General features: G+C 40.8%; 4 protein-coding genes and 1 long non-coding RNA gene across 20 annotated transcripts; 3 read left to right on the top strand and 2 right to left on the bottom strand.

Moving 5' to 3' along the window:
- Nucleotides 1-959: 959 nt before the first annotated feature.
- CEP20 (centrosomal protein 20) lies at nucleotides 960-6,776 on the top strand. 6 transcript variants are annotated; one of them, XM_088064028.1, is made up of 5 exons: nucleotides 960-2,477; nucleotides 2,839-3,036; nucleotides 3,638-3,722; nucleotides 4,649-4,738; nucleotides 6,340-6,387. In XM_088064028.1, exons 1-4 carry the CDS (start codon nucleotides 2,138-2,140, stop codon nucleotides 4,722-4,724), a joined length of 699 nt encoding a protein of 232 aa, XP_087920154.1. In that variant the 5' UTR covers nucleotides 960-2,137; the 3' UTR covers nucleotides 4,725-4,738; nucleotides 6,340-6,387. The 6 variants fall into 6 exon arrangements, with proteins under 6 accessions (XP_087920154.1, XP_087920153.1, XP_087920152.1 ...); XM_088064027.1 differs by having other exon boundaries at nucleotides 4,646-4,738; nucleotides 6,340-6,385; XM_088064026.1 differs by having other exon boundaries at nucleotides 967-2,477; nucleotides 4,596-4,738; nucleotides 6,340-6,776.
- A 5,369-nt stretch (nucleotides 6,777-12,145) lies between these two features.
- On the top strand, nucleotides 12,146-67,806 carry MYH11 (myosin heavy chain 11). Of its 3 annotated transcripts, XM_088064174.1 has the most exons (42): nucleotides 12,146-12,224; nucleotides 18,103-18,461; nucleotides 23,019-23,175; nucleotides 29,684-29,711; nucleotides 36,586-36,688; nucleotides 38,757-38,777; nucleotides 41,012-41,104; nucleotides 42,061-42,124; nucleotides 43,320-43,418; nucleotides 44,394-44,537; nucleotides 45,951-46,046; nucleotides 46,456-46,574; nucleotides 46,733-46,885; nucleotides 47,050-47,223; nucleotides 47,395-47,568; nucleotides 47,993-48,107; nucleotides 48,717-48,910; nucleotides 49,069-49,190; nucleotides 49,302-49,371; nucleotides 49,515-49,675; nucleotides 50,501-50,609; nucleotides 51,540-51,671; nucleotides 51,954-52,160; nucleotides 52,556-52,693; nucleotides 53,338-53,461; nucleotides 53,903-54,074; nucleotides 54,668-54,880; nucleotides 54,996-55,140; nucleotides 55,248-55,454; nucleotides 56,281-56,385; nucleotides 56,488-56,640; nucleotides 57,059-57,307; nucleotides 57,554-57,766; nucleotides 58,446-58,658; nucleotides 59,339-59,500; nucleotides 60,245-60,373; nucleotides 60,905-60,993; nucleotides 61,223-61,346; nucleotides 61,521-61,729; nucleotides 62,294-62,402; nucleotides 62,993-63,165; nucleotides 67,112-67,806. In XM_088064174.1, the coding sequence occupies exons 2-42, from the start codon at nucleotides 18,120-18,122 to the stop codon at nucleotides 67,248-67,250; spliced, it is 5,943 nt and encodes a 1,980-aa protein (XP_087920300.1). In that variant the 5' UTR covers nucleotides 12,146-12,224; nucleotides 18,103-18,119; the 3' UTR covers nucleotides 67,251-67,806. The 3 variants fall into 3 exon arrangements, with proteins under 3 accessions (XP_087920300.1, XP_005522973.2, XP_005522971.2); XM_005522916.3 differs by lacking the exons at nucleotides 12,146-12,224; nucleotides 18,103-18,461; nucleotides 23,019-23,175; nucleotides 29,684-29,711; nucleotides 36,586-36,688 and adding an exon at nucleotides 37,054-37,136; XM_005522914.3 differs by lacking the exons at nucleotides 12,146-12,224; nucleotides 18,103-18,461; nucleotides 23,019-23,175; ... (1 more) ...; nucleotides 36,586-36,688; nucleotides 38,757-38,777 and adding an exon at nucleotides 37,054-37,136.
- On the bottom strand, nucleotides 35,510-46,796 carry LOC148182927 (uncharacterized). The gene is made up of 3 exons (XR_015774112.1): nucleotides 46,724-46,796; nucleotides 36,556-36,599; nucleotides 35,510-35,785 (listed from the first exon to the last, which is right to left on the bottom strand). It is a non-coding gene; the product is annotated as an uncharacterized LOC148182927 (long non-coding RNA).
- Nucleotides 67,807-68,962: 1,156 nt separating the features above from the next.
- NDE1 (nudE neurodevelopment protein 1) lies at nucleotides 68,963-83,830 on the bottom strand. Of its 5 annotated transcripts, none has more exons than XM_005522912.3 (9): nucleotides 83,768-83,830; nucleotides 79,383-79,510; nucleotides 78,701-78,854; nucleotides 75,458-75,606; nucleotides 74,984-75,120; nucleotides 73,800-73,976; nucleotides 73,279-73,370; nucleotides 72,135-72,271; nucleotides 68,963-71,043 (listed from the first exon to the last, which is right to left on the bottom strand). In XM_005522912.3, exons 2-9 carry the CDS (start codon nucleotides 79,466-79,468, stop codon nucleotides 70,950-70,952), a joined length of 1,026 nt encoding a protein of 341 aa, XP_005522969.1. In that variant the 5' UTR covers nucleotides 79,469-79,510; nucleotides 83,768-83,830; the 3' UTR covers nucleotides 68,963-70,949. The 5 variants fall into 5 exon arrangements, with proteins under 5 accessions (XP_005522969.1, XP_014108248.1, XP_014108250.1 ...); XM_014252773.2 differs by having other exon boundaries at nucleotides 83,542-83,816; XM_014252775.2 differs by lacking the exon at nucleotides 83,768-83,830 and adding an exon at nucleotides 83,424-83,556.
- A 4,486-nt stretch (nucleotides 83,831-88,316) lies between these two features.
- Nucleotides 88,317-112,460, top strand: MARF1 (meiosis regulator and mRNA stability factor 1). 5 transcript variants are annotated; one of them, XM_005522911.3, is made up of 27 exons: nucleotides 88,317-88,372; nucleotides 89,520-89,727; nucleotides 91,255-91,929; nucleotides 92,922-93,096; nucleotides 94,421-94,647; nucleotides 95,441-95,558; nucleotides 96,242-96,414; nucleotides 97,227-97,661; nucleotides 98,144-98,313; nucleotides 98,424-98,585; nucleotides 98,803-98,992; nucleotides 99,687-99,865; nucleotides 100,771-100,851; nucleotides 101,199-101,435; nucleotides 102,180-102,299; nucleotides 102,617-102,792; nucleotides 103,028-103,248; nucleotides 103,911-104,053; nucleotides 105,246-105,379; nucleotides 105,902-106,104; nucleotides 106,567-106,794; nucleotides 107,582-107,812; nucleotides 107,912-108,124; nucleotides 108,855-108,915; nucleotides 109,011-109,151; nucleotides 109,688-109,858; nucleotides 109,997-112,460. In XM_005522911.3, the coding sequence occupies exons 2-27, from the start codon at nucleotides 89,581-89,583 to the stop codon at nucleotides 110,227-110,229; spliced, it is 5,244 nt and encodes a 1,747-aa protein (XP_005522968.1). In that variant the 5' UTR covers nucleotides 88,317-88,372; nucleotides 89,520-89,580; the 3' UTR covers nucleotides 110,230-112,460. The 5 variants fall into 5 exon arrangements, with proteins under 5 accessions (XP_005522968.1, XP_087920137.1, XP_087920139.1 ...); XM_088064011.1 differs by having other exon boundaries at nucleotides 92,922-93,105; XM_088064013.1 differs by having other exon boundaries at nucleotides 88,318-88,372; nucleotides 91,255-91,401; nucleotides 92,922-93,105.
- The last annotated feature ends 1,252 nt before the right edge of the window (nucleotides 112,461-113,712 follow it).

Genomic DNA, 113,712 nt, shown 5'->3' with positions numbered 1-113,712 from the left:
ACTACTGTACCAGAATAGACCAGCTGGAGTATGGTGGTACATATGTAGGAATGGCATCACATGCTGCAGGAAATAGCAGGGTGGTTACATAGTACTCTACAGTAACATCTGAAATCTTTAATCACACAACTTCAATTTAAAATGCTCTTGTCCATCCAGGGCAATTATGGTAACAGACGAAGTTGTTAGAAAGAGACAGGTCTTGTATAGTTTAACGTATAACTTAGAAACAGGCATCATACACACAGAAAATATATCACAGACTGCTTCTTTATTCACCTGCAGTTTCAGAGCTGTGCTAGTGGTGGCCAGATTGTCCATCCAACACTTCTGCAGTGCAATACTTCTGGTCTGTCCCCCGGACCCCACGTTCTCAGGGTGTCAGGTCAAAGAGCGGCAGCAGCTGAGTCCAGCCCAACCCAGCTCCCATTGGCATTGATGAATGGAGCAGAATTATCACAGAAAGATCAAAACACACGCATTGGGTGTCAGAAGCTTGTCAGTTTAACCCATACTTTAATTCATATCATGTTAAAATCTTTATAGTATTGCAAGAAAACAGCTAAATTTTCAAGTATGATTCCCTTTATTTTTATAAGCAAGACAGTAAATAAGCATGAAGTGAGGAGTGCTTAGAAAGATACATTTTTATTCACGTATGTTTTTCTCAAGATATTACTGTAAGCTAAAAGACTAACAAAATTTAAGTTTCACATTCCAAATACTTCTCTTTCAGCCCCAGACTGTCCTAATGTCACCAATTGTCATGCTCCATGTCAATGATGTTTCTCCTCAAATAATGATTCTTGGATTTCCACCATAAACTAGTTCTCTTCCAGTTGATTCTATTTCCTTGTAAACCAAAGCACAGTCAAAATACAGAGCAAATAATTAATGGGAGAGGAACCAAAAGAGTTCAGAAGAAAAATGTAACAGATTCAAAATATTTATTGTGGAGGAGAAAAACCAGAGCAAACACAAGGCCAAACTTGCAGAAATACAGAACCAAGGTCCCAGAGTACCAGGAAGTCACTGAACATGGATTTCACAAACCAATCTTGTAACAGCATCTTTTAAATCACAGATTAATACAAGAAATAGAAACTGAAATCTTGTTTAAAAAGGAGATTCCCTTGCAAGCGGAAAAATGAACCACACAAAATTCTATATGAGCTTTTTGTTTTTGTAGGGTACAAATTGAAGTAGGATAGGAAATTGAAGCAGTGTGGAAAACTGCAACAACTATCAACGGGAAATCAGGTGTGATGGAAAAGTGACTCACAAGGTCACGGAGAAGTTTGGAAGGATGCAGAGAAACATGTTTATTCTGTGAAAATGCTGTAACATTAACCATAAGCAGCTGTTTGTCCCTGGAGTCGCCCTGGGGATCCAGGCAGCAGGCTCAGGGTGGCCAGGCACAAGCACTGCCCTGACTCACTGACAGTGACTGCTGGGCTAAGGAAACACATTGACTTCACCATCACTTCTGATTTTCCTAAATTTTATTTATTGACCTCTATCAGAGATGCTCTGGAAGACTCTCATATAAATATTCTCTTTGAGAGGAAATGTAAAAAAATGAAACAATCCTAACAACCTCCCCAACCCCCACACTTAAGTCTTGTCTTAGTCTTTACTGCCTAAGACGACTCACATCTTCCTTCAAGCCCCAGCAGGCTGCTCCATCTAGACAATAGCAAATCCAGTTTGTTCACCCACACCGGCTGCATTTCCTTTGGGAAATACTTCATGCATTGACAAAATAAACCCTCTTGACTCATCCCAGCAACACGGAGCACACACACAAGCGTCCAGACATGCCAGGGATCCTCAGGCTTGCAAAACATCCCGTATAGAATTACATTTTGGCAACTCCTTTTCATTAGAAGCTCAGCTTTGGCGACTCCTTTTACTCAACAGTACATCTGCTAGGGACTCGGTGCAAAACTCCTCCGCAACACACATGGGAGAAATTGTCGCTCATTTCCATGTTTCCTTCCCCGATCTTTGCCAGCCTCTGAAAATACAGAGAAAGCGCGGCAACCCTGGCACTCGGCCCAGCTGAAGAGGCTGGACTGCGGGCGGGCACAGCAGGACACCGGGCGGTAGCTGCCCGGGCAGCACGGAGGCACTGCTGATGCAGGTTATTCTATCCCGGCACGACCTGGGCCGCTGGCAGCAGAGGGATCCCTTGGGGATCCGGTTCCCTGGGGCCGCTGGCAGCAGAAGTATCCCTCGGGGATCCCGTTCTGTGCGGGGCCGGGTGGGAGCCCCGCTGTCCCCTCACGGAGCTCCCGCCCAGCCCCACGCTGTCCCCTCAGGGGCTCAGCCCCGCGCGTGCGCAGTGCGCGCTGCGCCATCCGGGTCCCGGCGCGGCCATGGCGACAGTGGCGGAGCTCAAAGCAGGTTGGGACCGGGACCGGGGCCGGGACCGGGGATGTGTCGGGAGGGCGGCCGGACCTTCCGCGGCCACCCGGGTGGGTGTCAGAGCTGCCGCGGGCGCTAATGGGGGCTCCCGTCCCTCGGCGCTGCCCCCGTCATGTATTGTGGATTGTATTTCAGTATACTTCAGTATTAAACGCATCTTGGCGCAGTAACATCCTACTTCTTACATTTCCAGAACGTGTGCTTGCGACTAAAAAAAAAAATATGTGCTTGTGACTTTTCTGAAGGCTTAGCTGTTATCTGTGACGTGCCTGGGTCCACCAGCGTGGTGGGTGCTGGCGCCTTATCGCTATAGCACTGGGCACACGCCAAAACTCTGTTTGTATCGGGGCTAATTAATTCAGCTGCTTGATGCGTTGGGCTTTAATTTAACGTCCCTTTTTATGGTGATAGTTTTAAAGGACACATTGGAAAAAAGAGGAGCTCTTGCCCAAATCAAAGCGAGGATCAGAGCTGAAGTGTTCAATGCCCTGGATGACCAGAGCGAGCCGCGGCCGACGCTGTCCCGGGAGAACCTCCTGATCAACGAGCTCATTCGGGAATACCTGGAGTACAACAAGTATAAATACACAGCATCTGTGTTGACGGCAGGTATTGGCAATGAATTTGTGTCATCGCTGTAACAGTAATCAGTGATTGGGTGAATGAATAATTCTGTTGATATTATTGAATTAGTAAGTGTGACAAGCTGTATAACCTTGTCTTCTCTTGGGAATTAACACGGTACAAACAGCCTCTCCACAGCTCTACTTGCAGCATTAAGCCAAATCACTCCAATAGTTTTCAAGAAAACTTACTCTCTGCTCCTTTACCCCTGAGGTAAATTGTTTAACAGAGTAGTTGATGCAAGAGCAAGAAAACTTGGTAACAGCCTGCAAACTCAAATTTCTTGAAATGCCAGAGAGTAGTAGTTTAGAGAAAGAGTTGTTTGCCTGATGAATTTATCTTTACACTGTAAGACTTCTTTAATATTCTTCTTAGATTATTTAGGAGTGAAGATACAAATTGTAATGTGCTATTGTAAATTATACCAGTATGAATCCCTAATGCTTGAATTTCTTGGAATCACAATACACTGATAGTTATTAATAGTCTAAAAGGGAGGTGGTTGCTCTCTTGATCTTTTGAAGTCTTCTGCTAATTGGTGACATTTTTCTTACCAGTCTTAAGGTTCAGGGATTTTGTTTTCCAGAATCCGGCCAGCCTGAAGTGCCCTTGGATAGAGAATTTCTTGCCAGAGAGCTGAATATAGTTGAAGATGCAAGTGGAAAATCAGTGTAAGATGGAATTTTGGAATGCACAGTATATTCTATATTCTGCATACCAGTATATTTTTCTCTTTAGTGCAGTTATAAATCGCATTTAAATATTCTCACCAACTGAAATATGGCTGATCCCACGCCTGTTCTAATATGCTGAATTCAGCTTCACGATGCCAAACATGGGGCCATTTTCAGACATACTCCAAACTAACACTGAATTCTGCCAACATGGTGGCATTTTCCAGATAGTGCCCTTGCACACCAAAACACAGCTGTCTTACCAATACAGTCTGCTTTCTACAGAAAGTAGATCTGCTTTTTGCGTATCTGGGAGTTGCTGTGCGGAGCAATAAAAAGATTACTGTGAGATTAGATACAAAATCAGAATGTTCCAATAAAAAACTGCATTACTGACCTGAGGGCTGAAGCAGGTTCAGACAGGTTCAGCATTGTCTGTACCTTGTGCTGTCTGAACCTGTCAGCTGCTTAGGAAGAGCCAAGTTTGAAATGTACCGTGGTGGACTGGCCTATAGTCCACCAAAGTCTGATCTCCTGTGAGTGTGTGGATCCTTCTGATCCATGAGTGAGAATGTGGATCTGTGCTCCTGTGCTAAACACACTCCAGTTCATCACCTGCCAGGGGAGCTGGAGTTCAGTGGACAGTGTCTCTTAGTCTGAGCTTTTTGGGGCAGTGTTGGTGTTCAGGGGGAGCTTAGGTCTGTGCTTATTTATTTAATGATACTTGGATGTGTTTTAAGTCATTAAAGATGTCAGTACAGATTGCAGAAGTAAGTACTAAGATCTGAGAAGTCCTGGGAGAAGGCTGTATATTTTAATGCTCAATATTTCATAGACTTTATAGGCTACTTTTGTAATTTCTCCCTTAAGCAGACCTCTCCTGTATGGAATTCTCTCTCATTTCTTACATGGTGGTAAAGAAGAAAGTACCCAGAATATCCTTCCAAAAGCATCTTTGCTGACTTACCCAAAGCAGAACCTTGGCAAACCACCTGCTGAGAGAAATCAAAAAGGTGGGTGCAATATCATTTTTGAAGCACTTTTATCAGTGACTAGATTTCCTATACCATGCATAAATATGCAGCTGGACACCATGTACCTCCTCCTCTGTGCAAGGAATGCTTGCTTTCATCTGGCACCAAATGGCTTTACCATATCCCTAAAAGTTCAACTGGCCAAATTGTACTCTCTTATATTATTACAAATCTGAAAAGGGTCAGCTAGAGACAGTCTGACTATATTGGGAGTTTAATACAATATTTTAACCTAAATTCTCAATAAAATATATTAAATAGTGGGTATATCTCTGTTTCTTACCTCCTCTAACCTAATTTCTATAGAAAGTTCTTAACTCTTTAGCTCTCAGTTCTTTACATGGGCATAAACCTTTTCTGAGAACATAATTCATATCCTATTTGCCACAAAAGCTTAAGCCCAAAGTTCGTTGCTCTGTAATAAACACTGCTAAATCTTGTTTGCCTTTTCTGGTCTGCTTTTGGACTGGTTACAATTAATAGCACCTAAGCTAGAGAATGAAAAGGTTCATTGGTCCAGCTTTTTCCTTTAAAGAGTCTGCTTGGCATATTGCTTCATTTTTTAATGTAAGAATTTATTACTCTCTTGTTAATACTATGAACTGTTTGGTTTGTATCCAAAAAATTTCAAAAGTGTGAAGCCTGAGATCTTACTGACATCTGAAAAGGGTGAGATGCACTAACAGTTTTTTAACAGTTAATTCAATGAGACAATGATGTTTTTATTCTGCCAGAAGAGGGCGCTGAAGAAACAAAATTTCCCTGCTAAAACCGCTATAAACTGCTCTGCTTTGTTATAAAACTATTATTCATATCAGAAATTTCGCCGTTTTCAAAACAAACTGAATGTATAGGAGAATTTTAAAGTATACTTTTATTTCTACCGACTCTGCAGTGTCACCCTGCCCTGTTGACTCCAATATAACTTCACATGGAGATTTAATTCATTACAGTTAGTTACAGAACTCAGGATTAATCATAAGACACAACAGCACATTGCTTTTAGAACTAAACAAGAACATAAAATTTTTAAGGCTTTGAACCTTTAAATAAATGTATTCTGCAATTACTTTCTACCTGTGTTTATGGAGTACGTTAGTGGAGACCTAAAGGCAGTAGGTTTAAAATACTAATTATCCAGCTCTTTCCATTAGGCTGCATATTCAGGTAATCAAGTCCATTCATAAACTCAACCTGCCAAGTCTCCTGCTTAACATATAACTTCCTTTTCACTTTAGAAAACATCTTGTTTATTTAGATGTGTGAGTATTCCAGCAGACTGGGGATCCTGATAAAAGGTGTGGAATATGGTATTTCTTTTGCTCATTCACTTCAGCTGAGTTGGAAGTTGTCTGAAATCAAATCTTTGTAACGCAAAGCTTTTATCTCCTAAAGCTGCATGGAAACATTTATTTGTAAAATTGCCTTGGTTCTGTATGATGATATTGTGCATCAATAGTAGATAATTGATAATTATAAATAATAACATTGATAATAGTAGAAGATAACCTTGGACAAATAGAAGAGCACCTTGGACCTCCAGATGCATGAGAATATTTTTGTCTGTGTTTCATTTTCAGACAGAATTCCAGAACCAGGAAGGATGTCTGGCACGAGCATCGAAGAGCCTCTTATTTTACAAAGTATAAAGAGATGATATCTTTCATTTTCTAATTTCTCATTTCAAGGTCTGTCAGATTTAATTTAGGACATTCTTCATTGCATAAATTTCTCTAATAAATCCAGTGGGACTATTTTAGCTTGTAACATCTACTCATGAGACAGTGTGACAAGGTGATACTTACTGTCAATTTTAAAAAATGTTAGCAAAGCTCTCTTTCCCCAGTGCTGATAGAAGAAAAACTGTATAGGGACTCACATTCATGAATCCTGTGTTCAGAATTGCACCTGAATATACTGCGTTTATCCAATACATTTTTATATAATAACTTACAATTCCTGCACTTACATTCTTGTGTGTTTTACCTGTGTTTCTGAATAAAATTTTTCAATTTTATTCTGCGTGGTATTTTGAGAGTGTTCAAACTAAACATTTTAATCATTCTTTGTAAAAAGAAGCTGCAACTTTCAGATAAGTGAGGGAAAAGAAATTCTAATAGAAAATTGCTGTCATTTAGAGGGATAGTTGCTTTTAATTCTCCGGAAATGGGGACTATATTTATCTTCATGCCAGCAAACAAACGAGAGTAAGTTTTTTCCATCTGGAGTTGCTATAAATTGTACGGTGTAACACTGGGTATATTGGGAGGAGAAGGAACTTCTGGGGTTTTTTCCCAAACAACGTGAAACTCAAAGGCAAAGCTAAAAATAAAGTTGATAGTAGATACTGATTCCCAGAACTCTTTTAGCTGAGGTATCTACATGTTTTGAAATGGCAATTTATTTTAAAAGCCAAACTTACAGGGATACATAAAAACAACATCTATTTTTTCTCTTCTCATTTTAACAAAATGCATAAATGTTAAATATATCCAGTGTACTGAGAGGAGTTTTGTATAAATAATTCTCTAGACTCAGGTCCTTAAAAGTCTTTACTGTTAGATAAATGTACAGTGGAGGGGGGGAGAGAGGAAGAGAACCTTCATTTTGTGAAGTTGAAAGGACCCCAAATTGCACACGCTGTTAAATTTTGCCTTTACCTTGATTTGACCCAGTTAGCATTGCAGGGATACTTTTATTTCTCCAAGCAGACTTTTCTCAAATGTGGAATTGCAGAGAGGCTGCATTTATCCATTTGAAGCCTTGGCAGTGAACTCATCTCCTCTGTGTGACTGGCAGTGCTGGCACCTCCCGGCTGGCTGATTTGTGTCTCGGGACTGCTGCCAGGAGGGGAGGACGTGTGTTTGCAAATAAACCTCAGTCAAATCCATCTGTAAGTCCTCTGCAGCAATGGCAGCTCACCACTGAATCAAGAGAGGGAATGTGTGTGCCCTCAGTGTTTGCTCTGTGCTCACTCCATCACCTTCAGATGCTGTGCTGAAGAGCCATCCCTGAATTTTTAATTTGATTTTCTAGAAGTTCAGTGCTAGACCAATGTTTTCCCATGAAGCAGTGGATCAAATTTTTATGTATACTTGGATTTTGAGTTGTCTTTTCAAGGGTAAAGAAAAAGGCTCTGAAAGCACAAAAGCTCAAACCTCTGTGATGCAAATGTTTCAGTGTAACCAAAGCCACTGCTTCTGCTTCTGTCTTCCCACCATAGATCATTCAGATGCTGCCCAGGTGCCATGGAGCTCCCTGGGAAATGAATTTTTTAGTGGTAGAAATTAAATACAACTTTTGCCCAGGCTGAAGAAGGCAAAGGGATGTTTGGTAGCTGCTCTTTCCCAAGCACACAGCTCAGCAGGTTCCTCTCTCCACAGTCAGGAGGGCAGAGGCTGCTACAAGGACATTCTTCACTGGGCTTTGAGGTGAAGGTGTATGTTTGAAATCAGAGACAAAATGCATTTTAGAAAACAGAATCTTTGGACTATTTTCTCTGGGGATTCATGCATTGTACAGACACTGTGTTGGGATGGTGGGTGGAATTTGGCCTGTTTGCTCTGGGTGCAACTTGCATTTCATCTAATTCTCCAATACCCTCAGAGCCCACGTCTGAGGGTTAGAAACAATCTCTTGTTTCAAAGTACAGTCATTGTACAAGCAAACTAAAGGCAAATTAAAGTGTATTTCCAGTGATGTTTATTTATAGCAAAGCTTTGAAATATGTCTATGAAAATATACCGGTCTAATCATATTATTAATCATCTAGCATTTCTCTTGACAGTACATGAAATATGAGAGTGTCTTTTAAGATGCTGACATACAGCAAGTCCTCTTAATGTCAGACTGCCTACTGGGTGAATGGGAACTGTAAAATCTTTCCCACATGGATGCACTTAGCATTCATTAAAATTTTAGGGTGAGATCAATATCTAGATCAAAATATTTCACAGTCCTTGAGTCATGGCTTCAGGTTTTAAAAGAAATTGCCACCTAGGTGAACATACACAAAAATTACTTTCTTAACTTCAGAAGTTGCATAATTACAGCCTGGGATATTTTGTATTAACTGTTCTTATTCTTTCTACTGACAACAGAAAAAAAAAAAAACAACAAGCATATAGAAGTTTAGGGTCTTAAATAGCAAAATGCATTTGTGAATTTTGTTGGAGATTGAACATTAACCAAAAGCATTATGCAGGGAATTCCATTAAAAGAGGCTGTTTGTTGTCCAAGCACATTATCACAAGTGAAGGTGACAAGGAGCCAGTGAAGTCTGGTGTGGATATCAGATCTGGAAAGCACTTTGGAAGAAGTTTTAAAAATAAAAAATTCTTTAAGACCAAATTTTTGCTCTCCCCTCGAATGAGAGCAAACTGTGTCTGTAGACTGCAGGGCAGCTGGGCTGTTCCAGAGGTTTTAGTTTCTGTCCTGCACAGGGCAGATTTTTTTAAGCTTTATCAGCTCCCTCTGAGGAGTCGGTTACGTTCTCCTTCCTGAGCTCCCTCGCGTCAGGCACCCAATCTCGGTGTCACTGGATCAGTTTTCCGGAGGAGTGATTATGCTTGGGTAATCACCTTTAGGAAAAGAAACCCCAAGAGGTTTGTTCACACTTGCAAAGACACCCTTTCAGCAGTAGCTGATTCAGACCTGCTCTGTGCACTTCACAGACTTCTTCCCCTGACCACCTGCAGCAAGCGTTAAGTACAAACATCAAGCTGTTGGTATTTTCCTTCATCAGACTGTCCTCAAGACTGATTGTCCTGGCTTGGACACAGACTGTCCCTCCTGTTGCAAGGGCACAGCTTGACGCAGGCAGTAATCCACCTGTACAATTACCTGTTCTAATTACATTTGTCATCTAAGAGAAACATGGTTGGTGAAACTCAAGCAAAAACATTTTTAAACGAAACAAAAATTGCTTACCTGATTCTCTATTTAACAAACTAACACCACCATCTGTGCTTTTCTTTTTTCCCCTCTCTTGTGTTCAGGTTACACCATGGTAAGGCATCTCAGAGTTCACTTCTTTGATTCTTGGGTGCTCTTTCTTTTCCCCAAGGGCAATATTTACAGTGCATATTCAGTAAGGACATATTTAAGGGTAGGCTGCTCAATACTTTTTTTTTCCGTAGAAAAGTAATTAAAACAAATAAATGAACAAATCAAGGGGGTTTAAACAAAGCTTATTTTTTTGTCACAAACTCATCATCCACTGGGAATCCACAGCTTTCATTTTGAGGTGACTTTGATTTAAAACAAACACCACAACTTTCAGGAACCCCCAACCAGGCTGTCGGATTAGTATATTCTTACATTAGCTTTTAAGTAAAGGTTGGAAGCCATGCTTACATTTATCAGTTCCTACCCCACATGGCTTGAGAGTGCAACTCTTTCAGTCCCAGCAGTAATATTTTTTTGGACTTTCCAGCTCCGTTTAATGTCACATCATATATCACCCTCCAGCGCTGCTGCTGTTAAACTCCCTCCTCAGGCAGCAAGCCTGCGTGTGCAGTGGTTTGCAGACCAGCCAGAATAATTTCCACTCCTTTTTAAGCTACTATTATAATGTGTCTGGTTTTGTGAAACAGCTGCATGTGTTTAAAAGGAACTTCTTAGGATAACTTTGATGAATGTTAAAATGATCATACTTTTCAGAGGATTCCCTTGCATTTCATTGTGTTTCTAATTAAAAGCCAAGTCTGCAATCAAGAAACTGCAGGGGGAAAAAAGTAAAATAGGGTGAACTACCCTGCCCTGTGGGGAACTTTCTGCTAACAAGGACAAGTTTCTTGGATTTATCTCGTGGTGATCATTTGCCTGGCTTTGCTCCAACGAAGTCGCACATGCACAGGTCTGATAAGGCGCTGCTGGGTCCTGGGAGGCTCTGCACGGCTCCGTGGCAGCCCCACACCACTGCAGACCCCAACCCTCCCTCTGCAGGACAGTCTGTAACCTCTGGGACTGTGTCACTGCCCTGGCAAATCTTCTCCAAGTCTTCTCCAGCTGAGGCCCAAACTTGACCCTGAATCTGATATTTCTGAAATGTTGCGGAGCAGAAACCCCAGGGGTCTTTCCCTCCCTCCTCTTTGTCCAGATTTTTTCACCATTGGCCAGAACTAGAAGAAAGGGCTACAGTCCATCACACCTGCAATTTCCCGACCCAATGACAGCAGAAGTTTTCAGCCTAGCCTCCCCTCATAGGTATTTTTTTAGGATGATGAGACCAATATGAATCCCATCCATCTTCCCCAGGAGGGTTTATTTTCCAGAGAAGACAGAGCTGTTGATGTCAAAAGAAATAATTTCACTCAGGCCTGTGCTCTGATCCTTTGGGTATACACCATATTTAGTCTGTTGCCGAGAGGGGGTTGTTTCAGTATTTTGTATTTGGCACGTTGATGGGAATTCCTAGAGGATCCTAGCTTTCCCTTTTTGGGATATCTCCATCCACAGGTCCTACAGCACAAGGCTGTTTCTCAGGAAGGAGGAGGGACAGTTGGGGACTGAAGGTTTGGGGGGTGTGAGGCAGGTTTGATGAGGACCAGATCACTCCCTAACCCCTGCAGCTCTGGCTCCCAGCACCCTGTCCTCCTCTCGCTGCCAGCACACGGTGCCTGCTCCCTGCTCTGTCCGTGCGTCCTGGGGACTGTGTTCCCCCAGCTCATCACTTCTCTTCTGCATTTACAGATACACGGAGGTATTTCTTATATATGAGCAAGTATTGACAGCCCTTTCTCAAGAACTGAGCTGCACACTGGATCGCAAAAGAAACTTTGGCAAATCTGCTGGGAAGGTGGCAAACAACTCTCTCACTTCCCAGGGGCAAAGGAGGCTTAAAGCAGCCAGAGGCTCCAAATGTCACATAAACACAGGGAGACCTAGAGCCACCTCCACCCACACAGTCCTGCTATGTTAGGAATAACCCTCTTTGCCCAAGCAACCCCTGAACTCAGGGACTTAGTTCCAACAAAATGCACTGTGGAAAAATACAGTGGGTAGGAAACATCCTGTGCCACACGGGCCTGTGACCTGTCCTTTGCCCTTCTAGGCACAAGGCCATGAGGGCCAGGGATACTGCCAAGGCAGGAAGGAGTTAAAAGTCCATTTGCTTTGTCAAACATCAGGGGAAAAGGGTGAAACCCTGAACTTGTGATTTAGGGGCACCCCCTTCTTACATCTTTCTGAAAGCCAGGAATCAGCCTGCATCCCTAAAAAGTGGCTCAGGGCAGGGGCCACAGCCCAGGGTTAGGCCCTGCTGGGAACGAGGTCCTTGGCTCAGGCTGTGTTTTTTAAGCCAGGTACCAAAAGGATTTTCCAGCAGGACGTGGTTTCCAGGGCCCCTCCCCACTGACAAGATTCTCCTCCTCTATATAGGGAGGCTGCAGAGGCAGAAAGGACTTGGGCTGTCCCGGCTGGTGGCTGTATCTCCAACTCACTCTGCTCGCCCAGTTGGACACCTGTAAGTACCACAGGGCCAGCTCCCTGCTGGGGACTGGCTGGGGGCTCTGACACTTTGGGATGGGGACTCTGGCATGGGAACTCTTACTCTGCTCTGCAAACGCTTTCAGAGCATTAATCTGGGGAGGGGAACAGACCTACCGGACGTTCTCAGGCGATTTATCCTGGTTTCTGTGTTACTGGGTGGGTTCTGCTTAAAATGCATAGAGATTGTGCATGCCTGAAAGGGGCAAAGGTGTTCTAGCCTGCCTCTAGTCACTGCTGACACTGCTATTGCTGGGTCGAGCCTGAAAGGCACCGGCTGCAGAGAAGGAGCCGGGCTCAGCCTGCAGCAGCGCTGCCACAAGGTGCAGGGCAGTGCAGGTGGTCACAGGAACCTGCTGCAGGCAACCACCACTCGTGCATTTGGGAATGAAAAACCTGAGCTGCTGATCTTCTGTAAGTGTTCCTAACCTCTCAGTCCTAATAAAGGACTGCTGAAAGAAAGTGCAACCGAATAAAATAATCAGTTCATCAGTAACTTGTTCTTTAAACAGGAAAAATGCTTTAAAATTAGAAGAAGGAATGGAATCACTTTGACATAAATGTCCCACCATTACATATATATGCTTTTAATATGTGGGGAACAAATTTGAAGCAAAACTAATCTGACAATATACTGAACTACAGTAATTTCAAAGGTGACATGCCTTTTTCAAAAATGGAAAATAAAACAACAAACTTCTAAGAAAATCCCGTAAGTAAATTAAGACGACAGTAGATGGCAGTGCAGAAAGCAGCTTCAGCACCATCCCAGTGGTTCACGGGCTTCTTTCACCTGTATGTGTGTGTATGTCTGTGTCTATGTGCATGCACACCTATAAAAATGTTGATATTTATGTGAAAGGCATATATGCTTGCATAATTAAGAAGCATCATGAGATATTTTCAGTATAAGAGAAATCAGAAAGCTTGTCGTTATCTATTACATACATATTAGTAAAACCTTTTCTAAAATACACTTGTTGAAAAACAAGCCCACCTTGTCCTTCAGTCCCAGCTTTGCCCTGCCAGGCAGTTTGCTGCAGGATTGTCGGGATGGGCTGACTTGCTGAACCCCCCAAGCTCCCCCTTCCCTCAGGCGGGGGCTGAACTGATGAACCCCCCAAGAGCAAAGCTCTGATTAAGTTGTCGCTTCAGTTCAGCGCCCGATTCTGTGCTGGCCCTGCTCGCTTGGATGTAAACAATGAATTTTATTATCTCATTTGCAATTGACACACTAGTCCCTAAAAGGTATTTGTTTTGAATTTGTTATCATTACATTTTTGCGGAACAGCGGGTATTGAGCAGAACATCTCCATAAAAGGCAGCGTGGGGATGTATGCAGAGATCCCAATGCTTTGGAAATCACAGAGACTTAGTAGTTGCAAATCTGATGGCTTTTAAGTATGTTAATTTTAGGAGAAGCCAAAAGCTAGAGACAGCTTTCCAACTTGTGCAAAATACAGTTAAATTATGGATTATTTGTGAATTACCATCAATATACAGAATTTGATTTAGATAACAGAATGACATCTACAAGAATTTGAAATAGCTGGAATTTTCCAGATAAAGGAAATCTATCTCTTTTTTTTTTCCTTCTTTTCTGATTTTTACAGTTTATGATGCTGGCAATAACTAGGGCCAGTTGACTTTGAAAATTAGAAAATGAATCAAATGTTTAGTCAGAGTTGTAACTTGTACGTTGTAACTCACATTAACAAAGGTGAGAAGACTTTATTATAAAATGAGGCACTTACAGACAATCTGATTGAGCTATATGGAGAATGCATTGCCAAAAAGAGGTGAAAGGCCAAGGGGAATTGGTAACAGTGCTTGTGATAAAGCTGTCAATGCTGGGGAATTCCAGTTCCCAAATGAAGGTCACAAGGTTAGGATTCACCCCTAGATTATCTTTTGATTATCTTTTTTTCCAAGCCGTGCTCAGTTGGATGATTCAGTTAAGTACTGGAAAGGTAAAAGATAAGGAAACTGGAAAGATCATAGTCAAGAATTACTGTAGCCCAAGAAATGCAGTTTGAGTCAAGAGCAGGTTACTGCTTCACTCTTCCATCAGAAACTACTCAAGAGAGCAGGACTTGGTTTCTGGAAATAATTGCTTATATGTTCCTCTGTTGCAATAATTATTCCCTGTACAGATGTGATAAGGCTTTATATTGACATGCACATCCTGCAGAGGAAGGGAGAAGTGTCCTTTATCTTTTCCTTAGGAGAAAAGCAGTCTCTCCAAGCTCTGAGTCAGGAGGCAATTCTGCTTGGCCAATAACCTTTTAATTAAAGTGGACTTCCTGAGAACATTTATATTTCATCCTTGAAATAATATACTCAGGATAAACTATTATAAAGACAGCATTCAACTTCTGTCATTAACATGAAAGGGGAAAAGACAGTGAAGATCAGCCAGATATCTCCATAGTGGGGCTGCAGACAGAGGAATGGAGTGAGTTGTGGAAGTATCCATGGATGTTTGCAGGCTAGACAGGTACAACAAATGGATCGGGTTAGGTGTGATCTGGCACAATTCTAAGGCAAGCAACTTCATATCAGTAGTACTGTTGTGATTGCTTTTCCTTCTCCCATTCCCAGGGAATACTTTACACTTCTGTGTGTAAAGTGTATTCTCTTGTACATGACCTGTGCTAAATGGATGAGAACCTCCTGCCACCTCTGACACATGGATAGGGCTCTCCATTTCTCCCAGCCAGTCCTATGGGTGAAACCCAGGAACTGGCTAGGGGGTCAGTTCTGCCTTCCCAGGGAATGTTCTCAGCAGGCAGTAAGGAGTCCTTCCCCTTGGCCTGTTTCCCCAGTACCAATCACATACTGGCCCAGTGCAGTGCAGTCCTGATCAGAGATGGAACAGAAAATATAGTGCTGATTATTAATCAGAAAATTTCAGCATCTCATTAGCAGCTCATTAGTCCTCACTAGGACAAATTTAGTTGAGTTTGTGGAGCTTATATTCTACCCCTTCCATTCAGATGGAAGACCTTCCTTTATAATGAAAATTAATAGTGCACATTAATAAATTAATTCAATTGTTAATAGCCATTAATCCACACTTCATAAGTGCATTTCGTTTCTTACAGCAGTGATACTCAGAAGCTGCTAAAATGTTATCCTTAGATTTCAGAGGTTCAGTCATGAAAAGTTCTTTTCACATAAATGCATGTTTTCTTCTCATTGTGTTTCAGAGGAGTTCTGGGATCCAGCTCAGACTGTCTATTCACTAATTCTTGTAGGGGATCTATTCTTACCAAATTATTCAAACTAGTCCTAGTGTTTGGATCTAGGGAATAAGAAGCTGTATTTCCAAGTTCTGCAGCTCATTCCACCTTATATACCTTCCAAATGGATCTTGCTTAGAAAAAAGATTGAATTTCAAACTTTCTGCACCTTGCTATGTACATACAGGAAAAAGTAGGAGAACGTAGTCAAATACAGACAGACCAGCTCTCAGTTTCATGCTAGAATCTGTGGGAGATGGTTTTGTCTTAGCTTGTAACAAAGAAAGGAACTTTTCCTTGGTCCTTGGGCAGCAGAACTCTGGGATGTTCCACTGCGACATGTTTTGTAACAGGCCGACAGTTTTAGCTACAGTTGGGTTTTTGAGGCGGATGGTCAGGATGATCTGGCAGCTTGATTTCCATCATCATCTTCTCTGGGCAGCCTCAGAATAGCAGGATTTGTCCCCAGGAAGCTCAGCTCTGCATTTCAGTCCCACTTTTGGTGTTTCTGACAGCAGTACCTAATTGCTATAGATATAAAAGTGCTGTCACCTGGCATTTAGCCATGGGCAGCACTATCCAACCTTTCTGCTGCTTCATCACGGCCACATAGCTCTCTTCTGGGCATAGGATGGGCTGAAATCCCCATCTCCACTGCTGCACTGCTGGGCCAGCGGGCTGCAGAACGTGCCCTGCCTGTAGCCACAGCAGTGGGAGAGGCCAGGGCAGCTCCTGCTGCTCGCTGAGCCCCAAGAGCTGCAGCTCTGGGGATGGGGCAGTTCTTCCACAGCTCCCCTGGGCAGCAGCTTCCCCCCAGCCGCCAGCTGGAGGGCTCAGCTGCAGAGAATACCATCTCCATTATTGGAACTGTGCGCTCTACCAGCCCTCTTGGCAGCAAGGGAGCATTTTCTGCCTTAATCCACACAGAGGTCAAATAGTTTCCTCTTGCTCTCTTCCAAGAATCTCCTGGGAGCGAGTGGAGAGCCACATCCTACAGATGCTCCCTCACAGAGCCTCGACAGCAGGGAACGCTGCTCAGGGGCCAGTGCTCAGGTCTCCCTCACACATTGCACCTTCATGGATTATCTGGGAGAATTTTCCTCTTTGGGATTTCCAAGCAAGGCTCTAGAACAAGCACATTTAGCTTCTTCTTTTTTTTTTTTTCTTTTTTTTTTAAACAAGATAATTGTCAAAGGAGTTTAAAGAGGCATCTAAATTTCTACTGCCTTTCAGTGGGATATCATCTAACCTTCTTAGGCACCTCTAAAAATCCTAGTTTTGTTTTTAAGCTTTATGTCACCTTCTGCATGATCCATGTTTCCTTCTCAGACCCCTCAGAGAGCGTGGCCTTGCAAAAAAACCTTAATCTGTGGGAAGGCTTCAAGGACAAATATTTGGAAAGCAAGCTCTGATACTCCCAGAGCACAGGGTGTCCATTTGGCTACATACCACAGAGCTTGGTCCTTACAAATATTGTCCTGCTTATGGGTTGACATCTTTAGCAGTCAGTTCTCCAAGCTCCCTCCAGATTCATGTTTGTTTGATTGCTGCAAATATTAAATTCATTCTCAATAAGGAAATGAAATAGCCTCTGTCTCCTAGAGATGTTTTTCTTGGGCACATGCTCTTTGTAGCTCCTCCCCAGCTCTCCTCTCTGCTCCACTGCACAGCAGGTTTCCCAAGCAGCACACTCTTTCTGCCCTGGAGCAAACCACAAATCCTCTGTGTACTCCTTCCTTTATTTAGACCTGTGCCCCCATGGGATAGAGCAGAACACTTGCAAAGCTCTAGCACTATGAGCACCGATCTTGCAGCCACATCCAAACTTCAGTGGCCAGAGCAGGAGAGCAGCTGTCTCCTGTCTCAGCACTGTGCAAAGCAGCCTAAACTCTCCCCTGGCTCTCAGCTGTGGGGCAGATACACCCAGCTGCTTTATCCATGTGCAACTTCTTCCTCAGCCTGAGCAGTCTGAGCATCATGGTTCAGAGTATCTTTTAGCTGAGGCAATTTCCAGGTTTGTTTCATTTCTTCACTCTCACGTGATAAATATTTACCCTTCATAAATGACCAGCTCCTACTGCCTGACCCATGGGGAGAGGCTAACTCTAAATTCTCCTTCACCAGCAATATTGACAACATTTGTTTTCTGCTTTTTCTCTTGATCTTGTCTTAATCTTATTCTTCTCCAAATGAAATGGTATTAAGTGATTTGAAACAGTCCTTTGCAAGAAAGGTTAAATTCTGTCCTTGCTGGAACACAGCCTGGGAATCATTCTTCTCCTGTTTATTTCATTATTGCACTGATATTTCAGTATGCACCCAACAGCATTTGGGTGATGGGGAATACTATAATTGTCTGAATTCAATTAACTTTGTGATGGGCAAGAGCTGAGGCTGCAGGGAGGTGTTCAGCTGGTGGTCCTGGTGCAGTTCTGACTGTTCCATTGCACAGGCACTAAGTATCCACATGGAAATGTGAGATAGGACATGAGACCTGTGGTGCTTTGGACTTACTGCATGGCAGTAGGATTTGACAAATGTGTCTTGTCTGGAACATCTCCACATTTGCCTTCCTTTATCCCTTTAAAGCAGAATATTTTCCTGCCTCAACAGGTGTCTGCTGAGTCAAAATGGCTCAAAAACCTCTCAGCGATGATGAGAAATTCCTCTTTGTGGACAAAAACTTCATCAACAACCCACTTGCCCAGGCTGACTGGTCAGCAAAGAAACTGGTTTGGATTCCATCAGAGAAACATGGATTTGAAGCAGCAAGTATCAAGGAAGAGAAAGGGGATGAGGTGGTCGTTGAACTGGCAGAAAATGGAAAGAAAGTGACACTGAGCAAGGATGACATCCAGAAGATGAACCCTCCAAAGTTCTCCAAAGTGGAGGACATGGCAGAGCTGACTTGCCTCAATGAAGCTTCCGTGCTGCACAATCTAAGGGAGAGATACTTCTCAGGTCTAATTTATGTGAGTAGACCCAAACACACAGAGAGCATTTCCTATTGCATGTGACCATGTCCCATCAGCAAGGAGGTGGATCCCAGCCACTGTCTGGGATACAGGCCTTGTGTAACACTGCCGTGCAAGTACTAACCCCCAGTAACAGCTTCCTAAACCAAAAATGTTTTAAATTCACCTTATTCCCCATGATTCTCCTGCTTCTTTGATAATTGCTTCTTAACTAAATTAAAGCATATGAAGGTTTCTTCCACAAAATTTATAGATTCTGGAAGAATATTGTTGGCTTGGAACTCTCTGATAGGTGAACAAAACCTGAGTCCTGCTGTTTGGGGTGGGGGGAAATGATAGGGACTCTTATATTAATTAAATGTAAACTTAAAAATTTTCAAGTAACTTGCAAAAAGAGCATACAGAAAAGGCAGATAATGCAGTTTTTCTCAGGCAAAACTTCCACTTAAAGGCAGCTGAAAAGTTCTGGGTTGGTGGTGCTGGAGTTAAACTTTATATGTGGATAAAGGGACAAACCCACTGGAATTCAGGCAAGAGTACTTGCATGTACCAGTGTGTCACTGAAGCAAAGTAATGCATCCACTAAACCTTTTTGTCACTCATGTTGATCAAGTTACAGATCAGACAAGCCTGAACAAATTAGAATTTCTTTATGTTCATGTGAGTTATGGCAAGATTATTCTGTCTTTCTGTCCTCACAAGTACATTAACACAATAATATTTTGACATGGATAACCCTGTAACCTATCCACATCAACAGTTAGCAAACAGCACAGTAAGGAAGCCCAAAACTTTTCCAAAGAATTTAGCTGTTATCTTTGATTTTTACATGAAGGATCCCTCTGTTGTGCTGCAGAAAAGTTATCCACAGTTTCAATCTATGTAAATTTTACTTGCATGACAGATCACTGATGAGTGAAAGTACAGAGCTGAAGTTGAAACAGTAGTCCATGTCTTATTAGTAATATGAGGAATGCTAAATTGGAAAGTAGGAAATGAAGCAGAAAATAAGATAGTTACATGGACTACAACAAAGGAACTACTTACTTGTTATGCGTAACTTCAAAGAGCTAAGCTCAAGATCTTTCCTTCAGGAATGTACTAAAATGCACATTATCAAGTTCCTGAAAGAAGCTAGACTTCCCATCTTTTCGTTATTTGAGTTTATTTGATTTTAAGTTTGCAGGTGAACATTTGGACCCACATGCTATTATATCAGAACATGCAGCCTTAATGATCAAAATAGACTTTTCCTGAAAGCGTTCTGCATTGTTGCAATAATTAAAATAATTAGGAGAAGGTTAGTGGGATAAAATGGGGGATTGGGTATTTCTTTTTTGTTCTCAGCAACATTCTGAATAGCTGTTCCAGGGTTTCCATTTTGTTTATGGAATTTTCACTTTCTACACAAAGAGGAAATTAATTTCTAAGAGTGGATAATGCAATTAGAAATCAAAGAGTTTTTCACAGAGGCAGAAATGGAAGAGTACCTGAAATTAGGTTTTCTTTCTCAAGAGACTAGATTTTAAATGGTAAAAGTTTCAAAGACATTAATTTGACTTGTACTGCAACAAGTTATCTGTATTTTCAGTAAGAAAAACCTGCTTGAAACTGCCCAGCTTTACAAAGCACTGCCCTACTAGATGCTGTCATATCTTTTTAAAAACAGAGAGGGCCTCTAAAGAGAATTTGAGTCTCACCCACTTCTAAAACCAACTGTAAACAACCATCTCCTGGCTCTGCCATGCGTTGCCTAATTTGCATCCCTTGGAGTCCCACACATTCGAAGAAAACATGACCTCAACATTTTTCTCTCCAGAGCATCACTGACTCAAATGGGGATTCCCAAATCTGCTAAAGAAAAATAATCGATCCAGCTGGGGAAAAAAAACTCATCTCCCCCTTGCATTTACATTCAATATTATTTAAAAGAAAGATTCAGTGCAGAAATTCACATGGTGACTGTACTCCAGAAAAACACCCTGGCCTTTTGCTTCATCACAGATAATTAAGATAGAAGGGCAAGAAGAAACATGAGCAACTAACTCATCTTTCACATTGCTTAGAAGAAAAAGAATCTGCTTTATCCACACACAAATTACACCAAAAATTATTATATAAGCATGAAAAACACAGCAATATCATTTCAGTGGATTTGAGAGTAGAATCAAGTTCCTTCTGGTATTCATGGCCAATACTTGTTCAGTCTTCAGTTAACAGTAAAAAATGCTCTCTTTGGTGCCTAAATCTAAATATGCATATTGGAACTGCATTGGACTCTTCTGCCCAAACTTAGATATTCACCATGCAGATGTGTATTTGTGCCAGTCTCTTGTAAATACCCAGCAGCAGCAGCTGGCTGAGGAGTACACAAGGTCAGTGCTCCCATGGAAGTTCCCCTAAAATATTTCAGATTATGTTCCTCCTCCAGACCCTCTGGGGGTCCCCTCTCTGGACAGGCTGTGCCCCAGGGAGAAGGATTTAAGGCATGGAAGCTTCAGTGCCCTCACTTTCAATCACACACTTGGGGTATCAAAACATCATCAATACTAATCTAGCTCCCCCAAGTCCTTGCAAAGCAGACACTTCGAGTTACAATTAGCCAAAATAAGAGGGCTTCATTAAATTTCCTGCGGTGACAGATCATATCAGTCACAGTCCAGTTAGAAATGAGGATTCCTGAACTTCATCAGCTCCAGCTTCTGCTCTGCCTTAATAGCCTGCCTCTTGTGCCTCAAAATTAGCTCTTCAAAGGTATGTTACTGTGTGCCTGGGTGTGCAAACAGCCCTGCATGTGGCAAGTCAGGAAATGCCTGGAAATCTCAGGGAAGGGAGGACTAAATAATTTCCTTGATTTCCTCTCCTAATTTTTTACTTGGGTGGGGATGATTAGTTGAGTGTGTACAGTAAATCTATTTATACTGTTAAAAAATATCTTGTTGTCCTCTCTGTAAGTGCCTTGGTGGCCGTTCTAGGCTAAACCTGTCACTTTTCAAGTGCCTTATCCTGGCAACACTAAAATTCATTTTGACACGAGCAGCACAGTTTCATTCTGACATCCCATGTCAATGAAAATCCAGCCCAGCGATTCCCTACCTTCCACACCGGAGGGTTTAGCCCGGGGATGCTGAGAGCTGGCGAGGATTTGAGCTGGGTTTTCCTGGGCTGTGCTGACACAGCCTCAAGCTGAGCTGTTGGAGATCCCCATCAGCACCAGGAGCAGCCCAGATGTTCGTGCGCAGCTGGAGCCCCCAGCCCGCAGCTGGGGCTCTGGCCCCGAGTGCTGAATACCATATAAAGCGCTCAGGCTGTGCCGGGCCGTGCCGGGCCATTGCCTATTATGGTCAGGAAAGGGAAATCCTCGTGCCCGGAGGCTCCCGGTGCCACTGCCCGGGAGCAGGGACAGCCCCAGCAGCGCTGGGACACAGCCCCGGGCTGAGGGTGGCAGCAGCTGCACCCCGCAGAGCTCTCCTTCACACACACGGCAACAAAATCAAATAAATAATAATAATTTTATTTTTTTTACAAACCGCTTTTGCCTACACAATTCCATTATTTTCTTTTTTTTTTTTTTCTCCCATAGGCCAGTTTAAATATCACAATAGTCCTGACATTATGTTCTCATAACTTGGGTGTTTTGGGTTGTTTTTGTTTTGTGTTTTTTTTAATTTTGGGGGTTTAAATTTTCTTTTTTAAATTAAATACCCTTGAAAATTTCCTACTTTTAGCAACTGTTTGTGAAATACGGCTCTTTATCAATTATCGTGTGGTATAATTTCTGGTCCAGGTCAAGACCTGGAATATTTAGAAATAAAAGAAAAATTGAAAAATATAATAATTCTTTAAAAATTTAAAATAAATGGATTAACACCTATGAGCTGGCAGTCAGTATTCTTGTTTATGTATATATACTTAAATTAATACTTCCATTAAATTCTAAAAAAACCCCCATTTTTCCTTAAGTTTCCTGCGGAAATAGTCATTCAGTGAAGGCATGGTTAGTCTCTCAAGGCATCTGTTTGGAACTTGAGCAGTTTTATTTAAGGACTCCCATCAGTCATCAGTGTTACACGGTGTTCATAGAAGCTTTTTTAAAAAAGACCCTTTAAACATCAATCCAAGCTTCTTACCTAGGATTTCAGTTTACAAAATTTGATGACTACCTGAGCAGATATTTATATCATATTCTGATAAGAAAATACACATATAAAGAAATATTAATTATTACAGTTGTCACCATACCCTTATGTGTGATAAGGGTATGGATTATGTACTGAAAATAACTGAAGTTAAGGAGCTCAAACATCAGATCATGGTGTTTCTACAGGTTGCTAAATTCACCGACTTTCCAGCAGCTCACTTACTGGAAACAGTGATTTGTGCACTTGGAAACCACCCACAGACATACATTCAGAATGCTTCATTTGTTACCCTGAACACAAAGGAGCGCTGCTCTCTAAAATGGCAGTAATTGGATGCAGCCGATGCGTGTGTGTCCCAGCCTGGACAGGGCGCGGGATGTTAAGTCCAGCTCTTCTCTGAATTCCCTTGCAGACTTACTCGGGTCTCTTCTGCGTTGTGATCAACCCCTACAAGCAGCTGCCCATCTACTCCGAGAAGATCATTGACATGTACAAGGGCAAGAAGAGGCACGAGATGCCACCGCACATCTACGCCATCGCTGACACGGCCTACAGGAGCATGCTGCAAGGTAGGACAGCCCCGCTGCACCCTGGAGGTGCCACAAACACCTGGGAGCTCCACATGTGCTCCTGCAAGCACACAGCCAGGAAAGAGCTCTCACAGAGGGCAGCACTGCCTTTCTAGAAGTTTCAGAGGAATTCTTTGGCAGGAGCAGCAGTCCACAAACACTGACTCAAAAAGGAAAAACAATCCTTTTACCCATCTGTGTCGAGGCATGTGGGAAGGTTTCAAAGTCAAGCAAATAGTTTTGGCAAATACGGGCATGGAAAATGCTCCCTCTCCACTAGTGCAGACTATTCCAAAGTTAGCTGTGAGCGCTGCTGGGTCTCAGCATTGCTGCTCTCTCCCCCAGCAGAGCAGATTCAGGCAGTGTTTTGGGGCTGCTTTCCCCACAGCCCGGTGTCCTGAGCCCTGAGCTGAGATGTGCTCTGTTTGCCAACAGGAATGGCAATGAGCAGTGCGAAAGCAGTCAGGCCCCAAAGGGTGCAAACAAAACCCCAAAATTCACAGCGCTCTCCTCCTCCTGCAGTCACTTCTGACAGACTGAGGGGATTTTGTTCTAAGGAAAACCATCATTTAGGGGCAAAAAAGCTGAAGTGAAGTGCAACACCTCCAGGCTGTAGGGCATGACCAGGTGCCATCTCACATCGACCTTGGGTGCTACAGGAAACCAGGAGCTCTACAAAACATTTTGAAGTTTATATGCCCTCATAAGGACCCTGACCCTACAGAAATTCTGGCTGACAACTATGGCTCAGCAAGATTCACAGGCTTGGCCCTAAAGTTTAGGGCTTCCCAGGATTAGGACTTTTTTCCTCCCTATGGCTTATATGCCATTTCTTTTCTGGAGCTATTTCAATTCTTTTATTTAAGTGCATCCCAGAAGGCAGAGCTACAGTGCAGCAGAGGAGGACCAATAAAGCAACAAAAATATCCTGGAAACAGACCTTCCTACACACTATGTGATATAATCATAGTTATAAAAAACTTACTTGGCAGAAGGTCATCCCACTAAGCCACAGTCACTTATCTGTGCTCCAGCTTCCCTCCTCAACCCTGTGCTCTGCATCCAGCACTGTCCAGGGCTCCAAGCAGGCCTTGAAGCCATTCCTCCCTCTGATCCTTTATTTAAACAGCAAGCTTTGAAGAGAGATCTGGAAGAAGCTCCTGGCTCCTGCAGACCAGCAGCAGTTGTGCAGGGTACTGTTCTTGTCTCTAGAAATGAGGTGGAAAAAAAAATAGAAAAGGGCTATAAGCTATCTGTAGGAAAGGGAAAAAAAACCCCCATATGACTGCAGTCTATGCTGAAACAGAATGTCTTGTCCTGACAATACATGAGTTTTCTGCCTAAAGTGAAACTAGCCTCAGCACAGATGAGCCTGAGCCAGGCAGCATAGGGTTGTTTCCCACTCCTCCTCTCTCTGACTGTCTCCTGTCCCTCCCAGCACGTTCTTCTGAGCAATGGGAAGCCGCTGGAGCTGGTTTGCCGTCCCTGTGGCAATTAACTGCACTTAGAACAGCATGGGTTCAGCTGTGCCTCCCAGGCTGCGTGCTGGAGGGAGAAGGCAGCAAGAGTGCAGGCTCTTATCAATTCACTTTTTTTGGTGCTCAGAATAATTTCCTGGCCCTACTAGCTTTCAGGGAGTTACTCCTCATTATTCATGTGTCCCCACTGCAATTCTTCCTGGCAGCAGAGAGGAGGGGGAGAGCAAGTGGGAAGGAATGAGGAGGGAGTAGGTGATCAGCTGAACCTCTAAGAGGATGCTCTTTCACTGCTTCCCACCCCAACCACGCACAGCTGGCACGGCAGCCAAGCAAGTGGAACCACCAGAGCGCCCAGCACAAGCCCAGGACACCCACGTTTTACTTGCACATGTCATCTTGGAGTCTCTCCATCTCTGAAGAGGGCCCCAGCTGCTTTTAAAGCTGTGCTTTTGTTTGTAAAAACCTACTCATGTTTTGTGCATAAAACTAAACCAACCCTCAAAATAACTCTGGTTATTCAGCCAAAATTCTGTTCATGTTGGAGTGGTGAAAGTGGGCGTCAACACGGTTCTGTGTGAGCACGCAACACGTATAGGCACAGAGAGCTGCAGGGGGGTTGTGAGCCTATTTCCAAATGGAAAATAAACAAAAGTTCTTACTCATAAACATGGGTCAGAGCACTAAATGTTTTGCCTGTGGAAACAGTAGAACAGTACTGCTCCTTATCTGGAAACTTGCATAGTTTCTGCTTGCCAAAGTAAAATATGTCGTAGATTCATAAGACTGAGGAATTATACTGCTGTTTCATGACCAGGGCCACTTGGCCCAGAGCAATCAGCTTGTTCAGATGTCTCAGGGATCCTTTATCTCTTGATGAATCAAGCCTCTGCAGATCCCTGGTCCTACTGCAGGTTCATCAGCTGGGAATCACAGCCCTCTGAGTTCTCACCCTCCCCTGTGTTGGCACAGACATCCAGCAGAAAACCCAAGCTGTGCACACTGCATTCCTCCTCTGCCTCAGAGACTTACTGGGTTAGTGTTTTCATTAGGGATGATCTTTAACTCCCATCAAAGCTGTTCTGATAAAAACACTTAGCCACAGCCATCAGCAATCAGATAATCAGACTTTCTTCCAAATATGCAGAAAAGCTGACATCTCACAGGCCACAGGTATTATCAAAGATGTTGGCTGGGCAAAGATAAAATTTCCACTTCTTTCAAGTGGTTCTGAGCACCTAAAACCCTTTTGCAAATCACAGTCATGCTGTCTCGTGCTCAGCCAGGAGTGCTGGGTGTCTTGTTGAATCTGCTGATTACCATGTCACTAATGCAGTTTGATCATTGCCCAGGCACAGCCGTGGATGCTCATTTCCAGCCAGAATGAGAATCAACTTTAATTTTCTTTAATCTCAAAGACTAAGAATCCTACAAGAGCGTTTGTGTGTGTGTCCCCAGCAGTTACCACACTGAACTGGGCCCTCCTGGCTGTGTTTACGGACAGCTAAAGATCCCCATCCCATCTCTTGCACTGCCAGTAGGATTCTTCATGCAGCCATGACGCAAAACTGCTCCAGGTGAAAGCCATCCCTGGCTTTTTGCTGTGCTGAAGGAGGTCCCCCCTCCTGGGGCACTGTGTGGTCTGTGGATGCTGGTCACAGAAGGAAAAAAGGCAGTGCAGGCCAGGGAAGGGGAGCTGGAGGTGGGTGGATGACCCTTCCTGCAGCACTGCCAGCTTCCAGTGATGGTGAAGCTGAGACACTGCTCAGTAAGGAGGAGTAATTCTGCTGCCTTCTGTCATCTTCCCTGCAGAAATAAAAAAGAAGGGCTAGACAATACAAATGTGAAAAGCCATGTTATGTAGAAGTAGTAACAAAGTTTTTGTGTAGTTGGTTAGGCCTTTATTAAGCTTTCTGGCAGTAAATCATCATGGAGAAGATATATTACAGCTTTCTGCAGATTCAAGATTATTTTCTGTGGAGCCACTTTTATGCAAGCTTGAGTTAAAAATGGAAAAACAAACAACCTGGTAGTTACTTGGAGGTATGGGAGGGAAACACAGTTCCCAAGGTCTTAGAAAAGGAGGCAGCTGTGAGAAGCCATCTGTTTACTGTGTCCTCAGCAGGACTGTACAGAAATGTCCCCTTTAGGCAGTGCAGTTATTAACAAATGTAAAGAAGCAGTAAGTGAGTGGGGGAACATGGTTTCAGTCTGGTTTTTTTCCTTTTATGGTAAAGCTGCCAACTTGCTGCTTCATTGTGATAAACCATCTGATTTTGTTTGTGATTAAGCAGAGCTAACTGGTCTATCAAGAACAGAGAGGCAAGAATTCTTACAGGCAAACTGAAAAAGGTGAAAAAAGTAAGCAGATTCCAGAAAAGACCAACTCTGCTGCATGTTTAGGACAGCTGATGAGGTTTATAATGTAAGTTTAGGTCTCTATTAAAAATTGAGGGGAAAAAAAAAGTTTAAACACCTAATATAGACATACAGGAGATAGATTATACTCTTCCAGGTAGGGTCAAGTTTTCTTAAAAGGCATTAGCCAAAAATATATTAGAATCTATAAGACCTATTTTGTTGCTTTTTAAGCCGCTGGAATTATATTTAAAGAGTTTTATTTATACAGCTCTTTCTCTTCTGATATATTTAACCACATAAAGTTGCAGACTCACAAAATAGGGCAGAGTCTTTTCTATATAGAATGAAACATTCCAGAACAAAAATAGGATTAATAGAATGGGAGAGCCTTTGAAAGTAAATGAGACCAGTATCTGCAGCTCAGGTCATAACAGAAAGGACTGGACTTCCTTTGAGTTGCAGTTAGGACTGATGGAGGAGATGGAATAACATCTGGAATTCTCCCTCTGTGAATGTGCACAGCACAGCTGGCCAGCATGACGCTTCTCCCATGACTAACCTATCCCTGAGGACGTTTGGTGCAACTTCTGACCTTCCTAATCATTCCTCCACTCTTACTTATCCCCAGGCTGCCCCTTCACAGGCACTCACACAAGCCCCCATGGGGGGCCAGGCTGTGAGACACCTTTGGGAGTGCTCCCCTGCTGAGGAGCAAGAGAAGGGCAGCAATGGGCAGCAAAGAGTAGTGAGAAAATACTTGGCTTGGAGACCAGCTTTTTCTAATCTTTCCTGAGCTCAGAAATTCCACTGGCAACTCAGTATCAAGAGTCACTTTTATTTTCTTTATGGTATTTATGGGTTAGTGATGCAATATCAATATATGCCCATGGTTTCTATTTACACAACAAGGTATTTTTAGCAAAACTTCTTCCACGCTTTCACTTTTTTAACTTAAAAGAAAGCCTAGCTGATACCCTGCAGTGAAAAACAAACATGGCTCACAGCTCCTCTCCTCCCAAATGTTTATGTAGAAGAGTCCTGCAGTGCTGATTGCTGACAAATACCTCCAATAAAAATGAGGAATGAGTCCTTTTGTACCAATTTACCAAACGAAGCAGTTAAGTGGCACCATTTGTTGTGTGGTGATCAATAAAGCAGTTAATGTCATAGCGATTGAGGAACTGGGAGGAAAACAGTTGTTTAATATCAATCTAAGCCATTGCAGACTCCTCTAATGCTTTTCCTAGACTGGCTGTGGGCCAGGCAGCATTTACAACTTGAGAGCTTAATAAATTGGTTTAAATAGGTTTAAATTACCTCATGGTATTTATGACATATAGGGTCAGCAGTAGGGGTGAGCAACCAGACAGGTATTTCTGCAAGTCACCCCACACACTGAGCAAAAGGAGCTCATGTCTGAACCTCTGAGCAAAGGTTGGTGCTGGCTCTGCTATGGATAAATAATTCCAAACCATACAGAAGCACTGGATTCTGCCTTATTATCTGCCTCAAGTCTAGGATGTGCAAACTAAGCACACTTTTCAAAAATGCATTTAACCTGCCTGGGAATTATTTTCCTAGGTCAGATTTTTTACAGCCTGTAAAGGCAAACTGACAGTCTCAGTCAAAGAAGGGCAAACGTCAGTGCTGGGGCTGGTTGCTCAAGGCCTTGGTTAAGTTTGCTTCCAAGGAGTTCCAGGGCTGGAAATACCACACCTCACTGGGAAACTTGCCCTGGTGTTTAACAAGTGAAGGAAACAGCTGTACTTTAGAATGGATCACAGCAAACATGCTCATCATGCCTTTTGGCAGAAAAGTCTGTAAAAGTTCTGGAGGTAGAGAGAAAATGACTCCAAATGAGTAAGCAGGGAGGATTGCTCCAAGAACAGGCCATGGGGATGGGATGTAATCCTAACCCTTCTGCAGCACCACAGAACACTGGTGTGCTGAAACCTCTCACATGCCTCACATAGCAGAAATGGAAACTTCGGTCCTCCTTTTTATAAATCTTGATCCAAAATGTGTTTGATGGTCTGTTCATAGTAAAAAACATGAAAAATACTTACATACTTGATGACACAATCTTGTATAATCTAAAGTATCTTTTTTTATCTTACTCTTTGGAAGATCTCCCAAAGGAATTGTCCTCTTGATAAAAATTGTCTCTCAGTCTGAAGTGAAATACAGGCTAAATTATTCAGGTATCTGAACTTGAATTTGCTTTCAAAAGTCAAAGCTTTGCATGACCAGCTTAAAACATTTTAGTTGTTGATGCCTTATCTGTCCAGACTTTGTTTCAAGTGGGCTGCTGGCCATAGTTCATAAGCATAGTAAAAACTTGAGTTTCAGGTTTAAAATTTTGTTATAATCTTCTTACAGAGAGCCTGATCTTTTTGCTGTCCTCATTACAGTTCATCTCTAATGGAATTTACAAAAAATATTTTTGACCTCTTAACCTTTTGTTCATTTTTTGCACAAAATATTTCCATTAGAGATGGTTATTTAAATTCAAGGGCAAATTAAATAAGATGTTAACCCAGTACTTTTTACTAATCATGGTCAGCCAGATTTTAGAAGGTCTAGGCTGTTCAATATAAATCCTTATAAATACAAGTGCTTCTGTCAGAAAAGACACTTTCCCTAATTAATGGATTATTTTTCTTTATTCACAGATAGAGAAGACCAGTCTATCCTGTGCACGTAAGTAAACTCATCTATTTTAGTATATCTCAATGTCACCATATCTTTATTCAAATTTTATTCAAATTCTGATGGAATGGACACATTCTTCTCACCTTCAGTAAGCTTGAACTCCAGTCCCAAACCTACTTCAGTAGATAGAATGTTCATAAGAAAAAGAGCAGGTATCAGTGTCACAGGAATTCTTTAATGAGTAAAATTATTTCTTTAAATTGACTTTCTGAACTTAGAGATTTAACAGTTTACAGTGAACAACTGGGGAGTGTGCTTATTACTCCACAAAATCCCACTGGTTTGTCATTCCTACCTGTTTTGAAAAATCATTCAAAATGTTGAACTGGACAATAATCTCCTGCTTCACCCTCAGTTTTAACACTTTCCATTCTTCTGTTGCTTATTGGTTTTACTTGCTTGAATGCCATCAGGAATGCTTTTGACAAAATTTTGTCTTTGGTAAATTAGGTATTTTCCAGTTTTCCTGATAAAAGATCAGATTTGATTCTATGCTAATATGTTTGCAGAGCTGGCATGAGTATTATTTATAGCAGCTTCATACAGCATTGTTGTAAAAAAATTATTACCTAATAAAAATTGCATACTGTGTGATACCATAAGGGCTGTCATAGCTCTAGCCTCTGGTACAACAAGACTTCAGTATTTTTAAGTATAGCAAGAAAAAGATCTTCCCCAAATGCATTAATACCAAAAAGAAATCTAATATTCCTGCAATGATGAAGTAAAAATTGACCATCACATTCTTCCCAGGAAGAAACATGTCATGGTTATCAAGACTAATTTACAATATGCATTTCCTCCTTCTATTTCTGTACTTTAGTTTATTTTTCCACTAGTAAATCTTCTTTTAACTTTGGAACATTGGTACTTTCAAGAAAGGGACTTTCTTTTGCAAATCTATGTCTTTTTGTTCATGGAAATCCATTAAAGGATCCATTTCTTGCAGCTACCATTTATTTTTTACCTGGCCATCTTGCTGGAAACCTAAAGTGTTTCACACCAGAAATACATAAAATAGAGAAAATTAAATGCCTTTTCCATCCAGTAATATATAAATAGAGAAAACAGAGAGAATTAAATGCCTTTCCCATTTTGAAAATAGCACAGCAAATGATTCCCCAAGATGTTTAGACTAATTGCTCTATGTTGGGTGTGCATCACAAGCCATAGCTTAAAACAGTCTTCACAAGTCTTCTAAAGCAAAAAGATTGGCCAAGCTAAAACCAATGTACACAACTTTAACCAATACTGGTTTAACATTCTTGTTGGCCTTATTTGGCTGTGCAGAAAGAAGAAAGTTCACTTGGCTCTCAGCTTGGCAGCTGTCAAGTTGAAGTGATTTGAAGTATTTTATAGAATTGCTAGAAATTATAAGAAATTCTTTTTTGGCCTAAAATATGTAACAATAGCTGAAGACTTCATGGCATTGATAAGCCAGGATTTTTTCTTGAAATAGCCACAGGTTTGAATTTTCCAAGGCCTGGTACCTAAATTGCAAAAGAATAGCTGTAAGGATTCATATGGATCCCCTGAAATGCTCCTGGGACACAGGCAGGGGGATAGATCTGAGAACTGAGCCTGGTTCTGTGTTTCTGACTATAAATATACCCATTCTCAGGACTTCACCCTCAGCTCATTAAACCTACCCTCATGTGGTTAAGTACTGTTTGCATTCTTTTTCAATCCTTTACCCTTTGTGTGAGTAACCATGGTATGTTTAAAATCTCCATCTGTCTTTGACGCTCATGGGTTCCAGTGCTTCCTCAGAATCCCCTGGTTTCCAGATTTCATTAATAACAACACTCACACTGCTTTTGGCCTCCTCTCCTCTGTGCACACACATCCTTTTGCTGTTAGCTCTTTCCCATGGGTAGCATCACTGAGTATCCTCTGGTGTCATTCCCTGCCAGTTGCTCTCTGGCACTTTACAGTCGGCCTCAAAATCCTACATCTCATCATGCACATTTACTGCACTACTGTAACATAACACAGTGTAGCATGACATATATAATACATATACAATACACTATATATATATATATATATACAATACAACATATAGGCATATAATACATATACAATATTGCACTAAAGGTCTGAAATACAAAATTTTATATTTCTTTATCTCTTTTATGTGACTGAAAATTTCCACCCTTGTGTCTTGGTCTTTGTACTGTTCTGAGCAGTCTTCACTGCTCTGCCTGGCATTTCCTGCAATTCCTGTCTGTGCTTAGGCCTCTCCACTGCTCTCTCCTGTTTGACATCTAAGTTGGCCACGAAATAGTCTGTATTCTCTCTCAGTTCATACTGACCAGCACATCAATGATGCTGAAGGAAAAGTCCCAAGAAATCTGTTCAGGTACCCAGAGACCTGAGCAAGCTCAGTGCATCAGCAATTAATTATGACTTGAATTAGGCAGTGGCCAGTGAACAGACTTGTGGTTTTTCAAGCTTCCTCCAATGTTAGTAGAGGCTCAAGCCCTCAAAGGAGACTTCTGGCCTCTTGTTTGATTACTAAAGACACAAATGGATTCTCCTGGAGTTTTCAAAATGTCTTTTACTTAAAATTCCACAAGCACCTATTTGCATAGCTAACCACATGAGAGTTTCAACAATTTCCTCATAAACCTGTGTGATCTTGGGGTTATCATATTTTAGCCCCTTCCTGAAGAGAGCAAGTAGAGTATTTTTCTAGAAAGCAAATGTGGCTTAGAGGACTGTGCACAAGTTTCAGTTTAGAAAAAGCTACCTTAAATGAATGAGAGAATCTGGTCAAAGTTCTGAGACCATGGAAGTCTGTGGAAGAAGTACATGTGAAACACTATAATCAAGTACTTTTTCATTACTTTTCTGGTTTTTAAAACATGCAATTGGTTTGAACAGCTTCTATAAAAACAGGGAAGTAGCAGGGCCATATTTCCACTTAATTTGATATGGGAACAGACAAAACATTGAGTGGGACAGTGACCATCCTGCCCTTTTCCCCTTCTCTCTTTCTCTCTCTGCTCTCTGGGCAAACTCTCCAGGGCCTCACCAGGCCATGGGTCTCCAGCCCATTTCCTTCCCTGATGTGCAAAATCATCCAGAACATCTCCAAACTCCACAGCCCCGCTAGTCAAAGGCTCCTCCACCACAGAGTTAAGCTCTTCTTTCCCAGCTCAGTAAACCTCAAAGGCTGGAGCTGGCAGGAGCTGCTGCCTCTCCCACACAGATCTCTCGTGGAGCTCCAGCCCTGGCCGGAGCTTGGTGCTGACCCCGCTCCTTTGGGAGTTGTTTTGTAGGTAAACCCGTAGGATCAGTGGGCTGGCTTCTGAGACAAGTCTCCAGTGGGGTCTAGGACAAAGCTTTTCATGCTGTTTGCACATCTCATCGCACAGGACAAAGGCTGCCAAGCCCTGATGTGATTTCCAGCACCTCGCTGGCTGCCCTGCGCGCAGGGGCTTCCCACAGTGCCAGCACCGCCGGATTAAGGGACGTGTGAACGGGCAATTCTTGTGGTTCATTGCTCACTGAAAGAAACACTGAAAATAAATTCTGCTGTTGCTTTTCAGATGTTTCCAAAAGTGGAATTAAGCTAAGTCTCATATCATAATATTAACATGGAAAGATTTCAAAATTTCAACAAATGTCAACAAATTTCAAAATGTCAACAAAAAAACCCCCACACTTTTAAAACTAATTTTTCTCAGTTATTCTCAAATGTACAGGAGTCCTAGTTACACCACAGGCTCAACCCCAACAGTGGGGCCAATTTGCTAGTGTCACCTTGTTCTCATTTGGAAACCTATTCTAGCTGGGTAATTTCCATTGAAGGTGAAGGTAATGGAGTCATGGAGGATTTTGTAGTTCAAGAGGTACAAAAACTCTATTACAGCTGAGCACTATATCTGTGAGTTTATGTGCTTTAAATCCTGTACTGAGGTCCTAAAACAATGCCTGGCAAGCAACGAGAGAAGGATAAGTTTAAGTTATACCCCACAATGTGAGAGTGGTATTTTTATAAGAGCAAGCCTGTCAGCCTAGTGGAGCCCTTTGCTCTGGGGAAGCCAAAGAGCTTCTCAGGAGGAAAACTTGCATAGGAAGTAGCTCAAGTACTGCTCTTGGGCTGCTCAGAACTGTGCAATGGGACTTGCTTTTGATCTGGTTTTTTGCATTGGCCATCTGAGCTGAGTGCAAAGAACAGCACTGGCAGTAAATGTGCTCCCTTGGGGTAGGTTGGAAAAAGAATTATTTGAGATGTTTCAGTTAAACAAATGGTCATTCTCTTCCTAAAGATGATGATTAGAAGAGTGGTAACAGCATTTATATGGCAAACACCTACTTGGAACATAATTAAGTCTGAGGAAAATGGGCACTCAGAAGAAAGGAGGAGATGTCTCCTGGGAGGAGCCCCATCGTGTATGGTCCATGCCAAAACCACCAGAAGATGTTTGCAGGAAAAAGACCCATCTTTAAAAGTTCAGTCACTAAGCTCAAGAAAGCAAGTAGATTTTAAAACAGGGTATTTCTCATACCACCTCACAATGGAAGCTGTTTCTGCCCCCTCAGAAATTATAGTACTTCAAGGCAGATGCAGAGAAAAAACCTGCTCTGTATGACCAGTTCTGTTGCAGCTCAATAGCTCTAGGAGGAATTTCATCCACCTGTGAAGTGAACTAAGAAATTCACATGCTCTCTTCCTCCTGGGTCTCTCCCCTGGTAAACTTCTTGCTATTCAGAGGCATTGACCTGACGTAGCCATTCCCCCTCATTAGTACATTTACAAACATATGGCATTTCATCACTGAGGTGAAATCAGACATCCTGTGGCTGTGGTACATCCTTCAGAGTATGAGGGCTACTAATGTTAAATGGATACTTGTTTATCAGACCTGTCTGTTGTCATGGATGTTTAGGATTGATCTGATATGTTGAAAATCAGATGTATTCATCAGCTAGAAACATTATTCTTCATTACTTTTTGACCTTGGAGGCTTATTTCCTAATTAACCTAAAGCAGCTGAGGTTCTGTGTGTTTTCTATTACATGTTGAGGAACTTTTTTATTGTCTATTACAAAAGGAAGTTAAAGCCCCAAAATCTATCTGCAGAAAACAGGAAAGCCCTCAGCCTTGTGCAGAAGCAAAGAGTTAAGGAGCATTACAGTATGATGGGATAATTACAAGTAAAATGATGCCATATATGGTAATACTCACAGGGATTCAGGGAAAAGCCAAAAGATGGGCACTGTTGCCCTGGGAGAAAGGAAATGCAATGATGATGTGATGAACTACAAATAACCCTTAATAAAATGGAATAGTTCAAAGCCCAGGGTTTGTTTGAAGAAAGTTGTTTTGGTTGTTTTTTTTTTTTTTCCAAAGAAACAAAGCTGTAAGGTAGATTTATTTGAAAAGTTTGTATGCATATGTCTTCAAATTGGTGTGCTTGGCTTGGAATTGTTCCCAGAACACTTAATTTTTATCAATAAAACATAGAAATGTTTTAGCACTGAAGCCCAGGCAGAGATTAATCCAATCTCTAAACTGTGCAAATTAACCCAGGTCTTGTGAAAATGAATCTGTTCATCTCAATTATTTATGGTTCAAACTCTAAAAGCCAGAAGAAACAGTTCTTATCATGTCATACCTCAGGCAGGAATTGTTTCTGGTTTCCTAAGGTTTACATCAATGTCATTCTGTATTTAAAGTTCTATCCAGCACTTCTCTATATTCTTATGTCCATTTATCACTGATCCTTTGGTAGGGAAATTAACTCCTCTATTTCCTAATTAGCAAAAGAAGCAGAACTGCACTGGATTCAGCTAAACAGTTCAAGACTCAAAAGAGCTGATAAATATCTCTGGGATCTTTGAATGTATTGTTCTTTTATTTTTTTAAAATCAATTTTATTATAGATCCAAAGGAAAAGAGGTCCACCTTAGATTGTTGCTCTCCTCACAGCACCAGCTCAGTTGAAAGAACTCGTTTGTTACATCCATACCCGCTTTACCCCTCTCTTTGACTGCTGAGCAGGACAGTATAAAAACATTTTTGTCCATATAATCATCAGAGCCAGAGATATCTGAAAGAGATAAGATGATGTCATGTAACAATTAGAGAGGAAAACTGGCTGGAAATTTCTACTGAGAAAAGACTGTGTCAATCTGTACTTTGAAAACCACTCTTTTACTTTAAGAGAGGGTTTAAGAGTTGTAAATAAATTTAACTTGGGAGTCTTCCAAGAGAGTAAAAGTTACCACTCCCTTCCCAAGGGACACTGGAGCAGAGCTGGGATGCCAGTTCTGCTGGTCAGATATCTCCCCACCATGTCCATTATTACCCAGTGAGCAGGGACACCTCAGGCTGCTCCATTCCCAGTCCCACTGAATTCAAGGAGCATCTGAACACAAAGTTTAGATGAGGCAGGATCAAGCTGTTAGTCTACTTTAATTCCAGAGCTTCAGAAGAGAAAACCATTGTATTACTGCTGATGTTTTCTTTCACTGCAGTGTCACATCATAGACATAAAACACGTTGTATTTTTGATCTTAAAATACAGGCAGACTCCCTGCCAACCAAGCTTCTCATAAGTGTTCAGATGCTGCCAAAGCAAGATGAAATGCTGTTCAAAAATGCATCATGTTTTAGAATTCCCTTAAATGGCCCAATGTTGACTCAAAATACTTCCAAGACAGAGATATAACTCTGATAATGCATTCTTTGCAGACTGAAGTCAGGTGGATTTGGGAGGCGGTGTTTTGGGGTAGATAAGAACTGAGCTGGGCAGTTTCCAGTCCTGTTCTCATACACTACGTACATCTACATGGCAGAAGGACTCCACTGGTTACCCACCTTCTTTTGTGTTATTTCCTTTCCCCTCAGAGGTGAATCTGGTGCTGGCAAGACAGAAAACACCAAAAAGGTCATTCAGTACCTGGCTGTTGTCGCTTCATCACATAAGGGCAAGAAGGACACCAGCGTCACTGTAAGTGAGCTCTTCCATACCCAACTCTCCCCAGCTCAGGGGCTGCACTGATTTTTAGAGTACACAATTACATCACAGCTCTATGTTTACGGAAGAAAAAAAGTTGTTTGACACCACTCTAGGTATCAAATCAGAATGTACTTAGGGAGAACAGAAATATCCATAGCTCTCCATAGGCATAGCACCTATTTATATCCCAGCATGAAGGCCTTGAAGTCTGCAAGGGCTCGAGTCCTTGTTTTACCCTTGACCTCAGCCAACTGAGAAGTTTGGAAAAGCCTGTAACTAACACATTGTCCAGCTGCATCACAAAAATGTATAACAGCATTTAAACTTCCAAAGTTTTAATTGGATTTTTTCTGGCAAGACAGAAAACACCAAAAAGGTCATTCAGTACCTGGCTGTTGTCGCTTCATCACATAAGGGCAAGAAGGACACCAGCGTCACTGTAAGTGAGCTCTTCCATACCCAACTCTCCCCAGCTCAGGGGCTGCACTGATTTTTAGAGTACACAATTACATCACAGCTCTATGTTTACGGAAGAAAAAAAGTTGTTTGACACCACTCTAGGTATCAAATCAGAATGTACTTAGGGAGAACAGAAATATCCATAGCTCTCCATAGGCATAGCACCTATTTATATCCCAGCATGAAGGCCTTGAAGTCTGCAAGGGTTCAAGTCCTTGTTTTACCCTTGACCTCAGCCAACTGAGAAGTTTGGAAAAGCCTGTAACTAACACATTGTCCAGCTGCATCACAAAAATGTATACCAGCATTTAAACTTCCAAAGTTTTAATTGGATTTGTTAGTAAGTTTTCTTACTAACTACCAAAGACTCCCAGCATAAAACTTGTCTTTTTTTTTTTTTACGGCTCTGCCAGAAGTAACAATTTTCAAAGGCACAATTTTTTCTAAGTGCCTTGTTCCTTCACAATCAGTAACAATCTTGCCTGAGAGACTAAATTTCATTTTTTTGAACCATACACTGGCCCAGTTCTGGGAGACCATTAGCATGGCTGAGGCTCTCAGCTGTATTTGCTCTTCTCAATGATACAATTCCAGATCCTACATCATTTGCAGCCTTTTGAATGTAACTCAAAACTTCTGCAAAGAAAAATAAGCAATTCACTTTTATGACAAAACAGGCTTAATTCAGGAAGACATTTCTTTGTGTCTCAAATACAAGATTGGATACAAGATAAGTAATTAGTAGGGAAGTGGGAAATAAAGTAAAAATCTCATGATCGCCCCTGTGCTGGGTCTCACAGCTACCCCTGCCCATGTGTCAGCAGAGCAGGAGGTGTGTAGCCCTCCCTCTTCCACCACAAATAACTGGGATTTTATGTACAGTGGATTCTAATAATTTGGAGTAGGGGAGGGAGTAGATGTCCTTTTGAGTAGTATTTTCTAGAAATCTGTGATTAGATTTAGTGGAAACCATCCAAGACTAATGTTTAATATTTAATGTTTGTGCAAAAAAAGTAATTTGTTCCTACTGAGTCCCTGCTCAGTAGCTGGGGGAAATGAACTTGGGGTGCCAAGGCCATCCCTATCTGCAGTTGCTGTTGACTCCTCTGGGGAATTATGTGAGTCTCAGGACCAAATTTGCCCTGAGACAGACCTGAAGGCAAATATTCATCATAGGGGAGCTGAAAAAAATGTCTAATTTGTTCTATAGCATGCTGACAAATTGTAATTCAGTGATTAGGACTACTGACACTGCAATTTCAGTCATTAAAAATAATGAATAACAAAATGCAGCAGAGAAGAACTAGGGAGTTATCATAAAAATATTTGCCCTTGTCTGGTCCTGAGAGACTAACCTGGGACTGGCTCCAAATCCCATCTCTTTGCTTCAGGTTTTTTCTTTCCTTCAGTTAAAATGTTCTGTGTATGTTAATGGTATTTGTACCCCTGGTATGTCTGCAATAGGTTGTTCATATCTGTATTCCTGGGCTATTTGCATGGAAATTGTGTACTGGTTATTTAAATACAGGAAAAACAATAAAAATGTCTGTCTAATGGAAATTATACTGACACTTGTTTTATACCATGTTATTCAACACAGCAAGGTCCATCTTTTGCCTACGTGAGTAACTTAGACTGTTTGATGTGTGTTTAAGGCACTGAGTGTAGATCTGCATGCTATTGTTGCACCCCAAAAATTTAAGAGAGATTTTGTTGAAATATGTTGTATGATATGATTAAAAGCAACAATAGCACCAAATGCTCTCACAAATCAACCCTAACTGTGTCAGGCTCCATGGCAAAGAATGAGGTCTGACACAGGCAGGGTCATCTTTCAAATATCACCCTCTTCTGTATCTCTGTGTGTTCAAATTTCCATAGTTTGAATTTAATTTCCCACGATCCTGGAAGAGCCACTCAGCCTGAAATGAAATAATGTGGTTTCTGAATGAACTACCCAAATCCTTTCTGTTCTTCAGGTTGAACTTTTTAGGACTGTTGTGAAATAATTCCTAAACCGCACTGTGTTTTATTTGTTTGGCTGCATGCTTTCCATTTGTTATTGCTTGGAATTTTACATTTCCATGTAACTGTTGAGAATTGTTCACCACCACAAGAGATAGCATGTTCTTAGCTTGCTGCTGTGACATGTAACAGAGCAATTCCCACTGCAGCACCTGTCTGCAGGTTTGTTACAGGCCCTCCTCTCTGTGTGCCATACCACATAGCGACGCTTTGGGAGGCACACTGCTGGCACACTCCTGGTGTTTCTGTGCCAGGCAAATGGGATTTATTTTCTTTCATGAAGTCTTTTTTTGCCCCATTCTGACTGCTGCCTCTCAGACTTCAGCTATGACAGTGTTTCCCCTTAGTTAATTTAGTACTTCCTTTGACAATCTCTATGCCAAAAAAAAAAAAAATTTATTTCATGGTTGGCATATGCACCTCTGTGGAGTTTGGTGGACTTAGAGCTGCACAGAGTGCTGGCCATCTGGAGCCAAAGGTTATTACCCAGCTTTATGGCATGGTTCAGTTCTCAGTAGAAGCAGGTGGTGTCTGTCTCATTTTAAAATACAAGGTTCTATTTTAGATCTCACTATCTGATTGCAGCAGCACTCTTTGTTTATACTGGACTTTTTAAGTCTACAGAGAGTAACTGGACAGAGCTGCCCAGTACAGATTATCTTCAGGGACTTTTAGGAATTCATTTCTTATTCTGAGATTCCTGTATGAACCTGTTAGGAAATCTTCCTTCCCTCTTCCTCCAGCTTTTGGGCAGTAAGCTTTTTAATGATATTTTTGAGGTAGCTCTCGCCATTGACACAGAAGTTACAAGGCATTAAGGAGTGACATTTAGAAAAAAGGTTACCAGATTTGCACACTAATTGGGAAGCCCTTTCATTTTCCAAATTATTCCCTAGATTCAAACAAAATATTGCCTTAATTTCTAATTAAAATTATTTAAATTATATCTTATTATCTATCAAGGACTCTTTTCAGGGTGAGTTATTTGAAATAATGCATATTACTACAGAGTAATACTCAAAGACTACTGTGGCAAAGTAAATGTGAATGTAAATGATCTCACAGGACAGAGTTGAATGAAGAGTTCTGAAAAGCTGTATACATATGCAAAGTATTTTTTCAACTTCATTGATTTGCTTAGAAATAGGATTAGGTAAATATAGAGAATTAAATGCATGCTTGTTCCATTGCATGTTTTGTTTCCTTAGCAATTACCAATCACAATTAACCATATAATATGAAGTTTGTGTGTTTGCATGAGAATTCATTAGCCTAGTTTGAAATAAATCAGTGCAATTCCATATTTAACCTACATAGCCTTGCATGGATCATTATTAATAGACTTGATGAAATCTGCTTTGTAGCTTTGTGCTGGATTACATTAAAATTATTCTTGGCAAGTTATTCTAATTACATTGTCATTTGCTACCAAAGGGTCTCAATAAACTAACTTGGAAAAGACATGCTAGAGGTTCCTTAAAGAATATCCCTTTTAAAATTATATTAAACTGGAAAAATAATTGAGATTGAATGACCCTTTTTTCTTTTTTTAAGGAAGGCCAGTCATGATGCTAAACAGATTAATAGAGTTTGATCTGTCACAGGCAACAAGGCTGGAAAAGGGTCATGTATACAGGGTAGCAGTCAATTGCACAAATAGATAAACACAAAGCTTAGTAGAGAATGAAAACAAATCCACATGAAATGCAGTATTCGGCAAAAAAAGTTAGAGACTTAAATTAGATTTCACCTTTCTCTCCTGTGTATGAGTGTTAGTTTCAATTAAGTAATTATGAAGGTTAGTGTTAACTGCTTCTGAATGAATTTTAGGGTGAGCTGGAAAAACAGCTTCTTCAGGCAAACCCTATTCTTGAAGCTTTTGGAAATGCCAAAACTGTGAAGAATGACAACTCCTCCAGATTCGTAAGTAGGAGAAATCCAGTTTGGTCTGTGTCAAGGGAGGTAAAACATCTTTTAAAACCCAGTATACAGACAGTGGTCCACATCAGTGCTTCTCACTAAAGACAGCCTTAAAACTGATCCCTTAAAAACAGTTTAGAATTCCTCTCTGAAATAGGAATTTGGCTTGATAGAAGAATAAAAATCAGGCTTAGGCTTGACAGTAACATTGTTAATCTGTTAAATTGTAAATTTGCTAAATTGTCTTTAGCAGTGTATGTGTGACCTTTCAGAGTCACCTCCTGCTCTAGCACACATCCACCTTCAGAATATTTGCAAACCAAATCTGTACTTCCATTTTCTCTCCACCATTGTTGAGGATATATCTCTAAGGTGTGACTGTTACATCATAGTTAATATATTAAATAGAAAATGGAGGGGAAAAAATTGAGAAAAAAGAAAAAAACAGTTAAACAGATTGGAATTAGAATGTTGTGAGCTGAGAGCTGTCACTATCTGATGACATTTCTTTCTGGGAATGCTGGCAGATGCCTGTTTTCCCTGCAGACCATCCTCTCCCTCCTCTGCTCCCTCCCTGCAAAGTTCAGGGATCCATGTGAGTCAACTTCAGCAGAGGGAATTTCACAGATCCAACCCTGCTCCCCCACTGACCTTGTGGAAATCAAAGTAGAACAAAGATGTCCCACACCTGCTTCCAAAGTCTTGTCCAGTAGGGAGAACTCCCTTCCCTCTCAGTGCCTGAACAAAATGTGGGCAGGAATCTGTACAGAGGGAATATCAGAGAAGTTCACTTCCTTCCAGGATGTTCCACAGGTCATCCCAGCAGGAGGGAGCCAAGCATGTTGTTCTTGGGAGGGTGATGAGCACATCTTATGGAACAGCCTAAATACTGGCTAATATTGGGCAACCTGGCATAACCTGAAAGAACAGCCCAATTTAGATCATCTTTTCATTCACAGGGCAAATTCATCCGCATCAACTTCGATGTGACGGGCTACATTGTCGGAGCAAACATAGAGACTTGTATCCTTTCCAGTGAGCTGCACTAGGCTGAGAGGAAGATAAACCAGCTCATTGCAGTCTGAGAAAGGCAAATATTGCTGAGGCTGCTAGGAAGAAAGAGGGAGGGAAGCGGCCCCATTTGTGCTGGTATCAGCTCTGTCTTGCTCTCAGGTTTCTGTTTTCAGGGCTGTTTTCTCAGCTGTTGGGAAGGGAGCTATTCCCCAAACACAGCTTCAGAAACTGGACAGCCCATACCTAAGGCAATGGCAAGGGACATTTTCATGTCCAGAGGACTTGTCTTGCCTGGATGCTGAATACTGCCTGCTGTGTCAAATTCCACACCCAGAGCAGTGAGCTGTGTATCAACAACCTTGATTTATTTTTCCAGGGAAAATGGACAGAGAAATTCAGCTCAGTCTGACCTTGCTAGTCAAGTATATTGCCTGTTCCCTTGGCTATGTTTATGAGCTAGTATGCTTTAATGAACATATTAATATTCCTCAGTGTTGCACCACTCATCTTTTCATACAGAAGGAGCTTTTTGCTCCAATAAATGAGAGAGATGCAGCTATAAAGTACCTTATCCCTTGAGTGTATCATTAAACAACAGTTTATCATTCTGCTCTTATTTTGACAACTGATCTCTAGAAAAAAATCCAGTTTTAACATTTTTGGTCTTAACTGAAGTTTTATCTACAGCACTTTAGCTTTTAAAGAGTGAATCACTGACTGGTATTGAAATACTTACACTATTGATAACTTCATTTTTATTAGCTCATAGTCACAAAAAAATGGTCCATAAATAAAACTTGGTTTTATTGATTTTATACCTACAATACTCACCTCAAGGACTCATTTTTTCTAGCAGCCCCACCATATGTTGAAAGAATTATATTAATGCTTCATTTTCAAAGTGGTATGAGTTATATTGTGACTATTAGTTTTATATCTTGGATTTTAGAATAACTTAGATCTGTTGTGCTTATTGCCATGATTACCAGCATTTACCCTGCAATAGAAAGTAGGAAATTGATTTGATTATTGTGGTAAGGATTATACCAATACCTGAGCTCCTGCCACAGAATTAGACACATATTCACGTTAGACAAGTTTATGGCAAATATTTTGACAATGCTATTGATGGTTCTGAGGCTGATGGCACAATTAAGAAAGGACTGAATCATGTTATTGATTTTTTAACACACTTGACAAACAGATTTGCTTGAAAAATCCCGTGCAATTCGTCAGGCTAAAGACGAAAGAACATTTCACATCTTTTACTATTTGATTGCTGGAGCTTCTGAACAAATGAGAAGTAAGTTCCTTACTAATGTTTCTCTCGTCTCATTGAATAGTCTGAGCAATGGTTTGCCTAAGTATTTATCTTAATTTCTGTAATTACATGTTGTTCAATCCTTAGTACAAATAAACAACCATAGAAATAGCTATGTATTTTAGCTATAGAAAACAATTTTCTCAAGTGAATTATAAGAAAGCATAAATTCATGTCCACTTGTTTAAGTCAGGTTGTTTGCAGTTTACAGGATATTATAATTTACAGGAGATGTAAACCCATTCAGACCCCATCTTGAATAATATCAAGAAGATAAATTGGGAAGAAGAGTTATTACTCTTCTTTACACAAAAGAAATTGGGGTTTCCAACAAGAAAATCTGTTCATTGTTTTAAAATAAATCAAGATGATGTCTTTGCCACAGCATATTTCACACTGTGAAAGCCACAGCTTCAGATGTATTGGTACATCATGGTTCAAATAAGACATATTTCCCTAAAACACCCATTGCTAAAGAATGTATAAAGCAATTGGTAGCTCTGTATTTCCCCTGGCTTTTTATGTTCCTTATGGCCTGTTGTTGGCCATAGAACAGGGTTGAATAGTCTGTTAATGTGGCCCGCTTTGGTTGTTACTATGCTCCGTTATTATTGTGGGCTATGAATCCCCATAGGGAGAGGCATAATTCTGAGTAGGTTACATTTGGCCCTGAATAAAAGAATTTTGGGAAGAATGGCTCAGATTTGAGTCCATAGGACACAAAATTTTCCCAAAGTGCAGAGACATTCCCCAATCACTAATGAAAACTAGAACCTTAATACCCTCAAGCTTGCTAAATAGTTATTTTGGAAATATTTGACAAAACCCTAAACTCCTCATATCAACAGAATCTTCCTTTGCTGATAATGTTGGGGTTTTTTCTGTTCCTCAGGACAATCCATGAACCAAGAGCATTAAGTAGATGCACTTAAATAAAGCTTTTCTTCTTCTTTTTAGATGATTTGTTGCTGGAAGGCTTCAACAATTACACCTTTCTATCTAGTGGCTACGTGCCTATTCCTTCTCAACAGGATGATGAAATGTTCCAGGAGACCTTGGAAGCCATGAAAATTATGGGCTTTACTGATGAGGAACAGACAGGTGAGAATTGTTATCAACACTGTATTCAATATATACATCTGCAAGCGACACTACACAGAGATGCAAATGCAGAGGTTAATTCTGTCCAGAAAAATCATTTTGCAAAGCTAATTTGTGTTTATGAAAGGGAATAGTTCTCATTGGACGCCCCCTACATATCCAAAAAGAGATTACTGAGTCTAAGCCAGCTCTATCAACAGTAATGACCATTTAAAGCTACTTTTCAGAACTCTCCAATAACTAGCATGAAGAAGTTGCAAAATAATCTGATTTATTTTTGAAAGAAACGGAACAAGCTCAAATAGCTCATATGTGCTATGAAATATGAATATGTGCTATGTGCTCATAGCACTGATTCAGAGAAAAGAGAAATAAAAACAAAGAGCATGAAACAACAACTAAACTGTTTTGAAAATGTGGGCCTGCCGGAGACATCCACCTGTGCAGCTTTTACCTCTCAGTGTTGCTAGGAGTGTGCCAGGGCCTCAGATGCAAATTGCCACGTCCCAAGTGACACCTGGTGGCAAAAGCAGCGTCCTCCCATTGCCTGAGCCTTGGAGCAGCTGCAGCAGCAGCAGAGCACATCCCTCACCTGCATCAGTGACCGAGGGATGCTGAGCAAAGCCCCAGCCTTGGCCAGTCTGGATGGATGGCTCTGCTCTCCTGCCAGCACTGCATTCCCCACTGCAGCAACAGGAGCTGCTTTTATCTCTGAACCCCTCTGACTTCATGCTCTAAAATAGAAGCCCATTAGTACAGTATTCTTCTACTGTGTAAATTAAATTTACAGAAAAACAATTAGAACTCCCCAGCTTGATACAACCTTGTCTGTAACATACCAGTAGATTTTATTACCCAAGATTAGGTGCCACCACATTTATGTATATTTTAGCAATCAAACAATAATAAATACATTTTCTGTATTTTGACACTAATCCTTTAAAGATATGTATACATTTGATTTTAGTTGTGCAACTAAATATCCACATGTCCCTGAATAACTGGACATTCAGAAGTGCCACATGTTTTTGAAGCTGCTGGTAAATCATATATATTTTTTATTTTAAAGACAGAAATACTCTTGAGTGACTGAGCAGAAAAGATGCTACAGGCACAGTGAGTGGGAGACAAATTCCTGACATGTGGGGATGTGCCTGGGGAGCCATCACCATAACTTAGCTTGAGGTGCTGGTGTTCTCAGACTGGCCCATTTGCTCCACTGCACAAATTGTGGAGATTTTTGCTCAGTCAACTCTCAAACTCCTGCAGTTTATGGCACAGTCCTTTAAAACAAACTTTACTCTTTCCAGAGAGGTACAGACAATCACAGGCAATAGAATGTTATTGCAGAGAACAGAGTTTTCAAAATGTGGCCATTCTGTTCCTCATCTATATTACCTGTGTCTCTTACAGCTATACTGAGGGTCGTTTCATCTGTCCTGCAACTGGGAAATATTGTCTTCAAGAAGGAGAGGAACACTGATCAAGCTTCTATGCCAGATGATACTGGTATGATTTTGCACTTCAAAATTTAGTCAACATTAAGAAATCAATAAAACAGCAACTGAATAAGCACTCTTTATCAATATTTTTTATGTGATTGCTATTATCTATGTAGCTCTCAGGCTTTGAAATACTAAACCATGCTTAAAATCAATTATCATTACCTTTTCTAGTAATAAGCTTAATTACCATTACCTTTTCTAGTAATCTTGAATTCATAAATTGATGAATGGTGAATTTGTTGCTTGGATCACATATGTTACTTTTACAGCAAGTGTCATCTCTTGTATGTACAATAGAGAGCTTTTAAGGAAGATAAATAATTCTGCATACTTGCTGAGCTACCCATATTCACACTTACTGGCCAGCTAAGAGGCAATTCAGTCTGAAATAAAATCTCACTCTTTTATTCTAGCTGCACAAAAAGTGTGCCACCTGATGGGGATTAATGTGACAGATTTCACAAGATCTATTCTGACCCCAAGGATCAAGGTCGGACGAGACGTTGTGCAGAAAGCTCAGACCAAAGAGCAGGTATCACATGCACTCTGCTCAGCTCTCCTGAAGCTATTCTCACTTTTCCTATTTCTACTTCTTACATCTACTCTAAAGGGAAATGTCCATTTTCTGTCTCATTTCTACAGTTAAGTGGGTTTCTTCTTTCACTTACAATCTCCTCTTACCTTTTCCAGGCAGACTTTGCCATAGAAGCTTTGGCCAAGGCAAAATTTGAACGTCTTTTCCGTTGGATCCTGGCTCGCGTGAACAAAGCTCTCGATAAAACAAAAAGACAAGGAGCTTCTTTCTTGGGGATCCTTGATATTGCTGGATTTGAGATTTTTGAGGTATGTACTGTGGGACACCAGCTGATTAAACTCATATAGATCCTTACATTTTAATTATTTTAGTATGCAAAAAAACACAAAATAGCAAATACCATCTTGTCATTTAAGTTCATTCTTGAAGGTCTCTTTCTCACGTTACAAATTCACTTCTTTCCTCTTCACAGATCAATTCCTTTGAGCAGCTGTGCATCAACTACACTAATGAGAAACTTCAGCAGCTTTTCAACCACACCATGTTTATACTGGAGCAAGAGGAATACCAACGAGAGGGCATTGAATGGAATTTCATTGACTTTGGCCTTGACCTGCAGCCTTGCATTGAGCTGATCGAAAGACCAGTAAGATTCTGTCTCTGTAGGTGGGGTACCACAGGGGTATCAGTGATGTGTCAGTGCAGCCAGAGATCCTTTATTTCCTGGAAGGATCTGTAACCTCAGGAGTGAGGAAGGTGATGCTCTGTCTTTACCTCTGCTTGTGATGATTCTGATCTGACACCGCTCCCATTGCAGACCAACCCTCCTGGTGTCCTGGCTTTGCTGGATGAAGAGTGCTGGTTCCCCAAGGCTACTGACACGTCCTTTGTGGAGAAACTAATTCAAGAACAAGGCAACCATCCCAAATTCCAGAAGCCCAAGCAACTCAAGGACAAAACAGAGTTCTGTATAATGCACTACGCAGGAAAGGTACTGGATTGATTGAGCTATTTTGACTTCGGGAACTTCGATTCTTTGATACCCAAAGAATCAAAGAGAAACATTCTGGTACCTGCATTGATGAGATGTGACTTTAATTACAAAATCTGCTTATTAAGTGTTTTAATTACACAACACATGAAATAAGATTTGCAAATCATAGTTGTGCTAAGCTCACAAGCAAACAAAAATTTCCATCACCGAGGTTATGGAAAATCCAAGTAATCTGTATTCTTTTCTAGCAAGCAGACTTTTTACAGACATTAGTACATGTGAAAATACTCAACTCTCAGCCCTAGAAACCTTTGTACATTATTTGTCTGATTTTGTGTTAATACAGTGCCCTGTGTTCTTAGACTCTCCTGGTTTCTTACCAAGAACAAATTTTTGATGTAGCACTCACTGTTCCCTGCAGGTTACCTACAATGCAACTGCCTGGCTGACAAAGAACATGGATCCACTAAATGATAATGTGACCTCTCTGCTGAACCAGTCTTCAGACAAATTTGTAGCAGACCTTTGGAAGGATGGTATGAATCACAGCTCTAAATCAGTGATGGGGTTTAAAGGGAGAAACTCCTACCAGAACTTTTTGACAGCCATCCCTTGCTGGCAGCACACAAGTGTGAATGTGATAAGCATAGAAGAGACTAAAGTTAGACATAAGAATAATGTGTTCTAAAGACATCATTAATGAACAACTTCATTAGAGAGTTTTAAGCACTATCAAAAAATTTCCTTAATATTATTCAGCAACAGATTAAAAATTATTCTTTACACTGTGAAACTGTTGCTGAATATGTAAAATTGTAGATCTCGTTTAATACAGCTTATTGTTAGGTTTTATGAAGTTTGTAAATTCTGTGGAGTTCTGTTTAATTCATGGACATAATAAAATACATTCTGGGTATTCAGTTGCTTCATTCTGTCACTACTTAACAAAATCCACATTTTCATCTTTGACAGAAGTAGACTATTTTCCCAGAAGGGTTTCTAGTACATTTGTCAGAATGCTTCTATTGCATAGAAAATATACCTGTCCTCTTTGGCGAGCTGCGGTGTAACAGTGCCAGTGATGGGTGTGATGTGAGGCAAGGATAGTTTATATAAACCGTCCTATTCTTTCTTTTCTATTTCAGTGGACCGTATAGTTGGGCTGGACCAAATGGCCAAGATGAGTGAAAGCTCACTCCCCAGTGCTTCAAAAACCAAGAAAGGCATGTTCCGTACCGTTGGACAGCTCTATAAGGAGCAGCTGACCAAACTGATGACCACCCTAAGGAATACCAATCCCAACTTTGTCCGCTGCATCATTCCAAATCATGAAAAAAGGGTAAATTTCAGATGCTCAGTTTTCAGACTCCAGGCTCATTACTCCTGCTGAGCTGCTCACTGCACGTGGCAGAGCTGAACGATACCTTGAGACATAGATATGTGGATGGTAACATTTTTGTAAATTTGTGCTGAAAATACCTTCTGTCCTCTTTTCAGTCTGGCAAACTTGATGCCCATTTAGTGCTGGAGCAGTTGCGCTGCAATGGTGTCTTGGAAGGGATCCGTATCTGCCGGCAGGGATTCCCCAACAGGATTGTCTTCCAGGAGTTCCGCCAGCGGTACGAGCCCCTCAGCCCCAGCTCTGGGTTTAGCAGTGCTGTTACACCTGCCTGTCTGTACAAAACCACCCAGAGTGTCTCAGCCTCCCTAACATGAGCATCTCTTGGCAGATACGAAATTCTCGCTGCAAACGCCATTCCTAAAGGATTCATGGATGGGAAGCAGGCTTGCATACTCATGGTGAGGAAAGCATTTTTGATCCTATTGATAATCAGGCCTGTACTTCTTATATAAAAGCATTGAGACTGAACAGAAATGAGAAGTGTTTTTTAGTACCCTAAACCTCAGCATTGGAGTTAACAGATATCCCTGTTTTCCCCCAGATCAAAGCACTAGAGCTTGATCCCAACTTGTACAGAATTGGACAGAGTAAAATCTTCTTCAGAACTGGTGTTCTGGCTCACCTGGAAGAAGAGAGAGACCTGAAGATCACAGATGTTATTATCACCTTCCAAGCTATGTCCCGAGGCTACCTAGCAAGAAAGTAAGAATAGGTGTTAGCAAATAGAATGTTTTCTGCAGCAGAATACCTGCAGGGACCTTTAGTGTTCCATATAACAAACTGAAGATACCGAGACATTTCATTATTATTTATATTGCATTAGAACTCGTGTCCAATGAAGGTTTCACTTCCAGAAAAGGTTGATTACTGTAATTAGAGGGAAGCAGTTGCACTGTGAGGCTGCTCACAGCCTCTGTACAATAAGCTGAGACAATGACCCATCATTTAAACATTTTATGTGTTTGTACCAGCAGGAAAAGGAGCATCCTAAGCCATGAATGGAGTCTTATGCACTACAAGTAGCAGCACCCCTGGCATCTATAAAACATAAAATAATTTCTTCCATAGCTTCAGTGGAAGCACTGATCATCTAGCATGATCTCAGTTAATGTACACCACAAAACTATCAACAATAATACCTTTATTTTCTGCATACTATCACAAGGCTTTCAAATTGTCAGACAAAGAAATATGTTTCAAGTATGATAATCAGTGCAACATCTGAGTCCCTGTGTACCCTGGAAAGATGTTCACACCAAGAACTAGATCTATACATCTGTGCCTACCCATGGAGTGCAAACAGTCAAAAACCAAAAATAAAATACCAGACACCTAACCAGGGTTATCACCCTTCCTCAGGAAAGCACAGGCACTGTTAAAGCAACCAAAAGAATTTGCACCAGACTCCCCAAACCATGTGGCTCATCAGCAGATGCTCATGCCAGAGTTTCTTTGCTTAATGTGTGTACCTTGCAAGCACTTTCTATTCTCAGACTGAACCAATTTGCTTTATGTTTTTAATCACAGAGCCTTTGCCAAGAGACAGCAACAGCTGACTGCAATGAAGGTTATCCAAAGAAATTGTGCTGCCTACCTGAAACTGAGGAACTGGCAGTGGTGGAGACTGTTTACTAAAGTGAGTGACGGCTATCAGTCAATCTCTCCTCAGTTTTCCAAAAGAAATTAAATGCACATGATACCAAGGTACATCTTGTCAGGCACACTCCTTGTTCCAAAGCCCATTGCAGCTGGTGGCAAGAGCCTCATTAGTTTCACAAAACTTAGGGTTAGAGATACTCTGAATAGTTCTATAATGCCATTAACATTAAAGGTAGTTCTTGAGAAGAAAACAATCTAATTAAGCAGAAATTCATAAAAGATTTTGCATGTTTGGAGATTTTTTTAATTGCCACAAAATGAAATAATTTCACAGGGGTGGATAATGAGAATACAGAGTAAAACTGAATTTTCTGTTTTATCATCCATTCTGTTTCTATCCATGATATCATTCTGTTTCTGTTTTATCATCCAGAGTGATATATCTATGGAGAACAAGTAGCTTGGGGATTCCTAACTGGGACACTAAACATCTTCCTGCTGGGCACTCATGCAAATTAAGTCAATTTTCCTATAAAGAGGCTCAGGTGTTTCAAGAATGGCCTTCAGTTTGGCTTTGGAAAACTTTTCCTACCTGGGTTGGTAGCAATCTCCTCTGCAACCAGAAACAGGCAGTAACACACACACCTGTGTGTGCACATTTGCCCTTCTATGCAGATGGAACTTTTGTACATTATCAAGGGATGAAAATAGGCCTGGAGACATTTCAAAAGTGGCACTATCAGAGGTAGAGGTGCTCACAAGCCCCAGGAATTAACACAGGGACAGTCAAGAGCAACACTGCTGGGGCTTGGGGCTTTAAAGGTGTTCCCATCAAGCTTGGCTGGACAGTATCTGTCCAGTCTTGAGCAATGACAGCACTACCATTCATGCCAGTCAGTCCTTTAAGCACCATCAGCAACACAAATACTGACAGGAAACATTCTTAAAAAAATCTTTCCATTTCCAGGTGAAGCCACTGCTGCAAGTCACCCGCCAAGAGGAAGAAATGCAGGCCAAGGATGAAGAACTACAAAAAACTAAGGAAAGACAACAAAAAGCAGAGAGTGAATTGAAGGAGCTGGAACTGAAGCACTCACAGGTGATTTACAGCTCTGAGCCTCTGGGAAACACTAGCTGCTCTTTTACCATGTCTTGAAGCTGTTATAATAAAGGTGTCTCTCTCCTTTGCGCTCATGATTGTCCTCATAGCAATGGTCCAGAGCAGAAGGTCAGTGCAGACACGCTCCCAGTCACTCCAGTAAAGGCCCAACATCCACACGAGGATGTGTAGTGGAGCTGCCTCCCTGTACCCCAGAAATATCCAGTAAAACTAACAATTTGCACTCCAGGCCTTAACTTGCTCTCCATTCTATTTGTGCAGCTTGTTGAAGAGAAGAACCTCCTGGCAGAGCAGCTTCAGGCAGAAACTGAGCTGTATGCTGAGGCTGAGGAGATGAGAGTCCGTTTAGCAGCTAAGAAACAAGAGCTGGAAGAGATCCTGCATGAGATGGAAGCCAGAATTGAGGAGGAGGAGGAGCGCAGCCAGCAGCTGCAGGCAGAGAAGAAAAAGATGCAACAACAAATGCTGGTAAGGAGGGATAAGTGACTAGTACAGACAATAACTTGGATAACAAGTTATAACAATAACTTGAGACACAACAGAGACTGGAAAACATCAGATCCTAGGACAGTTCTTGCTGCACAACCCTCTGTATGATATATGTCTGTGCTACTGAAGGAAGGACAATCAATTGATGCACTTTCCTCCAGGGTTCTCTTCTTCCTCATCTCAATCCTATTCTCTCTAAAACATTCTTTTAAAAAATCTTTCCTTCTACATTGTAAAGGATTACAGATTGTCTAGTTTAATAAAAGAAACAAAGTTTACAACATACAGTAATAAACATTAAGCATTTCTTAAGAATTATATAAGTAGTATTTTATTTCCAGAATTAATGTTTTGTGGGTTTCTTTTTCCTAAAGGACCTTGAGGAACAGCTGGAAGAAGAAGAGGCTGCAAGGCAGAAACTGCAACTTGAAAAAGTCGCAGCAGATAGCAAGATAAAGAAAATGGAAGATGATATTCTAATAATGGAAGACCAGAATAACAAGCTAAGCAAGGTGAGTGTTCTGGGTCCACTTTCTTACTCTGAAAATAGTGAAAGTTGAGAGAAAATAGTCTCTTCCACTAGAACAACAGGAATGCTCTTGATGGTCTAATTTCATGGACGTAGTTACACCAGGCCATCAGTCCAGCCTGTATCAAATGCATTTCTGATAATTTTTCTGTGCTCATTCAAACTATTCAAAATTGTCTAAAACTATTGCATTTGAGATCTGCATAGCAACAATATCTTCAAGCAAAATATTTACAACAGTCAAGGACAATCAGTGGAAGACATGTCTTCTTGTCCAAGAGCAGACTAAATAATTCTCTTGGTTTTCAACTAATTTCAGCCAAACTTCATGATTAAAACTGGAAGTAAGAATGTCTTCCAGTACTTTTTTAAAAGGGAATGCTCCTGTGAACTGGGCCCTGTACTTAGCAGCCGTCAGAGAGAGCACAAGATTCTAAGAGCAACAGCTTAGAGAACATGGAAGTCATAGACAGTGCTCCATAGCTCATCTGTAACTGAAAAATTGAAATGTATCACCACAATCTCAAGAAATACAGCATAAAAGGACAGTTTTGGTTGGCAAAGAGTTGATTTATGATCATCAATGACAGACATGTTTGCTAACAGAAGTATTTTATTTTTCTTAAGGAAAGAAAACAACTTGAGGAAAGAATAAGTGATCTAACAACAAATCTTGCAGAAGAAGAAGAAAAAGCCAAAAATCTTACAAAGCTCAAGAACAAACATGAATCTATGATTTCTGAACTTGAAGGTAACATGAACAATAGTTTATTCTGGGTTTTGTAGAATTTCTTCTTTTTCCTTGGCACAGAACAAAAAAAACCTAAACAGAATCTTGAGAGAACTTTTTAAAAATCTGTGGGGTATCTCCAAATTTTTTATGCTGAAGACAGTTTGGTGCTAATCACCAAATCCCCATGGTGCCAAACAATAGAAACTTTTTATTTGTTACATTTAAAAGAGTAGAGGGAAAAATGAGAGGAAAAAATGCTTATGTTGTAAGAAAGATAAAGAAATTATTATTTAGGATGGCTAGAAATAAGGTATTGCATGTTGCTCCAAAAACACAGTGACTTGTAGTCAAATGCATGGCCACACTGGAGGCCAGAACCATTTTTTGCCTACGTTTGAGATCAGATTAAGGACTCCTGGCACTACCACAGTCTGGTGACCAAAATCCCTCCTTTTTCAGTGCGGCTGAAGAAGGAAGAGAAGAGCAGACAAGAACTGGACAAAGTTAAGAGGAAGCTGGAAGGGGAGGCAAATGATCTACACGAGCAGATTGCAGAGCTCCAGGCACAAATTGCTGACCTGAAGGCACAACTGGCCAAGAAGGAGGAAGAGCTGCAGGCTGCTCTGGCCAGGTACTCACTCCTGGGTCTGCTCATGGTGGAAAGCCCAGGCTGGAACATATCTTGTCCCTTCCCAGACACTGAGAACCTCCAGCCATGAATCTCATCTCTCAGTTCATCCCTTCCATGTGATTCTCCATTTTCCAAATGTCCTTTTGTGAAAAATAATTACGCTATTACTTGTCCATAGACAAATAATCTATTTTATTAAATTCCCTCCAGGTACCAATGAAAATTCCTCTTCCCATAGGCAAAGGCAGTCTTGTCAAGTATGATGAAATGTAATAATCATAGGCAACAGGGAAAAATTAATTCAGAGTCTGACCTGAGATTCCACTCCAGAATCTCAGTGGATTTTCTGTATGAATTTTAGAGGGAAAACTCTCAAAACTCAACCAAAACTTGCTGAATCAACTAATCAGGATCTCCAGACATTGCATCCAGCTAAAGTACAGCTGTTTGATCTTTTTTGCATCAGTCTTCCCTTTCTTTGGCACTTTCCTGCACAGAACTTATAAATCTTTAGTGTATACTGACTTCCTCAAAGTGCAATCATTATTACTTTTTTTTAATTTCTAAAATGAAACGCTCTTTTTTTCAAAAAGGCTTGAAGATGAAACTACTCAGAAGAACAACGCCCTCAAGAAGATCCGAGAATTGGAATCTGTAATTTCTGATCTCCAGGAAGACTTGGAGTCTGAAAAAGCTGCAAGAAACAAAGCAGAGAAGCAGAAGAGAGACCTCGGGGAAGAGCTGGAGGCTCTCAAGACAGAGCTGGAAGATACTTTGGATACCACAGCCACCCAGCAGGAGCTCAGGTATGGAGATGGAGCACAAGGGGAATGTCACCAAGCTCAGTACAGCACTGCCCACTGGCATTGCAGTGGGGCTGGAGTGCTCCTTGCTGCTCCACTGACGTGTGTCACCTTGCAGAGCAAAGCGTGAGCAGGAGGTCACAGTGCTCAAGAGAGCTCTGGAGGAGGAGACTCGAACTCATGAAGCCCAGGTCCAGGAGATGAGGCAAAAGCACACTCAGGCTGTGGAAGAGCTCACAGAGCAGCTGGAACAATTTAAACGGGTAAACAGAAATCCACCTCATTGAAAACTGGATAAATAATAATAAAAACTAGATAACACCATTTCCTCCTATAAATCACCTTTATTCATTTCTTCACATGCTTGTAGGCTAAAGCAAACTTGGATAAGACCAAACAGTCACTGGAAAAAGACAATGCTGATCTGGCTAATGAAGTCAGGAGCCTGAATCAGGCCAAACAAGATGTGGAGCATAAGAAGAAGAAGCTGGAAGTACAGCTGCAGGATTTACAGTCCAAATACACTGAGGGAGAGCGTGTTCGGACAGAACTCAATGAAAAAGTCCATAAATTACAGGTAGGAAGGAGTTTGATGCTTTGCTGTGACACCATGGGACTGGGAAGTCCAGTTTATACTGTTCTGTGAGGGTGTATCTGGAGGAATTATGGCCCTGCAGCCAAAACACTCATTTTTTGTCATCTTAAACTCCTACCTCAATTATCACCCAATTAATCAACTATAACCACTCCATCTCATGGAACTGGGACCTTTTAGTCTCACTACCCCTCTGTACATGTTGCAGTCTGAAATGCCATCACTGATTCAGTGACCATGATTCAGATCTGGCAGTTTCTTTCTGTTTGTTCATTTTTGGGTGGTGGGGATGACTGACAGGTATGTGGCTTTTGGAAATGCATTAGACAGCTATTAAACACACATGCTCAGAAAAGATGACAATGGAAGGAGAATGCTCACTTATCTACAGTTTAAGAAATACCTAAAGGTAATTTTAAATGGTTCTTTGGTAGATATTCAATGTCCAGATATACTAACCAAGCTTACAGTTACATATTGTTCATAGCTGCAATAAGCTTTGCTTTATTATTTTAAGCTGGTGGATAAATAAAAAAATATAATCAAATGCATGAACTTCTGTCAAACTTGGGAAGAGGAAGGAAAATCCATCAAAAATCCCCATTCTCCTTTGCAATTCATTGCAGGGAAAATACTATTATTGCTTTATGAATATGACTAGGTTTTGATATAGAGTAATAAATACTGTGGTAAACTAGATAAAAATGGCATTAGATAAGATTTCAGACAAATCCAAGGAAACTAAAGTTTAAGGGAGATTTTGAAGGTTTGCAAAATAACTGAGTTTATTCTCTGTGACTTCTCACAGGTGGAGGTTGAAAATGTCACCGGTTTGCTCAATGAAGCAGAAAGCAAAAATATCAAATTGACCAAAGATGTTGCAACCTTAGGATCTCAGCTACAGGATACGCAGGTAAACTTGCATCCAAGATCAGCTCACCTACAATATTCATAAAATACACAATAAAAGGACCTAAACTAATGACTGTCTTGCCAAATGATGTGGTGACTGTAGGAGCTGCTTCAGGAAGAAACGCGGCAGAAGTTGAACGTGTCCACCAAGCTCCGCCAGTTGGAGGATGAAAAGAACAGCTTGCAGGAGCAGCTGGATGAAGAAGTAGAAGCAAAACAAAATCTGGAGAGACATATTTCAACACTGACAATACAGGTATCAGTGCCATAGTTAAATCATTAGCTCCATCACTGTGTTGGCAATTCCAGAGGATCTGTGGAATTATCCTGGCACAGCACATGGACCTTCAGGGAATTTCTGCTGTTAGCCCAGATGGCACCAGCAGTGCTCCACAATGGAGGCAGCAGTCTCCCTGTCCCTTAAAGTGCCACCCCTAGGATAGATACAAGTGCAAGGGAGCTCCACACACAGTCCTGCACACAAGGCCTGTATGTGCATCCTAGGTCTGTGCCCTGCGTCATTTTATGACGGCTGGGTGATGGGTAACTATAGCTTCACACAGGTCAAACTAGGAAAGCTCCAGGTCTTAGCTGTCTCCTGGCCAAGTTTTTGTCTCTCTGCCAGGTTTTGTTGTCACAGCTACAAAGATTTGTCCTCTGAATTCAAATTTCAGCTCTCTGACTCTAAGAAGAAGATACAGGAATTTACCACCACAGTAGAATTCATGGAAGAAGGCAAAAAGAAACTTCAGAAGGAAATTGAAAGTCTCACACAACAGTTTGAAGAAAAGGCTGCTTCTTATGACAAACTGGAAAAAACCAAGAACAGACTCCAGCAGGAGCTGGATGACCTAGTGGTGGACTTAGACAACCAGCGTCAGCTGGTCTCCAACCTGGAGAAGAAACAGAAGAAGTTTGATCAGGTATGGATTTTAGATTCTCCCTTGCTGTGTTATCGCCTGTCTGGAACTCACAGAGTGTCCACTGGGACGAGGGGACAAAAAAATTAACTAAAGTTTAATTATACAGGAAGTGTTAATTTTGTATTTATATGCCTTTATCAAAAGCAGAGATTCTTTGTCCGTAACAACTGACTCTTGTCAGTTGTCAGCTGCAGTAGAAAATCCCTGTTACTCATGACCTCCTCTACTGACACTACCTTTTTACAGATGCTAGCTGAAGAGAAGAACATCTCCTCAAAATATGCAGATGAAAGGGACAGAGCAGAAGCTGAAGCTAGAGAAAAGGAAACAAAGGCTCTGTCATTGGCTCGAGCACTTGAAGAGGCTTTGGAAGCCAAAGAAGAACTGGAGAGAACAAACAAAATGTTGAAAGCTGAAATGGAAGATCTTGTTAGCTCCAAAGATGATGTTGGAAAGAATGTAAGTTTTGGCCTAAGAACAATCTAAACAACAATAACTTAAAATAGCAGCTAAAAAAAGAGATCATTGTTTTCAGTGTGGGAAATTCTCTGCAGCACACAAATCCATTCAGCAAGATCAGATATTTCATACAAAATTCAAAGGTTATTCCATTTGTGTCCAAACTTGCAAGGGACTTGGCAAAGTAACTGTAGGCTATGTTTATTTTTAACATAACTTCAAGCATGAAGAAGATTCTAATTGATTTCTAAATAATGTACTAGTTTATTACACTTCTTTGAAATTGTAAACTCTGCAAATCTTATTTTATTAGTTATATTTGATTTTGCTACCTGCCTTAAATTTACTTAAGTAACTGCAGCAAATTTCCACTTCTGCTTTGCCAATCACTTCTTTTATTACAGGGATATGGTTATATTACTTCTAATACCAAATAAATTAAATTATGATATTTGACTAGATTAAAAAGAGAAGATTGGGATAAAGAGAATCTCGTTATTTTAAGACAGTTTTGCAAGTGTAGAAAGTAAAGTTAATTTAGCATTTTCAGTGTAAGTTAGTGTATTCATTGTCCACACCTGATAGTTTCTAATGTGGCCTATACTGCAGGTATACTGTATATAACTGTAATTATTCTTATTTCTCATAACAAGTATATTAAATTCCCATTGTTTGAAAGGTCCATGAATTGGAGAAGTCTAAACGGACCCTTGAACAGCAAGTAGAGGAGATGAAGACACAATTAGAAGAGCTAGAGGATGAGCTACAGGCTGCAGAAGATGCCAAACTCAGGCTGGAAGTTAATATGCAGGCCCTGAAAGGCCAGTTTGAAAGAGATTTACAAGCCAGAGATGAACAGAATGAGGAGAAGAAAAGACAACTCCTCAGACAGGTACCATTCCCTGCCACTGCCTTTGCAAATACCTAACCAAGCCAGCTGAAAGCCCCCAGCCTAATGCCAGTATTAAAGCACCTCACTAACTATAATGAAAAAAGAAGCATTACATTGCCTTGTACTTGGTGATTTTAAAAAAAAAACAACAACAAAAAAGGAGACAGAAAAAGGGTTATTGCATTGAAAAAAGCAGGGGGGGTTCCCTGCTTCAGTAGCAGATGCACAGTTACCAACAAATGCAGCTACTTAACCAATATAGTACAAAACTTGTGAATTGTTGTTTCTGACATAGTCAGGACCACCTTCCCTGTATTCTCAGTGCAAGTGAAAAAAGACATCTTCTAATATATCTGTCTTCCTGGGGTACACTGACTGCATACAAAAGCACTGGAGATGAAAACAGGATAAAACTTATTTGTAAAGAAGTGTTGTGACAGCAAGGACAACTGCTGTAGTCATCATCTTGTAACACACGTATTTCCATGAATACAGAACCCAAATTGCTGAGTCCTTTCAGAAACCTTTAATTTGGGGACAAAATGGAAATGTGTTTTAACTGCCAGTGAAATCACAGTTAACAGAGATCTGGGGTCTGTATGCCCTATCCAGACATACACAGAGTGTTCAAGAGTGCTGAAGGACTTTCCTAAACTGAACTTGTTTTCCTTAATGATCAGCTCCATGAATATGAAACGGAACTGGAAGATGAGCGGAAGCAGCGAGCCCTGGCAGCTGCTGCCAAAAAGAAGCTGGAGATGGATGTCAAAGACCTGGAGAGCCAGGCTGACTCTGCTAACAAAGGTCGGGAAGAAGCCATCAAACAACTTCGCAAATTACAGGTATGTAACCCCAGAAATACAGTTTTTCCCACTGCTGTTTCGTATGCAGCCACAATACAAAAGTTAGGTGATATTTGTGAACCCATGTGATGCCCATTGCAGATAACTGGTCAGAGGGGGAATTTTAACTAGACTGCCACATTCAAATATCAGTATTTGAATGCTCAGTTTGAATGACAGTGGAAAAAATTCACAGGGCACATTATTAAAATCTTAAATTTCATAATGGTAGAGAGCTTCTCTAGCCAACACTCATCTGCTACTGACTTATCCACATGGACAAAAACAAAGATTGACATGAAGAGAAAGGATAAGATAAAAATCTATTCAGAGCATAAATCTGGGTTCTAACACTTGACTCAAGAGCATAAAAGACTGTTCAGAAATCAGATTGTCTCTGAATTAGCATGTTCCTGTTTATACTTTAAATCTCCATATCAACTGTTCTGTCACATGCTAACAACTAAACAACAAAAATTTTCTTAATCAGAAAGATTAGGACTGTACATGAACTCCAATATTCAGAGGACATGCGAACAATAGGCATTACAAAAGATGCAGTGTTCAAGTGGAAGCACTGCCCTCCTTGGAATAGCATTTCATATCTTTCCAACATGTGCTACCAAATCTCTGTAGAAAATATAACTTCAGCAGCATTATGACAATGTAAATGTGTTTGTGTTCTGTTCCGTCCACATTTCTTTTGACTGGAATTGTAACAAATTTGTTATTCTTTTCAATAAGGCCCAGATGAAGGACTACCAAAGAGAGCTGGACGATGCACGGGCTGCCAGAGAAGAAATATTTGCTACAGCCAGAGAAAATGAGAAGAAAGCAAAGAGTCTGGAAGCAGAACTCATGCAGCTTCAGGAGGTAAAGTAGGAAACCTACAACAGAATGAAGGAGATTACACATGGCCTTCAGTAGCAAAACAGAACTGCAGTGAAATAATCTAACAGCTCTTGGGGACTGGACTTGTAACAAGTTCCATGTGCTCCACACACTCCACTAAAGCTGTTGGATCTCCATCTGAGCACAGTCAGACTGAGCTGGAAAAAATCACCTTGGAAAAAGGTACAGATGGCCAGCCTTAAAGGGAAATGAACTGTATGATCCAACACAAATTGTTTTCAATAGCAATAAATTCTTGAGTGCTTAGTGCTATTATTCCTACCTGTATTAAATCTTGTGACCAAAACAAATAAAATAGAAACCCTCTGACAGGCTGGATAAAGTATATTTCATTGTACTTCCCTAGGGTTTATGACATGACAAGAATTTATTCTGTTAACAAGACAGCCCATCTCATACCAGCTTTAGAAAATTTACAGTCCTCTGAATCATGCTATAACTATTTGAACATTTACTCATTTCTTCACTATGCTGCTTCTTACATTTCTCTAGGACCTGGCTGCTGCAGAAAGAGCTCGCAAACAAGCAGACCAAGAGAAAGAAGAGATGGCAGAGGAACTTGCAAGCGCTGCCTCTGGAAGGTAGGAATACACCAAATTACCCACAAGGCTCTAAACGTGCTGCTAATGCTGCCAAGAGCAGTTTTGTTCCGTTCCCAACAGCCATCTGGTCTTGACAAGACAACATGCACACATATGACTACTTCCACTGAAATATCTTGTTCTCCTTCTGCATTACTGGCAGCTCATAATACAACCATAACAAATGGTCAGAACCATAACTACTCGCTTTTTAAATTTAAATTCCCAGGACAAGCCTTCAGGATGAGAAACGGCGCCTGGAGGCAAGAATTGCCCAGCTGGAGGAAGAGCTGGAAGAGGAGCAAAGCAACATAGAGGCAATGGGTGACCGCATGAGGAAAGCAGTACAGCAGGTACAGCTCACTCCAGCACATGGCACTTTCTGTTTGCGTTCCAGCAAAAGCTTCTTGTGGTTCTGGAATATCTGGGGGATTGCCATCCCAAATTGCCACCTGTCATTTGTCTGAAAGCATGCAACACTTCTGAGAGCATGCAACACTTGTGACAGCACCCTTCCCACCTTGCAGGCAGAGCAGCTGAACAATGAGCTGGCAACAGAGCGCTCAACTGCACAGAAGAACGAAAATGCACGGCAGCAACTGGAGAGGCAGAACAAGGAACTAAAGAGTAAGCTGCAGGAGATGGAGGGAGCTGTGAAGAACAAATTCAAAGCCACAATTGCTGCTCTGGAGGCCAAAATTGCTTCTCTCGAAGAGCAATTGGAACAGGAAGCCAGGTATGGGTGTCCAGAGGGCACAGCTGTCCATTTATTGTTCCAGTTAATGACACACAAAATACGCAAAAACAAGCAGGATTTGTGTCATCAGGCTCTCAGTGCCACTGAACTTGGTCAAATCTCTTTCCCACTTAACATTTTTGAGACATATGGCAAGTACCTGGAGATGGTACAGCTTCTGATTAAGATCCATTTTATTGCTAAAAAGTTCCACTGGTACTATAGGCAAGGATCTGCCCCCCCACATTTTAGACTGACTGCCCTATGACTCTGCCAGGTTAATTGCCATAACACATTGTGCCACTTGTTAGATTATTCCTTGGGGAAATCACCTTGTGTTTCAGAACACATCCCCAGGAGCACCTCAAGCATACAGCAGAGACATATATTTGGTATTGTTTTGATCAGAAGAACATGCCTTAAAGTTTTCCTTAGAATTCACCTGTTAAATTCAGTAAGACCTTTAACACAGAGGTCCTTGGTGCCAGTTGCATGAGCCACAAGCCCAAGGCAGATGGAGAGTACAGAGCTCCCACATCACCAAGAGCTGCCCTGTCATTGCAGAGAGAAGCAGGCAGCAGCCAAGACACTGCGCCAGAAGGACAAGAAGCTGAAGGATGCACTGCTGCAGGTGGAGGATGAGAGGAAGCAAGCAGAGCAGTACAAAGATCAGGTAAAGACTGTGTCATAAAGGTCTTAGTTGAAGGCACAGGAATTTTTAGGTTTTGCCCTAAGAAAGGAAGACTCCATGTTGTGCCTCAAGCAAATGCCCTAGAAAGCAGACTGAATGCTTGGATTCTATGCTGGGAGAGCCATACAGATCATTACTAAAAGATGGGACAATATAATTCTTCCGTGCTATATCAAGTGCCAAAGCACAAGTCCTTGTTAATCAGCCACATGCAACAGTCTGACTGCACAGCAATATACAGGACTGCACAACACCCTTGGTGCTATATGAATAGAGATGCTGAACATATTTTACATTAAAATTTTAGCTTTATCTAATGCAAATCCATCTGCAAGCCCAAAAAGCAGAGGTAGGACTATGCAGCAAAAGAAACAACGAGGTTGTGTCTGAATACAGTAGCTATCAGCAAAATGAACACCACAAAGCAAAGTTATTTTCAGGCTATAAGCTTCAGTCTTTTATTTGGGCCATGTTTCAGAATAACTCTCAATAGAAGCATGAAATTAAAATGAGGAATGTAAAGCTTTTAGATCCATTTTAAATTAAAGCATTACTCTGAAATCTCCCTTTAGGCCGAGAAAGGCAACACACGGCTCAAGCAGCTGAAAAGGCAGCTGGAGGAGGCTGAGGAAGAGTCCCAGCGCATCAACGCCAACCGCAGGAAGCTGCAGAGGGAGCTGGATGAAGCTACTGAGAGCAATGAAGCCCTGGGCCGTGAGGTTGCAGCACTAAAAAGCAAGCTCAGGTAGAGTACCCTTGTTTGGGACAGCCCTTCCCACTCACTGACAGCCTTGAAATTTAGAGCTGAACTACAAAAATGGAAAAAAATCTGTCAGGTGAAGAGCAGACACTGAAAATGCTGCGAAGTTTCTCACTCCTTGTGTTAGCTTGGCACTCAGAACAAAAGGCCGAAGTCAGGAGTGAAGTGCATTTCATAGACTGCAGCAGCCTCAGGATTTCAGCTGGGATCAACTGTGATAACATAGCACAGGCCTTACTCTTCTCTAATCAAAATCCTTTTGGCTTGAATTGGAACAGAATTAGGCTTGGTTGCTTTTGAAAACACCCCTTATAATAATGGCTGTATCTATTTGTACAGAAGCAGTCACAAAAGTGTAGAAATGCTTGTGCTTTTCACACTTTCACACATGCACAACTCACACATAATGACTGTGAACAGTCTTGGACACCACAGGCAGTAAAAAGCAAAGCACATTAAATTATTTTTGTTTCAAAGTCTCTCTGGACTTCCCCACTATGGGATTCAGTGTCATCAGACCAAGGAAAAGATTAAAACGTCCCTTTGCATTTTCTTGTTAAAACTGCATGGGAAAAAAGATAAAGCTGTGATCAGTCAGCTATATCCCTGAGTTCTGCACTCACTGGGTTTGAAAACATGAGTTCACTGAAATAAAGAGGCTGACTTGAGATATAAAGAAATTGTTCTACCTGCATCACTATACCATAAAATTTTGCCTTCTGTGTAAGACCAGCAGTACGTTAGATGAAAAAAAAGCACCTGTCTACTTGTGTTGTCAAAGTAGTTTGCCAGAGTATTTACCAGTAACATGCTTCAGTGTTACTGGATGTGGATTCCCTTCAAAGTGAAGAGTTACAGATGTAGCAGCCTTTTCCATTAGCACCACCTTGGGTAGTTACATGCTCCTGGCTGCTTTATGAAGCAGTGGCTGTGTCCAGCCCTTTTACATAGAACACCATACAGCTCATTTTTGTTTTATCTAAATGTAATGTAATTGGCTGTAATGTACTTTGTTTAATTATTTAAAAGTAATTACCTACCTCTGATCATGACCATGTGCCTAGTATAACTGCCCAGGACTCTTTATCTCTGTTTCAGAGGGACACAGGAACCTTCGCATGACTAAGCAGGTACCATGCCTTCAACTTTGCAGCTAGCTTGTATTGCACAAATTTCCATTTTCTTTGGCCCTGGTTAAAATTATGTGAGGTTTCTGCAAACTGTGAAGGCTTGGATATCTTGGCATTAATGTTTTATCAAAAAAGACAAATATTACAATAATCTAGCTACCATCAGCTGTTCATCAGTGATACATCTTTCTTACAAGTAGGTTATGTACTGACGTAGACTTACCAACGTTGCATTCTCACAAGCTCTACCAACAGAGTACCTAAGCAAGTACTCTGATTTTTTTTGCATGAATTTTTTTTTTGCACATCATCTTTGTGCACTGCCATGAAGAGTTATTTTTTTTAAATAAAATACACCATTGATTAGTAAAATGGATTAAAAGGACTAATGAATATGGAGTGTCACAGCATGTCAGAAATCCACAATATTTCTTGTACCCACTGTAATGCTGACCTAAGGTAAGAGCCCTTCTAATTCACCTGAGGTTTGGGAAGACCTTACTTGCATGTGATTTATCACACACCACACAATCACAGACAAAAGAGAAAGTCTTGTCTTTCATTACATAGCACTCTGTGCCTGTATTGCTTACAAAGAGTTATTACTGAGGCTTTTAGAGCTATTTTACAGACATTACATTGCTTGTTTACTGTATTAAAACATGGAGCACGGACACAGACATTAAAGCTGACACTGTAACCTAGCACAGCATTATGTTGTATTTATTAGCACATTCTCTGGAGATAGGAATAATACCTGCACTGCAAAAATTAAAGAGCTATTGCCTTGTAATATTTGTATATTTTCTATTTTACATATGCTGGATTTTGCTGTGAATACACAAATATTTAAAGATGATGTCTTGTCCTTGCATGTGCCTTTTAGTCAGCCTAATATTTCCAGTCAGACTGTTACTCAAGCACCACTCCAGTAGCACTTGTCCAAAGGCAGATTAAATACAGAGGTGCTAAATACACTGGTGCTGAGGCTTGTCCCAGATACACACATTATTCTAAAGGTACTAATACCAATGACCACATGAATATTATCAAACACATAAACTTCTTTAAGAGGAACAGATATAAACAATAGGTTTTTATCCACAGGGCAAATACCAGTTTAAAGAACTAGTAAGTTATGCATATTGCAACAGTTTAATAAGTAGTAAGTGAGTTCACTTTGCAGCCAAAACTGTAGTGCAGAGTTTGGTGAGATTCTTGCTGTTGTTCCCTCCAGTCCCACGTTCTCTTACAGCACTTGAGTGAATTACTGCAGCACAAATGGCTCATGAGTAACCGAGTGCACACAGCACAAGTGCAAGAGGGTGGAGAGCTCCTCCTTTATTAACAAGAATTAATAAACTTATTAACCTAATTAGAACTTATTTGCTAAATAATAACAAACACCTGCTGCCATAAAAAAAGAGATCCTGCTGTTAGGACACACCAGGACAGAAATAACACTCCCCTGTGTTCAATATATGCCACCAGCACCAGAACAACCTAGGTTAATTATCAGCAGAACTTACATGAAGCTTTCTTAGCTAGCTAATTGCCCACTCACACTGAAGTTTAAGAGGAGAATTGTGGACTACATGTCACATTTCCATCTTGGAAATGCAGATTCATGCCTCTGAACTAAGTTAGTCCAGCCAATGTTCCTACCCTCTTCCCTCATATGGAAGACTGAACTTTAGACTTGAATAGCTGCTTCAGAGAGGGCACTGGCTTAAGTCTTTTGCAAGGACAAGACGAGCCTTTAAATATTTATGCATGATTGCTGCACCCAAAAGTGCAGTCCTGGATCTATTTAACACCAAATTAGTATTTTTGGCACCATATCCAGTGATCATGAATTTATTTAATTGCTTATATCTGTGGTCTCAAGCCTTTACAAAGGTTTGCTTAATGAGGGGCAAGTGAGAGGCCATGTCACAAAAGTGAAATAAATGCTTTATAGCACATTAGCAATGGAGGCCATGGGACAAACCCATTGTCTGTCTCACTTGCTCACACCTCCCCAAAAATTAACCTTGAGGACCAAAGTGTCCCTGCCCTGGGATGTGCCTATGAAATATATGGGGATGGGAGGGAGATGGGAGAGGAAAAGGGGATAAAGTGGGAAAAGCATTTCCTGTAGGACACTTGCACTGCTAAGCATCAGTCCCTGGGTTACAACACCTCCAAAGCAATGACTGTTTCCTCTCCCTGCTGGGAAAGAGCTTGGAGTTACCTGGAGACCCTGGGTGTCACACCTGTCACAGCACCTGCAGTGCTCTGACCAGCACAGCCTGTGAAGAGGAACTGCAGGCTCAGAAATGTCTGCTGCCATCCAGCAGAGCGCAGGGGCTCGTGGCCCTTCAGGAACTGCACAAGTTCTGTACAAAATGCTGTCTCTGCTTGTTCCTCCAGAGGGACAGGAGGGACACTCCTCTGCTGTGGTGTATGAGCTGTCCCTTTTCCCACTCCTTTCAAGTACCTTCTGTTGCAGTTCCCACAGGGGAAAACATGAAGTGAGGGGAAGAGTGGGGGTGATTTGGGGCTGATGAGGCTGTTTAGAGGAGGACAAGGACACAAGAACAGGAAACCCATCTCATTTCCAAGTGATTGGGAGTCTCAGCCTGTTCACAAATTACAAGTTACAGAACAAAAAGTGGAATTAGAGGCCCACAGCTCTTGGCTTTTCTGCATTTAGAATCATCAGCCCCACAGGTCCTGTTACAAGACTCTATTTATTTGTGAGGATTCCAAATGATCTAACACCTGATATTTTTTTCTATTTTCTTCCCCTCTTACTGCAGGAGGGGAAATGAGCCAGCATCTTTTGCCCCACCTCGTAGATCTGGAGGCAGAAGAGTAATTGAGAACGCAACAGATGGAGGTGATGACGAAATGGATGCAAGAGATGGAGATTTCAATGGAACAAAAGCCAGTGAATAAACACGCTTTAAAAATTGCACTGCAGCAAGGGAAGGGAGGGAGGACAATATTTAGCACTGTGTAAGTCTACTCTTAGTGTCAAGGTCACATACACCCACTCCTCTGACAGATAAAAGCACAACTGCCTTGTCTCCAATGTATAGATTGACGCTAAAAATACTCCAAAACTTTTCTTACCATGAAGCATATTTGAAAAGGTGCAGATTTTTAACAGCATAATCCACTTTGAAAATCTTGCAGAAAGTGAGTTCTAGGAGCTCAAATTATTTAAATCCCAGTAAACTATAGTCTACAGAGGATTTGTGAGATTGCTGCAGGGAAAAAAAAGGCATTGGTCAGTTAATCTTTTCTTAAACTTTCATTTTGTTTTGAGTATTCAATTAATATAGGGTTTTCTCCTGGTTAATACACCCCTGATGCACAATTCACAAGGTGGAAGTGCCTTTTTAATCACTTACTGAAAAATATCATTTGTTCAAATTAAGTCAACTGTTACAGTTTTATATGCACCATGGATGTGCTTACACACTAATAAAAGGCTATAAAAATGACTCCACTATTCTTGTGTACAGGTGTCACTTGAAGGGAAGGGGGATGCAACAGAGCTTCTCTAAAACTGAAATACTTGTTACAAAAGTTCATCTGTAATCATTAGAACAAAACCCTGATTGTCTTCAAAGTAATGCTTTTGAAGAAATACAAAAGTCTGTACATTGAGCTGGAAGTGAAAGAGCATAACCAAATGGAACAGGTTTGATTCCCTCAGGGACACAGTGCTGAGGTGTCCTGGGATGCATACAAGGGCTGACAGACACAGGAGCTGCAGGGAGCTGCAGCTCTCTGGTGCAGGAGCTGGAAAGCAGTGGGGGCCCATGTCCATGGGCAATGAACCCACCCTCTGATATCTGTTACGTGCAGAAATATTTCCAACCAAAGCCTCTAGAGCAGGCTGAAACCATTAGAAACAGCAGCCCACACTGAATGCAGGGATCTAAGCCAAGCAATTATGCACTAAGGGATCAGCATACAGTTACTTTTTATTTTTAGAGCACTCCAGCAAGACCACAACCTACTCTTGGGAGCTACCAGGACCTACCACAAACCCATGCAGCTCAAGCACTTTCAGACAGCAGCAGCTCTGTGGTCAGACCGGGGCAGTAGGGAGCCATGCACAGCAAAGCAGGATGTAAAATCACTCTAAATCCAGTGCAGAAAGATTACTTGATGACTTTGATTGGACAGCAAGTGAACCATAAGCAGTGCAACTACAGGGAGAGTAAATCATGCACAAACATCCACCTTGACAGCTAAAGCAATCATCTTCTAAATCTAAGCATTGTTCCACAAGTGCAGAGATCACAAGCTGGGGATTCAGACTAGGCACTGTTCAGCCAGCAGAACCAGAGCCCAGAGAATTCTCTCTGCTCATCAAAGAGTAAAGGAAGAATCCATTTAGAGCAATTAAGACAAGCTAAGCAGAGCAGAGTTAGGAGTTACTAGATAAGACCTGATCATTGTTTGATCTGTAAAGATGCTCAAGAGCTGGTTGTTAACACAGTTTGTGAGCCTGCATGTGTGGGAACAAGGAAACAAGCAAGTCAGACTTCATATTGAATGGTCTTAAGCACCAATGGTTGGAGCAGAACCAACAAACTGAACACGTATACACCACAGTAATAACTTGCAAAAAAATCTCAAAATGCATCAACAGCTGGCATTCAAAATAAGCTTTATTCTGCTCCCCAGTTAAACCAACTTCACAGGTGAACTGAGAAATGGAAATCACCTGTGGTTACATATTCTAGAGAAATAGACACTTCAGTGGCTGTTTTCACAGCACTTCCTTAAAAAAACCAAGCAAACAAACAAACAAACAAAAAAAGCATCAAATCCATTTATGTATTCTTTTGACAAGTAAGCTCTCCCTGTCCCCTGCCACAGAAAAAAAAAAAAAAAAAAAATCCAAACCAAACCAAAAAAATTGTTTAGTCATGATTAGTTTTGCAAGTAGAGGCTTCCATAACATACATTAACACTTGGAATGAATCTATTCCATTTAAAAAACAAATGCAGTAATATTCTACAGGTGGAAAATTATTTAAAAATAATTCTCTACTTGTGAAAAACAAGGTTCACTCTTTAGAATTTTTAGAAGTTTAACATGGGAATAGAAAGAGACAATGTTAGCACTGGAGTATTTTTGGCTATTGGCTGAAGAACACACTGGTAGATTAAGACAGTGTTATCTAGATACTGTTACATTACTGAGGTACATGCATATTCATGTGTTTTATTATTCAAACATTCTTGTGAGCTTTTTGATGCTTCAGGAACTCTTTTGTTTGATTTTACACACCATCTTATCTGCATGACATCCTGTAGGTTAAGTCCATATATTTTATTGTATCTGTTGTTTCACACTCCCTGAAAAGGAGTTAACAAGCTCTTCCCCAATTCTTCTCCTGTGCTCTGGTTTGAGACACTGTTTGAGACCTTACCACTTGGAGAGGTCAGTCAGCAGATGTGGGGGGAACAGTGTAATTGCCTTACACCATTCCTTTAGTAACACAGGAGCATTTTAACATTTCTTGTTTTGCTAAGGCCTACAATACAATACATTCATCACACCAGTGTTTCTACTAATAGATTGTGTTATACTAGTGAGCAGCTAAAAAGAGTTACAAACTGTACCATATCTAAATAATCATCAATAACAACATGTAAAAGCTAATATATAAATGCAAAAGCAAATATTATACTGTCATTTTTAACACTACTCATATACACTTCTCTAGCATAAAGGGCTTTTCAGGTTAAAAAAGCATTTCTAAATTAGTGATAGCTGATACATAGAAAAATAAAACAATAAAAAATCACTAACACCCAAGGCACCTTAGTGAAGGGAGGTTTGTAAAGCAGTAAAACCCACCTATCAAGATGTTAGAACTAGAACCTTGATCAGGTTTGGCCTCCTACAACCACCAGGCTTTATGAGCCACTATGGGGTTTAAAAAAAAATTTAAAAATTAGAAAAATAAGAATAAATAAAAAAGATGATGTCTACATGCTATTAGCTCTGAGATCTCCTGAGCACTCTCAGCACTAGACACATCTCACCTTTAACCATGACCTGTTCTGAATGAGAAATCACTGCTTACAGAAACATACTGCCACTACAGAGGCACGTTTTTGTGCAGCAACATTCTGGTCAGCAAACATCCCACAAGGAGCTCAGCAGCTTCCCTGCAGAAATACACCCTCTCCACATAAAAACAGTCCCTTAATTTGGGTGACTGCAGCACACAACACCCATGGTAGAAAGCAGAGTTCCAGCCAGAACTGGTCGTGTATTAACACCAAAAGCCAAAGCCTGAGGAGCTGCATAGTGACTATTGCTGTGTTGGAGGCAGGACAGTGGCTTTGGCAGTGCCAAAAGAAGCGACTTTCAAGGAGCCATTTACAGTAGCTGATGCAGGAAGCAATTCCCAGCCCTGCATCGCCACAGTCAGCATTGCTTTGTCACACTTTGTCACCCGCAGAACTTGCCCAGAGGCCACACTGGAAGCCACGGCCAATTGTGACTTCGTGTTCAGTTCGCACCTACCCTGACACTGCTGTCTGCTTGCTCATTGATATTCTCCTTAAAACTAAAGTCTGAAATACACATTTCTTCTCCTTTCCCAAAGCCAGACAGGCTCTTCATAGCAGCATCTTGACAACACTTTGTGAGGGATGGTTCACAGGTCCTGGAACATGCGGAGGCCGTGTTCCAAACTCCAGGCGTTTCACCAACCTGCAAATGCAAAACTCAAGTCAGAGCATTTCTCACTCAGTGTAACCATGTTCAGAATAACTGCCCACTTCCAGAACAAACCACTCAGCTGAGATGAGAGAACAACCCTTAGCACTGCATGAACCCATTCCTTAACTGGGATGAGTTTTCACTGTAACATAGGGCTCCATTTTCCTTTCAGTAAAGAACACTATCTTTTATAGGTGTTGGAATTTCAGTTTAGCATTGCAGCAGTAGATAGATAATCAGCTGCATGAATATGTAAATGCACTTGCAGGAGCTTTCATGAGGTTTCTCCCCAGGCTAGGAGAGCAAGTGCAATGTGCAACATTCCTTCTAAACAACGGCACTGGGTACCAGGACAAACCAGCACAAGGGTCTGGCTGAATAATTAAGTCTGAAACAAAGTGCACTACAGGAACTTAACTTACAGAGAGCCTAAAGAATGTGCAATACAGGATTGGCACAGTTTAAGCAGACACTGAATGGCAATTTGCAACAACCTTGCTGATTTTTCTTCATTTGACCAAAAAAAGACAACTGGTTCAAACATTCAGAGAAATTTGTACATTGAGTAAAGTCAATGTAAGGTCCTGTCAGCTGCTACTTTAAAACGTATCTTAGCAACTGTACAGCATTCTCAGTGGACCCACTATTCACCCTTTTTTCCAGTTATCCCTTAAGTTAGAATCTTAACTACGATAAATGAAGTCTCCCTACATGCCATAACATTCCTAAGACATCACTTAGCATCAAAAACATAAAGCATAAAACAAACTGAACCAATAAGCAAGAACTGTTGTACTTTGTCCCATTTAAACACTGATTTATAACAAAACACATCTTGCACTTGCTTCAGATTTGAGGTATTCAAAACCTGATTGCAGCTAGTCTTCAAATTTCAGCAGTTAGTGATTCCAAATTTTAAACTGACCTGAAACATTCAAATCATAATCCTGAATAACTTACATTTCACATACTTTGAAAACAAATCTGTCTCTACCAAAACAAAGACTTAGATACTAAATACCAGTCCCTAAGTTCCAACACCAACAGCTGTCACTAAGACACAAGCAGAGCCCAGCACTCACCCTGTATCACACAGAGGCTGATGAGGACTCAGGCGTGTTTCAAGGACATCTCTGTTCATGTACATGGACACTGAAGGTCTGTTTGGAGACTGGTCATACACAAAGTTTCGGCAAGATGCAAGCTTGGACTCCAAAGCCTGCAAGTAAACAGACGAGGCAAGTGTCAGATTGACTGTTGTCTTTCAGAAGAATGCATCGTGGCACACCAAAATGGCACTGCAGTGTGTGGGTTTGGGGTATTTTTCTTTCTTTAAGAGTGAGTTGTCCAGTAGAGGAACCTGCTAGACCCCAATGCCACATGAGTTCTGAATTTGTGAAGAGATGAAGACAGTCATCTCTCTAAGGATGAACCCCTGTTTCTCTAGGGAGCTGATGCTTTTCACCAGCTGGAACACAAAATCTTCACCTTCTTCAGAGAGATTTTTTACATCTTTCTTACAGGCATAAATTTTTCAATTACTAAACATTCATATGAGCTATCACTTTCCCTAGACATGTATTAGGTGGTACACCAGAGGGAATGAGCCACAGATAACTTATTTTCCATCACATGTTCCCATACTAGATCACTCCATCTCTATTGAGTTGCATTTTAGCTTTATCAGTTCTGCAGCTCAGCCCATCAGTCTCATACAAATGCTTTTAACAACAGAGCACCAAAGCATAAGGAATGAAACACAAGTACTGGGATAACTTTCCCAGCATCAGCACTACCTTAAATATCAAACTACAGCTTAACAGGACATTAAGCTTTGCTCAAAAGACCACTGGACTCTTAAGGCAAATTTCACCAGAAGCCTTATGGACAGCAAGTACCAGCCTGCTAACTTCTCTGCCTTTCATGGGAACAGATCCTTTCTCAATTTACTCACACTGACTTATTTTTTCTGCACACGCACTTCTAGAAATTCATAGAGGGAGATCTTATCCCATCTAGATGAGAACTTAGAAAAACAAGCATGATCCATTTTTATTTGGGGGGTTGGTCAGAAACATTTGAAGTCCAGACCAATCCCAAGACCACATTTAGCTAACCTGGGGTCAAGAGACTTTTTTCAGTCTCCCCAGCAGTAAAAGTAGTGCTAGCTGCAGTTTCCAAGAGCTCCAGCTTTCCAAAAGCATTGCCTAGCAGGTAATCACTCACCCCTACTTTTCGCAGCAAGTCTCCCACAATATTAAGTGCAGATATCCTTGCAGCTGGTGTGAGAGGGGTTGCACCATAACTGTCCTCAAGACCTGCAGGGCAGGTTAAAGAAGGATATGTTACTCGTGGAAAGAAAAAAAAATATAAAAAAATAAAAATTGACCTTATTGTCTTAGAGAAGATAGTTCAAGGAACACGATTACAGATCACACAGGTTTTTAAAACCCTTCCCCTAAATTAGACCAACATCTCTGGGACAGTTGTGAAAAAATAGAAAGTCCCAACAGCTCATCTTATCCCTCATTATTACCAGTCAGTTCAAGTCAATTTGAAATGAACTGACTATGAATAAACCCAAAAAAATCCCAGTCTGTGAATATGGAGACCATGGTGATTTATTTAGGTGACACTACACTACGCACTCAATTCTGTGGCTAAAGGAGGAATGAAAAGAAGGGAGCAAACTATAGCAAAAACAACAGCATCAAATGGTATGTCTGAGCTGTTTCCCTGCCATTCACCTCTCCTAAACGTCCCAGGGGTGGGTATGTTGATGGGTGTCCGGCGCATTGCGGGCGTTGAGGGCACAGACAAGGAGGCCTGAACTGCAGTGTCTGTTCTTTCTGCTTCCAGGGGAGCTCTCATCGGTGTTTTGGGTTTCTCCTGTTTCTGCTGCACTGCAAGCTCTTGTCGTAGATCTATGAAGGAAGCAACACAAAGCAAGTGCTGGAGTATGCAGCCACTAAGATAAAAACAGGACGCAATCTTTTGCTCATATGGTTTTTCTCCTCATGAAGGTGAGGTAAAGTCACTTATCCTTGTAAAACGTTACTCCAGGCACATCTTCAAAATCCAGATAACTAAAGGTCTTTTTAGGATTGTGGCTCAAGATTTTTTAGTACCTGGCTTTCATTTTCAAACCCTTTCACAAAGCTCCCCTTGAGACACGGAATTAACTCCTTTCCAAATGTTACAGGCTGGTAAGCAAAGGCACATCAAATCCAAGGCTTGGCAACCTGGCACACCTTGGCTACATTCTGGCTCCCTGCAAAGTTGAGGTCCTACCTCAACTCTTTTCTATCCTAGTTTCCACATGAAGGAAACTTGAGCTGAGGCCAGGTGGAAGACACAGGTCTAGCCAAGGGATAGAGCACTTCTGTCTCACTGCCTGGCTGTAGCTTATGGATACCGCTCAAGGACACAGAATCCAAGATCTGAAAATAGACATTTATCCAGCTCCAGGGTCTCTCTCTTCTCATCCAGCTGTGTTGACAGATAGCAAAAAGCCAGTGCATTCCAAGGCAAACGGAAGTCAGCCACACCCCTCCTGTTTTACTTCCCTATTAATGCTTCACTGACTCCACTTTCCACAGGCCAGGAAACAATAAGGTTAATGTGTATTACAGCTGACCTTCATGGGAAGCCACACCAGCACATGCCCCAGCTGGACTGGCTCAACTCCCTGAAGCCCTGATTAGGAGAAGGCTGGAACAGACTTTTGTTTCTCTGAGTGCTCTGGAACAATGTCAGGAGTTCAAGGAGTGGGGGAAGAACATTCTTAGGTTTCCTTACTTGTTCCTACATTTCAGATAGCAGGTTTTAAAGAAGCAAAACTAAAAGTCCAGCTCTAAGGCATATGGAGAGCATTGAACAGCTACAAGGCAGTGGGAGAGAAAGGAAAAGATACAAATAACTTCTGTCTAACCTCTAGCTTCATCTTTCAGCCGCTGCACAGACTCCAGAAGGTTTTCTTTCTCATCCAGCTCACTCTCCAGGAAAGCATTTCTTTCAATAGCCTGGTTTAAACGCTGTTCAAAATCCTCCAGGGACATTATAGTGGCTCTGAAAAAGAGTGCATTAGGGGTCACCATATTAGTGTATATGAAGGACTCCCTCTCTCACAAGAAAATGGACACTTGCGTTTTTATTTGGTTTGCTTCGTTTTATTATGATTTTTCTATTTTAGCTTGTAAGATACAAAAGAGTACAGTCAGGAGAGTGGAAGAGGTAAAAAAAATTATCACATTGCCCATTTGCAATGAATCTCTTCAACACAATCATCAGACAAGTGATAGTTCACAATGGCAATGCTAACAAGTAGTGTCACAAACAGCTCAGTGCCACCATGCCTGCAGGACAGAATAGAGATGGAAAAAAAACCACACAAAAAGCAGATCACCTTTTTGCTCTTTCCAAATCATCATTTTCTTGCTCGAGTTCTCGAATGTATTTCTGAAGCTGCTCTTTAATAGCTCTTGTCTGTGCCAAGTCATCTTCCAGCGCAGAGATTTGTCTGTATCCTTCTGAATGCTGCATTTCAATTTTTTCCTACTCAAAGGCAAATCAAACACCACATCAGGTACTCAGCAACACATGTTCTCTTTTTGAAGCATTGTCTGAGTCCCTTGAAAGGCAGAGACAAATGCCCTGAAGTTTTTTGAGAAATATCACTTTATGTATGGTAAAACACCAACAAATTCCTCACATCCTACTAGGCTGCCAGCAGACAGGAGCTCTTCCTGTCACTCCTTATCAAACAAAAGTGGTGAGGAACAGTTCCCAACACTCACAGCACAGAGCCATTCCTTGCCTCTCCAAGACAGCCTGACTCAGCACAGTTTCTTAGCAATACACAAAGCAGAACACAAGAGAAGCCACTTATTTTCAACTCTAATGTGAAGTCAGGCAGTATTCAGGAGCCAAAGTAACAAAAATAAAAGTAGATTTCAGGTAGGATCCTGTTACATGCTGCTGTGGAATCAGCAAGATTCTGCACTGCCCATGTGGTTTTATTAGCACAAACCAGGCTCAGAATTCTAGATGACAGAACATTTCAGGTACAGGTACACTTCAGGTGGGAAGCTAAACCAAACTCTGTCTCCCTCTACAGCATGTATACAAGGGTACATTTAAGGCAGACATAGGCAGGGAAGAAGACTTAGCTTCCATATCAGATCTCTCCTGCACTGCCACTGAATGTGGAGTTAATTCCACAGTATGTGACATGGGAAAGTTTTCCCATGTGACAGGGAAAGCTCCACAGCTCACTATTACAATGCTTTATACTCAGCCACCTTGCTACCAGACCACTTCAACATGCCAGAGGTTTTTTGGAAACTCCAAGACTGCTGTGTAAGCAACATTTCTGAAGTGCTCTCCAGACAATTCAAGTACAAAACACTTGAAGTCACTGGAAACAAATCCATGGACTGGAATTTGAAAACCATGGCAAGTAGTCTAGTGAGAATGATAATGTGAAAACGGCTATTTTAGCACATGAAGTAGATAGACAAGGAGGGAAAGAGACATCTATCCTGAACTAAGAAATCCTTATTTGACTGCAGTGTGGTGACACTGCTGTAATTCCAAATCTCTGAAACACAGTTAAGAGCCTCTAAGCCCCAAGTAGCAGCCTACTTTCAATAGTTTCTCAGGACTCTCTAAACTAACCCTCCAAAGCACTATTCCCATCAGTTTTCAGATAGTGTGAGCTCTGATTTCTGCGGGGGAGCAGGCACACACACTGGGCTGGTCAGCTCAGAGCCACAAGCTGTGTGGGCCTGGCAAAGTTCACTGGTGTTGACCTAGATGCAGATCCCAACCCTGATGGGCTCAGTTAACACTGCTGCTCAATAGCTTCACAAGATTAATGCTTTGCTCTTGAATTGATTCAGATAAAAGACCAGAACTGCAAGGTCCGAGTCTTTGTTTTTAGCCAATTGTAATAAACTATCAGCTGATCTGGCCCTCAATGGTGGCTCTGTTCCTTCACTGCAGGCTGTTACTGCAGTTTTCAGGCTGCATGAATAGCCAATTGTTGAATGTTTTCTTTCAAGCAGAATATATTTTAAGAAAGTTATCTACTGTGAAGTATAATTGCAGATTTTCTAAAATATGGCTATCCTCTACTTTTTGAGGCTCTGTATTGCTTCCTACTATTCTCATTCTTCACTGTTTTGCCTGGTTCACTGGCCCTTCCTCTCATCCTAGCTACTCTAGAGAAAGAAAATAGTCTACACACTCCACAATTAAATTAACTATGGTTTTTATTTTTAAAACTTTTGTCTTCTCCCCAAACCCATCAGCTTCCATGGGTTTATGTGGCTATCTGGAACAGCAGACCAATACTACATACAACATGCACAATATCTAATATTTCTAAAGTGCTACAACACGAACAACAAGGATTAAGGCAACATAAATACAATGAAACAAGTCTTGGAGATCTTGCTATCAAAAAGCAGGGAAGAGAGGAAATGGCTAAACTGGTGCTAGAGGGACAAGACAACTGCCTGGAACAGAAGAGTATTTCCTTAAGACAGTAATTTGGACAATAGTTTAAACAAAAGGCATTGCAAACCTGGATTCATCCAGTGATTAATCACTTATACAAATACTTTCACTCCCATTAGCTCATTATTGCATCCAAATGAATAGAAGTGTAATTACATTAATCTCTGCTTCCACAGAGATTGAGCTAGCCCTCAATACAGTGTAGTATTTCTTAGGTGACTGTAACTCATCAATAAACAAAAATTTAAACTTTAAAAAGTCACACCAATTTCAGTGGCAATTTTTTTCTAAACTTAAGAGAACTTACTGGTATTTCCTGAACCTGTCAGCATAGCAACATCTTTGAGAGACTGAAATGAGGCACTCATCACTCTCCATACTTTAGATAGCTTCATTGTTTCTTAAGCCACTGTGCTAAGAAGCCCCATCTCAATAAGGTCCTTTATGTTTTACAGTTCTGGAAGTTAATGCCTTTCTGCCGGTTCTTAAGTTTCACAGAATGCTAAGCAAATGCAAAGAGGATAACTCATTTTTCCCTAAGGACAGACAGATCAATAACAAAACCAGCACTGAAACTGTTTCATCACTCTCAATTCTATGTGGTACCCACCAGCTGCTACTCCCCAGCTTATCTGAAATGTCAGATAATAAATACACAACTATGTAAAAAGGGTTTAAAACTGAGTTTCCTTACTTAATGCAAAAACACAGCTGCACTTTTTGTACTTTGATTGTTCTGCAGTATTATCTGTGACTGTATGATGCAGACAGCAAGAAAGCTATGAACAAAAGCACTAAATAGAGGGAAGAAGGAATAGAACAGCAGCTCTCTTGTGTTCACACTTAGTCTCCACTCCACTGTGGACAAATTTCTCCCATCTGAAATCTATCCTGAGACCCAGGCACAACCTGTGAACAGGGCCCCAGGAACACTACCAAGGAACACAGAATCCTCAGAGGAGACAACAGGCTGGCATTTCTTTACTCTTTTCAAGACTTTCCTTTCTCCAATCTTCTGGTCAATTTTTCTGTAATGCTGAGGTGACACCACAGGGCAGAGTCTGCAAACACCTTCCCCATTCACCTCTGCACTGAGGATGTGCACACAACATGTACCACCAGCTCTCACCTTCACTGACTCCAGCTCCATCCGCAGCCGGTTGTTTTCTGACAGGAGGTCTCTGTTCCTGGACTCTGTTTGCTGCAGCTGAGTCTCCAGTTCAGCTTCATACTCTCGGCTCCCCTCTTGGAATTCACGCAATTCCTCCTGTGTGTTCTCAGCACTAGAGAGAAATGCCAGCACCAGATCTCATCTCAAGGAACAGTGAAATAAACATCTCTTGTACACTCGAGATAAAAACAACACTGCTCTTGAACACAGAAGGCTATATGCCTTTCTCTAGCATATGCATTCAATAGGAAGAGAGAAACATATGCAGGTATTTCCCTACCATGCTAGGGAAGTCTGGTAAACAAAAAAAAGTCCAAATAAACAGAAAAACCCCAGAGTTTGTCTTCACACAGCAAATATGAGGCATCACTTTAGTTTGCCAATTGTCTGCTCCCATCGCACATTTATTCCATTATTCAATTCTATTATTTATTTGGAAATATAAACAAAGCCATTATTGCTTAGCAACAGATAGTGAGGAACAGAGAGAAAGATGAAAGGAAATGTTTTATATTCTTGAACAATTCTATTGAAACAATCCTCCAGCAAGCTAAACAAGCAGCAATGAAAGATCTGTGTCTTTGCATGAAGTGTTATGCACCTTATCCAACCACCTGGCAGAATGAAGCCACTGCCTTACCACTGCTTGTATTTCATAGCCAACTCCTTCCAGTATCTGGTTTCCTCTTCGACTGAGCTGAAGTGATGTCCTTCTGAGTCTTCCATAATGAGTCCTCAAAGTCTAAAACTCCTGTTTCATTTTCCCCCCTGAAAAATTAAAGGGTCAAATGTAAGAACTAAAGAGCAGCCTCATCATCCTTGCTGCAGAGCAGAACACTCCTCCTCCCACACAGTCACTGCTCGCCTGGAGACCAAACTAAAGACCAGCCTTGACAGGACTCTGACAGACAAACCATAAATGTGAAAGAATTCCTGCTAAGTCACTTTCCCCAGTTCTCCCAAAGCTGCTGCAGGCTTACACTGCATTCCCAGCAGCAAAGCACCTTTGGCACCTCTGACTACACAAAACCCCAAACCTGAGCTGGAGCTGTGCCAGTGCACAGAGAACACAAGGGAAAGAAGATATCTCAGGCACAACTTCAGCTCCAAACACACTGTAATTCAACAACCCTAAAAACATCTATCATGAAATTAAAGAGAAACTTCAAAGAGACAGAGATTAGGTACTCAAGATACTGATTTTCTGAGTTAACATTTAAAGGAACGCATAAGCTTTTCATGGCCATAACTCCTGGATGTGTGAAAAATTTCTTCCTAACCTGAAACATCAAAATCCATGTATATACAATATATCTGGATACCTCAGAGAGCCACGGGAGAAGGGAGGGTAAGAGCTCCCCAGAGGTTTTAGCAGGATACCACTGGCTGGGTTAGGTATGCAGTTAAGATTGCAGCAATCCAGACAATCCAGCTGTCCCTGCCAGCACAAACCCAGTCACAGGACACAGTCCCAGAAGGGAATGACACATGAAAGAGCCACAGGGGAATCAAGAACCTTAAGTTGGTCACTCCCTCTTGAGGACTTAAGTATCTAAACACCACAATTAAATGAAATAAATGCCCTGTGATGTGCATGACACATGGTTAAACGGGTCAGCAGCAAATATCATTTCATACTAGTTAGTCTTGACAATGGAGAAACATCAAACCTAGTGTTGTGCATAACCTGTCCATGTCCAGCCCTGGGTGAGGCAAAGATTCCACTCAGACATTATGAATTTAACCAGATTGATACCAAGTAAGAAACTGAATAAGATCAAGAACAGAAAATAGAGGTGGAATTGAACAATTCATGGCAGTTGTCAGAAAACTGGATCACAGAAATCTAATGACTGAAGAAACACAGTTCTACGAAGTTTCAACTCCAGTTCGGCTGAGCAAAACACTTCCTAGAGCTAATTTTGATGGAACAAAGAAGAAGGGATGGCTGAAGCCTCCAAAGATCACTTAGATGTCAGCTCTGTCTTCTACTCTTATTTATGATACTCATAAAGTGCTGGAATAGACCCTCTGAGCAGCATGTCTTAGCTAAAGAAAATGTTCATACACTGCACATCTATTTAATTCTATGGAAGAAAATATCTTTAACCTGTGTCAAGGCTTTCCTCTCTAAAAATCATCTGGTATAAATAGGATTGAGTAACAGCCACCTATTTAGTAACTCTACTGAGACAAAACCCAAGTAGCTCTTACCTCTACTACAGACAAAAGTACTCTAAGTAGTCTCACAACCTAAAGCCCAATTCTTACATAGCCAAGCAATGCCACAAAGCCCAGTTCCTCTTCTCAGCCCAAGATTATCAGATTATTGAGCAAGGAGTAAACAGGGTCACAGCTGAGTGGGGCTGTGCCTGCATACCTCACAGTATCAGCTACACACTCACAGAAATTACACTGTTATTTAAAAGGGGAGTTGGCAGGTGAGGAGAAAAGTTACTAAGACTTAGTTTTTATAATTGAGTTTGACACAAAATGTTCATTAGACAAGGCTACACGTGTTCCTCCAAACAAATAAAAGCACTGTCTGTAATACAAATGTACTGACACATTTTCAGCATAGTCTCAAGGCTTAAGAATGCACTTGGCAAAAAAAAGAGGAAAAGGAGTGTAAGGAGTGATTTTCCAAATAGTACTCTTGCCCATTAAAAAGAAAATCATGACCAAGCATAATTAACATTCTTGACCTAGGATAGTTTATGTCACATCTACTCTGTTATTTTTAAGTGAACTGAAAGTGCCTTTGATGTTAATAAGCATGTCCTTCTGCTCAGGGCACTGTGTACACAGACACCGATCCTTGCAGCATACTTGTGAAGAAAAAAAATACATAAAGGATTTTTTCTGACACAAGCACTATAATAAATCCAATATCTGTGTTTGGACAGTCAACAAAAATAATTCAAGAAAGATAAAGATGATCTGCAAGACATCTTGCTCAGAAAAGCTTTCAAACAACCCTTTGGAAGCAAAAGACAGCTTCCATCAGCTTCAAAATCTTGAATCTACTTAGATCTGGCTCCTGTGTTTTCATATTGCACTTTGGAAAAACTAAAAGACTGCAGTAATTGGCATTTTTTGAGATTACAGGGCCACATAGAGAAGAATTTTCCCTAACTGATCCAAACAATCCATCAGGCTTTCAGGGAACCCTGTGAACATTCACAGCAGCACAAAGGTGCTGCACCCTTCAGTGCCAGGTACGTCTTTGTCAACATGAGGTTATGGGTCCACTGAGGACATCACCCATTAAGAGCTCACTCTGCTTCATGGTTACCATTACTAAGTAGTACTTATAATTTAAAATTAATTGTTCAACTGCAAATACATGGAAGGACACTGGACTTGTACTTATTCCAAAGATGTGGCACTGTCCAGTGCCACAGGCACAAGTTTTTTAATGCAACATTCAAGGAAGACCTAATAGTTCCTTCCCTGCACTACATCTTAGCTCAAACTAAGCTGGGATTTTCAGACTAACCAAAGATTAAACTGAAAAGAAAAATTCCAAGTTTGAGACAAAGTATTAAAGCTTTTTTAAACTTTTTATCTGAAATTTGTCTAAGAAGAGTTCAAATAAAAACCATGTAAGTTCTGCTAAACTGCCTGTAGAAAAGGTAGGGCTATGACTGGTTTTCCCCTGCTGCCTTCTCCGCTTGATTTTTAACAACTTGGAGACAACATGCAAGATGCCTGAAGAGAAATTAATCAGGAACTTCTCATTATCTGGGCTCACTACAAAAGCAGGGAGAGCAGAGGATGGTAAAGGAGGTTTTAGAAATGCTTTTTTAAACACTGGAAGAAACGAGGAGAGAAAGTCAGAGTCTGTAACAAGCACACACTGGCTGCACCTTGCTTGTTTTCACACGTACGAAGCCAGAAGAGACATCTGGCCAGGCTGTCTGCGTGCAGGCAGCACAAACGCTGCTCACAGGCATTACAAACCTCCACATCATGCAGGAAGTGGAAGTGATCATGGGTGGGGACTGGAATTTTGCAATGAGAAAAACACGGCAGCATAAATGTTGAGGAAAACAATTTCACACCAGTGAGAGCAGAATTGCAAAATTCCTAAGGAAAAAGGAATTATCAAGAAAATCAACACACAAAATTACTGAAGGAACTTCAATGTGGGCATCAGTCTGAATTCACCCAAATTCATGAGCCCCAGCCTAGACTGTTTCAGTACTAGAACAAAGGACTCAGAACAACCCTGATACTGAACTTTTTTCTTCGCAAAAGAACACGTAGCTCGGTGAACAATGTTGGCCTACCTTTGTAGCACTGCCTAATGGTCCAAGTCAAAGAAATAAATATTGTAATAATAAGGTAAAACAGTACCACAAATACTACTGAATTATGTATGACAGAGATTATGAAGCTCCTATCAGACATTTTTTTCCTAAATGTAAACCAAAACAAACCCCCTCTTTGCTTCTAAAAAGTAGCTTTCCCAACCTACGAAAATCAGATTTGCTTAAAATATTCCCCTTGAAAGGGTCTTCCTGTTACACATGGGCCCGTTTCCTTTTGTTTAAGCCATACAAAAGAAAATCACCAGAAAAGAGAAAGAAAAGGGAGAGGTCACGGGAGCACCAGGATTACTACAGAATCCCACACCCAGCACTGAAAAGATTTATCAGCTTCTCCGGGGCTTCTCTACCAAAAGACTGAATTCAGCAAAATCTTTCTCTTCTCGGTAACCAGTCCAGCTCCGATGCTTTCCACTTTCCAGTGACTCCTAAGGAAACTCCGCACTCTTCTCCGCTGAAAGGCCTGACCTTGGTGGTTCCAGCTGCAAGCCAAGAGGTCAGCGGGGCAGCGCTCCCAGATCCATTCCCATGCGGAGCACGGAGCCGGGCGGAGGCTAAACAAGCGGGCACGGCTCCCACGCTGCGCTCCCCGCCCCTCCAGCGCCCGCACGAGCAACTCCAGAAGCAGGAGGAGGTTCAGGTCCGGGCAGGGTCCCGGGTCCCTGGTCCCGTGTCCCGCTGTCCCGGGCCGTACCGGGCTCTCACCGCGCTCCCGCTGCTCCCGCACCGCCGCTCCCGGCCCGGCCGGCGCCGCCGCCCTATTGGCTGCCGGTCACGTGCCGCGGGGCGCTCCGCCAATCAGCGCCGCCGGAACGCGCTTCGGAAACTTTGCTGACTTTCAAAAGGCGCCGGGGGGCGGCGGCCGCGGCCGGTCCCGGTTCTGTTCTCATCCCCATTGCTGTTCCCCCGTCCCCATCCCTATTCCTGTTTCCGGCCCTCGTCATCCTCACTAAACGCACCCCGCCCCCGTCTGTGTTCAGTGACCTGCATGCGCAAGGCTCCGCGTCCTCTGAGGTGTTAAGCATATAAAGCAGCACGTGCCGTAATTTTAAAAGCGTGATTGACCTTAAATTTATCTAAAAGAGGAAAAGCTTTACATTAATTCTTTTTTTTTTTTTCCTCAATTCAAAAGACGTGCTGCGAAAACAAGCAGCGCCCGTATCTATTTTTAACGCCAGCCCAACATCTTTAGACCGAAGCGCCCTTTTCCCGACCAAGGACAGGTTTCTGTGTCGCAGTGTATGAAATATTAGACACTTCCACTCATCTCCATCCCAGCATGATGTCATTATTCCAGAACACAGGCGGCTGGCCTCCGCAGGGCACTCGGGCTGCCGCACACGATGGGGCAGAGCTCGCTGCAGCAGTGAATTCCTGGCCGTGCTCTCGCAGGCAGGATCCATAGGAAGAGAGCCGAGCTCTGCAGAGCTGTGCTCCTACAGCCGTGCACACAAACACCCGCTCATTAGTGGGGCCTGGCATCTGTTCCCGGAGCCAAAACAAAAACACAAATGATCACACGTGTATCGCTGCGGCCCGCACAGCAGGGCCATGTGTCACCCAGTGTCACCCAGTGTCACCGAGCGCCACCTCACCACCCGGCAGCGCCTCCCAAACTGCTGCTGATGGGCACCCACGTGCAGGAGCCAGGTCCCAGTTTCATTTATCTCTGATGTAACACCAGGCCTGGAGCAGTCTGGTTCTGAAAAGACTTGTCCAAACTGGAAATACACCTCTCCCAAAGGCTTTTTAAGGCTGGGACTGTACCTAAGAGGATGGATGCTTTTCTATAAATATTGCACTAGAAGGAATCTGTCCATAACTCAAATAACTTTAACTGAAAAGGGTGAGCAAAACTATTCTATTTTCTTGTCAGGCATTCAGCAAAATAACTACATTTTCAGGTCAGATGTTCAGCAGAAGTAAATGGAGATAAACTATCGTACAACTATGAAGAGAAAACTAAATAAGGTATTTAAAAAATTGGGTTAATAGTGTTTGCAGTTCTGTCATTACTCAAGAATGTTTTTATTATCAGATAAGTTGCAGGAAATAAACCACATACTATTGTAGTATGCTCCCAGTAATTAAAACAAATTATACATTGTTCACAAGTTTGGGACAAAGGATATTTTACTTCAACACTTCAAGCAAATTTTTGAGGATAGTATGACTACACAGATTATGTCAAAGGTACACCTGAGTATTTTTAATATTTCTCATCATGAAATACTTGTAAAACATAGCAGAATTTGTGAGATTTAAGAGTAAACCTCTCATCCAACTCTGAAACAGTGAAACAGCACCCTAACTAATACCAGGGGCTCAGAGGCATCAATGTACCCAAAGACACAAATAGTCTTATAAAAAGGTTACTGTAATCATTGTGACTGCCTTGTTTGCAAGAAGAATGAGAACAGTTGTCTATTTCAAAATTAGCAGAGGAGGAGAAATTATTTTATGCATTTATTTTTAGTTTGCTGATTAATAATTAATAACTGACAGATCTTTGTGGTGGCAGGATTCATGTGCTGGTTATTTTAATGAGAAGGCCACACTGATTCTTCCATGAAAACTAAGTGGACAAAAATTTATCCACTGTAAGTTCTGGTAAGGCTGTAACACCTTATCTTTTGGCAATTATCTTCTTTTAGGAAAAATACTTGCTTTTCTTAGAGAATTAAATAACTCACCACATCACCCACTCTGTGGATGGAACAGGAACTGCTCACCAATTGTCATTACAAACTACTGAATTGCTTTTTTTTTTTTCAAATGGATTACTGACACCCTTAAGATGTGACAAATGTGTTAGAATATCATGTGGAAATATTGCTACCACTGAATAGCAATGATTTAACATCAATAAAACCTTTTTTCTGTCTCTTTAAAGATGTTACATAATTCTCTGCAGTCTATGCAGAATCAGATTTCAACATGCTTAAGCAAGAAACAGATTCTCACTACTTTAAAAACTTTCTGATATCTTGAACTGACATATTTTCGATGAAACTGTCAAATGCTCATTAATAGCACTGGTTTATTAAGCAGAGCAGAACACAGCAGCTCTCTCAGCCTTGGCACACAGCAGTGACACCCTCAGTGACCCTGGCAAGCCTGGCTGTGGCTCTGAGATTTGTTACCAGGGCTTCTTGCTGCTGGCTGTAGTCTCTTAGGCAAAGGTGCAAGTAAATTCCAGCATAGCCTAATACCACAATTATGATCCAAACATACTGAGGTACCAAAAATCAGATCCCCACCCTGTGCTGTCACTAACCTCCCTCCTCAAGGGGCTCAGCCACCAGGTGAGGAGCAGGCCCAGCCTGAATGGCATGGATTGGCTGCATGACTTTGGCCCAGCCTTCCAAGGGAGCTTGTAGACTGTGAGACAGAGCCATGTCTGTAGAAAGACAAGAACAGGAAAATTAGAAATAGAGGTAGGGTTCTAGAGACAAGGATTCAAGAGGAAAAATACCAACGTGGAAAGTAATACAATCCTAAAGTGAGCAAACCCCAGTTACCTCTAGTGAGTTGCCAGTGTCACCACATCAACAGACCAGTGACCTGCGAGTGGATGCCCGCAGCTCTCTTGATGGCCAGCAGATTTCAGGTGTTTTGTCAAGGGGTAGGGACAGACCAATGCCTAATCCAGTGGGTTCTTCACTTCAACCAAAAGAAGGCTATTCTGGTTTTGTTAGCCAGTTATTGCTTTGTATTTTCAAGCTGTGTACATCAGACTTGGGAATAGCGAGTGATGCCCAAGGTGCCCAGAGAAAGTACAGAGAGACCAGATATGTCTGTTAAAATAAGCAAACAGCAGATTTCTGAACTGTATTGACATTTAACTGCTGTCCTTGGGCTTGGGACTATAAGATGTCTTCAAGGGAACAAGCTTCTAAAAATACTTAAAAGTGCATGTCCTTGACAACCTACCCAGATTTTTGTGTGCATGAATTAAGTTCTAAGTGAAACCTTAAATTCTGTGCAAGGTGTTCAGAATTGTTACTTATAAGAGCCAAAATCAGCACTCTGGTAATTTCCTTATTACCTGCCACGTGTCTGAGCCATGATCACACCTGCTCAAGTACCTGCTGGGTGGCCAGGCCACTTCACAGGATTTCCAAGAGACCCCTTTGGTTATCCCATTGTTCTTTCATCCAGTGTGCAAGAGCCAAGCAACACTGAGACAGGATACTTGGATTTGTTACCATTCTGCAGAACAGGGTGTCAAACATCTAACACAGGTGCTGCACCTTTGAGGAAACCAGCACAGTGTTTTATAGAAAATAACAATGAAAGAATGATAAACAGGGGACTGGTCACCGTCCTGGTTTCAGCTGGGATAGGGTTAATTTCTTCTCAGTAGCTGGTGCTGTGTTTTGGATTCAGAATATGAATGGTGCTGATAACACACTGATGTTTGGGTTTTTGCTAAGCCATTTTTTTCTTAAGTCAAGGACTAGTTTTTAGCAGTATAATAACTTCATCTGAGGTTATATTTCATCCTATCAGCTGCCACCAAGTTGTTACTTAACTTTATTAGTTTCTGCTTGAATGCATTTGAACAATTAGTTGTCAAGGAAATAAGGTTTTGTAGTGTTCTGTTCCTGGGGGCTCTGCATTCTTGTATTGTTCCAACACCCCACTGTCACCGAACCACGGAATAGGTCAGCTTGGACAGGACCACAGGAGGTCACCTGGTCCCACCTCCCTGGCTCTGGAATATCTCCAGCCAGGGAGACTCCACAGCCTCTCTGGACAATCTGTCCCAGTGCTCAGTCACTCACAGGGAAGAAGTTCTTCCTCGTGTTCAGGTGGAACTTCCTGGGCATCAGTTCCTGCCCGTTCCTCCTGTCCCATTGCTGGGCCCCAGGGAGCAGAGCCCGGTCCCTGCTCTGAGCCCTCCCCGCTCACACCCGTACACATTCACCTCATGGCTGTGGGACTGGGCAGTCGGTGTGTGTTTCACCCGAGTTTGTGGTGTTCAGCCGAGTTGCTGTGTATTTTATCCGAGACGGTGCTATTTTAGGCCAGTTCCTGTATGTTTTAGCCCAGCTGGTGTGCGTTTTAGCCCAGTTTACGGTGTTTTACTGCCCTCGCACTGCTCCGGACCCGCCTGAAAGCCGCCGCTTTAAAGGAGGCGGGCTCGGGGCGTTACGACAGCCGGCTTTGCGGCAGCGTGCTGCTTTGCGGCGCGCGGGGTGCCTGACGGCAGAAGGAGCGGAGCGGGAGGAGGGAGGACAACAAAGGCCGGAGGGGCCGCGGTGGCGGCGGGCGCGGGGCGGCGGGGCCGGCGCAGGTGAGGCGGGCGGGGGGGCACGGCCGGGCCCCCGGCAGCGCGGGGCTGCTGCGGCAGCCAGGAACCGGCCCCGCACGGTACGGCCCGTCCTGCGGCCGGAGCTGCGGCGGCCTCGGCCCGGGGTGGCCGGAGGCCGGCAGCGCTGAGGGACCGGTGGGGCGCCCCGGGGAGGGCCGGGCTGGGAGCGCCCCGGGAGCTTCGGGACGCAGAGGGCAAAGCGCGGGCATGTGTGCTTAATGTAACGCTTACACTTTTCGGTTACCGTTTTAATTCCGAATTAACCGCTGCTGTCAGACGCATTCAGAAGTAACGTACTCTAGAGTTGTAAAACTTGATGAACTTGATATTGCACGCTGCATAATTTTTGGATAGCTAGGATTCGCGTGAGTAAATATTTCTGCTAAAAAAAGTGTAGAACTTCTTTTGAGGTTAAAAACAATGCAGAGGAAAATGTAGTGCTATGTAATGTGTTCTGTGCATATTGTGTTTAACATTAAAAACAAAAGGACCTGAAAGAGTATAGTCTAATGAATGCAGCACGTAGTTGGAGGGTAAAAAGGCTTCATTGCTAACCATAGTTTCTTTGGTACTGAGTCTTAGGTTGCTTTGTGGTTCTGTAAAGCTAAATTGATGTGTAGTGGGGCAGCTTGAGGGTTTGCTGAAGTATTTCTAGGTTATTTTAAAGTTGGTTAAATCAGTTTAAATGCTAAATACCGTGTGCTTAATACAGGTGTGTTGTGCTTAGGTTTTCTTAGCCAGTGGAAAAACAATGAATATACAGCTCAATTATATTAGCTGAGTTCAGTTGCACCTATTGTGTGTTTACAGTTGAGTTGTTCTTGCCTCATGGATTTGCTTTCTAGGAGAGTGCACTGAAAATTGAGTTTTGTGTCAGCAGCTGTATGACTCCAGCTAATGCCATGGACTTCAAGGTGTTTCTCCTCTGGTTCTTCTGCTCTATGGGTCATGAGGAGAGTTCCTCTATTGAAAAGGATAGTTAAGGCCTTGGCCATAGGTATAATTAAGTTTCACATAATTAATGCAGATTCACTGACAGAGCAGTAGTGGAATTCTTAAGAGCACCTTGGTTCTTCTCTGTTGTGCTTTAAAAGTTATTTCAAGCGTTCTCTTTGTTTTTTCCTCTTAGCAGGTGGGAAGAATGAAAGGAAGGGGGGATGAAAGGATGTTGAACCTTTTTGCTTGGCTGTATGATGGAAGGAAGCAGGACGGAGAACCTCTGCAATAGGTCGTTGGAATGGCTTCAGAGACAAGAGAATGATGCTAAGCCATGGCTCTGGAAACTTTCTAATTGCTTTTCTGCTGCTGAGAAGGCTTTGCCTTGTGGTTCGAAAACGGTAATTTCTGCCTTCCTTCAGAGGATGGTTGGGCTCCCAGTGCAGGGGGGATGGGTGCCTGATTCTGGAGGTGTTACTGACTAAAGGGGGAGTGGGGAGGGAAGGAAGAGGAGGCAGCAGCTACCAATGTAGCTGTTCGAAACCTGCCTGGGGATTCGGGGCCTTCAGTTGTGTTCACAGCACTCACACCAGTGTTGATGAGAGCAGGCAAACTGCTTTGCTTCTCAGGCTTTACTGTCCAAAGCTGTTTGGGATAATGCAGCTGGCTGCCTAAAAGGTGTGTAAGTCTCTTCTGGGGGGCTCTGCCAAGTTATTGCTGAAGAGTAGAGTAGGGAGGTCATGCTTCCAATTTATCTGTTTAGTTTGGAGATAAATTTGATTCTCTGAGTTATTGCTATGTAGTAGCTACAGCAGTTGTGGATACTATTCTTCAAAATGTCTTTATTTTTCCTTGTTTCCATTTCTTTAAATGTTCCTTTTCTGTAATGTACATAATTCTATAAATTTAAGAGGCAAAGGGCTAAGGATTAGAAGGAGTAGTACATCACATTTAGGTACTTGAGCAAGCAAGCTGCAGCTGTTAAGTAACGCTCATTCAGACACATTTAATCTGACTAAGAAAAGACATAAGAGAAACAGCTGAGTGTGTTGCTGTTTCCATGTGTTGGGGGTTAGGAAGGGAGCTGCCATAAAATCTGGAGTTCAGTGTATAAATTAGTTCCAGACAGAGTTTTGGCAGAGTTTATCTTCATGAGATGCAGTATCAAGTAGAGAGGAATGAGTAATTAATTATTCATTAGTGTGTAGGAAATGCATTAAATTCAATTTAGAAAATAAAAGTTGTTCAGAAGTTTTGTAGCAGTGTTCTGTCCAGATACCTCTACTGACCTTGATTATTCTGTGCTTCTTTTAATCTTGCTTGGTTTTCACTGCTGACATTTTGAAAAAGTCTGTCTGTGCCTTTTTACATCTTGATATCTTAAATCAGAGTAGATAAAAACCACTTAGTTGTTGTGAAACTTCAGCATACTTTGCCCTCTGCTATATTACGTGCTTGATGTAATTTCTAATTTTTTAGGTCATACCCTTTCAATACATTACTTTCACAATTTTAATACAATTTTAAAATCTTTATTTGAGCTAAAATATGATTACTTCCGTATCTGTAAGTTGTGAAGCTTTGTCATATCAGTATGTACTTGTTCTTAAAAGAAATAAGGATCTCTCAGCCTTAGCCTAACAGTTTTTTTGCTTTTCTGATTCTGTTTCATAGACTCGCTGCTATTTGGCTTATAGCTCTTTGGGTTTTTGCTTCCAAAATCCACTGATATCAGTATACCTAGGGCTGGCACAAGTAATTGATATGGTTTTCTTAATATTTTACATGTTCAGTCAGTAAGGTAATAGCAGTCATAAAGATAGCACTTTAAATGTAGAATTACAGTAGTCTAAAAATACATGTGTTTTACCCTTTAAAATTATTGTTTTATTCATGTACCTGAAGGTAACTTAACTTTCATTTTCTAGAAAGATTACATGGAGAACAAGAAAGCTGCTGTAGAATTGAAGGATGCTTCATCTCCTCATGCTGGCTCTAAATTGTTTCCAGCAGTGCCGCTCCCCGATGTTCATCCTCTTCAGCAACAGCAATTACAGCTTTCCCCTGGCCCCAAAGTAAGCTGCTGTGCTCATGGCTCTGACTCTTCTTGTGCTCCACAAATGCATTGTGGTGGTGGTGGTGGTGGTGGTGGGAACCTGATTCACCCTGGCACAATATTAGACTCAAAAAGCACTGGGACGATAACTTGTCAAGTAGGGTCAGGATTTGCTTATCAGTCTGGATCTTCACTGAAGAACCCTCCAGCTAGAAGCAATTTGGCAGGAATTTCCAGTGAGTTCTCTGGCATGTGCGTAGAAAACAGTGTATCTTCCTGTCAGCATCTGGCCTGTTGTGGAAAACTCCATTTCCAGCCCTGTCATGGTAGTGTGCACAAACTGCATCAGTTCCCAGCCCTGCCGAGCTGCCCATCCTCTGGCTACTTCCCCTGTCCCGAGTTCACCAGTGGGGCTGCGGGGCACTTGGATGAGCACATTGCACAGCCGGAGCTGCCGCCACGCGTCTGCGCCAATCCTCTGCACCTAAACGTGGTGCCCCCCGTGTGTCTGAAGGGCTCTCATTACTGCACTGACTGCTTGAGCAAGGTTTGTACACTCCACCTTTCTCCTTCCTTAGTGCTGCGTGCTTGTAGAAATTGTGTGACTTGAGCAAAACACCAGCTCCTGTGGGAGCAGCATGCATCCCCCTTGTTGGTGATGCGCAGGCCAAATGTGCAGACAGCCTTTTTGAATCTGAGCTCTTTTCTGAGGTAACATTCAGTGCAATGGGAAGACAAAGGAGCTATCACAATGTTCAGCCTACAGGGGATCTGTAATGTATTTGAGTGGAGTTTTAACTTCTTTCAAATCTAGTCATCTCTTCTTTACAGCTCCAATTAAACTGTTCCATGGTAGGGACTCTGAGAAAAGACTAACAGCAGTTATGATGTACCCATGGGCAGCTGATCAATAAAGAGCCATTTGTAAGTCAGGTGATATGTCTTACGCTACAAGGATATTCTAGTCTTGGTTTGGTTTGATACGTCTTAGTTCAGTCTTCCCAAATTTGTAATTTATACTTTAGTATCACTTTAGTAAAATTCAGAACTTGTTAGAACTGTGCTTGAATATTACTGGGAATTTCTAATGAAATAATATGCTCAGCTTTGCAAGATTTTAAACTTCTAAGCTGAAGTTTCCAGTATAAAAGTGAAATGTCACTTTAATGAGCTAAATAGTGAATTCCATATATTTGGAATTATCACACTTTCTGCACATCATGTCCAGATTTTGTATACTAGGTCTCTGTTTTTTGTTTTTTTTTTAAAGATACATATTAGTATTAATTAAAGGTGACATGTCTTCATATGTTGAGTGTAGTAGAATCTTTCCTTGCATTTCAAAATCGAAAGCTGAATATGCTGGGATAGGAGGATAGAAGCTTCCTTCATGCCATCATACTATTGTTAATTAGCTTTGTAAAGCCCATCTGAACTGGCATTTGTTGCAGAAAGGAAACCAAGTGTTTTTAGCATGGAATAGCATTTGTTAATATTGTATACTAAATGAACATGTATTCTGAAAAATTTTCTCAACAGCCAACCAGAAACAGCCTAGTTGATGCTGCTAAAATCTGGCCAAATATTCCTCCTCCAAGTGCACAGACTGCGCCTGTTCCTATCCCAATCTGTAATGGCTGTGGAACCAAAGGAACAGGAAATGAGAAGAGTTTGATACTGGCAAGCAGCCTTGGCAAATCACCACAGAAATATGGTAAACCACGTGCGTTTGAAACTTCCATTTAGTGGATGTTCTCCTTTTAGATATTGTTGTGCAGCAAAAGTTCTCTTAAATTCCACTATTATCTGGAAATTTCCATAAAGTCATAGAAGACTAAACAGTAAAAGAATACCATGTCTGTTTTGAAAATTCAGTACTTGATTTTACATGTTTTGACTACTTAGCTATCTTTCTGTATTGTTTGTGTAGAGCTTTGATTTTACTATTACTGTTTTTAATGTTTTAAGAACTAGAAAAAGTAATTCTGCAGACTTGGAAGCTATTTTGTTCTAGTGATGTGTAAAAAAATTCTTTGGCCATATTTGAAAAGCATTTTCATAGTCTAATGTCTGTTTTCACTCCATATGCAGTAATGGTGTAACTTTAATAATTACAGTAGAGCTTTCTCAAGTGTTCTTAAGAGGAAAATACTGTGTGAAATAATTGTGTGGTCTTTCAACAATGTTAGTACTTCAACTACAAAATCATATCTAGTATAAAAGTTATAAAAGTCACAAACTATTAAGAAATTGATCGTTTTACTGTTACTTGAAAGCTACATCCACTTTAAGGTTTTTAATGTGAGACACCCCAATCAAGTGTCTTTTTCCAAATGCAATTCCAGTGAATCTTTGGGTAACTAACCAACATACACACAATTATGATTGTCAGGTGTGCCTTATTTTAAATCCTCAGGCAACATTAATTTGCAGCTTGTTTTTGAACTGTGAGGATTCTGTGTCATTCCTCATGTTTCAAGTTGTTTTGTGGGGATGGAATAGTTGTATAATGTTAGGTGAAACCCCAGCTTAGCCTGCAATAGCAAAAACTCTATAGCTCACTCTCCTGAGTTGTAGGATACTTTGTGTTAGTTCTGTATTGCCTTGATTTTCTTTAATCACATCATGGTATTGGTCATCTCATCCAGTTTTGTTTAGATTTCTTATCTAATCCACAGTGTAAATTTGAACAGTGTCCATGTTTTACTTCTCTTACTGATACAGCACCAAGTGTTACACAGCTTCAGACAGTTTTTTGTGGCATTTGGTGTTTGTTTTTTTTAAAAAATGCATTACTTGATTGTTTGAGAGCTTAAAAGTAAAATCAAAGTTGTCTTATTTCTTTATCCTAATCTGACAGTGACTAAATTTTTGTTTAAGATTGATGGTTTGTTGGATTCCTTAAGAAAGTAAAACTGAACTTGCATTCATGGGCATGTTGTTCATAAGGCTTCCCACGTGCCAAGATCATACTATGCTAAGTTTAACATGTTCAGTATTTGGAGATAAAAATGAGCCATGTTCTTTCTCCTGCACAGGGTCCCCGGAAGTTGCAATAACAGGCCAGGTTCTGGAAAACTTGCCCCCCATTGGAGTCTTCTGGGACATTGAAAACTGCTCAGTTCCCACTGGCCGTTCAGCTATAGCAGTTGTGCAAAGGATTCGGGAGAAGTTTTTTAAAGGTCACAGAGAGGCAGAATTCATCTGTGTGTGTGACATCAGTAAAGAAAATAAAGAAGTTATTCAGGAGCTAAACAACTGCCAGGTATCCAGCCAGCACCAGCTTGGTGTTCTTGCTTGAGAATTTTTGTGCTTTGATTGTGCCAAGATTGATTCACATTCATTAAAGCTTTGTTTGCTTCTGTGGGTTTAGTGCGTCTTCAGCTTATGGGGTCTCTAATGCTAATTTCTTTTATTTTTGCTGCTGTGATAGTTTTTGAAGTGAATCTGCATTCTGTTATCTGTAGATAACTGGTTTAGCTTCAGTTCTAATGTTCACAAGAGTGTCTTTATCACATCCAGTAAAATGTAGTGGTGGAGTCTGTTACCGTTCAAATCTGTGACCAAATTATTAACCTAAAAGAACCTAAATTCTGTGAAATTAACTTTTCTACTTTGTTAGTGAATACTGTGCTGATTGCTAAGGACACCTGTAAATTAGTGGTATTGGAGCACCTTTAACACTACATATATTTTTCATCTATACCTTCTGTTTCTTGGTATTTTTTTCTAGCTCTTTGTCTGGTTTTTATATCAGAAATTTCCACTCTTTAATTTGCAGATATGATAACAGCTTGACAGTTTCTTGGAATGTTTTTGAGGTGTACGAATTGTGATCCTTAACACAGAACAGCAAAAGTCACCCCAAAGACATTGCTGAACAACTAGGGTTGAAGTTCAGTGCTCACAGATTTTGATACCTATGTGCTCTATTCCGTGCATGTGTGCATTAATTTACCTAAATTAAAAGTGCATGTGAGAGCTTGTATTTTATCCATTGAAGTAAGCACAGTTCACATTGAAGCTTTTCTTTAGAGTGTATCTTTGTATTTCCACAGGTGACTGTTGCACACATAAACGCTACAGCCAAGAATGCTGCTGATGACAAACTCAGACAGAGTCTGAGGAGATTTGCTGATACACACACTGCACCTGCCACTGTGGTTCTTGTATCAAGTAAGTGTTTGTGGTACTCAGCTACAGTGCTGCCTTCAGTTCCTCTCTTCCATAGTATTTTTATATATGGTGCTATTGATTTCCAAAAGTGGTGTTTAGAACCAGCTTTAACTGAACTGCTGAAGAATTCTTAATGTCAGTGGCAGCAAAGAAAAAGCAGGGACAGTAAGATGAGAACTTGGCTCAGTTCAGTCACTGTTAAGATTTGATGCCTTTTTGAGTGTCGGTAGGTATGTGTGTGACTACTGTCTAAAGTTAGCTTCAGCAGGAAGCTCATAAATTAAAACTCATGGATTTGTATTTATGGTCTGGAAGTTTTTAATTCTCATAGCAGCATATTCTATATTATACAGTTAAATCTGCAATCCATTCAGCTATTGAATTGCCATGTGTTGGCCTTGGGTTTCTCCCTAAAGCTAAACTAATGTTTGTTATAGATTTACCCAATGCCCTGCTGATGAATTGATAAAAGCTGCTGTTAAAAGGAAGCCCTTGTCTTGAGACTGAATGTGAACTGCTGATTTAAATAATGTCTGAGAAGCCTTGTGGCTGTTGGTGCCTTTTCCTTGGAAATTTACAATGAGAAATAGAACTTGAGTGAGATTTGTGGGATTTTTCCTTCAATCATATTTTTTAGATTTTTTCAAGTGTTTCCTTGCCTATTTAATTTTTTTTCCCTCCAGCGGATGTGAACTTTGCTTTGGAACTGAGTGACCTGAGACATCGACATGGTTTCCGAATCATTTTGGTACATAAAAACCAAGCTTCAGAAGCACTCTTACATCATGCCCATGAACTTATTTGTTTTGAAGAATTTATTTCAGACTTGCCACCAAGGTTACCACTGAAAATGCCGGTAAAGATTTTTTAATTCTTGATGCAAAAGATACTTCCAAATGTCAAATTGCAGGTTTTCTTGTAATTTAGGAGGAGAGCAGGCTGAAATTGTGTGTGTTGATTATGATGGTGAATGATGCCTGCTGTCTATTTGGCCACTGTCTGTATTTCAGTTACTACCATGTGAATGTTTGCTTTCTGCTTTCAGGCAGGAAGAATGAAATACTAAATGAGAAAGTAGTTAACTAAAAAGTGAAATAGTAAAGGCAGATTTTTGCCAATAAATATTTTATCAGACAATGTATCTTAATCTTTCCCTTGCAGAAAGTTTGGGTAAGAACTGAGTTGTGCATTAAGACATCTTAGTGATGCATTCTTAAGTTTTGAGTGATTATGCCTCTTCTTGGTTTTTTACCTTCCTTGGTGATGCCCTCTGGCTATGTTGTGGTGTCTTTGTACAGCACTCGTAACTTTTTCTTTCTTGAAATAACTTCCTGACCTATGCTTTCACAGGCACGTATGTAATTTATAGGTTATTGGATAGTTAACAATGGTGCTTTCTCATCTGGAGAACTGATCAGCTATTGATCCATTGGTCAGGGACTCCATAGTCTATTCTAACTTTAAATTATATTGGAGATAGAAGTTTGAGGCTCTACCTTGGTATGAGAGTTTTTCAAACAAATTGAGTGCTGCAAAAGGAATGACTTGGTGATGGGCTGGGGTTGGTGGGAGGGTGGCATGGTCACCAGAACCAGTGTTAGAACTACTGGTTTTGAACCAGAGAGTGTTTTGGCATAATCAAATTAAAATCTTCCTCCCTTTTAACAGGCTTGTCATACACTGTTATATGTCTATAATCTGCCAACAAACAGAGACAGCAAAAGTGTCAGCAATCGCCTGAGGCGTTTGTCAGACAACTGTGGAGGGAAGGTGCTGAGCATTTCTGGAAGCAGTGCAATTCTCCGCTTCTTAAACCAGGAAAGTGCAGAACGGGCTCGGAAGCGAATGGAAAATGAAGATGTTTTTGGTAACAGGATTGTAGTGTCTTTCACTCCCAAAAACAAAGAACACAATGAAACAAAAAGCTCCAGCTTTGTGGGAACTGACAAGGTCAAGTCTCCCAAAAAAATTAGCAAGAACACGAAGCTGTGCCTCCTCAACAAGGACTCAAATGATCAGTCTGCTGGTACCAAAGGCTCTGCTGGGAGAGGATTCCAGATTCATGGATCTGTCATCAAACCCACAAATGTCAAAAGTTTACAGGTATTGTTGTTCTACCTTGTTCCATATTCTTGTTTTCCCTTGTGTTCTGAGGATTGCTTTTGTTACTGCTTTAACTGATAATGAATGAATAACTGTAATGTGTGGTGACATTCCTGAATGAGAGATGTGTTCATCTACTTGGGAAGCAGACAATTAGTGTGAGGGTGGTTGTTGTTCCCCCTACCTGCCATATTTTGTCAGTTTGGAAATACTGCTGGTACTTGCTCTCAAATTCTAGCTACTTTTGACTTTTGCAGTAGTGATGCTTGTTTTGAGGAGAAGTAGGGTTAGACCTACAGTGTAGCAAAATGTTTCAGGTAATTAACAGTCTACTGTCTTTTGCCATAGAAAATCAAAAATTCTTTGATATGAAATACACTATCAAAGAAAAAATGGTCAGTCATTGAGCCTTCCATCAGAAAGAAGGCCTCTGGCAAGGGATGTCTGGTGCTTTTATGCTGACCTTTATCTGTTTCCTACAGGAGCTGTGCCGCCTTGAATCAAAGAACATCAATAGAAATAGTGAAAACCAGCAAGAACGTTTAAGAGAACAAATTCCTTCTCCTCAGAGTAACTCCAATGCAACGGTTTCTGTGTCTCTGGCAACCAAAAAAATGGGAGCAGGAGAATCATCCTCCAAAAATAGTCAGAAGTATGCTTAAAATTTAAAAAAAAAAGATGTTGATGTTAGTTACATATTTTTTTAATGTAAATTCCGCAACATAATGTTTTTTTCTTTTTCTTATATATATTTGAAAATAGAAAAGAGACCTCTGCTTCCAGGAGCATTACCAATTCCCCTGTAGATAAAAAAGATAAAGATGAAACTGTGTTTCAGGTCAGCTATCCCTCTGCTTTCAGTAAGCTGACTGCTTCAAGACAGCTCAGTCCTTTGCTCATGTCTCAGAGTTGCTGGTCATCTCGGTAAGTGTCTGTCTTGGAAGTGAGACTTCACCAGTACATACATTGATTATTCACAGCTGATTTGCTAGTGCTGGAATTTGTTTTGCCTGCATGCATGTATTGAGAAAATCCCTTCTAAATGCTGTATTTATGCACTTGACCTATTATCTGATTTTTGGGATGTATATATCAGAATTGTGCAGTCGCTTCAGTTCATAAATGTTTTTATTTTACCCAGGAGTATGTCTCCCAACCTTTCAAATAGATCATCTCCACTCACGTTCAATATAGTGAATCATACCAGTGGTACAGACTGCCCTGATCCCTTTGCAAATGGTGCAGACATTCAGATAAGCAACATAGATTACAGATTGTCCAGAAAAGAGTTGCAGCAAAATTTACAAGAAGTTTTCTCAAGACATGGAAAGGTAAAGGCTCAAATTCTTTCATCTGTTTTTTAATTATTTCCTGTTTATGTATTTAGGGGTGTTTACAGTTTAGGTTCAGATGAGCAGAAAGAACAGGACTTGAAAACCGTGTCAAAAGGATGGGTTGTGGGTCTTTTTTTTTTTCCTTTAAAAGACCAGATAACAACTTGTACTAGGTTTATAATTTGTGTGTGGTCATCATAGATCTGGTATTCTGAAGTTGTGTATAAAATTCTCTACTAAGTGGCTCATTAGTATGTATGGATGAGACTCAAGATTTAACAGCGTAACCTTTTTAAGCTGTAACGCTGAATTCCTAATGTCAGCTTAAAAATAACAGTAAAAGCTATTTTGAGTCAGAAGTGATCAAAAGCAGGGGAAGTGTGAATTGGTAAAAAGCAATTATGGAAGGTGAGGTCAGTGATCCTGTTTTTCTGATCTGTGGATGACATTTTTCTGGCATAATCTTTACATAGGAAGAAGATGCTTGTGTTAATGAAATACCATAGGCTTGTCTTAGTCCAGGATCACTGGACCAGGATCAGTGTTTGCATTGCCCTGATGGCTGTGGTTCATCACACTCCCTTCCCTTTTGTTGTATTTGGTTCTTGGCCAAAGCAAGACTGCTCTATTGGTGACTTGCCTTGGGATTAAGGTTTTGGTGTAAATGTCTGAGGTGTTTTCTTCCTCTCAGGTAAAAAGTGTGGAGCTCAGTCCCCACACAGACTACCAGCTGAAGGCTATGGTTCAGATGGAAAATCTGCAGGAAGCCATCAGTGCTGTCAACAGTCTGCACAGATACAAAATTGGCAGTAAGAGGATTCAGGTCTCATTAGCAACAGGAGCTGCTAGTAAATCACTTTCTATACTTAGGTAATAAGCACTTTGGTATCTTTTTAATTGTCCTAGCATGTATTAGTAGCTGAGAGAAGATTTAAAATACTGCTTAAAGGGATAATAGGAAAGTAAAATCTGCTGTATGATCTGATGAATGTGTTAAATACAACTAGGCTGGTGTTTTGTTCAGCGTTTCTGCACTGCTTGTATCCTAAGTTCCGTCTGGAGACTCTAGGTCTCTGGTTTAAGAGGATTTAGTAGCTGTGCTACTATTCTTGCATAATACTGATATACCTTTGTCTTAATTTGTGCAGCTGAGTTAATGTTACACTGGGCATATTTATTTCTTTGTTCTTCCAAGAAAGTGTGTATTAATTTAGTTTTTGAGGGTGGGTACACAGTTGGAAACAACAACAGCATCTCATTTGCTGCATGGAATATGATACAACTTAGAGTGCTGATGCTAATGAGAGCACAATTTTTTTTCTGACTGAAAGCACTGGGGAAAAAGTTGTCATCACTTATTCACAGAATGAAACTTGTGCTTGCACTGTATTCTATAATTATGTACTACTTGCTGTTGTATAGTTTACAGCTTTATTTCATTCTTGCCTGTTCAAAGTTTGCAATGTAGTGACCAGGCTGGTAACTTCTAATGCTGCAGCTTTCATGTTGCATTTTATAGATGCTCAGATTTTAGCACCACCTATGAAAGATGCAACTCCTTCAGAGACATGACCTGATGAATTAGCAGAAATGTTACTACTTGCAGTCCCTGATCTAAAATGACAACTTTTGTAGTGCTGGAATGGAAGGGAATGCACTTTGTCCTTTTTTATTTATAGTTCATAAATTGCATCTGTAAATAACCTGCTAATTTAGGCTGGAGTCTACTAACGACAGATTAATTTTGTGCTAATGCTGCAAAACTTCTCTTACAGTTCAGAAGCAATGTCTATTCTGCAGGATGCACCTGCTTGTTGCTTGCCTGTGTTCAAATTCACAGAAATCTATGAGAAAAAGTAAGTTCCTGGTGGCTACCTCTCCAATGCTTCTAAAAAATACCGATCATGTATGATTTTTTTGCAGTGACTTAGAGTAGCAGAGTGGAGAATTATGACCTTTTGTCCTTAGGTGCTGCAGCATGTTTTGTACACAGAGGCAATGATAGCAAAACTGGCCTGTTTTAGAGGGTTCTACTTTCAGTATTATACTCAATTTTTCTGCATTGGTTAAAAGTGTTAATTACCTTAATGTTTTACATTGAGTAGTTTCTAGGATATTCTTGTTTATTAAACAAAGATGATAGGTAAGGCAATGCTGTAATCTCACTTTATGAAGTGCCTTTATGTCAATCTCTCCCTTTCAGGTTTGGCCGTAAGTTAATTGTCTCAGACCTGTACAAACTCACGGACACCGTGGCCATCCGTGACCAGGGAAGTGGGAGGCTCGTGTGTCTCCTGCCCAGCAGCCAAGCCAGGCAGAGTCCCTTGGGGTCTTCACAGTCACACGATGGCTCCTCAGCAAACTGTAGTCCAATAATATTTGAAGAGTTGGAATATCACGAGCCTGTTTGTAAGCAGCATTGCCTGAATAAAGACTTTATGTAAGCTGTGTATAAAATACTATAAATCTTATAAATATTTGAACAGCATTTAGTGTACCAGTATAAAGTCGAGGTGTGTGTTCTCATAATGTGCTCTAGTAACTCCTCATATGTTTAGTAGTCTATAAGGCAGAGAATATTGTGGTGAGTCAGTGGATTTTCTAGGCAGTTTTCATGGTCTGGTGTGTCCAGAGAAGATGATTTTGTTCTAGCACAGCTGCCAGGATTGAATGGAAGCTGGAAGGTTCCCTGTGTTCCTCTGGTTATGTAGGAGGGTTATATATGCTAGAGACTTCTATTACCTGAATTTCATTACGTAATTGTGGCTGATCATCCTTTGTCCTCCAGCTATATTTAGTAAGTGATTCATAGTGAGCTGCAGGTTTCTTGAAGCCATGTATTTAGTTTTTTGTTTAATTCAACAGCTGCCAGGTTATGCCAGTAGAGCAGTCATTAGGTGTTCATTGTTAACTGACTGGTATGTGCTGCTAAAATTTAATTTGAATGTTTTAATAGGTAATAAAAACATGGTCTTCTAAATGTTACTTCTGGAAATTTGCTGTAGCTGTATTACTTCTGGGGAAAAAATTACAGAAGTTGCTTGTAGTGTACTACAAGTGCTATTGTCACTAATAGCAGTATATTATATATATGGTGTAATATTTACTATCTGTGTGAGCACAGATACTATGTTAAAGCAGTGTATAGAGTAAGCATGAAAACCTGAACCTCTTATTTTTGCAGTGAACATGAGTTTGATCCAGATTCTTATAGAATTCCTTTTGTGGTTTTGTCTCTGAAGACATTTGCTCCCCAAGTTCACAGTCTTCTACAGACACATGAGGGTACTGTGCCTTTACTAAGGTAAAGTATTTTAATTTCTTAGTAAGGTCTGATAGGTTGAAGACTTAAAACTTTTTGGGAATTACCTGTTGTATACAAACTTAGTTCTTAGATAAAATTATATCCTTTATAGCAAATGAATACACTATGAAGTGATCACTTTTAAAATTCTTGTTTAGGAAAAACAGCACACTTATTTAAAATACGCGTTTTGTGAAGATTTCTGTATTGTCAGGAAGTTGTTGAAATCCCTTACTTATGAATTGTCTTAATGTTTTTAGAACAATTATTATAGTGATATTTTAGTGTATAATGGAAGCTTTTTTTTTCCTCCATAGTTTTCCTGATTGTTACATGTCAGAGTTCAATGATCTTGAAATGGTGCCAGAAGGCCAAGGTGGTGTTCCCTTAGAACATCTGATTACCTGTGTTCCTGGAGTTAACATTGCCACTGCCCAAAATGGCATTAAAGTTATCAAATGGATACATAACAAACCACCACCTCCTACTGCAGGTAAATATTTGTTTAAAACTTTTTCTCTTTTTTTTAAATGCTAAACAATTAAGCTAATAATTTCTGCAAATAAAATAAACATGTATACTTGTTAAACTTTTTATAAGGAGAAACTTTGACCTTGAATGTTCATACTTACTTTCTTCTATGCTGTAGCTTCAATCCATAAGTAAAGTTCAATGTTTAGTGGAAGAATACTTGTGAAATGTTACAGTAATACGACTTCTGTTTGTAGATCCTTGGCTTCTGCGTTCCAAGAGCCCTGTAGGTAATCCCCAGCTCATTCAGTTCAGTCGAGAAGTGATAGATCTGCTCAAAAGCCAGCCATCCTGTGTCATTCCTGTCAGCAAATTCATCCCAACCTACCATCACCACTTTGCAAAGCAATGCCGAGTGTCTGACTACGGCTATTCCAAATTAATGGAGCTGCTGGAAGCAGTGCCTCATGTACTGCAGGTAAGCGATGTGGTACTGGCCACTCTGAGCTGGGGAATTGTAGCTGCAACCATCTGGATTCCTGTTTGCTGTTGTAGAATAGATGCTGGGCAATTACCTAGTGCCCTTTGAAAGAGCTGGTTGACTGAACCTTGGTGGGCATGTTCTTTTTGGTCTGCTGTTTCCATGCTGACCCTTTAAAAACAGCTCCTGGGGAAACCTCAGGAATAAGGTTTGAAGCTGCTCTTAACCGATGACTGGTGCTTGGGTAAAAGTTTTTAGTTGTGCTGTGTGCAGCATAAGAACACTGCAACTGCTGAATGCTCATGAGATGGGCGGAGATGTATAGACTGTGGCTTGAAGGGATTTCTGTGAGAAATAAGTCATGTGACCTTATTACAAAACCCCTGTGGTCACATTCACTTACAGCTTTGAACAGCAGTTGGTTGTAGGATTTTTAAATAACCAATACAAATGTGCAGATATTGCAATAGCACTCATGGATGAAGTACTGAATTTCTCAAGGGTATACTTCTTAGTATGGGAAGTGGGTGGCCTCATGAGGCTGCCATTTCTGATGCTGTCTCTATTACATTCCTTCTCTAGCCTATATTAATATTGGCTTTTAAATACATTTTACTGAGGGTGCTGGATGTGAGTGACCAAATCCAGTTTTCTTTCAGATTCTTGGCATGGGTTCCAAACGCTTGTTAACACTAACGCACAGAGCTCAGGTGAAGCGCTTCACTCAAGATTTACTGAAACTGCTCAAGTCCCAGGCCAGTAAGCAAGTTATTGTGAGGGAATTCCTGCAGGCTTATCACTGGTAAGTTACCCTAATGAAACAAGAACAAATGTGCAGGACATGTCTATTAATGTGATTTTAATCACAGTGCAAGAGGAGTCAGCACTTAAAATCTCAGTACATAACTGTGGCCACTACATTGCCTTTTCATTGCAGTTTGGAAGTTCACACTTCTAATGAAAACAAAAATTAAAAGTTCTCTGCTGTAGTTTATTCCTTCCTTTAGTACTTTAGGTTTGTTTAACTTCATTGGGGTTGGAAATGGATTATTGTATTTCACTAGTTCTCTTTGAAGAACAGTAAAGGGAAAACTTATTGTTACACTTTCTTCAGAAGGAAGTACAAAATGAATAGGTTAAGTGCCAGGAGTTACTTTTACTACTTTAACTGGATCTAGCAGTGGCGAAAATGAGTAATACCTGTCTGGAACATACTGTTCCATTCTAAAAAGAAGGGTTTTATTTGGGTTTTTTTAAGAACCAAGATTAATGCTTTCTTAAATGGGAAGATATAAAGTAAGTTATGTGCTTTAAACAAGCCATTGCATCTTAGAGCTACCTGTGAATCTACTTTAGCATGTGTGCTGTTGTAAATCATGTGCCAATAGCTCCTTGGGAGTGCACTTTCCTATTTCCACTCATGGCAAAAATACATTATTGCTTGCTTATAAATCTACTTAATGTAGAGTCAGTGCTGGCCACTTGTTGAATAAGAGTGTTTGTGAAGTGTTCTTGCTTCTGAGAGGTTTTGGTTGGAGAAGTGAGAAGAGTAAAATACATTTTCATGTATTGCACAGTATTGGGAAGCTTAATATGGTGCTTTCCAGGAGATGATCTCTGCCTTCTCTTGAGACCTGCTCTTGTTTAAAAGAGCATATGGCTGTAACTATTAAGCAAATACAGACTATTAGAAGTGTAGCCAGCTGGAGCTGTATACACAGGACAATTACATTTTTCCTAAAGCACTTAAAACCACTGTTTGATATATACAGCTCTTTGTTAAACTGATTGTTCACATGACAGTAAATCTTACTTCTCTGGCTAGAATGGATTTCTAGTTTCCCTTTGTTTTCCAGGATAGTATTATCACCAAGGTGGAAATTGTCCTTGTGTTTCTTAGTATTTGAGGCTTACTTTCTCAACTCTCCAGAATTTTTTTTGCCTACAGAGTATGCATTAATGCTTGTATTGCGCACAATTTTTTAAACTTTCAGGTGTTTCTCTAAGGATTGGGATGTTACTGAGTATGGAGTGTGTGAACTGGCTGATATTATATCAGAAATTCCAGATACAACTATCTGTTTGTCACAGCAAGATAATGAGATGGTGATTTGTATTCCTAAAAGAGGTATGTCCATGAAACTTTCTTGTGCTGTTTCTAAACAGATTGACTATTCTATAGCTTAGTAACTCAAATATGTAGCAGTGACTTTGGTTTTTTCATAATTGTGTTTCTGCCTTTATAACTAAGTTGCTACATTCTAGCAAATCAAGAATGTCATTCTCTGAACACTTATAATAGAACAGACAGGAAAACAGGTGGCAGGAAACATAAAATGGTGTTACTACTTCTGCATGTAGTTGTGCTTTCTGTGGAATCATTAGACAGTGGGTTGTTTCCGTACAGGAAAAAATACCCACGTATTTGGCTATTTAAAAAACCTACTAAAGGCCTGTTAAGTTTGGACTTTTGGACTATTTTGGACTTTTAAACATGTAAACATGGTAAAGGCCTTAGTGGTAGAAGAAGAGTGACTTGGTCACTTACATGACTGCTGAAAGCCAGACACTTGTGTTTGCTTATTGTATTCTGTTGCATTTCATAAGTGTGTTGGGATGTAGCTCTTCCTTTGTTATTTTTTAATTTTAGAACGTACCCAGGAGGAAATTGAAAGAACCAAGCAGTTTTCCAAGGAGGTGGTGGATCTGCTGCGGCACCAGCCCCATTTTCGAATGCCCTTCAATAAATTTATTCCTTGCTACCACCACCACTTTGGGCGCCAGTGCAAACTCGCTTACTATGGGTTTACAAAACTACTTGAACTCTTTGAAGCCATACCAGATGTCTTACTTGTAAGTTCTAAAATCATAAGCTGGACCAAAGCAATTTCTGGAATGTATACAACTGTTTCAGAAGGGGTTTATTTCTCAAACTTTGGTATTAGTTACAAACTTAGCACCTGTAATGTTTAGACAGCTGTATTTAAGGAAATCTTAATGCTATTTTGGTGAAATGGTCCGTGATTTTGAGCATATTCAGGAGGCTATTTGTTAACAAACTCAAAATTCAGTGTCTCAGAATTGGAGGTTTTGATATAATTGTGCTGAACTTGCTTTTAAAAAGTTAACTTATTTTGCTGCTTTTGTTGTATTTCAGAAGTTACATGGTTTTGTTTGCTGTACAAGCAGCTTTTGAGGTGGCTGTGTCCTGGTACAAGGCAAATGCCTGCCTGTAGGCCCTGAGTTTGAGCGGCAGCTCACACTGCTCATCCAGACTCATCAATCACTGAGCAAAGTGTCACTTGTGTTCTGTAGGTACTGGAGTGTGGGGAGGAGAAGATTCTCACCCTGACAGAAGTGGAGCAGGTGAAGGCAGTGGCTGCCCAGTTTGTGAAGCTGCTGCGGGCACAGAAGGACAATTCCCTGCTGCTGGCGGATCTGCTGCCCGAGTACAGCAAAACCTTCGGCTACGCCCTGCGCCTGCACGACTTCGATGTCAGCTCTGTGCCAGCCCTCATGCAGAAACTCTGCCATGTTGTAAAGGTAACCTTTTGGCCCTGGCAGTTATCCCTCTGGGGTGTGCAGAGGGTTGTGTTAAGGAGATTTCTGTCTCACAGGACGTGGCTTAGTACGAGTAACGAAATGCAGTTTCTGGACTACCATGTCAAGTTGGGAAGGGGAAATTCCAAAAGGGTATTAAATGCAGTTTCTGTATTCCTATGGTGTTCTCTATGTTCTTTTGTAACCTTGCAGCATCCTCTGGGAATACTAATATTTATTTAGCAAAAAATATGTAAAATATTCTATTCTAGTACTTTTTTCAACAGTACAAATTGATTTTTTTCCCTTGCCTCTTCTAACTGTGAAAAAGTTTTTTGATAACTGTTTGTAGTAGTTTCAAGTTTTCTAATACTTTCAATTCCTTTACTTTTGTCTTTTTTAGCTGTGGTTTGAGACTTTGACTCTGAATGTAAATATATAGGGGGACTTCTGTGCCAGTGGGAAAGAGGTTGTAGTTACATGGATGTGGGCACATTGGTTTAGTTACTTCAGTTTTCCTGACTTAGCAGCTGGTGTTAGACTGGAGTTCAGTCACAACCAACTGGCTTGTAACAAAGAATGAGATCATACCTACCAGTGGACAGAAACAGCTGTACAGGTCTTGTATATTTAAAATAAATATTTCCATGTAATAAGGTACTTGATTTTATGTGGTTTTGGCTAGAGGAATATCAGATACAGCTATGCTCAAATAAACCCCAGATATACATCTTATTTATTAATCAATCTCTTCTGTGTCCCTAACTTCTTTCCCAATTAATTTTTCTAGGTGGTTGACACAGAATCTGGCAAGCAAATTCAGCTGATAAACAGAAAATCTCTGCGGACTCTGACTGCCCAGTTGCTGGTCTTGCTGATGTCCTGGGATGGAACATCCTTGCTCTCAGTTGAGCAGCTTAAGCAACATTATGAAACAGTCCACAGTACTTCACTTAATCCATGTGAATATGGATTTATGACCTTAACTGAACTCCTGAAGAGTCTGCCTTACTTGGTTGAGGTGTGTAAGCTCTTGTCTTTCTGATGTGTTTGAAAAGCCGTTGTATCTAGAGACTGTGGAAGTGTGTGCTCTAATTCTTCTTTTCTCTTTTTCTGCTAGGTTTTTACCAATGGTGCAACAGAAGAATATGTCAAGCTTACAAATCTGTATGTTTTTGCAAAGAATGTGAGGTCCTTACTTCACACCTACCATTACCAGCAAATTTTTCTTCACGAGTTCCCAGTAGCATACAGCAAATACACAGGAGAAGTGCTGCAGCCTAAAGCATATGGATGCAATAATTTAGAAGAGCTCTTGGGAGCAATTCCACAGGTGTGAAGAACTCAATTGTGCACAATTACATTCAGATTTCTGCATGGATTCAAGTACTTAAACAACCACAGTTGCTCTTAGTTGGTGTGAAATACTGGAATAATTACCTTCTTCAGGGAAGCTTATAGTAGTTACATTTTTAATACACTTCTGAGAAATAGGGAAAAGAAAAAGAGAATAAGCCAGCACACATGCTTTGGTGAAATTTTGCTTAAGAACTGTTCCTAGTAAGGCTGTGAACACCCCTGGCATCTCTGAATGAGAGAATTGATTTTCTGTCTGTGTGAATGAATGGTTGTACAGTACTGAATCCTCATTTTGATCAGAGTGCATTATTGAGTTTGGGAGTGAAGAATTCTGGGACCTTGTCAGAAGTGCCATATTCTTGTCATCCACATATCCTAGGTGCTGTGGGATAATTTTGTGACATAGTTTGTGGCTATCATATTTCCTTTAAGCCAGTCTTTCTGAAGAGTGAAAAAAAGGAATTTTTCAACTCATGTTTAAACATCTTAGTTTCATTAATGTGTATTTAGTATACTTTCTGGCAGTACGGTTTGCCTTTGCTATCAATTACTTTGAGCCTTTTCATGGGTAGTGTAGTACAAATTAGCAATGTGATTTAATTTACTGTTGGAAATCATGTCAGTGCAAAGCTGGATGAAAGGCAGTGAGCAAATGCTTTGAGCTTAGCATGTGCTGATGTTCAATTCTGCTTCTGTCTTAATAGGTGGTCTGGATTAAAGGACATGGCCATAAGAGAATTGTAGTCCTGAAGAATGATATGAAAAGTAAGCTGTTACAATTTTGAGCAGTATCTTAGTTTTCTTTTATATTTTTTGAGACAGCTTGAGTTAACTAACCAAATTAACTTGCCTTTTTGTAGCTCGTTTTAGCTCACCTAGTTTTCCCCCTGCTGATCATGTAGATGATCATGGAAATCAACTTGCTGACAATAATGGACATATTATGGAGACCCAAGGATCCACTTCATCAATGGAACTAAATCTAGGAAGGCCTAGCAATGGTAATGCAAAATTGGTTTATATAAGAAACTTATTCTCTTAGGGGAAATAAGCAGAGTAATTGAAGCAGCATGGACAAAGGTGAGTTAGTAAATCTGAATTTGTGTAAATATGCATTTTGGCTCAAAAGCTTGTTGAACTTCTCAGAGTTTGTGGTTAGGCTTGTGTCCTGAGCTGCTTGTCTATCAATGTGTGTGTGTATATATGTATATATAGAGGGAGAGAGCTTCTGGGTACTCCTTCCCTGGGATTTGGTGGAAATTTAAGTCTGCAGATATAAAGCTAATGAGAGAAGGGGGTCAGCTTCTGCTAGCAGTGTCTCCTGTACTCTGATGAGAACTTACTTAGATGCTCCTGATGCAGTAAATGAATCTGAGATGGATTAGCATTAATTAAATTAGTTTGGTGTTAGTATTTCAAATAGAGCATAGTTCTTAAATCCTCAGATTTGCATCTGGAGACTTTATATTTACCTGTGACAGTAGTGGCACCTTCACAGCTTACAGATGTTCTGAAAGATGTTCCCTTATTTTTGTAGTTTCTAATCAAACAGAACAAGAACTTCTTTGCCTCACAAACACATCTCCTGTTGATCTCCTGTGTGAGCCAGTACCTTCTTGCCTGCCATCCCCTCAGCTGAGACCTGATCCTGTGGTTCTTGAGTCTGCAGACCTCATTCAGTTTGAGGAACGCCCTGCACCCCTCCCAGGTAAGAGCTTGCCTCCCCTTCTTGCTTCACATCAGGCTGATGAGTTCTGTTTAAGTATTCTATTGCCTAACAGCAGAGAAATACTATTTTTTTATAAAAACAGAGCATCAGTAAATTGAGTTGTCTTATTTATTTTAGAGATAATGATTTTAACAGAAGAAGAAAAACAGAGAATTGTAACCACAGCTGAAGAAAAGCTGATCTCTGGTTCTGTGGTGTCTGACACCACGGAGAATGCTTCAGTGCCTCCCTGTCAGTCCTCTGAAACCCAAGTAAACAAAGAAGCAACAGACAGCCCAGCCAAAAAGCAACTCAAAAACAAGGTCAAATTGGCAGCAAACTTCTCACTTGCACCTGTAACCAAGCTTTAACTCTTTCTTTTTAGTGTGAAAGACAAATACCTATGGACTGTGCACAAATTAAAGCTGTTTGCTAGCCCATGTGTATTTTAATGGAAAACCTAGAGGAATTAATTTGTATTTAATGTATTCTGTGAAGATTTTGTTCCTTTTACACTGAACACAGCTGTTAGCAGAGCAGATTTTTTTCTATTATTTTGAAAAAAAATCTGGCTTTTGTTAAATTATTCTTGAATTTTACAGTTTTTCATAAATGTGTTCAGTAAAAGCAAAATATTACTTCAACAAACATGGAACAGATTTTATTTTCTTTAAGCCTTGTTGGTGATGTAATCATACATGTAGCATATTGTATTCTATAGGCTGTTGCTTACTGGTATTGTTTCAGACAGTATTAATGAAATGCATGATTTGTCTTTCAAAAGCCTGTTGAGAAATTTTTAACTCGCTGACCTGGGGTGACAAAAGTGAGGGGAGCTGATTGTCCTCCAGAGGGGAAACTTGTTCTCTGACCTTTCAGATGACTTGTAACTGCATTGGAAATTCTTGTCTTAAGATGTCTGTAGAAGGTTACGTGGGTCTTGTGTAAAACTTGTTTTAAATGTTTTTTTTGCAGTAGCTTTCAGTTCCATTTAGGAGCTTTCTAGGACACTGATGCTTTAAGCTTCCCTCATATTTAGTTTGTCTGGCATGGGTTTGGTTAAGGAAAAGACTGTCTTGATGTCATGAGTGTAAGATACAGACACACGCATTTTCATTGTGTCTAGAAATGAAGTTAGGAAGATTCTGATATTTCTGAAATATGCATCTAATGCATAAATTACAGATATGGAGTGGGTCTTATTAAAGTGGTTGGTGATGGAAGGTACTGATGCTATTTCCACCTGTAAGGAAAGTTCTAGCTACATGTGGAAATGCTAAGGTTGTTCTGCTTAACCTTGTTTTCTATTTTTAAGCATGTTGAGTAAAAGGGAAGCTTGTTCTTTGATGTGCTGTCTTTTAGCTGTGTCTGTTTTTATTCTAAGACTTACTCCTAGTGTTGGCAGCTTTTTGAATTTGTGGTATCTTGTGTTGGCTTTTGCAAGGGCCAGCTTTGGGAGAGAGGCTAAGTCGGTGGATGACCTTAACTCTAGTTAGCAGAACTGTCCAGTGTGTGAGACTTTCTACCCATTCTGGGTAACCATGGCATTTACAATGGGTTGTATTTGCCAGGCAGCAAATAAATGCTTGTAGTATTGAAAGAACCTATACTAGAAGTTTTCCACTGGCCAACTGAGTATTTTTTTAGGTGGGTTATATTGTAATATGCAAGAGATGGAACACAGGCTCTAATTTTTCAGCCAGCAGCAGGAAATGCCACTGAACAATGGCTATGGACAGAATTTTACTAGTCAGATTTTGTTATAAAATCTTTTATATTTAGGCAAGTATTACCAGTAGTGAGTTTATAGCCATTGTAAGTGCAAAGAAACACTGGGATGTTCTTCTGAGCATTATGGCACAGTATTTTGAGTCCACAGTAAACCTCTACAGACATACTGCTATAGAAGAGGAAATTTAGAGGTAAGTTTTCTTGGAATGTTTTTAGTGAGTTAAGGTGAAAGCAGATTTTCTTGCATTTAACTTTTTGGATAGGGAATGACAGTGATCAGTCTAGATCTTTGTTTCAGAAGAGCATGCATTGGAGAAGAGACCAGCCTGAAATTGTATTTTCATGAGATGCAGCTACAAGTCATTTGGAGTACTAAAGAAAACCAGGTTTTTGCTTCAGAAGGAAAATACGGTGTTTATCCAAATAATGTGGTGGTTGTACCACATATGTGGAGGTCAGCATATCTTATCTGGATTCATGTGTGATTCTGCTGAAATTGCTGTTTGAAAGTAATAGAATAATACTTTTGAGAAGTTGTGTTCATAGTGTAACAAAATAGCTAATTGAATTGCAATATATTTTTTTATCCAAAGGGTTAAATGAATGATGTGACTTACAGATTTAAAAGCATTGCAACCATGAAATTGTTTAATTTAGCAAATAAATGTACTACTTCAGATTCATGTTTGTTAAAAGAAAAAATGTCACTGAAGCCCTCAATTTATGCACTATTTTTTTTCCTTGGAATGGGAGAGAGAAAGACTTCTTTTCTTAGCTGTCTACTTTGTTTGGACACTTTCTTTTGTGGCTCAAGTGCTGTTTTGTGTGTTGGGACCAAACAGTTGTCAATAAAATTTTCAAGCAAGCATAACTCTTGTCCTTGTTTCAAGACCTGTGGGGAAAAAAACCCAAACAAACCAACCTGCCCTAGAATGCTTAAGTTGCTGTGTCATGTTAAATTCAATTACTGAGACAGAACAGAGAGCAGGGATTTAGTGAAGCCTAAAGAAACATCATAAATTCTGGAGAGTGAGGCTTTTCCCAATTTTTGCAGTTGAGCTGATGGCAGAGGCAGTCAGTGTCTCTTACTGCTCTTCATGCAACATCATGTGTAGGGTTTGTTTTGAAAAGCTGTGCTGTTTACCAGCCTTAAGAGAAAACATGGAGAAGGGGCTGTAAATTCAGCAGGTAGATGTCAGGTGTTCCTCCTCAGTGTGTCTCCCTTTGAGATGTTAAAATCCTTGCAAATAAGGTCACGTGAACATTAATAAAGTTAACAAGTCACTTTTGGGTTAAATAGCTTTTTCCATTTGAAGATGGTAATTATTCAGGAACTACAGATATGGCAGATTTCTTTCACTGGAGTGTTTTGAAATTCAGAATAGTAATAAAATAAAAAATCTAAACAGAACTGTTTTGTCGTCTTGCAGCTTCATGGACAAAAGCCAAGACCTGGATGAGCTGCTCCTGACTTTGTCTTTTTTCGGGGGAAGTTTGTTTGGGTTTTGGTTTTGTTTTGTGACATACTCTCACTCAACTGTTAAGTGGTGTCTTCTGGAGTAAATGTCAGGCCTGCTGCAGATAAGCAATCACTTGACCTTACAAAGTACCTGTTCAGTAAAACAATTTTGAAGTAACTACCTAAAAAACTTAGCAGGAAACTTCATAAACAGTGTAATGAATATCCCTCTTGAGAATAATGAATATTCCTCTTTGAAAGGAGGAACAGGTGCTTTATAAAAGCTTCCTACGGCAGCACCACAAACCCTCTAATCACCACTGTTGTGAATATTTTTAAGTAGATGAATGAGTAAAATCCCTCATAGCACCTGGTATGTGATTACTTTCAAAAGATGAGTTTGATTTTAAATATTGCTTTGATTTTATGCTGCAAACATTCCCACTTCTTTCATTCTCATTTTATGTTAAACCATCTGTTTTAAGTTAGTAAAAAAGTTGTGATGGAAATAGCTTTCACTTTTTTCTAAAATTTTAATATGGCTTGTTTTGCTTGCCATAATGTAACAGGACAGACTGACTAGTTGCAGGGTGAGCTATGGTTTAATTCTTATTAATAGCATTTTTCTAGCAAGTGTTACTTTTAATGCTGTATTCCTGTGTGA

The sequence above is a fragment of the Pseudopodoces humilis genome, chromosome 18 (genome assembly GCF_049639895.1).
Source record: "Pseudopodoces humilis isolate 2021_Gansu_Grassland_sample_001 chromosome 18, ASM4963989v1, whole genome shotgun sequence".
NCBI classification, from domain to species: Eukaryota; Metazoa; Chordata; class Aves; order Passeriformes; family Paridae; genus Pseudopodoces; species Pseudopodoces humilis.
The sequence above is the reverse complement of the archived record's forward strand: the minus strand, read 5'-3'. Positions and strand labels throughout refer to the sequence as shown.

Bases quoted from the DNA above. Each gene is read 5' to 3' on its own strand.
- MARF1 (XM_088064011.1), top strand. From the start codon at position 89,581: ATGATGGAAGGAAGCAGGACGGAGAACCTCTGCAATAGGTCGTTGGAA. The intron at 93,106-94,420 runs GTGCGTTTGAAA...TCTCCTGCACAG, and splicing joins ACAGAAATATGGTAAACCAC to GGTCCCCGGAAGTTGCAATA. The intron at 102,300-102,616 runs GTAAAGTATTTT...TTTCCTCCATAG, and splicing joins GGTACTGTGCCTTTACTAAG to TTTTCCTGATTGTTACATGT.
- MYH11 (XM_088064174.1), top strand. From the start codon at position 18,120: ATGGCTCAAAAACCTCTCAGCGATGATGAGAAATTCCTCTTTGTGGAC. The intron at 43,419-44,393 runs GTAAGTTCCTTA...TCTTCTTTTTAG, and splicing joins AGCTTCTGAACAAATGAGAA to ATGATTTGTTGCTGGAAGGC. The intron at 47,224-47,394 runs GTAAGATTCTGT...CTCCCATTGCAG, and splicing joins TTGAGCTGATCGAAAGACCA to ACCAACCCTCCTGGTGTCCT.
- CEP20 (XM_088064026.1), top strand. From the start codon at position 2,138: ATGCAGGTTATTCTATCCCGGCACGACCTGGGCCGCTGGCAGCAGAGG. The intron at 3,037-3,637 runs GTATTGGCAATG...TTTGTTTTCCAG, and splicing joins AGCATCTGTGTTGACGGCAG to AATCCGGCCAGCCTGAAGTG. The intron at 4,739-6,339 runs GTGGGTGCAATA...TTTCATTTTCAG, and splicing joins TGCTGAGAGAAATCAAAAAG to ACAGAATTCCAGAACCAGGA.
- NDE1 (XM_005522912.3), bottom strand. From the start codon at position 79,468: ATGGAAGACTCAGAAGGACATCACTTCAGCTCAGTCGAAGAGGAAACC. The intron at 78,855-79,382 runs GTAAGGCAGTGG...ATTTCTCTCTAG, and splicing joins GCTATGAAATACAAGCAGTG to TGCTGAGAACACACAGGAGG. The intron at 75,607-78,700 runs GTGAGAGCTGGT...GCCTTTGAGTAG, and splicing joins TGGAGCTGGAGTCAGTGAAG to GAAAAAATTGAAATGCAGCA.